At 36.6% G+C, this 144179-nt stretch overlaps 4 protein-coding genes and 8 pseudogenes across 6 annotated transcripts; 7 read left to right on the top strand and 5 right to left on the bottom strand.

Annotated features, from left to right (window-relative positions):
* Positions 1 to 1563: 1563 nt before the first annotated feature.
* Positions 1564 to 5520, top strand: LOC143530545 (uncharacterized; annotated as a pseudogene).
* A 23871-nt stretch (positions 5521 to 29391) lies between these two features.
* LOC143530500 (uncharacterized) lies at positions 29392 to 32283 on the top strand (annotated as a pseudogene).
* Positions 32284 to 40451: 8168 nt separating this feature from the next.
* LOC143530544 (uncharacterized) lies at positions 40452 to 53457 on the top strand (annotated as a pseudogene).
* Positions 53458 to 73247: 19790 nt separating this feature from the next.
* LOC143530543 (protein ALTERED PHOSPHATE STARVATION RESPONSE 1-like) lies at positions 73248 to 75778 on the top strand. The gene is made up of 3 exons (XM_077026046.1): positions 73248 to 73438; positions 73527 to 74184; positions 75713 to 75778. The coding sequence occupies exons 1-3, from the start codon at positions 73248 to 73250 to the stop codon at positions 75776 to 75778; spliced, it is 915 nt and encodes a 304-aa protein (XP_076882161.1).
* A 4595-nt stretch (positions 75779 to 80373) lies between these two features.
* LOC143530542 (uncharacterized) lies at positions 80374 to 84839 on the top strand (annotated as a pseudogene).
* A 6623-nt stretch (positions 84840 to 91462) lies between these two features.
* On the bottom strand, positions 91463 to 94458 carry LOC143530523 (receptor homology region, transmembrane domain- and RING domain-containing protein 2-like). The gene is made up of 4 exons (XM_077026040.1): positions 94110 to 94458; positions 93378 to 93602; positions 92909 to 93313; positions 91463 to 92174 (listed from the first exon to the last, which is right to left on the bottom strand). The coding sequence occupies exons 1-4, from the start codon at positions 94234 to 94236 to the stop codon at positions 91615 to 91617; spliced, it is 1317 nt and encodes a 438-aa protein (XP_076882155.1). The 5' UTR covers positions 94237 to 94458; the 3' UTR covers positions 91463 to 91614.
* Positions 94459 to 96610: 2152 nt separating this feature from the next.
* Positions 96611 to 100675, bottom strand: LOC143530522 (uncharacterized; annotated as a pseudogene). Its single transcript, XR_013134866.1, has 5 exons — positions 99969 to 100675; positions 97655 to 98112; positions 97190 to 97567; positions 97045 to 97112; positions 96611 to 96949 (listed from the first exon to the last, which is right to left on the bottom strand). The product of XR_013134866.1 is annotated as an uncharacterized LOC143530522 (transcript).
* A 2892-nt stretch (positions 100676 to 103567) lies between these two features.
* LOC143530521 (AP-3 complex subunit delta-like) lies at positions 103568 to 106649 on the top strand. Its single transcript, XM_077026039.1, has one exon. The coding sequence runs from the start codon at positions 103593 to 103595 to the stop codon at positions 106329 to 106331; it is 2739 nt and encodes a 912-aa protein (XP_076882154.1). The 5' UTR covers positions 103568 to 103592; the 3' UTR covers positions 106332 to 106649.
* A 6270-nt stretch (positions 106650 to 112919) lies between these two features.
* Positions 112920 to 115678, bottom strand: LOC143530519 (protein TAB2 homolog, chloroplastic-like). Its single transcript, XM_077026038.1, has 5 exons — positions 115097 to 115678; positions 114954 to 115023; positions 113990 to 114161; positions 113697 to 113840; positions 112920 to 113341 (listed from the first exon to the last, which is right to left on the bottom strand). Exons 1-5 carry the CDS (start codon positions 115585 to 115587, stop codon positions 113082 to 113084), a joined length of 1137 nt encoding a protein of 378 aa, XP_076882153.1. The 5' UTR covers positions 115588 to 115678; the 3' UTR covers positions 112920 to 113081.
* Positions 115679 to 125752: 10074 nt separating this feature from the next.
* Positions 125753 to 127399, bottom strand: LOC143530541 (uncharacterized; annotated as a pseudogene). The gene is made up of 3 exons (XR_013134871.1): positions 126247 to 127399; positions 126014 to 126166; positions 125753 to 125926 (listed from the first exon to the last, which is right to left on the bottom strand). The product of XR_013134871.1 is annotated as an uncharacterized LOC143530541 (transcript).
* Positions 127400 to 129909: 2510 nt separating this feature from the next.
* LOC143530540 (F-box/kelch-repeat protein SKIP11 pseudogene) lies at positions 129910 to 132206 on the bottom strand (annotated as a pseudogene).
* Positions 132207 to 135546: 3340 nt separating this feature from the next.
* Positions 135547 to 138014, top strand: LOC143530539 (uncharacterized; annotated as a pseudogene).
* The last annotated feature ends 6165 nt before the right edge of the window (positions 138015 to 144179 follow it).

The raw sequence follows: 144179 nt of genomic DNA, 5'->3' as shown, positions 1-144179 counted from the left end.
ACGAGCAGTGATAACATAACTGGTTGTCAGCAACAACTTATGCATTAGTGGCAAGACGGGTGATCAACACTAAGTTGCTAGTGACGTCATACAATTTCACAAAGAGTTGTATCGTTTCAACTTAAGCGTTGTGATGGTCCCCAACTATAAAAGTAGAGTATTCAATCTGATAATGATACACGTTCTTTAACATAACATGAATATCCGTTCTTGTTTTCTGTTTAAGTTATCTAATTAAAGTACTGAAAGTATCATCGATATATTTCAATTTGAAAGTGATCTTTTCACGATTCATAATGATATCCAGACTCCCACATATTACAAAACCTACATTTTTGTCTCGCATTTATTCCCCTATAAAAAGTGTTATATTTTAAGGTAAGTGTATATATATAATATATACTTCCGTTTAAAACTAGAATGAGAAACAAAATTATTCAAGTTACATACACCGTAATGTATAATGAAGTGCTAGATAGTAAACTAATAAAAATTGGCACTTATTTTTAGATAAAACAAAAAGAGCAACGTCGAAACATTAAAAAAACAAAAAGAATAACAAACCGATGTCGATATACGGAAGTGTCAAGCCAATAAGAATCAGAAACAAGTAACTTGGATAATCCTTGGAATCGTAATTAGACTAAGAAAATAGTAGAACAAATTTTGATGATGTCTATGGCACCGTCTTCCGTTCGATGTTGACCTTATTAACCGTATATTTGTTTTATGAGATTGGCAGTTTTAAATGTTAAAACTTCCAAGACCCAGTAGGTTTATAAATCCAAATAAAGTATAATTAAAATAAAACTGATCCAAGCCCATTGCATAACTCCCAAGCCCATATCTTTACTTAAATTAAAAACAAAACCCCACTAATTATTAAAAGATTAAGAAGCATTAACTATTCACATTTATACTGGTATCCCCTTTCAAACGGTACGAGCACAACTCACCAATCACACACAATCAAAACCATCATTCTAGTCACAACCAAAACATGAAAAAATATCAGCGACAAGTAGTATAATTTTATACACTATAATCAACATTCAGGAAGCGAGTGAGTCGAGGCAAACGGAGAAAAGCTAACAGCAGAATCACTGTGCGCCTGTTGACTTGACGACCAAATATAACTCGACGATGCGTTTCCCGGACTGGGATAATATGATGACACGTGTCGTGAATTCAGAGGCGATAGAGACGGGTATCCCAACGAGTTTGATGAGAGGCCCGGGATCTGTGTGAAGAAGATGCCATGTTTCTAATGTCTAGTGAGCTTTTACATTACACCCCACCCCTGCTGCATCAATATATATACATATATATTATTAATTATTATATTTCTATATCTATGACATCCTTCTTTTACTCTGCCGGATTCCACCTTCTTCTCAATATTATTATTATTATTATTATTATTATTATCAATTTCGAAACACATTAGATCTGAATTCTGATGAGTTGTTTGAGATGAGTTTAATTTCAATTTCAATAATAACATTAGGGTTTGTTGGTGGTTAACTGGTTAATGCTGATGGTAATACTAACTGGGTTACTTCAATGGGCTGTAGACCTTCAAAAGCTGATGATCTGCCATTAGTCATTCGTTGCAGAGAATGAAAGAGGTTGATCAGGTCTGCTGCGGATTACCGGTACGACTTATCGGCTTCGCATTTGGCTTACTTTCATTCTCTTAAAGATATAGGTTATGCACTCTCTAGATTTGTTGATGAACAGCTTGTTATCCCTTCACCACCTCCATCATCTTCCCCTGTACTCACATTGCCTTCAGATCAGGGTAAAACTAAGAATCTTGGCTCGGTTTTTTCGGGCTCGGTTTCGCATATTCATACTATTGATGATGGTGATCATGAATCTGAACCTGGGTCTGACTCAGAATCTGATTTAACCTCATCTTTGCATCATATTCATGTACATGATGATGGTAATGATAATATTAATTATGGTAATGGTAATCCGCAATTGTTTTCGAATGAACCTAGAGGACTGCATGATTTTGAAGGTGTAAACCAGACTAATTGGGGTGATCCATTGCCTTATGTTGTGACTCCATCTGGATTCCAGTTTCAGCCTCCTTGAGTCAGGGTGACCCGTATGTCGTAAACCCGTCTGCGTCGCAGTTTCAACCTCCTTGGGGATGTATCAAGAAGGTTTTAATTCTTACAGTGGTTATGGTGGGAACGAGTATTTGAATACGAATCAGTATGCTTATTATATGAAAAAGTCTGCACTGGTTAGCCATACCGTGATTCAACCAGAGGAAGCAAGGGCCTTTCAAGAAACGAGTGAATGGGTTAACCCAATGCATTATGATCCATACGGGTACGGGTTTTCTTACGATGGTGTGAGTGCAACACCACCTCTTCAGGAACCAAAGAAGCCTAAAAGTCCTCCTCCCAGCCACGGCATCTTATTACTTTAGCTTTTTTGATACTTATGATGATGAATACCGCGGGTATGGATATGGGTATTGATATGGATATGGATATGGGTATGAATCAATGGGTAGTAGTCCGGATTCTAATAAAGTGAGGGAGAGGGAGGGGATTCCTGATTTGGAAGAAGAAACCGAAACTGAGTCTCACGTTGAAGAGGTTGTAAAGACGAAGAAATTTAGTACAAAGAGAAAGAAGAATCTGATGTCAGTTCTTGGACGGAACCTTCTAGTAGTACCGAGGACAGTTTTAGGCGAAAACCGCCACCAAAATGCGAAGGAACTGCAAAGCCAGCACATGTCGAATCCACTTCAAATTCAGTACCATCTGATAATAAAGGAGCACATTCGGCTCACAACACGGAAGTAGATAAAAACAGCTCTGAGACAATCGTGTCAATAAGCACGGAGGAAGGTTATCATGGTAAAAAGGGGGGTCATTTGGATTTGGATGAGTCGACACAAGAGTTAGAATTCTCGATTTTTAGTAGTTTGACAACGTTATCTCCTCACGGTTCACGGGATCTGCATGAAGCAGTTAATGAGATTAAAGACGAATTTGAAGTTTCGTTTAGCTATGGTAAAGAAGTGGCATTGATGCTTGAAGCAGGGAAGTTGCCTTATCAATCAAAGTTTGCACTTCTTAAGGGTAAAGAAATTTAATATAAGTTGTAATCTTTTATCACAGACTACTTATATATGTCACTTTTGCAGTGATCTTATCCAAGATTCTCTATCCAATAGCACCTTCATTGGCATCTTCAGACCATCCAGTGCAATCTGTAAAACTGTCTTCTCGAGTATTAAAATTAGCAGGATCGTATAATCTGGATGCAGTTGAGGATATTCGGCCTATTAATCTTTCTTTTACTTTGGAGAAGCTGTATGTATGGGAGAAGAAGTTATATAAAGAAGTTAAGGTAATACTAGTTCTACATAAAAGCTTATGATGTGTACTTTATAATGACTGTAATATGAAGTTGATACATTAGGTGATTGGTCTGATTTTAGGGTGAAGAGAGGCTAAGGGTGATATATGAGAAGATGTGCAAGAGATTGAATGAATTGGATGCAAAGGGAGCAGAAGCTAGTAAGATTGATGCATTGCAGGCTTTTATAAGAAGATTAAAGACTAAACTTAACGTATCTATCTAAGTGATTGACGCCATATCATGCGAGATACATAAAGTGAGAGACAAAGAACTGCAGCCACAAATCAGCGAGCTGATTTACAGGTATGAATTTATTTTTGTATTAATGCAAATAGTTTATGCTGTTAATATCACATAACAATTATTATTGTGTTCTCTACATGTAAGGCCTCGTTACCGGTACCTCACATTTGGACGTTGGATTTACTCATCAATATAGTTCTAATCATCAGAGTTAATAAAAACATTCGCAGAATATAAAAACTTTCATAAAACATTTCATAACAAACCATAACTTGTCTTAACACAACTTCTCGTCTTTCAAAATAAACAAAACATTAAGCTTAAACGTCTTGAGTCTTCCGATGTCAGCCTCTTATTCAATGCCATGTGTCCCCTGAAGCGAGCTGCCTCATCCTACTAACCTGCGTGCATACTAAAATTCAGTTACGCTGAGTGAGTTCTAGTTAATCACACATAATACAATACACACACTTACCTTCCATTATGCATCCGAAGATACATAATAATTACTTTACTAATTTACTTTCATTTCGTAAATTCATACATACGTTCGTACTTTATTACTTTCATACTATATAAATTACCGTCCTTTTCTATCTCGGATATTATTAGGGTCCGATCCCTTCCATTTCTATCTCAGATATTATTAGGGTCTGGTCCCTCTTTCCTTTGTCTATCTCAGATATTATTAGGGTCTGATCCCTTTCTTTTCTATCTTAGATATTATTAGGGTCTGGTCCCTTTTTACTTCTATCTCAGATATTATTAGTGTTAAGCCACGATTTTTATTCTGAGGATCCTTTATCCCTAACTGTCTTATGGATAGTTTATCCTTGAAATGTATGTCAAGATATAAAGGATCGATGATCCTCGGTATTGTTTGTTTACTAATGATTGCGTTTCGTATGGTGATATGTTAGACAGGTATATCAAGTTTAAGACAAATGTGCATCAATTATCCTCACGGGACATTCTATAGCTGGAACATGGATCTAGGATCCTAATTCAACATAGCTGATTATGGACGAACTCTCTAGAAGATTGAAGCTTAAATATCATCAACGGCTGTATGACTCATTCTTCCACTTATTTCGCTACTGGGTGGCAATTGGCACGTGGTCAAAGGTCGTGGAGCGGCTAGGTGGAAGACTTCCGGATAGATAGGAAATGTTGTTATTGATATTTTCTTATTTAATCGAGTAATGATCGAATAGAAAAGACACTTGTACTCTCACACACACTAGAGCAGATTCAATAATTCTCTCTATACACTAGTTTACATTGTAATATCGATCATATACTTCACAGACACTTGTAACCCCCTTTTATTTATCAATATAATCGACGGTGATAGTTTTCACCGTCCGAGGGTTTTTTGTGCCAGAGACCACGATAATCATATACTCATCGACCAAAGGTTACCTTGTTGATCCTTGAGTGAAGTGACTTGACCAAAGATTAGTTTATTAATCCTTGACCGGCGTCATTTCTTCAAAGATTACCTTGATAAGTTTTGACCGAAGTAAGACTATCTTGGTTAAGGGCTTTTTCCCTTGTGATCAAATCACGGTGTTCATCTCTATTTCGTTCATATAATCGCAGTTATCACTTTAGCACTAAACCTCACATAACATATTTGGATACATTATCCTTAACAGATTTTTGTCCAAAACAATATGGCGCCCACCGTGGGGAAATTGGTGCTATAATCCGAATTATTCCTATCAATTTACAATTTTTCATACCCAACTTGCTATGGCCTCTCAGTCCACCTTTGCATCATCAACTATGCCGTCTTTGGTTTCTCTCTCCTCAAGGAATTTGCCACCGATGCCTCCGCCAATCACGGGAGCACCGAAGGCTGCTACTTCTGGGAGCAAGACGTAAATACCAGTCTTCCAGAGCTCGAGAACAACCGCTGCTACTTCGGCGGTAAACTTTAACAATGATGTTTCATCTATGTTTTCGCAGGTTAAAGCATACATGAAGCAGCAGAACAAGACTAACCAGAGGATCCTTCGTGAGATAGAAGATCTTAGGAAGAATAAGAGGCCAGCAGAAGATCTTACTCCCTTGATCCCTAGGATGCTGTATTTCACTAGTCCAGGATCCATGGCTCAGCTTTCTCAAGGATCTTCACTTTTTCAGTCAGGATCACATATCCTTCAACAAGGGTCCATGGGTCAGCCGGCTCAAGGATCCTCAACGTTTCAGCCAGGATCCTCTATCCTGCAACCAGGATCCATGGGTCAACCGGCTAAAGGATCCTCAATGTTTCAGCCAGGATCATCCATCCTTCAACAAGGGTCCATGGGTCAGCAGGCTCAAGGATCCTCAATCTTTCAGTCAGGATCACATATCCTTCAACAAGGATCTGTGGGTTCTCAGGTTCAAGGGTACTCGGACTCCCAGCAAGGACCGTCTAGCTTCAACCATGGGTCAATGGGTCAACCAATGCAGAGTTCCTCGATGTTCCAAAGGGGATGCTTCCGCCAGAATCTTCTGGGATTCCTTATCAAGGATCCTTCTTTCAAGATCCAGGATCCTTTAGATCCCAACATCAACGTTCTTCCGAAGTCCATGATGGGGATATAATCCCTATGCAGACCATAGCTTCTGGAGGACCCACTTCGATTGCAGACTCCTCTTATCCCAGATACCCGTCCGGAATACTAAACTCCACCCAGCAGAGAGGTAACTGGTACGATCCTATATCTTTAGATACTAACCGTGGTTCGATGCAAGATGCAGGTATCAACCAGGCAATGGCCAAGGAGTTACAAAAACTCAAGGATATGATATCCAGTGTCCCGGGAGTGATACATCCAATTCCTGAGATACGGGAGGGAAGTCACAAATTATCCAGATTCGCTCCGCCCATTTGTGATGCTGAAATCCCGAAGCGGTTCCAAACTCCCAACATGAAGACGTATGATGGGAGCACCGATCCAGAGGAACATGTTGCCCAGTATAGGGAAAGGATGGAAATCAATCCTGTTCCTGAAAGACTCAAGGAGGCTTGCCTTTGTAAAGGATTTGGAGCCACACTAACAGGAGCTGCACAAAAATGGCTGCTAAGTCTCCCCCTTTCTCGGTTACATCTTTCTCTCATTCAGTTAATTTGTTTAACACAAAATTTTCATGTAGTCGGAAATTTGAGAGGTTAACTAGTGATTTATATAATGTTGTTCAACCTAGTGATGAGTCTCTTAGGGATTTCGTGACCAGGTTCGGCAAGGAAGCTCTAGAAATCCCAAACCTTGATATGACTACTGCTGTTGAAGCATTCAAGATGGGAATTCAAAAGAGCTCCCCTTTTTATGATGATTTAGTGATGACTCCGTGCAGGACATTAGACGAAGTCAGAAACAGGGCATTAAGATACATCCAATTAGAGGAAGATAAGAAGATCCAGGATCATCTCGGGGGACAAATGAAACATGAGACTCCCAAAAAGAATAAAGCATCCTGGAATAGGAACAACAATTTGAAGCCGTACGCCATGTCCAACAATCAGAACGTACGGGCAGTTGAAGAGGGAGATGACGATGAAGATTACCCTTGTATCTCCGACTATTGCTTCTCTGTAGATACTCATGGCTTGATCTGTGCCATGAAGAATCTGGGAGAAAAAGCAAGATGGCCCCGAAAAAATGAGAAGGTAGTGGGCTTCAAGGATAAGTCTAAGTGGTGCGCCTTCCACGAAGATTTTGGCCATGCGACAGACGAGTGCATCGGCTTAAGGAAAGAGGTTGGATACCTCCTGAGCAAGGGTCACTTTAAAGAACTCTTGGGAAGGAAGAAATCCAAGATCCAGGATCCTGAAGACCTTCCACAAAAAGCAACACCACCGCCACCGGATGCTCATGTGATCAACTTTGTCTCCAGGGACTACGAATTATTTCGAGATTCCTGTACCATAGAAGAAAGTCCCGTAGAAGAATTCGAGTTGGATGATGAGAGAAGACCGCTCATCCTCACTACTCGGGTGACTGATCAGAGAGTATTTTTCAATTAAAGGATCCAGGATCCTCAACAAAACAAGCCGGATGTGTCAGCAGTTAATTTAATTTTGGGAGGTTCAGACATATGTGGAACTTCTTTCTCTGCAGCAAAAAGATTCGCCAAAGAGATCAAGATGGATAACGGAGATCATCCAATAGTCTCAACCACATTAACAACAGACAAGAGAATCTTCTTCGATGAGGAAGACAAGCTGAACATCCAATATCCTCACCATGACGGTTTGATTATTACATTATTTATCTCTAACCATTATGTACGCAGGATCCTAGTGGACGGGGGCAGCTCGGTCAACATTATCCAACATGATGTACTCAAGAAGATGAGCATCCCGGATTCAGAAATTATTCCTAGAACATCGGTGCTAGTCGGTTTCAGTGGTGAAACCAAGAAAACATTGGGGGACATCAACCTCCCAATTTATATCGAAGGATTAAATTCATATAAAAAATTTTGTGTTTATAGATAACCTTTCCTGTTGCAATGTTATTTTAGGTAGGCCTTGGCTCCATGGAATGAAGGCTGTAGCTTCAACTTATCACCAATGCATCAGGCTACCTACTCTTTGGGGAGTTGTAAAGATAGTGGGTGACCAAGCGGAGGCTAAGAACTATTACTCTTCATCAATGAAGCCAACAGCCAAACCAACTATAGCATAGCAACTACAGCAACATCCTAGGGACGTGATGGAAGCTCGGGAGAAAGACCTTAAAGAAGTATCATTGGACCCCGAAGATCCAGAAATAAAGGTGTTCCTAGGATCCAGTATCCCCAGTAAGATCGAGGAGGATATAATATCCTTCTTAGGACGAAGAAAATCTACCTTTGCCTTCAAGCACTCGGACATGACAGGTATTTCAAAAGAGGTAATCACCCATAAACTCGGCCTAGATTTAACTGTTAAACCCATCCATCAGAAGCAAAGAAAATTCGCTCCTGAGAGGAACAAGATCATACAAGAAGAAGTTGAAAAACTTCTTAACGTCGGTATGATCAGAGAGGTTCAATATCCTAGATGGTTAGCTAATGTGGTCACTGTTTCAAAAAAGAATGGAAAGTGGAGGGTGTGTGTCAATTTTACGGATTTAAACAAGGCATGCCCCAAGAATCCTTTCCCATTACCACATATAGATGCCATGGTGGATGCAACGGCTGGACATGAAATGCTCACCTTTATGGATGCTTCCTCTGGATTCCAACAAATTCAGATGGAACCATCTAATCAAGAGGATACAGCATTCATGACTCCAACCGGCATATATTGTTATACTGCTATGCCGTTCGGACTAAAAAATGCAGGAGCAACGTACCAAAGACTAGTCAACATGATGTTCAAGGACCAATTGGGCAAGACCATGGAGGTATACATAGATGATATGGTGGTGAAGTCGAAGAAAGCAGAGGATCACCTCGGGGACCTTGAGGAAGCATTCAATACCCTTGACCGTTATAACATGAAACTGAATCCATCCAAATGCCACTTTGGTGTTAAGACTGGAAAGTTTCTGGGATATATGGTTACAAAGAGAGGAATTGAAGCAAGCCCGGAGCAGATCGAAGCCATTATAAATCTCAAGTCTCCTGCAAATGCCAAAAATGTCCAGAGACTCACCGGAAGAATAGCAGCCTTGAATAGATTCATCTCAAGATCCTCCGAGAAGTGCAAAGGCTTCTACGATATCCTTAGAAAGAATAAGAAGTTTGAGTGGACGGAGAAGCATGAAGCTGGGCTTGCAGCCTTAAAGGATTACTTATCCTCAGCTCCAGCTCTAATAAAGCCCGTGGATGGAGAATCCTTGTATCTATATCTTGCTGTCTCAGGAAACACAATGAGTGCCGTCTTGGTAAAGGATCACGAAGGTGAACAACATCCTGTTTACTATGTAAGTAAAAGTCTTCTAGATACGGAAGCCAGGTATTCACATCTATAAAAATTAATTCTTGCACTTATTATGGCTTCTACTAAATTGAGACATTATTTTGAAACTCATCCTATTATCTTGAGAACTAATTATCCTGTAAAGAATGTTCTTAGAAAACCAGAGTTGTCAGGTAGAATGGCTAAGTGGGCTGTAAAATTAAGTGCATATGATATCCAATACGAGCCAAGAACAGCAATCAAGTCTCAAGCACTAGCGGATTTTGTGGCTGATTTCACTAGTGATCTACAAAAAGAAGCTGACTTGGAAGTCCACCAACTGGAAAAGACCAAGGATCCTTGGATACTCTTCACAGATGGAGCATCCAACGTAAGAGGAACAGGATTAGGGATCCTACTGAAATCGCCACATGGGGACATATTACCCCAATCCATAGCTTGTGAGTTCCAGGAAACAAACAATGAAGCAGAGTACGAGGCTTTAATCATAGGTTTGCAATTAGCCAAAAGCATGAGGATCAGGTATCTTCAAGTTTATGTAGATTCCTTATTAATAACTAACCACTTTAATGGCTCGTATGCTGTTAAAGGTGAGAAACTAATGAAATATTTAGATGTTGTGAAGGAATTATCAAAATCCTTCGAGATATTTAGTATTACACAGGTACCGAGGGAAGAGAACGCTGGGGCAGACGCCTTAGCAAACTTAGTCTCATCTCTAAAGATTCCTGAGGATTTGAAAATCCCAATAATCCACATTCTCGCGCCAGCAATAGGAGAACAGGAAGTTGGGGAAATAACAAAAGATAAAGAAATCTTGCTCTAGGATCCTTTATCCTCAAACAATAAAGAATCATGGATCCATCCTATCAAGAACTGTATTCAGACCGGAGAAATTCCAGCCATAGAAAATCCCAAGTCTTTCAAGCTCAAGGTATCCTAATATATTTTATTAGATAATATGGTATATAGAAAATCTCTTGCAGGTCCATATCTGAGATGCATCGAGGATCCTGAGATCCAAGAAGTACTGAAGGATTTTCACGAAGGAGATTGCGGCAATCACACAGGTGGAAGAGCGTTATTTTCAGGATACTCAGAACTGGATACTTCTGGCCCACAATGAAGAAGGATGCAGTGGAGTATTCAAAGAAGTGTGATGCTTGCCAAAGACACGCGAACATCCTTCATCAACCAGTGGAACCTCTATATCCTATATCCTCCTCATGGCCTTTTATGAAATGGGGTATGGATATTGTAGGCAAGCTACCAAAAGCACCAGGTGGAAAGGTCTTTATGATTGCTATGACTGACTACTTCTCTAAATGGATTGAGGCAGAATCATTTGTACAAGTCTGAGAAAGGGAAGTAATATCTTTTATTAAACGAAATATTATAACTAGATTTGGTATTCCCGCTGAAATTGTTTGTGACATTGGTTCCCAGTTTATCAGGAAAAGAACCACTAACTTTTGTGACAGTTGGGGCATCAAAATGATTACTTCCACTCCAGTTCACCCTCAAGCTAATGGTCAAGCAGAGTCTAGCAACAAGATCATCATCAACAATCTAAAGAAGAAGCTAGGATCGAAGAAGGGAAAATGGGCTGAAGAACTTCCTTTTATTCTTTGGGCAGACAGGACTACACCCAAAAATGCAACAGGACAAACACCCTTCTCTTTGGTGTTTGGATCAGAAGCTGTTATTCCTACAGAAATGGTGGTTCCTACAGCAAGAACAAGCATCCGTGATCCTGAAGCCAATGAAGAAATCCTTCTTGAAGACTTGGATACTATAGAAGAACTCAGAGACCTAGCAAGAATCAGAATGGCAGCTTATCAACAAAGGGTAGCTGGGGCATATAACAAAAATATCAGAATTAGAAGGTTTCAAGAATGAGATCTAGTATTGTGGAAAGTCTTCCAAAACACAACAAATCCGGCTGATGGGAAACTAGTGCCCAAATGGAAAGGACCTTATCAAATTGAGTCGCAAGCAGGAAATGGGGCATATCATTTGCTCACAATGGAAGGCAACAGGTTACCAAGAGCTTGGAATGCCATTCACCTCAAGAAATATTTTTTCTAATTAGGATCCGCTATCCTGAGAGGATATATTATCTAGAAAAAGGATCAAGGATCCTTAAAGCGGTAACATCTTTCTGATCTATTATTCTATCTGAATTATTATTATTAATTTAAGGATAATGTATTCTTAACATTTTATCTTTTCCAAGTTTTGAGTAACCATGCAGGATTGTAACAAGTCATTTGATGTTCAAGAGGTTGGCCACCTCTCTGTTGCATTTAAGGTACTTTACTATTTCCCTTGGCCTTGCCCACGTTTGGATATGATCCCAGATGGTCATATCCCCTAAGGTTTAAAGGTTTTTACCTTTCTCACGATCGCCAGTTGCGCACGCTATCCAACGTATAGTTCGGGGCAGCGGGACCAGTACACGCTTAGTGGCTGACAATTTCGTTGTCTCCGGCTATATGAAGGATCCTACAAATTATGATAGACGTACCATACCTCCGGTTTATAACGTTTTCACGTTATCTCACGTTTGGGCTAAATCCCGGTTCGGGCAAGACCCCATTTAACATCCGTATCTTTGGGCCCGTCCCCAGTTTGGGCTTGTCTCTAGTTTGTTGGGCTTGTCCCCAGATACACGGGCTTGTCCCCAGATTACACGGGCTTGTCCCCAGTTGCACGGGCTTGTCCCCAGAATATTTGTTGGGCTTGTCCCCAGTTTAACGGGTTTGACCCCAATTAATAACATGAATTATTTGCAACAAATTTTCTAAGTTCTTACTGAAAATCAAGAAACTAAGGATCCCGGATCCTAAAGCTACACTTGTGAGGAACATTAAGAGTTCAATACCTCTAGTAACTTAGGTCTATATAGACCTTCTGGTATGATCTTTATTGATTAACTTAAGTTTGATATTTATTATAACTTTGGATATTCCGGTTAGAAAGGCTAATCTTTTAAAAATAGTTATTTGATTACTGAAGTCTTTAGCTAATTTCCGGATACTTTATCCTAAAATCTTCCTTATATAAATTTTATTGATTAATTAAGGATATTCTATTTTAAAGATCTTATATCCTAAAAATCTATTATTCAAGATTATTTACCAAACTGTCAACAATGCTAAACTTATATGCAACGAGATTTTGAAAATAAATAACAGGTAGATAGTCAAAAGATTTATATATTGATTAAAATAAGCCACAAGGACTTATCCAAAATTCTTAAAAACAGGGGAAACAAAGGCTTCATCCCCACAAACAGAGGATCCCTCCACCTTTGTCACCCCCGCAAACTGTCTTAAGGATCATAGATCATTTATCCAAAATACTATTGTTTATTACAGACCATAGAAATTGTTCATAAAAACATCAACACCAAATAAAAAAGTGGGATCGGGCCTTGTCTTTAATATCCTTCATCGCCCACTCAAGATGCATCTTCAACCGCAACATCACCTTCCCCCTTGCCAGCTTCAACCGCCTCCTTAACGCCACTGGTCCCATCCTCGATGTTCTCGACCATTTCTTCTTCATCCTCACCACCAAGATCATCAAGAGCGGCCTTCCACTTCTCCACATCCCAGGCCGACTTGTCGAAAGCAGGATCACCGGCCTCCTTCACCATCTTGATCCGCGCCTGGAATACCGACCTGGCAGCCCACACTTTAGCTTCATCAGTCGCTTGCTCCACTGCCTCTTGACGCTGGGTTTCGGCTAAGGATAGCTGATCCTCCAGTTGCTTCTTCTCCTTGGAAAGTTGGGACATCGACTTGTCCTTAGCAACCGCAGCTTTCTCTAACCCAGACATTTTCTCGCTCATCTGGAGGATGGTCTTTTCATAATGGTCCCTCATAGCAATCACATCCTACCAACAAAGTTCATGTCAAAATCGGGATGATATTGGATCCTGAATCGCTAAAGGAGAAAATATGGTACACTTACAGAGCAGACAATGTCACAGTGAGTCTCGGGTTCAGAGGATCTTTTTCTCTTAAAAGCTGCTGATTTGGCCCTGGTCGTGGCGGTCTTGGGCTCGAAGCTAGTGCCAGCCTTTGAAGTCTCCTTCTTGACAACAGGAGAAGTGACCATACAGTCAATGTCATCAAGGGAGAATTTGAGAGCGGACTTTCCAGACTTCTTGGTGCCTGTAGAAGGGAAATCAATAGATAAGTATTCTATTTTATTTTACTTACTTTAAAATGATTAACTTACTTGACATGTTTGAACTTGAGGAGATATCGCAAAAACCTTCAACAAACAGAGCTTGAAAGGTCCTGACCTCAGTATCCAGTGCAAGGTACCATTTTGCCTTTTCTTCTGTTCCAGGTAGCTTACTCAATGAAGCGAAGTTCTCAACTGCAGACAACAGAAAAGAATAAGTCTTAAAACTGAAGAATAAAGGATCCTAATATTCCTTAAGGATCCAGGATCCTACCCTTCGTGACCCACGTGGAAGGAAGATCAGTCCCCCCGGTATCGAGTCGCGTTTAAGGATCCTACCCTTCGTGACCCACGTGGAAGGAATATCAGTCCCCCCGGTATCGAGTCGCGTTTAACGAAGAAAAATTGGTTCCTCCACACGAAATCGTTTAGCGTGGCTTTTAAGATCGGATGAGGCTGTCGGGGCTTAGATTTGAAGATAAAACGGTCAGAACCGAAGGTAGTGAGGGTATACAAATATGACAACTCCGGAAGGCCAAAAACGATTTTTTCCTCCTTGATGATTCTCTCGATAGTGCTGAGAACCCTCCAGATCATCGGCATAGCTTGTATGTAAGATATGCCGGTAGAATCAAAAAAACTTTGGGTAAAAGGTGGAAAAGGGTATTTATAGCCTATAAGAAAGGGAGTTTCCGGAAAGCAGACCCATACCTTAGAGTAAGTATTGCATCTAATGCTGGATTCATAGGGTTGGAACATAGTTTCTGGAGGAAATAATGTATGAAAACTGTCAACCTCGGGATCCGTGAGCTTACAAATTTCAGAAGATGGATTGGAAAGCAAACCTTGGGGTTCCATTTCGACCAATTCGGAACCACCGGATGAATGTTCGGAAGGTTTAGAAGGGGCCGGAGAAGAAGAAGAAGCGGCGGACATGATTAAAGAAAATAGTAAGCAAGGGCTAGAAGAATACCAGATGCGTCGGATGAAGGTGTATATAATCAAAGATATAGGGCGGCATATATAGACGGTTATAATTAACCTTGGGGGTTAAATGGTAAATTTTCTGGCAAAACCGTCCCATCATGCAGTTTTCACAGTGATTTTGAATTTCAAAATGACAGTTGTGCTCCACTGTCACCCGCCATTTTGGGGGCAATTGTTATGCCACAATTTTTATACTGAGGATCCTTTATCCCTAACTGTCTTATGGATAGTTTATCCTTGAAATGTATGTCAAGATATAAAGGATCGATGATCCTCGGTATTGTTTGTTTACTAATGATTGCGTTTAGGATGGTGATATGTTAGACAGGTATATCAAGTTTAAGACAAATGTGCATCAATTATCCTCAAGGGAAATTCTATAGCTGGAACATGGATCTAGGATCCTAATTCAACATAGCTGATTATGGACGAACTCTCTAGAAGATTGAAGCTTAAATATCATCAATGGCTGTGTGACTCGTTATTCCGCTTATTTCGCTACTGGGTGGCAATTGGCACGTGGTCAAAGGTCGTGGAGCGGCTAGGTGGAAGACTTCCGGATAGATAGGAAATGTTGTTATTGATATTTTCTTATTTAATCGAGTAATGATCGAATAGAAAAGACACTTGTACTCTCACACACACTAGAGCAGATTCAATAATTCTCTCTATACACTAGTTTACATTGTAATATCGATCATATACTTCACAGACACTTGTAACCCCCTTTTATTTATCAATATAATCGACGGTGATAGTTTTCACCGTCCGAGGGTTTTTTGTGCCAGAGACCACGATAATCATATACTCATCGACCAAAGGTTACCTTGTTGATCCTTGAGTGAAGTGACTTGACCAAAGATTAGTTTATTAATCCTTGACCGGCGTCATTTCTTCAAAGATTACCTCGATAAGTTTTGACCGAAGTAAGACTATCTTGGTTAAGGGCTTTTTCCCTTGTGATCAAATCACGGTGTTCATCTCTATTTCGTTCATATAATCGCTGTTATCACTTTAGCACTAAACCTCACATAACAGATTTAGATACATTATCCTTAACAGATTTTTGTCCAAAACAATTAGGGTCTGGTCCCTTCTTCTCTATCTCAGATATTATTAGGGTCTGGTCCCTCTTTCTGTATCTTCGTACATACTGTCTTTACATACCCAAATCATACATACTTTCTTTAATCATTCATACATATTCATATAATGTACATATATCTATCATACACATTCATCTATCATAAACATACCTCCCTTGTTGGCACGTGCAATATCCGAAGATCATTCACGTACCGACAAGCTTTCATTCACATTTAAGATATACGTACATAACATATAAACCACATAAGGCATACACTTACCAATTAAGGTAAGTGTATTAACTATCACATCGAGTATGCACACAGCCCCGAAACACATAACAAGCAAATGGGGCTAGAAACTCACCTGGATCCTGTTGCGTTCACCGTTAATTGTTATCCCCTTCTTTAATTGTGCACGGCTAACTGTTAAATATATATATTTGTTAATTAACCATATAATTATTTAAGTTGGTATTTTAGCCAACCAACAATTTTCTAAACTGGGCTTGTTTACTTTAGATGGGTTATGGGCTTAACATTCACATGGGCTTAGTTAGGTCAGGCCCAAACGGAAACTGGGTCAGCCGAGAACTCTTGGCAGAGAACCCTGTTTGGCCGAGAACCTTGTTCTTGACCGAGAACTCACTGGCCGAGAACCTTGGTGACCGAAAACCCAAGTCACCGAGAACCATTGTTGACCGAGAGCTCCCGTTAACCAAGAACCCATTTTGACCGGGTTCTCGTGTTTGACCGAGAACCATAAGGTTTGACCAAGGGTTCTCAAATTTAGCCGAAAACCCCCAGCTCAGCTCAGTTTTCTTTCTTATGTTCCCACCTTGCCCAATTAACTTGTTCAATGGTTCAAATCCTGAACTTTTAACCCTTTATTATTATCATTCATAACCGTTTTACACTCATTACTATCACGGCTTCAAAATCTATCCCGTTTTAGGCATAAATCTAGACCTCTATATCTTTAAAACGTTATAAGCTAGATCTAGGGTTTATCTATGAGCCATATATTGCCATAGGTCTATTAAGTTCATTATAATCATCAAGTTTGCATTTTTAAGAAGCATTTAGACCCGACCTACTCTAGGGTTAAGTTTCATAGCAAACCGTTCATAAAAACGTAACCTTTAAGGTTAAAGAACATACCTTTAGGTGTTTCTAAGGTCACGGCTAGCTTGGTACGTGATCGAGGACTTGTTAGCTCACTTGTATGATCAAGGATCCTATGTTTTGATGCTTGGTCTTGGGTTCGGATGGTGGCCGGCGGCTAGGGAGGGAATGTTTGGCTTAAGTGTGTGCTTTAAGGTGTAAAATGGATAAGATGGATGGAAATGGAAAGATTTAGGGTTTAAGGGGTATTTATACTCCCTTAAGCCCATGCACCTAAGGCCCATCTTTCCTTTTTGGTCCATGATTAATTCTATTTAATTAGCCTACTTATCTTTCCCTTTTTACCATTTTACTATTTATTTATTAACTCAACTAAAGTTTTCCGTCATAATGAGTCAATATTCATTATTATTATTATTCGAAATTTTGGGATGTTACAAGTCTTCCCTCCTTAAAGAGGTTTCGTCCCCGAAACCTAACTATTACTTAAACAGACTAGGGTAAAACTTGCGCATCTCTTCCTCGACTTCCCAAGTGGCATCCGATCCCATGTGGTGCTTCCATATCACCTTCACTAAGGGTATAACCTTGTGGCGAAGCTGCTTCTCCTTGCGATCAACAATTTCTATTGGTTGCTCGATGAGTTCAGCTGCTCATCAACCTCGATGTCCATCAATGGCACGTGAGACGTGTCATCAGCTAGACACTTCCTTAGATGAGAAACATGGAAGGTTGAATGAATTCCTTCTAACTCATCGGGTAAATCTAGTTTGTAAGCTACTTCACCCACACGATCTAAAATCGCAAACGGTCCGATGTACCTTGGACTCAACTTTCCTCTTTTCCTAAAATGGATAATCCCCTTCCAAGGCGAGACCTTGAGCATCACATTGTCACCAACGTTAAACTCAATCGGTCGCCGCCGCTTATCGGCATACGACTTCTGTATGTCTTGAGTGGCTTTCATTCTTGCTTTGATTTGATCAAACTTAGATGAGGTTTCTTGAACAACCTCTAGGCTTCCCATCTCCTTCTGACCAATCTCCCCCCAACACACCGGGGTTCTACACCGTCTACCGTAGAGCATCTCGAATGGTGGCATACCAATACTTGAATGGTAACTGTTGTTATAGGAGAACTCTGCTAGATGTAGGTGATCATCCCAACTTCCACCAAAGTCTAAAACACAAGCACGTAGCATATCCTCAAGGGGTCTGGATCGTCCTTTCAGACTGTTCATCTGTTTGTGGATGATATGCCGTACTGATGTTCAACCTCGTCCCCATGGCTTCATGAAATTTCTTCCAGAACCTCGAAGTGAATCGAGTATCTCTATCAGACACAATCGACAGTGGCACTCCATGCTTAGATACAACCTCTCTGATGAACAAACTTGCTAACGTTTCTGACGAGATGGCCTCTCGTATAGGTAGAAAGTGAGCACTTTTGGTCAAACGGTCCACTATCACCCAAATGGTATCATAATGCTTAGCTGTACGAGGTAGCTTAGTTATGAAATCCATGGTGATGTGTTCCCATTTCCATTCAGGTATCTCAAGCGGTTGCATCTTCCCATAAGGCTTCTGATGTTCAGCTTTGACTTGTAAACAAGTTAGGCACTTACCAACATAATCCACCATGTCGTTTTTCATTCCTGGCCACCAGTAATCTCTTTTCAAATCTTGGTACATCTTAGTGGTTCCTGGGTGGATTGAATACCTTGACTTGTGAGCTTCATCTAAGATTCGACCTCTGAGATCTCCATGGCATGGAATCCACATACGGTCAAACCTAGTCTTAACACCATGAGTGTTTTCCATCAATTCGTCTTGCTGACAAAATCCTTTCTTTCTTCACTAACCCTTCATCTACCAGCACCTCTGATTGCACTTTGATTTCTTCAAATAGACTTGAGTTCATAATCAGCTGGTATGACTTCACTGTTGCAAGGACTTCCTCATTCTTACGGCTTAGCGCCGGCGGCCACATTAGCTTTACCAGGATAGTATTTAATGTCGCAGTCTTAATCCTTTATCAACTCCAGCCATCTTCTCTGCCTCATATTCAATTCTTTCTGCTCGAAGAAGTACTTTAAGCTCTTATGATCTGTGTAAATAGTACACTTAGTACCGTACAGATAATGTCTCCATATCTTAAGGGCATGCACTACTGCTGCTAGCTTTAGGTCATGCGTCAGATAGGTACTCTCATGGACTTTAAACTGTCTAGACATGTAAGCTATCACCTTTCCTCGTTGCATCAACACGCAACCTAACCCACGATGCGATGCGAAGCATCAGTACAAACAACCAAATCCTCATCACCATCGGGTAAAGCAAGGATTGGAGCTTGTGTGAGTCTCTTCTTTAACTCCTGAAAAGCCTCTTCCTGAAACTTACCTCAACTGAATACTATCGACTTTCGGGTCATACCAGTCAACGGTGCGGCTATCTTGGAGAAACCTTCGATGAATCTCCTATAGTAGCCAGCTAACCCTAGGAAGCTTCGTATATCAGTCGGATTCTGTGGAGTCTTCCAATTCATTATAGCCTCAATCTTAGCTGGGTCCACGTTAATCCCTTCAAGACTGATCACGTGACCTAAAAATTGCACTTCTCGCAACCAGAACGCGCATTTCGAAAACTTAGCATACAACTTTTCTTTCTTCAGAGTCTCCAATACCTCTCTCAGATGCCCAGCATGATCAGTCTCGCTCTTTGAATAAATTAATATGTCATCAATAAAGACGATTACCGATTTATCCAACATAGGCCGACACACCATATTCATCATGTCCATAAATGCTGCGGGAGCATTCGTTAGACCGAATAACATTACGAGGAACTCGTAGTGTCCATACCACGTTCGAAACGCTGTTTTAGGGATGTCTGCCTCTTTCACTTTTAGCTGATGGTAGCCTGATCTGAGATCTATTCGTGAGAACCAACTTGAACCTTGCAATTGGTCAAACAGATCACCAATCCTTGGTAAAGGATATCTATTATTCACCGTAAGCTTGTTCAACTCTCGATAATCTATGCACATTCTCATGCTTCCATCTTTCTTCTTCACGAACAGTACTGGTGCGCCCCACGGGGAAACACTTGGTCTAATAAAACCCTTATTGAGGAGTTCTTGAAGTTGGGACATCAATTCTTTCATCTCGGACGGTGCTAGACGGTAAGGCGTTTTTGCGATGGGTTGGGCTCCTGGTACTAAATCTATCTGGAATTCTATCTCTCGCTCCGGCGGCAACCCCGGAAGATCCTCCGGGAACACTTCTGGGTAGTCGCGCACAATAGGAACATCTTTCATTTCTTTTGTCTCGGCCGTAGCGTTGACAACATACGCCAGGTAGGCACCACACCCTCGCCTTAACAAACCCTCGGCTTTTATCATCGAAATGATATTAAGCCCAGAACTTTCCTTATCACCATAAACCGTCACCTCACTACCATCCAAAGACTTTAACCTTATTATCCTACTCTTACATACTATCTGAGCTTCAAACTCAGATAACCAATCCATTCCCAAAACTACATCGAACTCTCCTAAGGTCATAACATACAAGGTAACAGGGAACTCATGTCCCTCTAACTCTATCTTACAGTCCTTAACCATTTTCATTATTTTAACCGAGGTGTCACTAGCGGTTTCTACTATAAAAGTTTCAGACACTCGGCAACATTTCATTTTAGCCAATTTACTAAATGGCGTAGCTACGAAACTCCTATTCACACCCGAATCAAATAATACTGAAGCGGAAATACCGTTTACTAAAAACGTACCAGTGACGACATTCGGAATCTGCTTGGCTTGTTCCTTAGTCAGCATGTAGGCTCTAGTTCTTGGCCTAGATTGATCGGCATCCTTCTTCCCACTACCTCTAGCTTCACCCTCGGTGCATTCTCTAGCAAAATGGACCGTCTTACCGCACTTATAACATGCGGATTTGGCGGTACAATCTGGGGCATAATGTCCCACTTTTCCACACTTATAACAGGCATTCGAACCTAGCATGCACTCTCCTCCATGAGTCTTACCACACTTATGACACACATCAGATCCTTTACCCCATTTGCACTCACCACCGTGCATGTTACCACACGTCTTGCACGGTCTCTTCTCCCACACTTTTTGCTTATTTTCCTTGGAGTTCCACAACTGAGTACCGGGTCGTTTGACACTGACCCACTTCTTATCTTTCTTCTCTTCTTCCACCACAATATCATCCGCAGCCAGGTCTGCATAAACCATCTCTGCGAGATCGACAGCAGAGTCAAAGGTAGCAGGTTTACTTGTCCTGACTAGCGTGCGGACTTTCTGTGGCAATCCCCTCACATAACACTTGATCCTCTTAGCCTCAGTGTTAACCATACCGGGTACCAACCTAGACATTCGGTTGAACTCGGTGATATACTCATGACGTGTCATCGTTCCGGCTTTCAGGTTCAGAAACTTCATCTCCGCCCTTTCAACCTCGGCGTCAGCACAGAACCTCCTCATCACTAACTCCTTCAGATCCTCCCACTTCATGGCCTTAATCTCATCCCAAGTCTTCCTCTGCTCCACACTTTCCCACCAATACATGGCCTCATCACCGAATGACTAAATGGCATAACCCACAGCTTGGTCGGGACGGCACTCGCTAATGCGGATAATTTTATCCATGGCGGTTATCCACTGAAGGGTAGCGATTGCGTCTCCCAAACCAGTCAGCTTCAGCGGGTCACAACCCTTAAAGGACTTATAGTTGCAACCACCTTTGCCTCTCTTCCTCTTATCAACTTTCACAGACCTTACCACACTCGAAGCCCCCCCTCTCTCCTTCATCATCTTTCCTACCACCTCCTCCCGCTCCTTCAGCTGTTCTTTCACGGACCCCCGCAGACCCCTCTGGGTTCAAGTTCTTCACTGCAGTGGCTACAGCTTGTACAATAGCTGCTTGGATTAAGGGATCAAGTTGGACTCCTTCGTTGTTCTCAGGGTTTCTTCCAGCTGCGCTTCCTTCAGCTCCGGTGTTGGAAGCTGTTTCTACCGAAGGTCGTTGGACACGACGAGGCCTGCCACGACGTCCCGTGCGGCCTCCTGCTCCAACAACTGCCCTAGATCCAGCCATCGTATTCTGGAAAGGGAAAACACAAACGTCATCACTCAAGGAACTATTTAGTACAAGGATAGTAAGGCTAACATGTAATAACAATGGCCAGCTGTGATTAGCTGATCACGTTACTTTCCGTGTCCTATACACTTCCCCTTATGAGTGTATTTGTGCTGGTTCTACTTAAACAGTTAGTCAATCAAAGCAATTAATAAATCCTATCACTAACGTTCACATATCATTCCTTTAGCAATTAAACTAACATTAACACCTATTAACCATACCCTTTACCTTTACTGAGCTTGCTTGAGTGACACATGGTATTCTTGAACTGACATCTTCTTTCTTTTCTTACTTAAATCCCATTATCTGTTCGAGTCTAAGCATTTAGGATGCTTAAATCTCTCGAACTTTACTCTGATACCAACTTGTAAGCCCCGTTACCGGTACCTCACATTTGGACGTTGGATTTACTCAACAACATAGTTCTAATCATCAGAGTTAATAAAAACATTCGCGGAATATAAAAACTTTCATAAAACATTTCATAACAAACCATAACTTGTCTTAAAACAACTTCTCGTCTTTCAAAATAAACAAAACATTAAGCTTAAACGTCTTGAGTCTTCCGATGCCAGCTTCTTATTCAATGCCACGTGTCCCCTCAAGCGAGCTACCTCATCCTACTCACCTACGTGCATACTAAAAGTCAGCTACGCTGAGTGAGTTCTAGTTAATCACACATAATACAATACATACACTTACATTCCATTATGCATCCGAAGATACATAATAATTACTTTACTAATTTACTTTCATTTCGTAAATTCATACATACGTTCGTACTTTATTAATTTCATACTATATAAATTACCGTCCTTTTCTATCTCGGATATTATTAGGGTCTGATCCCTTCCATATCCATTTCAGATATTATTAGGGTCTGGTCCCTCTTTCCTTTGTCTATCTCAGATATTATTAGGGTCTGATACCTTTCTTGTCTATCTCAGATATTATTAGGGTCTGGTCCCTTTTTTCTCTATCTCAGATATTATATGGTCTGTTCCCTCTTTCTTCATCTTCGTACATACTGTCTTTACATACCCATATCATACATACTTTCTTTAATCATTCATACATATTCATATAATGTACATATATCTATCATACACATTCATCTATCATAAACATACCTCCCTTGTTGGCACGTGCAATATCCGAAGATCGTTCACATACCGACAAGCTTTCATTCACATTTAAGATATACGTACATAACATATAAACCACATAAGGCATACACTTACCAATTAAGGTAAGTGTATTAACTATCACATCGAGTATGCACACTGCCAAGAAAACATAACAAGGAAATGGGGCTAGAAACTCACCTGGATCCTATTGCGTTCACCGTTAATTGTTATCCCCTTCTTTACACACATTAGAAAAAGAAACGACACTATGTTACATGTCATGCTTCTTATGTGCATGTTTTGATCTCTTGTGACTCAACCCCTTCTTCGCAAAGCTCGACGTCCTAATAACCCGCACATCATCATGTTAATATGTTTTCTCTTCGTGGAATGAACCGAATCATCAACGCCTACATGCACGCGGTGTGTCCTAGCCCGTAAGGACCTTCTCTTGTGGTCTCCTGACCACGATCTCCGTCTCTTCCTGTAACGTTCCCTATGATAAGAAACACTCGCATTCGTATCTGAATCTTCCTCATATATTTGACTATTCATGTTTGCCAGTTCAATGTCTCTCTTGCGTTGTTTGCGCCTCTCGTGGATGGCAGTCACCTTTGCGTTGAAGCCATTCACTGGACCGAACAGACAACGACATCCACCTTGCCAACATGAGAAAACCATCCTTATAAAAGCCCAGAGCATCTTGAAACTTGATATAAAAACAAGGTGAAGTATCTTCACTTTGTATAACAAAAAAACCACTAGCAGAACTGCAATATATCATGTTGGACATTAGTTAGCTAACAAAAGATATGTTAGTATGCATCCATAAATAATATTGTAATTTTGGGGCAAACTTACCAATGGTAAGCAATAATGTGACAGCAACAAATTTCAGTACATGTGCGACGCAGAAATATTCTATGTAACATAAAATATCCCATGTTGCACCACACAATTTGCTGATCAAAGAGCAGAAATAATGAATCATTTCAAGTATTCAACTAAATTTAAAATGAAAGATGGTATGTAACAAGCTATTTAATGTTTTATCAAGAGAAAATGACCAAAATGCCCGTTTGAACGCTCAAAGCCAAGAAAATATCATTTGACCATCTTATTCCCAAATTGTCCATCCCTATATCTCATCGAATCGACTCAGACAAGATTTTCAACCAACCAGATTCTGCCACTTGTCCGTCAAACGCCAAAAAAATCCAGTTGGTTTTTTTTGACACGTGGCAGAATCTTGTTAGTTAAAAATCTTGTTGGCTAATGATTTAAAAGTGTGCATGTCGAGATGATATATGGGAAAAAGCTGGTCAAATGGGCATTTTGGTGATTATTATTATTATTATTATTATTATTATTATTATTATTATTATTATCAAACACATGGTATTTGTATGGTAGGCTAAGGCATACTCACTCGCAATCCTTGCCGGTAATAAAATTAAATGGAACACCAGTGAAATGTAATATCGATTGTAATGGATTGCCCATCGTCTTTTTAACTTGCAAAATTCAGTAGAAAAAATGACCAACCTGTACAAAACAAAACACAACAACTAGATTCATGATCTAATTAGAACCAACAAATCATATGTATCATAACTGTCTGCAACAATAGTTTCAAATCTAATGTAAGTGAAAGTGAAAGTGATAGTGAAAGTGAATGAACCGTTATTTCGTATTTAGCTTTTGGCGGTTATTAGAACACAAATAATAATAATCAAAACCATAATTGGTTATTTATTTACAACAGATTTTACTTCTTATATATATATATATTATATATACTAGGATTGTTATCCGCGCATTGCGACGGGATATTATATATGGTTAGAAATATCAAATCTATCATTTTTATTTAGCTATTACATTTAAATATTGATTACATGACATTGTACAATTACACATTTGACATAGAAAAGTTACATTTGAAATTCGGACAACAATTGTTCCATTATTTATATACATGTTACATGTATATTTATGTATATTTCTAAAGTAGTCAGTTTGTTGGTTGGATAAGAAGAGACATATGTACAATAGAAGAAGACGTGTCATCCCTATCCCTATTTTCTTTTTTTTTACGCGCATGATAAGCAATCATTATTTGTTCTCTTTCAACATCCAAAGGGTTGTTGATCTTTTATACTTCACTAAAATATTCATCCAAAAATTAATAAATCTAAAACATATAATTAACAATAAGTCTACACAATATTAAATATATATACCGATAATAACTTCTACAAATTGTTTTTAAGGCATTAGGTATGTATAGATGGCATCAGAATGTTCAAATTTTGAGTTTTTGGAATTAAAAACACAGTGGCCAAAGTTTATGTCTATGATATTAAAGCTCAATTTGCACTGTGATGGTTATATTTGGGGTTTTATGAATCGAAAAAATTTGCAAAACTAACCATACAAATTATGAAATTCCCATGACCATGATATGATTTTCAATAAATTTTAGGATAATTTGAACATTGTTGTAAAATAATCTCAAATTCCATACCTATATAAAACCCTACCCTACCATAGATCAATTGCAAAAACGTTGAATATTTTCATAAAGCATATGACGATACTAAATCCTTTATGAATGTATCTATTTCTATTTTACATAACATCATAGAATATTGATAATTTGAAAATAGAATTGTCGCACCTGTTTGAACGTGAGAGGCATAGAGTATGAAGATATAACCCCCAAAGATTGTAAAGAAATAAATTATAAAAACTGTCGGTTTTATATCTTAATTATATTATGCGGGTCATTAATAAATTGGGTCGATAAAAATTAAAGGATAAATAATGGGACATATGATATATGAGTATATGACGCGGATAGTAGATACAAATTACAATTATTTTTTTAGTCAAAATGATATAAAATATGACGGTGGCAGGGGTAAAAGAAATAATACGTTTTTTTAATATCAAGGGGGTAGACAAAATTAAATCATAAATAATGGGGCATATGATATACAAACAATTTTGCTTTTCATAATCAAAAGGTTATGATATACGACGGTGGAAGTGGTAAAATTTAATAAAGGGTGGGAATATAGGAAGACAACCAATTCTAAATGTAGTATAGATAATATACCTATTACCAATGGCGGAACCAGGATTTTTTGCCACTTGGGTCCCAATTTTTTCGGTTTACAAAATTTTTCGGGTCGTTCGGTATTCGGGTCGGCTCGAGGTGAGGAACATAATAAAACACGGAAATATGGTGTCATCATAAACGAGTAAGTAGAGAGAATCTAAATTAAACTTTTAACTCATTTTTATTCATATCCGAAAAACATAAAAAAAAACTATATATATGGTCTTACATTCATGACCAAAACATGAAAAAATAACTTTAACACAAATAAATAATTAATTATAACATACATACACAAGATAAATAATAAAATAATATGCAAAACTCATGTTGTCATTATATATGTTGTAAGGTGATAATGACTATATGAGAGAAACTAAAGAAAAACACAAATATGCTAACTAAATAACTAATATTGACTAGGATATAAAAAACACAAAAAACAAAAACATAGTATGGTGAGTCTTGAACCTGCAACCTCTCAAAGAAAAAGTAAGAGACTTTCCACTAGACCAGTTCAGTTTTAATAGTATGGGTTCCAAGTATTAATTTTTATGGGTCCTTAAAAAATTTAATATACCCCCTCTAAGTAATTTAAAAAAATCACTGGCGTCCCGGGACCCCGATCAGATGTACGTGGGTCCTCCCCTGCCTATTACATTTAGAATTGGATGCAACTTCACAGCTTTCATTTTATTATTCCTATTTTTGTAAAGTTTATATTATATGTTCGGAAAAAAAATTAGAAACGATGTTTGTATAACTGTTCCGTCTCTCACCCAAACCATATTACCGGCCGATATATATAACCGTTACTCGCGGTTATAAAACTGCCCAAGTAAATAACCGCTACATCCCATCTAAATATCGTTACCGGAGGGTATAAAATGCTGATTCACCGGAGGTTATAAACGCCCTCTCCGGTCGTTTACTTTTTTAATCCTTCGCAAATGGTTTCCTAAAAAATAAAATTGCAAACCCCAATTTCGCCTAATCGATAGCATCCGACGAAGGCTCTCACAATTACTAGAGCGGAACAATGATTCCGGTAGTAATATCAGCAGAACTAAGATGAGTTTCTTCAAATCTGATGGATACCAGTTTAATGTCGATCGGTTTCAACAAATTTTTACTTAAAATGGGGGATTATGTTACTGCAAGGGTCGGCGGTAGAAACAAAGAGAGGGTGGTGGTGAGATTAAGAAGAAGATATATGGTTGGTTTGTTGTAACTTCTTCATAGAGTTGTTTTTATTCTGCCCTTACTCACTTTGTGGTTTGTTAATGTTCAATTGTTCCCCTCAAGTTCACCTATTAGGAATTTTTTATATTAAGCATTACATTTATTTATTACAATTTGTATAAGAATAAATAGAATATCACTAAACGAATAACATTTTAACTCTAGGAATTTTCTTATAACCTTCATATATTAAGCATTACAATTATTTATTACAATTTGTATAAGTAGAAATAGAAAATAACTCTCATCATTTAATTTAAATTAACTATTAATTATTTATGTAACTAATTTTAGGTAATTTTCTCTTAAAAACCTTTTAATATGACGTTTTTCTAAATATACTAACTAAAACGAGTCTCATTTTTTCAAACCAAGGAAAAAGGAAGTATGTTAGATTTGATTTAAACCTAAGTAGCACGATATAAAAGCGATAAATATATCTCCGCCGCAACGCGCGGATAAAAATGCTAGTTAAAAACATATATAATTCATCGTTATTTTCTGAATAGAAAAATATAATTAAGTTAGGAATGAACCATATTGGATTTGACGATAATGACTACATATAACTTTTGTATTGATTATTTTAGTATTATGAATATCATTTAGCATAGTTAAAAGTTAATTGAGATCAAAGTAAAATTATATAATGTACATCAATAATAGTTACAAGATATGAAGGAAAATGCTAATGGTTATTTTTAAGTAAGAAGTTACATACACCGTAATATATGATGAAATTCTAGATAGAAAACTAATTAAAATTGGCACGTATTTTGAGATAAAACAAAAAGAGCAACGCAGAAACGTTAAAAAACAAACAAAAGTAACTAACCGATGTCGATGTGCGGAAGTGTCAAACCAACAATAATCATAAACAAGTGACTTGGATAATCCTTAGAATCGGATTAGACTAAGAAAATTGTAGAATGAATTTTTGAATTTTTGATGATGTCCATGGTACCCCTCTGTTCGATGTTGACCTTATTAACCATATATTTGTTTTATTACATCGACAGTTTCAAAAGTTAAAACTGATCCAAGCCCATTGCATAACTCCCAAGCCCATATCTTTACTTAAATTAAAAACAAAACCCCACTAATTATTAAAAGATTAAGAAGCATTAACTATTCACTTTCATACTAATATCCCCTTTCAAACGGTACGAGCACAACTCACCAATCACACACAATCAAAACCATCATTCTAGTCACAACCAAAACATGAAAAAATATCAGCGACAAGTAGTATAATTTTATACACTATAATCAACATTCAGGAAGCGAGTGAGTCGAGGCAAACGGAGAAAAGCTAACAGCAGAATCACTGTGCGCCTGCTGACTTGACGACCAAATATAACTCGACGATGCATTTCCCGGACTGGGATAATATGATGATAGGTGTCGTGAATTCAGAGGCGATAGAGACGGGTATCCCAACGAGTTTGATGAGAGGCCCGGGATCTGTGTGAAGAAGATGCCATGTTTCTAATGTCTAGTGAACTTTTACATTACACCCCACCCCTGCTGCAGCAATATATATACATATATATTATTAATTATTATATTTCTATATCTATGACATCCTCCGTTTACTCTGCTAGATTCCACCTTCTTCTCAATATTATTATTATTATTATTATTATTATTATTATTATTTTTATTATTATCAATTTCGAAACACATTAGATCTGAATTCTGATTAGTTGTTTGAGATGAGTTTAATTTGAATTTCAATAATAACATTAGGGTTTGTTGGTGGTTAACTGGTTAATGCTGATGGTAATACTAACCGGGTTACTTCAATGGGCTGCAGACCTTCAAAAGCTGATGATCTGCCATTAGTCATTCGTTGCAGAGAACGAAAGAGGTTGATCAGGTCTGCTGCGGATTACCGGTACGACTTATCGGCTTCGCATTTGGCTTACTTTCATTCTCTTAAGGATATAGGTTATGCACTCTGTAGATTTGTTGATGAACAGCTTGTTATCCCTTCACCACCTCCATCATCTTCCCCTGTACTCACATTGCCTTCAGATCAGGGTAAAACTAAGAATCTTGGCTCGGTTTCGCATATTCATACTATTGATGATAGTGATCATGAATCTGAACCTGGGTCTGACTCGGAATCTGATTTAACCTCATCTTTGCATCATATTCATGTACATGATGATGGTAATGATAATATTAATTATGGTAATGGTAATCCGCAATCGTTTTCGAATGAACCTAGAGGATTACATGATTTTGAAGGTGTAAACCAGACTAATTGGGGTGATCCATTGCCTTATGTTGTGAATCCATCTGGATTCCAGTTTCAGCCTCCTTGGGGATCGAATCAGGGTGAACCGTATGTCGTAAACCCGTCTGCGTCGCAGTTTCAACCTCCTTGGGGGATGTATCAAGAGGGTTTTAATTCTTACAATTGTTATGGTGGGAACGAGTATTCGAATACGAATCAGTATGCTTATTATATGAAAAATTCTGCACCGGTTAGCCATACCGTGATTCAACCAGAGGAAGCAAGGGCCTTTCAAGAAACGAGTGAATGGGTTGACCCGACGCATTATGATCCATACGGGTACGGGTTTTCTTACGGTGGTGTGAGTGCAACACCACCTCTTCAGGAACCAAAGAAGCCTAAAAGTCCTCCTCCCAGCCACGACATCTGACTACTTTAGCTTTTTTTATACTTATGATGATGAATACCGCGGGTATGGATATGGGTATTGATATGGATATGGATAAGGGTATGAATCAATGGGTAGCAGTCTGGATTCTAATAAAGTGAGGGAGAGGGAGGGGATTCCTGATTTGGAAGAAGAAACCGAAACCGAGTCTCACGTTGAAGAGGTTGTAAAGACGAAGAAATTTAGTACAAAGAGAGATCTTGATGAAGGGAAAGAAGAATCTGATGTCAGTTCTTGGACGGAAACTTCTAGTAGTACCGAGGACAGTTTTAGGCGAAAACCGCCACCAAAATGCGAAGGCACTGCAAAGCCAGCACATGTCGAATCCACTTCAAATTCAGTACCATCTGATAATAAAGAAGCACATTCGGCCCACAACACGGAAGTAGATAAAAACAGTTCTGAGACAATCGTGTCAATAAGCACGTAGGAAGGTTATCAGGGTAAAAAGGGGAGTCATTTGGATTTGGATGAGTCGACACAAGAGTTAGAATCCTCGATTTTTAGTAGTTTGACAACGTTATCTCCTCACGGTTCACGGGATCTGCATGAAGTAGTTAATGAGATTAAAGACGAATTTGAAGTTGCGTTTAGCTATGGTAAAGAAGTGGCATTGATGCTTGAAGCAGGGAAGTTGCCCTATCAATCAAAGTTTGCACTTCTTAAGGGTAAAGAAATTTAATATAAGTTGTAATCTTTTATCACAGACTACTTATATATGTCACTTTTGCAGTGATCTTATCCAAGATTCTCTATCCAATAGCACCTTCATTGGCATCTTCAGACCATCCAGTGCAATCTGTAAAACTGTCTTCTCGAGTAACAAAATTAGCAGGATCGTATAATCTGGATGCAGTTGAGGATATTCGGCCTATTAATCTTTCTTCTACTTTGGAGAAGCTGTATGTATGGGAGAAGAAGTTATATAAAGAAGTTAAGGTAATACTAGTTCTACATAAAAACTTATGATGTGTACTTAATAATGACTGTAATGTGAAGTTGATACATTAGGTGATTGGTCTGATTTTAGGGTGAGAGAGGCTAAGGGTGATATATGAGAAGATGTGCAAGAGATTGAATGAATTAGATGCAAAGGGAGCAGAAGCTAGTAAGATTGATGCATTGTAGGCTTCTATAAGAAGATTAAAGACTAAACTTAACGTATCTATCAAAGCGATTGACGCCATATCATGCGAGATACATAAAGTGAGAGACAAAGAACTGCAGCCACAAGTCAACGAGTTGATTTAAGGGTATGAATTTCTTTTTGTATTAATGCAAATAGTTTATGCTGTTAATATTACATAACAATTATTATTGTGTTCTCTACAGGTTAATAAGAATGTGGCAAGCGATTGTAAAATGTCACCGAAAGCAGTTTGAAGCAATCATGGAGAGCAGGAGTCGGACTTTAAGGGCAAGCACGAGTCTTGAAAGAGATTCAAACCTGAAAACCACTCTCGAGCTTGAAGCGGGACTTGTAACGTGGGCCCAACATTTTAATAACTGGATTAATGCTCAGAAATCATATGTTGATTCTTTAAACGGGTGGCTAAAACAATGCATTGATCCTAAAGCAGAAGTAACCATTGATGGTGAGATTCCTTATTCCCCGGGTCGTTTAGGAGCTCCACCGATTTTCATAATATGCAACGATTGGGATCGGGAGATTAAAGACGTGTCTCAAGAACGAGTCTCGAGAGCAATGTTTAATTTCGCTTTGAATTTGAGACAGCTGCTGGAGAGACAAGATGATATGCAAAGACTAATGTTAAAAAAAGAGTATATTGCAAAGGATTTCGCGAGAAGAAGACAAGATCACGGCAAACGGGTCGATGGTTCCTTCGGACGACCAGGTGAGTCTTGATTATAAAGAAGCTATGAAGTTAGTTGGGAAAGGTGGGTCAAGTAGTTTACAAGGTGGTGTAATTCCTATTTTTAAGGCTTTAGAGAGTTTTACTTGTGATGCTTTAAAAGCTCATGAGCAGGTAAGATTGGTTTAATCGGGTTGATTCTTGTGCCCGATGGTGTGTATTTTCCAGGGGTAAGTTAGGAAATTCATTAAGCCATCGTAACATTTAGTAGGAAGAGTATTACTAGTTGATTAGACGGTTTTGGCCGATGGTAGCGGTGAATTCGGCTATCGGTTTTAAGAGACTAGTGATGATATTGTAGAGTTGATCAACATGTGTAGGTGTTGTTAGCCATTGGTATTTTGTATAGACAACTTGGCCATTTTTTTTTAAATATTGTTGGGTCTTTGTTTTAGTTTTATATTTAGTTATTAGAAAGAGTTAAGTGCCATTTTAGTACCTGTGGTCTGTCTAACTACGCAATTTTAGTACCATTTTTGATTTTTTTGCAAATGGCTACCTCAGTTTTCTAAAACTTGCAATTCTAGTACTTTTTTCTAACCTTGTTTATTTTTCTCAGTTAAATCAAGGGTAATTTGGTAATTTCCTTTACTTTATTTATTTTCTCTGTTCCTTTAATCATGTTCCCCTTTGTATCTTCTTAACCCTAAATCTAAACATCACCACCACCCCCACCTCCCACAACATATCTAAACCGCCCATCGATAAAGGGATTTAGATCCACCCAAACCTGTAATCCTAAAATCCTATTTGTGTTCACAGACCGAACATAACCTGATCATAATCAGACTAACCCGGTGAGTAAAACTTTCAAAAACTTTACAAGTTTGTTAATCTCCAAGAACCCTAGAAAACCCCTAATTTAACCCAAGTCAATGGATTCTCCATGGAACTGTACCTTCATCAACACTAGAAAACCCTTAATTTATTTGAATTTGAGTCTCCATGATGAAGAACTGGAGTTGGGTTCTTCCGAATATGTACAGAGGAGCAATAGGGGAAGACGACGGGAAGGGGATGTGGGTGGTGGTGGCCGAGTTTGGCTGTGCTGGATTTGAGGTGGTAGAGGTGTGGTGATAGTGGCGGTTGTGGTGGTGCCGGCGGCGGCTGTGGTTGTGGCATGGATTTCTGGTGGCGGCAGTTGTGGTGGTTAACTGGTGGTGGTTATTTCGCGGCGTGGTTGTTAGCCGGCGGCGTGGTTGTTAGCTGGCGGTGGTAGATGTATAGCAATGATGGTTGACCTTCGGGTCAAACCCTAGATACAAGTAAATCGGTTTATCTCACACATGAAATCAAAATTATTGCAGTGATTGTTTACAATGATTGTGGTGGTGGTTAGAGATAGATGAAGAAGATGGGTCTATTGTGTGTGAGATTGTGATTATGGTGTCTAGAATACAGAGGGATAGAAAGAAGACAGGGAAAGGGAGAATTTGATTAAAAGAAAATAGAAAAATAAATAATATAATAAAATTACGAAATTATCCCTGACTTAAAGGACAAAAATAAACTATGTTAGAAAAAAGTACTATAATTGCAAGTTTTAGAAAACTGAGGTAGCCATTTGCAAAAAAATCAAAAATGGTACTAAAGTTGCGTAGTTAGACAAACCACAGGTACTAAAATGACACTTAACTCTGTTAGAAATGACATTAAATTGTGTCAAGTTACACACATTAGAAAAAGAAACAAAACCATGTTACATGTCATGCTTCTTATGTGCATGTTTTGATCTCTTGTGACTCAACTAGGGATGAGCGTGGGACAGTACCCGTATCCGTACCCGTACGTACCCGTTTGTACTCGTACCAAAAATCAATAGAAACACGTACCAATACTCGTACCAAATATTTCGGTATGGTACGAGTACGAGTATGGGTATTGGTACGAGTATTTTGGTACAATACCCATTTTTGTACCACTTTCTTTTTTATTTCCAAATTTTTGATGATCTTGAAACCGGTACTGGTACAAGTAACAAACAACCTGGGTTAAGTTAGTCCTAGTATCGGTACTTGCACAAATATGTGACGGGTACCAAATTAGTATAGGTACCGAATTAGCCATCGATTTAATGATAAGATAGTATTGAAGAACCCTAACTCGGTCGCCGATTTTAAGTGATTTGTTTGTTGGTGCGTGTCTTGGATGTTATATTATTTAATTTTGAAGAAACGTTTGGTACTTGTTCAATAATAACATGATTGGAGAATTTATTTTATATATTAAATATATGAAAAATCTCAATTAAACCCTTATATAATCCAAACAAGTACAAAATACCAAATGTACCCGTACCTGTACCCGATTGTACCCGTACCAAAATTCAACTAAAATGAGTACCAATACACGTACCGAATAGGCTAAATCGGTACAGGCACGGGTACGTGTATGGGTACGGTACGAGTACAAGTACGGGTATTTGGGACAAAATGCTCATCCCTAGACTCAACCCCTTCTTCGCAAAGCTCGACGTCTTAATAACGCGCACATCATCATGTTTAATATGTTTTCTCTTCGTGGAACGAACCGAATCATCAACGCCTACATGCACGCGGTGTGTCCTAGCCCGTAAGGACCTTCTCTTGTGGTCTCAAAACCACGATCTCCGTCTCTTCCTGTAACGTTCCCTATGATAAGAAACACTCGCCTCCATATCTGAATCTTCCTCATCTTCCTCACATATTTGACTATTCATGTTTGCCAGTTCATTGTCTCTCTTGCGTTGTTTGCGCCTCTCGTGGATGGCAGTCACCTTTGCGTTAAAGACTTTCACTAGACCGAACAGACAACGACATCCACCTTGCCAACATGAGAAAACCATCCTTATAAAAGCCAGAGCATCTTGAAACTTGATATTAAAACAAGGTGAAGTATCTTCACTTTGTATAACAAAAAACCACTAGCAGAACTGCAATATATCATGTTGGACATTAGTTAGCTAAAAAAAGATATGTTAGTATGCATCCATAAATAATATTGTAATTTTGGGGAAAACTTACCAATGGTAAGCAATAATGTGACAGCAACAAATTTCAGTACATGTGCGACGCAGAAATATTCTATGTAACATAAAATATCCCATGTTGCACCACAAAATTTGCTGATCAAAGAGCAGAAATAATGAATCATTTCAAGTATTCAACTAAATTTAAAATGAAAGATGGTATGTAGCAAGCTATTTAATGTTTTATCAAGAGAAAATGACCAAAATGCCCGTTTGAACACTCAAAGCCAAGAAAATATCATTTAACCATCTTATTCCCAAATTGTCCATCCCTATATCTTGTCAAATCGACGGCTTTTAATCATTACTGTTACAAGATTTTCAACCAACCAGATTTTGCCACTTGTCCGTCAAACGCCAAGAAAATCCAGTTGGTTTTTTTTGACGCGTGGCAGAATCTTGTTAGTTAAAAATCTTGTTGGCTAATGATTTAGAAGTGTGTATGTCGAGATGATACATGGGAAAAAGCTGGTCAAATGGACATTTTAGTGATTATTATTATTATTATTATTATTATTATTATTATTATTATCAAACACATGGTATTTGTATGGTAGGCAAAGGCATACTCACTCGCAATCCTTGCCGGTAATAAAATTAAATGGAACACCAATGAAATGTAATATCGATTGTAATGGATTGCCCATCGTCTTTTTAACTTGCAAAATTCAGTTTAAAAAATGACCAACCTGTACAAAACAAAACACAACAACTAGATTCATGATCTAATTAGAACCAACAAATCATATTTATCATAACTGTCTGCAACAATAGTTTCAAATCTAGTGAAAGTAATAGTGAAAGTGAATGAACCGTTATTTCGTATTTAGCTTTTAGGAGGTTATTAGAACACAAATAATAATAATCAAAACCATAATTGGTTATTTATTTACAACAGATTATACTTCTTATTATATATATATATATATATATATATATATATATATATATATATATATATACTAGCATTGTTATCCGCGCGTTGCGACGGGATATTATATATGGTTAGAAATATCAAATCTATCATTTTTATTTAGCTATTACATTTAAATATTGATTACATGACATTGTATAATTACACATTTGACATAGAAAAGTTACATTTGAAATTCGGACAACAATTGTTCCATTATTTATATACATGTTACATGTATATTTATGTATATTTCTAAAGTAGTCAGTTTGTTGGTTGGATAAGAAGAGACATATGTACAATAGAAGAAGACGTGTCATCCCTATCCCTATTTTCTTTTTTTTTACGCGCATGATAAGCAATCATTATTTGTTCTCTTTCAACATCCAAAGGGTTGTTGATCTTTTATACTTCACTAAAATATTCATCCAAAAATTAATAAATCTAAAACATATAATTAACAATAAGTCTACACAATATTAAATATATATACCGATAATAACTTCTACAAATTGTTTTTAAGGCATTAGGTATGTATAGATGGCATCTGAATGTTCAAATTTTGTGTTTTTGGAATTAAAAACACAGTGGCCAAAGTTTATGTCTATGATATTAAAACACAATTTGCACGGTGATGGTTTAATTTGGGGTTTTATGAATCGAAAAAATTTGCAAAACTAACCATACAAATTATGAAATTCCCATGACCATGATATGATTTTCAATAAATTTTAGGATAATTTGAACATTGTTGTAAAATAATCTCAAATTCCATACCTATATAAAACCCTACCCTACCAGAGATCAATTGCAAAAACGTTGAATATTTTCATAAAGCATACGACGATACTAAATCCTTTATGAATGTATCTATTTCTATTTTACATAACATCATAGAATATTGGTAATTTGAAAATAGAATTGTCGTACCTGTTTGAACGTGAGAGGCATAGAGTATGAAGAATATAACCGCCAAAGATTGTAAAGAAATAAATTATAAAAACTGTCGGTTTTATATCTAAATTATATTATGCGGGTTATTAATAAATTGGGTCGATAAAATTAAAGGATAAATAATGGGATATATGATATATGAGTATATGACGCTGATGGTAGTAAATACAAATTACAATTATTTTTAGTCAAAATGATATAAAATATGACGGTGGCAGGGGTAAAAGAAATAATACGTTTTTTTTAATATCAAGGGGGTAGACAAAATTAAATCATAAATAATGGGGCATATGATATACAAACAATTTTGCTTTTCATAATCAAAAGGTTATGATATACGACGGTGGAAGTGGTAAAATTTAATAAAGGGTGGGAATATAGGAAGACAACCAATTCTAAATGTAGTATAGATAATATACCTATTACCAGTGGCGGACCCAGGATTTTTTGCCACTGGGTCCCAATTTTTTCGGTTTACAAAATTTTCGGGTCGTTCGTTATTCAGGTCGGGTCGAGGCGAGGAACATAATAAAACACGGAAATATGGTGTCATCGGAAACTAGTAAGTAGAGAGAATCTAAATTAGACTTTTAACTCATTTTTATCCATATCCGAAAAACATAAAAAAAACTATACATATGGTCTTACATTCATGACCAAAACATGAAAAAATAACTTTAACACAAATATATAATTAATTATAACATACATACACAAGATAAATAATAAAATAATATGAAAAACTCATTTTGTCATTATATATGTTGTAGGGTGATAATGACTATATGAGTGAAACTAAAGAAAAACACAAATATCCTAACTAAATAACTAATATTGACTAGATATAAAAAACACAAAAAAAAACAACAAAAACATAGTATGGTGAGTCTTGAACCTGCAAACTCTCAAAGAAAAAGTAAGAGACTTTCCACTAGACCAGTTCAGTTTTAATAGTATGGGTTCCAAGTATTAATTTTTATGGGGTTCATACAAAATTTAATATACCCGCTCTAAGTAATTTTCAAAAAACATTGGTGTCCTGGGACACGATCGGATGTACGTGGGTCCGCCCCTGCCTATTACATTTACAATTGGATGCAACTTCACAGCTTTCATTTTATTATTCCTGTTTTTGTAAAGTTTATATTATATGTTCGGGAAAAAAATTAGAAACGATGTTTGTATAACTGTTCCGTCTCTCACCCAAACCAGATTACCGGTCGATATATATAACCGTTACTGGCGGTTATAAAACTGCCCAAGTAAATAACCGCTACATCGCATCTAAATATCGTTACCGGAGGGTATAAAACGCCGATTCACCGGAGGTTATAAAACGCCCTCTCCGGTCGTTTATTTTTTTAATCCTTCGCAAATGGTTCCCTAAAAAATAAAATTGCAAACCCCAATTTTGCCTAATCAATAGCATCTAACAAAGGCTCTCACAATTACTAGAGCGGAACAATGATTCCGGTAGTAATATCAGCGGAACTAAGATGAGTTTCTTCAAATCTAATGGATACCCGTTTAATGTCGATCGGTTTCAACAAATTTTTACTTGAAATGGGGGATTATGTTACTGCAAGGGTCGACGGTAGAAACAAAGAGAGGGTGGTGGTGAGATTAAGAAGAAGATATATGGTTGGTTTGTTGTAACTTCTTCATAGAGTTGTTGTTTTTATTCTGCCCTTACTCACTTTGTGGTTTGTTGATGTTCAATTGTTCCCCTCAAGTTCACTTATTAGGAATTTTTTATATTAAGCATTACATTTATTTATTACAATTTTGTATAAGAATAAATAGAATATCACTAAACGAATAACATTTTAACTCTAGGAATTTTCTTATAACCTTCATATATTAAGCATTACATTTATTTATTACAATATGTATCATTAGAAATAGAAAATAACTCTCATCATTTAATTTAAATTAACTATTAATTATTTATGTAACTAATTTTAGGTAATTTTCTCTTAAAAAACTTTTATTATGACGTTTTTCTAAATATACTAACTAAAACGAGTCTCATTTTTTCAAACCAAGGAAAAAGGAAGTACGTTAGATTTGATTTAAACCTAAGTAGCACGAAATAAAAGTGATAAATATATCTCCGCCGCAACGCGCGGATAAAAATGCTAGTTAAAAACATATATAATTCATCGTTATTTTCTGAATAGAAAAATATAATTAAGTTAGGAACGAACCATATTGGATTTGACGATAATGACTAAATATAACTTTTGAATTGATTACTTTAGTATTATGAATATCATTTAGCATAGTTAAAAGTTAATTGAGATCAAAGTAAAATTATATAATGTACATCAATAATAGTTACAAGACATGGAGGAAAATGCTAATGGTTATTTGTTAGTTACAAGTTACATACACCGTAATATATGATGAAATGCTAGATAGAAAACTAATTAAAATTGGCACGTATTTTGAGATAAAACAAAAAGAGCAACGCAGAAACGTTAAAAAACAAACAGAAGTAACAAACCGATGTCGATGTGCGGAAGTGTCAAACCAACAATAATCATAAACAAGTGACTTGGATAATCCTTAGAATCGGATTAGACTAAGAAAATAGTAGAATGAATTTTTTATTTTGAATTTTTGATGATGTCCATGGTACCCCTCTGTTCGATGTTGACCTTATTAACCGTATATTTGTTAAAACTTCCAAGCCCATTGCATAACTCCCAACCCCATATCTTTACTTAAATTAAAAACAAAAGCCCACTAATTATTAAAAGATTAAGAAGCATTAACTATTCACTTTCATACTAATATCCCCTTTCAAACGGTACGAGCACAACTCACCAATCACACACAATCAAAACCATCATTCTAGTCACAACCAAAACATGAAAAAATATCAGCGACAAGTAGTATAATTTTATACACTATAATCAACATTCAGGAAGCGAGTGAGTCGGGGCAAACGGAGAAAAGCTAACAGCAGAATCACTGTGTGCCTGCTGACTTGACGACCAAATATAACTCGACGATGCGTTTCCCGGACTTGGATAATATAATGACAGGTGCCGTGAATTCAGAGGCGATAGAGACGGGTATCCCAACGAGTTTGATGAGAGGCCCGGGATCTGTGTGAAGAAGATGCCATGTTTCTAATGTCTAGTGAGCTTTTACATTACACCCCACCCCTGCTGCAGCAATATATATACATATATATTATTAATTATTATACTTCTATATCTATGACATCCTCCATTTACTCTGCCGGATTCCACCTTCTTCTCAATATTATTATTATTATTATTGTCAATTTCGAAACACATTAGATCTGAATTCTGATTAATTGTTTGGGATGAGTTTAATTTCAATTTCAATAATAACATTAGGGTTTTTTGGTGGTTAACTGGTTAATGCTCATGGTAATACTAACTGGGTTACTTCAATGGGCTGCAGACCTTCAAAAGCTGATGATCTACCATTAGTCATTCGTTGCAGAGAACGAAAGAGGTTGATCAGGTCTGCTGCGGATTACCGGTACGACTTATCAGCTTCGCATTTCGCTTACTTTCATTCTCTTAAGGATATTGGTTATGCACTCTCTAGATTTGTTGATGAACAGCTTGTTATCCCTTCACCACCTCCATCATCTTCCCCTGTACTCACATTGCCTTCAGATCAGGGTAAAACTAAGAATCTTTGCTCGGTTTCGCATATTCATACTATTGATGATAGTGATCATGAATCTGAACCTGGGTCTGACTCAGAATCTGATTTAACCTCATCTTTGCATCATATTCATGTACATGATGATGGTAATGATAATATTAATTATGTTAATGGTAATCCGCAATCGTTTTCGAATGAACCTAGAGGACTGCATGATTTGAAGGTGTAAACCAGACTAATTGGGGTGATCCATTGCCTTATGTTGTGAATGTTGGGTTCTTAGCAAGATTATCAAAGTCCAAAACAACCATTTGTTAAGGAAAACGCAGCGGAAGATATTAGTTTAAAATCTTGTTAATTATTATACATAAACCGATTTATGTTAAACCCATCCAGGATCCATATACAATTATCATGCTATCAAGAACAACCATAGGGTGTTTAATATACATACCTTCAAATCCGAGAATGAAAGGGATGAAAGAGGTTGAACGGCTAGAATCCAAGGAAAGGACTCCTCAAGCTTGTATACCCGACAAGCATAATCAACAAACACCCAAGATGCTGGGGTCTTACACTTGATGCAAACTCTTCTTGTTTTTCCTTTTGTTTCTCGGCCAAGAGGAGAAAGAGAGAAAGATAGAGTCATTTTTTGTGTGTGAGAGAGAGTGTTAGAATAATGTGTTGTCTACACTCAACCTTTGCATGTCTTGGAAAGATAAACAAGAGAGAGAGTGGGTGGAGGAGGGAGCCGGCCCACCAAGGGGTTTTCCCCCAAAAACCGAAACTCATTTTTTCTGTTTATTTTCTTTTAACCACGTTTTGTTACTTATCGAATAAATAACGTCTCTCGTAAATTATCCATATAATTTATTTACACACATATGCAAATATTTAGAAAACCCATTTCCAAATATATAAGTGTTGATAATTATTACTTAGATCATATCTAATAATAAATATCGTGGCGTTTGTCTAGCTTGTTATTGGATATGACCCGACTTGGATCATTACGTACTAGCCACATCAACTCTAATATGTGTCTTGGGCAGATCGATTCCAACAATCTCCCACTTGCCCAAGATTCATAGAAGATTGATGCAAATAGCAAATACCGCCTAACAACGGTTTACTATCCCTAATACGCATGACGAAGTGCCATTCAATAACATCATCCCTTTCAAGTCCCATACTTGAAAATGATTTAGGTGAAACTATCATTTATCCTTTTGTCACAAATGTCATGTTAAATCCTGAGACACAGAGTGATCATTCTCTGTTGATTTAACTTATCAGGCCTTAGACATTTAACTCTCAACGAATAAGAGGGACAAATCCCCTATTAACTACATACGTCTCTCACTATCATTTTGTACTATACTTGAGCTTAGCCTTATGTACTGACATATTTCAGAGCAGCGAAGAACTAAGTCAAAGTATAATAGTCGATGAATATCAAGACCCAATATGTATCTCAGGTCAGAGGATACGATGATGTTCGCCTTTACTCAAATTTAATTATGATCACAAATCCCAAGGATTCCATGCAGTAAAATTGAGGGTGGGTCAGTCCAATATTTATCCCATAAATATTTATGAACCTTGGCAGCAACCCTTTGCTATATTCATACCTCATGAATATCTACCAATCCAAGTTCATAATAGTCTTACTTTCATATTTGTTCCCACAACTATGACCGACTACGGACGTTTAGAATAATTCAAATTATTCACGGATTTAAACATATTAAAATGGAACATAACTCAAGAACATGACCATAACCAAAACCATATGATTGAGTTAATATAAAATTGTTCCAATATCCAAATACAAAATTTTGATCAAATCCAATCACTAGAATATCGAAGTCCTAAGGCGCAAGTATGACCCTCATGCTTCAGCCTTTCAAGGAGTTTCGTGAGTGGGTCCGCAATGTTTTGATCAGTGTGAACTTTGCGAATACATATCTTTCCTTTTTCAACTTCATCCCTTATGTAGTTGAACCTCCTCTCAATGTGCCTAGTCTTTTGATGTGCACGAGGTTCCTTGATTTGAGCAATCGCACCCTCGTTGTCACAAAAGATTTCTAGAGGGTCATGAATGGTACGGACCACTCCTAGATCGGCAATGAACTTTCTAATCCATGCAGCTTTTTGAGCTGCCAAGGAGGCGGCGATGTATTCAGATTCAGTGGTGGACAAGGCGACCACGTCTTGTTTTGCGCTCTTCCAGGAGACAGCACCATCATTGAGAACGAAAACATATCCCGATTGTGATCGAGAATCATCTCGATCAATTTCGAAGCTCGCATAAGTGTAACCCTTTACAACGAGTTCCTCCTCACCAGAGCCATATATGAGAAACATATCCTTAGTCCTCCTAAGGTATTTCAATATGCTCTTAACAGCATCCAATGGCTAGTTCCCGGATTTTGTTGGTATCTACTTGTCATGCTCAAGGCGCATGACACATCCGGTCTAGTTCAAATCATGGCATACATGACGGATCCTATAGCAGACGCATATGGGATTCCATTCATTTGGTCTTGCTCATCCTTTGAGCTTGGACATTGAGAAACACTCAACATTGTTCCTCTTGGAATAGGTACCAAACCTTTCTTAGAGTTTTCCATTTTGAACCTTTTCAAGATTTTGTCAATGTATGCACTTTGATTCAAACCTATCAACCGCCTCGATCTATCCCTATAGATTCTTATTCCTCGAATATAGGCGGCTTCACCAAGATCCTTTATAGAAAAGCAACTTCCAAGCCAGGCTTTCACACCTTTCAAGGTTGGAATGTCATTTCCAAATAACAGTATGTCATCGACATATAATACCAGAAAGGTAATGACGCTCCCACTAGCTTTCTTATACACACAAGCTTCATCAGCGTTTTTGATGAATCCAAATTTCTTGACTTCATCATCAAAACGGCGATTCTAACTCCTAGATGCTTGTTTCAATCCATAGATTGATTTCTTTAACTTGCATACTTTATTAGGATGTTGTGGATCGATAAAACCTTCGGGCTGAACCATATAGACATCTTCCTCAAGATGGCCATTTAGAAAAGCAGTTTTGACATCCATTTGCCATATCTCATAGTCATAATATGCGGCTATGGCAAACAATATCCTTATAGACTTTAGCATCGCCACAGGCGAGAAAGTTTCATCATAATCAACCCCTTGAGTTTGAGTGAAACCCTTTGCTACAAGTCTAGCTTTGTAAGTATCCAAGTTTCCATGCATATCGGTTTTCTTCTTGAAAACCCACTTACTTCCAACCAGTTTGGAATTTAGAGGTGGTGCAACCAAGTCCCATACTTAATTGTCATGCATGGATTGCATCTCAACATTCATGGCTTCCAACCATTTGTCACAATCAGATTGTGACATTGCATCTTGGTATGTGGTTGGTTCATCCGAATCTACCACATAGCATCCATCCATGAAAAATCCATATCTCTCAGGTGGGGTGCTAATTCTACCAGATTTGCGAATGTTTTGTGTGTTTTGATCAACCATTTGATCATCATCAACAACCTCTTGTTGATTGCTAGTGTCAACCATATGTGTATCGGCTTGTGGTTCTCTATCCTCCTCGAGTTCCATGGTTCTGTCAGTTCCTTCCATAAGGAATCTTCTTTCCAAGAACTTTGCTTTTTGAGCAATAAACACTTTATGCTCGTTTGGATTGTAGAAATAATATCCCATCGAATATGTGGGATATCCTACAAAATTACACTTAATGGATCGGCATTCGAGTTTGTCAGGGGTGTAGATCTTAACATAAGCCTCACAACCCCATACCTTTAAATATGATAATGATGGAGCCTTTCCATGCCATATTTCAAAAGGTGTCCTATCTACTTTCTTGGTTGGTGCCATATTTAAAATACGGGCTGCGGAGATCACAGCGAAACCCCAAAATGATAGAGGTAACGAGCTTCTAGCCATCATGGATCGAACCATATCCAATAAGGTTCAATTCCTCCTCTCGGATACACCATTATGTTGTGGTGTTCCAGGTAGAGTAAGTTGTGAGACAATCCCACAACTCCTAAGATGTTCTAGAAACGCATCATTGAGGTATTCACCTCCTCTATCGGAACGTAGTACTTTGATTGTCTTGTTGAGTTGATTTTGTACTTCACTTTGGAAGACTTTGAACATTTCAAAGGCCTCATTTTTGTGTCTTAACAAGAACACATACTCATAACGACTATAATCGTCGGTTAAGGTAATGAAGTATCTTTCACCATTCCTTGTCATTGTCCTAAAAGTCCACATACATCCGAATGTATGATGCCTAATAAGTCTTTCGCCCTTTCATTTGTTCCATTAAAGGGCTCTTTGGTCATCTTTCCCAGTAAACAAGATTCACATTCATCAAATGAATCAACATTTGATTTCAAAAGACCATTCTTTCGAAGTGTATGAATGCGATTCTTGTTTATGTGACCAAGTCGACAATGCCAAAGAAAGGTATTACTCAAATCCACTTTGAGTCTTTTGGTGTTAGCTTGGTACAACGAGTTATCAATGTATGAGTCATCATGAATTAATTCATAAATGCCATTAAACGGCATCGCTTTAAAATAAAAGACATTATCCATGAAAATACAAATACAATTGTCAACGAACTTAAAATCATAACCAGATTGTCTTAATACAGAAACAGAGATAATATTGCTAGTCAAACTTGGGGAATATAGAATGTTTTTCAAAACAATTTCAAAACCATTTGGAAGCTTTAAAACATAATCTCCTCGGGCTTGGACGTCAACCTTTGCTCCATTGCCCATGAAGAGACTTATATATCCTTTCTTCACATCATTTCTTCTTTTGAACCCCTGCAATGAATTGCAGATGTGAGTTCCACATCCGGTATCCAATACCCATGTGTTAGAAGAAATAATATTAAGATCAATGTGGATCATGAAAGTTGTGCCTGAGGTTTGCCCCGCATCCCTCTTAGCTTTCAACTCTTTGAGATAGGTCGGGCAGTTCCTCATCCAGTGACCTATCTCCCCACGACCAAAGCATAGATCCTCAGCGCTAACCTTTAGCTTCTTTGGTTTTGGCTCCGCCTTTGCCTTTCCTTGAACCCCTTCTTGACTTGCCCTTTACCCATCGCAACCTTTGCTTTGGGTTCAGGGTGATACCTCTTTTTGGAGCCACCCTCATTGATCGCAAGAACGGGTAAAACATTTTTACCCATGCCGGCTTCGGCTGTCTTAAGCATTGCGTGAAGCTCACCAATGATTTTGTCCCATCCGTTCATGTTGTAGTTCATGACGAATGTCTCAAATCTCTTAGTTAGGCCATTTAGGATCAAATCCGTGGCCAACTCCTTTGAGACGGGTCAGTTAAGCCGTTCAAGCCGATCAATGTGGCTTTTCATCTTAAGCACGTAAGATGACACAGATTGGTTTTCTTCCATATGACATGCATGAAGCGCTCAAACCGTTTCGAAATGCTCAACCCTAGCTTGAGTAAGGAACATTTCCTTAAGCTGGGTAATCATGTCATACGCGCGCCCCATGATTCTCTAAATCCTTTTGGATCTATGGAATCATTGTTCCCAACATGAGGCAAGAAACTTGCACCGAATCTTCGGTGTACTTCAACCAGTTTGCATAGGCATCCAAGTCGCCAACTTCGGGTTCATCGGGAATAGGGTCGTCTAAAATGTAAGACTTCTTTTCTTGCTTGAGAACAATTCTCAAGTTTCGATACCGGTCCATGAAGTTATTATAATTTAGATGATCCTTATCCAGAATGGATCTCAGTGATAAGTTATGCACAGGTGGGATAATTGTGTTCGGTGCGTTGTTTGCGGCCATCTATTAAAAGAATTTTAACAAAGTTCAAATTAGTATTTTCGATATTAATAAATTTTAATCTTTAATACCCTTTAATGTCTCTAAGACAATTATTGATTAAAATCTAGAATCCAATGTTTCATTCAAATAGTAGTTAGGTGACCTTTATCCTACTATTCGAATTAACAAGGTGGTCAACCTTTGACAATTGCAACCCTTTGCAACTTCTAGTTTTATGGGATCGGTTAAACATCATATGTTTGGTTGGTATGTTTAATCCCATCAACACCTTTGATGCTATGTTAAGGTAACCCTATAGTCATGGTTTTCAAATCAAGTCGTCCTACTTACACACACATGTGAGTTTACTCATACAAGTGGTTAGGTGACCCTAAAGCCAAAAGTAATTGTAAAACCACCTTAAGATCACAAGTTTTCTTAAAAGTGGTTAGGTGACCCTATCCCACTATCAAGTCTACAAGTGACTTAAGTGTCGTGTAAAAGGATGGTATTCAACTTGTTTATAAAAGGGATTTTAGTTTTCAAAATTCTAGATTAGAAAACTATTTATTGTACCTTCCATTTGCATGCATTCAAATGTATGGTACCTTTGAAAAACCAATTTCAAATTCCTTTTAATAAAACTCATTTTATTATGAAATAATTAATAGTTAATAAAACCAATTTTATCACTTAACAATTTCAAAGGAATCACTTTTATGCTACTTGTCGATTTTAATTGTTAACATCCATACAAGATAAAACAATAAAACTAAAACAACCAATCAAGCATAAAATACAAGACATGTTCATATCCATAGCCACCTAAATAGACAACACTTGTTGACCGAAACAAGTGGGTCAAAAGGTCTCTCCTAAGGGACGAGCATGACACAAGGTATGAGATGGTGAACTCCCACTTGACTCCACATCCTTATGCTTCAAGCGTTCACTTCTTGTTGTGATCCATCTTCTTTATTTGGGCTTCCATTTGGGCTCCAACCAAAATGGTGTTGTAGTTGCATCTTCTTTTACAAAATATATCCTAATACACTTTGTCTAATAAAAGAAATACAACTATTCTACTTATTATTACAAACCATTTGAAAGAATAAATAGATTATAACCCGAATAAAGAATATTACATCCAAATGTACAAATCACAAACGATAATTCTTCAATATACACAAGGTCATGGCTTGGAGATTAACATCCACACAAACAGGTCAACCTTTGACCAGGCAGGTCAACCCTTGACTAGAATGGTTCCCCTTTCCCTTAGTTCTTGGCCTAAAACAGAGAACACATAGTTCTCGGCCAGAAGACCAAAGCTTCAGAGTTTTCGGCCCAGAAGCTTTGGTTCACTGAGAACCTATTGTTCTCGGTCAACACCGAGAGCTATTTTCGGTCAACACCGAGAACTGTGGTCTTTGACCATACGTTCTCGGTCCAACCAAGAACATGTTTTCAGTCAACCGAGAACTATGGTTTACAACCATAAGTTCTTGGCCAACCGAGAACCCGGGTATTTGGTGATTTCGGCTAGACCGAAAACCTTGGTTCCCAACCAAGAGTCTTCGGCCAAAGCTGAAAACAACCCAGAATCTATCCGAACAAGATTTGGTAACCAAATGACCATTTTTCCAGATTTTTACCACATGCATGTATGGTATAAACTTGGAAAAACAAGGGGCAACCAAAATGCCTAAGGTCCTCGGCCAAAATGGTAAAGAATACCATCAAACCCGAGCACTTTAGAACCCATTTTTGAAGCATGTAATCATATAAGCGGCTCTTGATGCCATTGTTGGGTTCTTAGCAAGATTATCAAAGTCCAAAACAACCATTTGTTAAGGAAAACGCAGCGGAAGATATTAGTTTAAAATCTTGTTAATCATTATACATAAACCGATTTATGTTAAACCCATCCAGGATCCATATACAATTATCATGCTATCAAGAACAACCATAGGGTGTTTAATATACATACCTTCAAATCCGAGAATGAAAGGGATGAAAGAGGTTGAACGGCTAGAATCCAAGGAAAGGACTCCTCAAGCTTGTATACCCGACAAGCTTAATCAACAAACACCCAAGATGCTAGGGTCTTACACTTGATGCAAAATCTTCTTGTTCTTCCTTTTGTTTCTCGACAGAGAGGAGAAAGAGAGAAAGAGAGAGTCACTTTTTGTGTGTGAGAGAGAGTGTTAGAGTAATGTGTTGTCTACACTCAACCTTTGCATGTCTTGTAAAGATAAACAAGAGAGAGAGTGGGTGGAGGAGGGAGCCGGCCCACCAAGGGGTTTCCCCCCAAAAACCGAAACTCAAATTTTTTTTGTTTATTTTCTTTTAACCACGTTTTGTTACTTATCGAATAAATAATGTCTCTTGTAAATTATCCATATAATTTATTTCACACACATATGCAAATATTTAGAAAACTCATTTCCAAATATATAAGTGTTGATAATTATTACTTAGATCATATCTAATAATAAATATCGTGGCGTTTGTCTAGCTTGTTATTGGGTATGACCCGACTTGGATCATTACGTACTAGCCACATCAACTCTAATATGTGTCTTGGGCAGATCGATTCCAATAGTGAATCCATCTGATTCCAGTTTCAGCCTCCTTGGGGATCGAATCAGGGTGACCCGTATGTCGTAAACCCGTCTGCGTCGCAGTTTCAACCTCCTTGGGGGATGCATCAAGAGGGTTTTAATTCTTACAATGGTTATGGTGGGAACGAGTATTCGAATACGAATCAGTATGCTTATTATATGAAAAAGTCTGCACCGGTTAGCCATACCGTGATTCAACCAGAGGAAGCAAGGGCCTTTCAAGAAACGAGTGAATGGGTTGACCCGACGCATTATGATCCATACGGGTACGGGTTTTCTTACGGTGGTGTGAGTGCAACACCACCTCTTCAGGAACCAAAGAAGCCTAAAAGTCCTCCTCCCAGCCACGGCATCTTATTACTTTAGCTTTTTTTATACTTAAGATGATGAATACCGTGGGTATGGATATGGGTATTGATATGGATATGGATACGGGTATGAATCAATGGGTAGTAGTCCGGATTCTAATAAAGTGAGGGAGAGGGAGGGGATTCCTGATTTGGAAGAAGAAACCGAAACCGAGTCTCACGTTGAAAAGGTTGTAAAGACGAAGAAATTTAGTACAAAGAGAGATCTTGATGAAGGGAAAGAAGAATCTGATGTCAGTTCTTGGAGGGAACCTTCTAGTAGTACCAAGGACAGTTTTAGGCGAAAACCGCCACCATGCGAAGGCACTGCAAAGCCAGCACATGTCGAATCCACTTCAAATTCAGTACCATCTGATAATAAAGGAGCACATTCGGCCCACAACACGGAAGTAGATAAAAACAGTTCTAAGACAATCGTGTCAATAAGCACGTAGGAAGGTTACCAGGGTAAAAAGGGGAGTCATTTGGATTTGGATGAGTCGACACAAGAGTTAGAATCCTCGATTTTTAGTAGTTTGACAACGTTATCTCCTCACGGTTCACGGGATCTGCATGAAGTAGTTAATGAGATTAAAGACGAATTTGAAGTTGCGTTTAGCTATTGTAAAGAAGTGGCATTGATGCTTGAAGCAGGGAAGTTGCCCTATCAATCAAAGTTTGCACTTCTTAAGAGTAAAGAAATTTAATATAAGTTGTAATCTTTTATCACAGACTACTAATATATGTCACTTTTGCAGTGATCTTATCCAAGATTCTCTATCCAATAGCACCTTCATTGGCATCTTCAGACCATCCAGTGCAATCTATAAAACTATCTTCTCGAGTAACAAAATTAGCAGGATCGTATAATCTGGATGCAGTTGAGGATATTCGGCCTATTAATCTTTCTTCTACTTTGGAGAAGCTGTATGTATGGGAGAAGAAATTATATAAAGAAGTTAAGGTAATACTAGTGTCACACCCCCATTCTAGGCCTAGGGGTATGATCCATAGTTGGTACCATGTTTGTTAATAAATCAGAGTAACGGGTTTTAGCGGAAGACTTTATGAAAAACAAAGGATCGATATTATAAATATTTACAATACAAAAGACAAGACGAAAGTCTCGTTTTAAGTTTTACTTGTTTATAAGTTTACAAAACCACCACTTTTTAATATTTACGCAAAATTATCCGAGCCATCGGATTCTTGAGCTTCTTCGTCTTGCAAGCTCTAATCTTGATTACCTGCAAAATTTTATTAAAATACGTCAGCAACGAATGCTTGTGAATATGCTGACGCTAAAAATATATTCTTTACTTCATCACCCCTCGAGACCACGTAAGTCTCGGCCCATCTTGGCTTAGGAATAATCAAGTTAAAACAATCATCATAAACTCGAGTCTCTGCATTAGGTCACCTCAGCGAAACACCGCAGCGTTTATGACATAACTTAGGTACCATAAATATACACATGGCCATTCCCCACTAGGACGTAACTTAGGTCCAACCCATCGTGGCTGGAGGTCATGACCAAGCGTGGTGCGATGTGCCCACCGCGTTCCACATATGTAAGGATCCAGACAAACGTATACCATAGCCTAAGGGCTGGCTTATACTCTTATTTATAATGTTTTTAGAGACACGTAGCCTTATGTAAAGTTTTACACATAACACGTTTGTTTGTTTGAAAACAAGTTTGTAAAAGTGGGACGTATTCACCTTTTCAATAGGATCGGCTTCCAACACCGTCCGTTAGTTTTTCCTTCGCTATCTCGCACCTATAGTACGAGTATAACATTCATTAGTCGGATACGTGATCCATCTTAAGACCTTTAGTCTTATCATCTCGATAAACCTTTAGTTCATTATTTCTTTTACTTTAAAACCTTTAGTTATAAAGTAATCTTTATTAATCTTTAGTTTATATTTAAAACCCGATGTTTCTTCTTCTTTAAGAAACATATTTTCTTTATTATTTCAGTATACTCATTACACTTAAATAATATATTTTATAACAAAGAATAATCATATACATATATATTCACATATATATTTTCATCTTTCTTTTCTTTATTTTCTTTGTTATACGTTTTCTCTCTTTTATAATCATCGAGTATAATTCCGACTTAGGGCATTAAGCCGTTATAATATTATTTTGGTCGGGCATTATGCCTACCTTGTTTGGCTTAGAAATACTCTCAACACTTGGGCAGCACTTTGACGCCGCTTAATCAACACTCTTTTCTTCGCAAACTCCTTCCCTTCACTTGGCACGCTTTTCGAGACACCAACACTTTTGGCATGCACTTCGAGGAAATCACCGGATCGTCGGGTAGCACTTCCTTGTTGTTCGGGATGCCATGGACTGGCACGGAAATTGAGGTAATGGGCACAGAAAACGAGGTTTCGGGGCACGTTTATTGAGACGGATCATGGGCACGCTTTACGAGGTAGTGAGAGAGTCTAGAGAGAGAGTAAAGTGTGTGTTTTTGGGATGAAATGGACTGGGTTCGCAGCTGCCCTAGTTATAGCCAAAATTTGATCCCGTCGCGGTACGCGACGGGACTTGGCTTTTCCCTGTCGCGTACCGCGACTAGGCTTGGCCAGTCATCACTAGACCTACCACGTGTCAACACGTGGCAGGTGCCGAGCCACGTGGCGACACGTGACGGACGTGTTGCCACATCGCGGCAGGCGTTGCCACCGTGTGCCACGTGGCACACGTGTCACTGCGTGTCAGATACCCCATCGCGGTACGCGATGGGCTGTTCCTCTGATCCATCGCGTAGCGCGATGGGTCAGAAATTTCAGAATTTGCAATTTAGTCCCTGGGGTTTGAAAGTTGGCAGAATTGGTCCCTTGACTTTGGAAATTGACGTTTTTGGCCGAAATTTACGTGATGTTACAACTAGTTCTACATAAAAACTTATGATGTGTACTTAATAATGACTGTAATGTGAAATTGATACATCAGGTTATTGGTATGATTTTAGGGTGAAGAGAGGCTAAGGGTGATATATGAGAAGATGTGCAAGAGATTGAATGAATTGGATGCAAAGGGAGCCGAAACTAGTAAGATTGATTCATTGTAGGCTTCTATAAGAATATCAAAGACTAAACTTAACGTATCTATCAAAGCGATTGACGCCATATCATGCGAGATACATAAAGTGAGAGACAAAGAACTGCAGCCACAAGTCACAGAGTTGATTTACGGGAATGAATTTATTTTGGTATTAATGCAAATAGTTTATGCTGTTAATATTACATAACAATTATTATTGTGTTCTCTATAGGTTAATAAGAATGTGGCAAGCGATTGTAAAATGTCACCGAAAGCATTTTGAAGCGATCATGGAGAGCAGGAGTCGGACTTTAAGGGCAAGCACGAGTCTTGAAAGAGATTTAAACCTGAAAACCACTCTCGAGCTTGAAGCGGGAATTGTAATGTGGGCCCAACATTTTAATAACTGGATTAATGCTCAGAAATCATATGTTGATTCCTTAAACGGGTGGCTAAAACAATGCATTGATCATAAAGCAGAAGTAACCATTGATGGTGAGATTCCTTATTCCCCGGGTCGTTTAGGAGCTCCACCAATTTTCATAATATGCAACGATTGGGATCGGGAGATTAAAGACGTGTCTCAAGAACGAGTCTCGAGAGCCATGTTTAATTTTGCTTTGAATTTGAGACAGCTGCTGGAGAGACAAGATGATATGCAAAGATTAATGTTAAAAAAAGAGTATATTGCAAAGGATTTCGTGAGAAGAAGACAAGATCACGGGCCGGGTAAAACAAACGGGTCGATGGTTCCGTCGGACGACCGGGTGAGTCTTGATTATAAAGAAGCTATGAAGTTAGTTGGGAAAGGTGGGTCAAGTAGTTTACAAGGTGGTGTAATTCCTATTTTTAAGGATTTAGAGAGTTTTACTTGTGATGCTTTAAAAGCACATGAGCAGGTAAGATTGGTTTAATCGGGTTGATTCTTGTGCCCGATGGTGTGTATTTTCCAGGGGTAAGTTAGGAAATTCATTAAGCTGTCGTAACATTTAGTAGGAAGAGTATTACTAGTTGATCAGACGGTTTTGGCCCGATGGTAGCGGTGAATTCGGCTATCGGTTTTAAGAGACTAGTGATGATATTGTAGAGTTGATCCAACATGTTCAGGTGTTGTTAGCCATTGGTATTTTGTATAGACAATTTGGCCATTTTTTTTAAATATTGTTGGGTCTTTGTTTTAGTTTTATATTTAGTTATTAGAAATGACATTAAATTGTGTCAAGTTACACACATTAGAAAAAGAAACAACACTATGTTACATGTCATGCTTCTTATGTGCATGTTTTGATCTCTTGTGACTCAACTAAGGATGAGCGTGGGACAGTACCCGTATCCGTACCCGTACGTACCCGTTTGTACTCGTACCAAAAATCAATAAAAACACGTAACAATACTCGTACCAAATATTTCGGTATGGTACGAGTACGAGTATGGGTATTGGTACGAGTATTTTGGTACAATACCCATTTTTGTACCACTTTCTTTTTTATTTCCAAATTTTTGATAATCTTGAAACCGGAACTGGTACAAGTAACAAACAACCTGAGTTAGTCCTAGTATCGGTACTTGCACAAATATGTGACGGGTACCAAATTAGTATAGGTACCGAATTAGCCATCGATTTAATGATAAGATAGTATTGAAGAACCCTAACTCGGTCGCCGATTTTAAGTGATTTGTTTGTTGGTGCGTGTCTTGGATGTTATATTATTTAATTTTGAAGAAACGTTTGGTACTTGTTCAATAATAACATAATTGGAGAATTTATTTTATATATTAAATATATGAAAAATCTCAATTAAACCCTTATATAATCCAAACAAGTACAAAATACCAAATGTACCCGTACCGTACCCGTACCTGTACCCGATTGTACCCGTACCAAAATTCAACTAAAATGAGTACCAATACCCGTACCGAATAGGCTAAATCGGTACGGGCACGGGTACGTGTACGGGTATGGTACGAGTACAAGTACGGGTATTTGGGATAAAATGCTCATCCCTAGACTCAACCCCTTCTTCGCAAAGCTCGACGTCCTAATAACCCGCACATCATCATTTTTAATATGTTTTCTCTTCGTGGAATGAACCGAATCATCAACGCCTACATGCACGCGGTGTGTCCTAGCCCTTAAGGACCTTCCCTTGTGGTCTCAAAACCACATTCTCCGTCTCTTCCTGTAACGTTCCCGATGATAAGAAACACTCGCCTCCATATCTGAATCTTCCTCATCTTCCTCACATATTTGACTATTCATGTTTGCTAGTTCAATGTCTCTCTTGCGTTGTTTGCGCCTCTCGTGGATGGCAGTCACCTTTGCGTTGAAGAAATTCACTAGACGACAACGACATCCACCTTGCCAACATGAGAAAACCATCCTTATAAAAGCCAGAGCATCTTGAAACTTGATATTAAAACAAGGTGAAGTATCGTCACTTTGTATAACAAAAAAACCACTAGCAGAACTGCAATATATCATGTTGGACATTAGTTAGCTAACAAAAGATATGTTAGTATGCATCCATAAATAATATTGTAATTTTGGGGAAAACTTACCAATGGTAAGCAACAATGAGACAGCAACAAATTTCAGTACATGTGCGACGCAGAAATGTTCTATGTAACATAAAATATCCCATGTTGCACCACAAAATTTGCTGATCGAAGAGCAGAAATAATGAATCATTTCAAGTATTCAACTAAATTTAAAATGAAAGATGGTATGTAACAAGCTATTTAATGTTTTATCAAGAGAAAATGACCAAAATGCCCGTTTGAACGCTCAAAGCCAAGAAAATATCATTTAACCATCTTATTCCCAAATTGTCCATCCTTATATCTTGTCGAATCGACGGCTTTTAATCATTACTGTTACAAGATTTTCAACCAACCAGATTCTGCCACTTGTCTGTCAAACGCCAAAAAAATCCAGTTGGTTTTTTTTTGACGCGTGACAGAATCTTGTTAGTTAAAAATCTTGTTGGCTAATGATTTAAAAGTGTGTATGTCGAGATGATATATGGGAAAAAGCTGGTCAAATGGGCATTTTGGTGATTATTATTATTATTATTATTATTATTATTATTATTATTATTATTATTATCAAACACATGGTATTTGTATGGTAGGCAAAGGCATACTCACTCGCAATCCTTGCCGGTTATAAAATTAAATGGAACACCAATGAAATGTAATACCGATTGTAATGGATTGCCCATCGTCTTTTTAACTTGCAAAATTCAGTAGAAAAAACGACCAACCTGTACAAAACAAAACACAACAACTAGATTCATGATCTAATTAGAACCAACAAATCATATGTATCATAACTGTCTGCAACAATAGTTTCAAATCTAATGTAAGTGAAAGTGATAGTGTAAGTGAATGAACCGTTATTTCGTATTTAGCTTTTGGTGGTTATTAGAACACAAATAATAATAATCAAAACCATAATTGGTTATTTATTTACAACAGATTTTACTTCTTATTATATATATATAAATTATATATACTAGCATTGTTATCCGCGCGTTGCGACGGGATATTATATATGGTTAGAAATATCAAATCTATCATTTTTATATAGCTATTACATTTAAATATTGATTACATGACATTGTACAATTACACATTTGACATAGAAAAGTTACATTTGAAAATCGGACAACAATTGTTCCATTATTTATATACATGTTACATGTATATTTATGTATATTTCTAAAGTAGTCAGTTTGTTGGTTGGATAAGAGGAGACATATGTACAATAGAAGAAGACGTGTCATCCCTATCCCTATTTTCTTTTTTTTACGCGCATGATAAGCAATCAGTATTTGTTCTCTTTCAACATCCAAATGGTTGTTGATCTTTCATACTTCACTAAAATATTCATCCAAAATTTAATAAATCTAAAACATATAATTAACAATAAGTCTACACAATATTAAATATATATATATATATATATATATCTCGATAATAACTTCTACAAATTGTTTTTAAGGCATTAGGTATATATAGATGGCATCAGAATGTTCAAATTTTGTGTTTTTGGAATTAAAAACACAGTGGCCAAAGTTTATGTCTATAATATTAAAACACAATTTGCACTGTGATGGTTATATTTGGGGTTTTATGAATCGAAAAAATTTGCAAAACTAACCATACAAATTATGAAATTCCCATGACCATGATATGATTTTCAATAAATTTTAGGATAATTTGAACATTGTTGTAAAATAATCTACCAGAAATTCCATACCTATATAAAACCCTACCCCACCAGAGATCAATTACAAAGACGTTGAATATTTTCATAAAGCATACGATGATACTAAATCCTTTATGAATGTATCTATTTTTATTTTACATAACATCATAGAATATTGGTAATTTGAAAATAGAATTGCCGTACCTGTTTGAACGTGAGAGGCATAGAGTATGAAGAATATAACCGCCAAAGATTGTAAAGAAATAAATTATAAAAACTGTCGTTTTTATATCTCAATTATATTATGCGGGTTATTAATATATTGGGTAGATAAAATTAAAGGATAAATAATGAGACATATGATATATGAGTATATGACGCTAATGGTAGTAAATACAAATTACAATTATTTTTTTAGTCAAAATGATATAAAATATGACTGTGGCAGGGGTAAAAGAAATAATACGTTTTTTTTAATATCAAGGGGTAGACAAAATTATCATAAATAATGGGGCATATGTTATACAAACAATTTTGCTTTTCATAATCAAAAGGTTATGATATACGACGGTGGAAGTGGTAAAATTTAATAAAGGGTGGGTGATGTACATAGAAATATACATCTTTTCAGCATCAAATAATCTCTAAAAACTGCAATTTCAATCTAATAACATAGCATAAAAGGCTACTTATCATAATAAAACATAATTTCATGTAAAACCAAGCCCCAAACGAAGAAACAAGCAAAAAGACGAAGAAAACACAAGAAAACAAAGAAACACGCCCCCATGCTTCTAACACAAGAAAAGACAAAATCTGGAAGCAAAAGCACGGGGCCGTGCTCATCATGCACGGGGCCGTGGACGAGAATACAGAAAAGACAAAGAAGAATTGAGCACATGTCACTAAAAAATACGGGCCGTGCCACCTCACAGAAAAGACAAAACAAATCTGGCACATGTCATAAAAATGCACGGGGGCGCGCTCATCAAGCACGGGGCCGTGCCTAACTATCCAGATTGCCTATAAATAGTGGCTCATGTTGCACTCATTTGGTGTGCCTTGAAAAGAGTTCTCTCGTTTTCACTTATAAAAACACACACTAACACTCACTTTGAAGATCTAGTGAAGAGTTTGAAGGCTTGGAGGTCATCACCATCAATCATCATCATCAACCATCATTACCATCATTAAGAAGAAAGATTCATCTACATTTGGTTAGATGGTTCCAAGTTTAATCATGTATTTGTTATTATCAATCATCTTAATGTTTATCATCATGCTCATTATGAGCTAAACTCCTTTTACCATCTAAAATCTATGAAGAAGCTTTGTTTTACTTGATAATTAATCAAGACATGTTATGTAGTCTAGTAAAGTACATGGTTATATTACAATTATCTTTTGATGAGAAATGTTTCACCATCATAAATCACTAATTCAAAGTTGGTGGTTGTCAATTTCATTGGCAATCGTTCATGATCGATTCATGTTCTTGAAAGATAGAAATACTTTGATACATTATCGAAACATGGATCCTTATATTGTACTTAGAAATGATGAGATATAAGTTATGATGTATTTTTCTAAACCTTGGTAATCCGAAAATGGCTTTGCTTAGGATATCAAATTAGTTAAAGAAACCATATGTTAACGGAATGTGTAATTATAACCTACATAAATCAACCAAGGGGAGGTTGTGTGATGAACTACAACCACCCGAAGTTGTTAGAATTGGTATTTGAGAAATCGAAGTCAATCCTAATCTTTCTACTTTACGAAACTACTTGCCAACTTAAATTGACATCATTGAGATGGTATGACATTAGGAAAGGGTGGACTTTAAAATGCGCATGCTATCTCCTTAGTGCCAAAGATACTCGCTTAAGGTTTAAGGAGCTATCTATCATATATTGCTATGGCAAGTTTATCACATGTCCAATTGTTAATTATCAATGTTAAAATGGAGTGGATTCTTGATCTTAGATGGTAACATTCGCATAATTGAACAACTCGTTTAGAATTTCTTGTCTTGGTCACCTATATATTATATATAAGTATTTACATTTTATAAAAAGTTAAAAACCCCAAGAATGATTAAAACCTCTTATTAAAGCAAAACAACGATTTATTATTAGAAACCTTTGTGTCCACGGATCGATACTTGGTTCTTACCAATACTATTCTACATATACGATAGGTATACTTGCCTATTTTGTGTTTCCCGGACTGGGATAATATGATGACAGGTGTCGTGAATTCAGAGGCGATAGAGACGGGTATCCCAATGAGTTTGATGAGAGGCCCGGGATCTTCACATGCCATGTTTCTAATGTCTAGTGAGCTTTTACATTACACCCCACCCCTGCTGCAGCAATATATATACATATATATTATTAATTATTATATTTCTATATCTATGACATCCTCCGTTTACTCTGCCGGATTCCACCTTCTTCTCAATATTATTATTATTATTATTATTATTATTATTATTATTATTATTATTATTATTATTATTATTATTATTATTATCAATTTCGAAACACATTAGATCTTAATTCTGATTAGTTGTTTGAGATGAGTTTAATTTCAATTTCAATAATAACATTAGGGTTTGTAGGTGGTTAACTGGTTAATGCTGATGGTAATACTAACTGGGTTACTTCAATGGGCTGCAGACCTTCAAAAGCTGATGATCTGCCATTAGTCATTCGTTGCAGAGAACGAAAGAGGTTGATCAGGTCTGCCGCGGATTACCGGTACGACTTATCGACTTCGCATTTGGCTTACTTTCATTCTCTTAAGGATATAGGTTATGCACTCTCTAGATTTGTTGATGAACAGCTTGTTATCTCTTCACCACCTCCATCATCTTCCCCTGTACTCACATTGCCTTCAGATCAGGGTAAAACTAAGAATCTTGGCTCGGTTTCTTCGGGCTCGGTTTCGTATATTCATACTATTGATGATGGTGATCATGAATCTGAACCTGGGTCTGACTCAGAATCTGATTTAACCTCATCTTTGCATCATATTCATGTACATGATGATGGTAATGATAATATTAATTATGGTAATGGTAATCCGCAATCGTTTTCGAATGAACCTAGAGGACTGCATGATTTTGAAGGTGTAAACCAGACTAATTGGGGTGATCCATTGCCTGATGTTGTGAATCCATCTGGATTCTAGTTTCAGCCTCCTTGGGATCGAATCAGGGTGACCCGTATGTCGTAAACCCGTCTGCGTCGCAGTTTCAATCTCCTTGGGGATGTATCAAGAGGGTTTTAATTCTTACAATGGTTATGGTGGGAACGAGTATTCGAATACGAATCAGTATGCTTATTATATGAAAAAGTCTGCACCGGTTAGCCATACCGTGATTCAACCAAAGGAAGCAAGGGCCTTTCAAGAAACGAGTGAATGGGTTGACCCGACGCATTATGATCCATACGGGTACGGGTTTTCTTATGGTGGTGTGAGTGCAACACCACCTCTTCAGGAACCAAAGAAGCCTAAAAGTCCTCCTCCGCCTCCACCTCCGCCGCCTGCAGCCGGGGCGTCTGATTACATTAGCTTTTTTGATACTTATGATGATGAATACCGCGGGTATGGATATGGGTATTGATATGGATATGGATACAGGTATGAATCAATGGGTAGTAGTCCGGATTCTAATGAAGTGAGGGAGAGGGAGGGGATTCCTGATTTGGAAGAAGAAACCGAAACCAAGTCGCACGTTGAAGACGTTGTAAAGACGAAGAAATTTAGTACAAAGAGAGATCTTGATGAAGGGAAAGAAGAATCTGATGTCAGTTCTTGGACGGAACCGTCTAGTAGTACCGAAGACAGTTTTCGACGAAAACTGCCACCAAAAACTGAAGGCACTGCAAAGCCAGCACATGTCGAATCCACTTCAAATTCGGTACCGTTTGATGATAAAGGGGCGCATTCTTTTGGTTCAAAGGTTTTGAAATCCTCAAAACTACAACCTTGAGTTACTATAGGTTTCCTGAGCTTATTGTTGAATCGACTATCAGTCTTGAGGGTTCTGAATGTTTTTATCATGAGGTGAAGGTTTTTGATAAGGATGGTTTCTAACGGCCTTATTTGAGTGTTTAATTTTATGTATTTCTTCTTTCATTGCATCAGTGAGAGGAGTCATTGTATCATGAATTATCTTTTGTATTTCAACTAAATATTGTTCATGAATCTCGTGATTAGGTTCTGTCACGTTCTTGTCGTTTCCTTGATTGGATATTTCTTCATTATTTGCTTGGTTGTTTAAGTTCGACATTCTGTAAATAGGATTGCATCAGTATGAAAGAAACTTATATACCGATGATATACTACATGGTACGTGAATCTTATTGCTATAAGTAATAGAAATCTTTTGATTATGAAACGTCTAATAAATTTGTTGTATTCTTAGAGAAAATAACTTTTCTCGGAACTAACTCGTCCATAGGTTTATTCCTTTTGTGCTAAACACAATCCATATGTTTTGTCTATTTGTATAAGATGATATATCCATATCTCACATAATTACCATAGTCTTTTCCGGATATCTTAATGATGTTTGATAAGGTTCTATTGAGATATAAATACTTTGTCCTTCATAGTATGCTCTTAAAATGACTAGTACATACCTTGTGTTCAGACAACCCATGAGAATTTCTCTAATTCTCTTTCTAGGTTTATTTCGTCTCTTTTGCTAAATATTTCTTTAGTGTAGACTTGGAGTTACTTATCCTTTGGATTTTGTCCACCTGGACTTTTCCTTTAGCTGATATTCTATTTTCTCCATACTTGCTGGGAGAATTACTCTAAGAGTTCATGCTCTTTATTTCTTGACATAATTTAAAGATAAGTTTAATATTTCTAGGAAAGTAAAACATATCTTTTATTTATGTTATAGTAGCAAGAATGTACAAAACTACTTTTGCTATACCGATTACAACTATTAAGATCTTTATTGCGTATTTCTTCCAGCGAATGATCAACTTCTTGATCTTATTCTCTTTCTTTGTGTTTTTGCTTGTCTCTTCTTCTTTTTGTCTTTCCTCGTTTTCCATTTCTTTCTTTAGCATTGCTTCTGCTAATTGGGTGACATTGATTTCGTATTGAAATGAATTATCTTCAATGTCATACCTTTCTTCCAAGGAATTCTGATCCACATTCAAGCACTCTCCTTGAGTGTGAGCAAAATAAGGATTTTGAAATACTGGATAATTGAAATATTGTTGTTCCTGATGATTGAATCTACTTGATTCTTCTCCATGTTCCTTTGGAATTATCTGAGCTAATGGAATGTTAGAGTCAAATGAATTTGAATCTTCTGTTGTTGTTGTCTGATATGAATCTTCATCGCTAGATATAGGAATTGGGAGTAGAGACGTTCCAATGCATCCCTTTCCTTTACCGGATCGAGGTCGACCGGTATAACTATTGCGATCGGACATCTACGTGAGGTTTGATTAAAGGTAGGATTGCATTCCTATCTTATCCGTAATATTTGAATATTCTGTGATTACAGTTTAGATATTTTTTAGTCAAATATCTAATTTGCTATTTACTGATAGTTCTGTAAGATTGATTGCCAGGAAGGTACTTCGATTGACCTCCATATAATTTACCTTATCCGTAATATTTGAATATTATGTGAGTACACTCAAATATCTAATTTGTTGTTGTAATAAGATTGATAAGATTGATATTATTATTGCCAAGAAGATACTCATGTGAGCTAAATTAGGTATACTTTTTATATTAATATATCCTACACTTTATATTAATTTTGGGTTTGTTTTTATATAATATTACTCCTATTGGTTCATATTTGTATTTTGATGATATTAAGAGACGACGAGCTAGATTGAGTTATATTTATAAACTTGTGAAGATAAGTGATATTTCAAGTTATCCTTATAAATTATACTCATTTAAATTGAAATATTAATTATAATATAAATAAAGAAAAGTAAAGGAACTGAGATTTCCTTGCATACATCACGTAACATTAAGTCAATTAGTTGGTGTCATTTAAAATTAAATAGGATATGCTATTCTAATTATTATGGCATGCGTAAATTCTATAGGAATATAACTTCCAGCCCACCACAGAAGCCCATGAGTTCTACGTATTGTCGGTGGCAAAAGGTATATTTTTATGACCATTATAAATTGAAAAGAAAGCTACAAAAGTCAGGAGAGGTTTTCACGAGGGGAAGAGGGGAACAAGAAGAGGACGAATTCTATTGGCCCCTGTTCGAATAACTTTTAAGAGGTTTAGAGGGTCTTGGAACAGCTCATCACAATAATAAAAAGAGAGCGCTTTGGTTGGAGCAAATAGCGTTTGGGTTCAACACCTACTCAACCAAACATCATTACTATTGGTTTGAATTTATTATTATCTTTATGAATTCATTATTTGAACCAATTTATTTTCTTTTGTTCTTGAGTATGGTTGTTGGCTAAACCCTTAGACCGCCTAGGCTTATGATGAACTTTTGTTGATTTTGGATTTTGGTTTGGATTTTGTTTTCGTCTATGGATTTATGATTAAGTAAGAGGTTTAGTGTTATTTAATTGATGCATATGTGTGCTTGGTTTTTGTTTGATGAATTTTATTATTCCACATTATCCTTGGTGATTGTGTCATATAATAAGATATTGTTAGGTCATTTACTGTGTGTTCTTGACTAGTTTATGATTGATTTACAATAAGATCATAGGAATAATATTATTAGTCAATCAAATAAAAGTGTGCCGCTAACCTAAAAAGCTGTAAGGTGATAGGTTATTGTTAGATCTTTGTTGATTAAGATTGCTAGATTTAGTTCTTCGTAAGGAGTCCGTCTAAGTTTGATTAATTAACGTTGTCTAGCGAGTCAAGTGAATTCTTTAAACTACCTTTGATTTCCGCGCTGTAAGGTAGGATTTCTTATAGAGGTACTTGTCATAAAATAAATTAGCGATCGTAAGTGAGTCTAATTAAAACCAGTATTTTTAATAGCTTATTAGGATTCTAGCCTAGGTGGTTGTTCGTCATCATCTGAATAAAGTCCAGGTTTAAGTTGTCTTAGGTTTTATTAATTAGTTTTAATATTAGTTTTTTTAGTTAAACCCCCCAATAATAATAAATAAATAGTCGTGTCTGTAGTTGAGTCTAGTCTAGTTAATTTACGTAATAAAAAGAGTCTCGTGGGTTCGATATCTGGACTTACTTAACCGTACTAGAGTCGACTGGTTCACTTGCCGGTTAGTATTTTTAGTTAAGTTAAGAGTCTAAATTTATTACTTAGTGTCTAGATTAGCGTAATTTAGTTAATAATTATTAGACTACTTTTAGCACATCAGATACTTCAGTTGACCTTCATATGGCAAATTAGGAACTTGTCGATTGTTCTTGACTGATAAAGATTGTATAATGACTGTTATTTCTAGCCATGTCTGATGGCTCATATTCAAGTGCAGCGATTGAATGTCTAACTACTCGGTGTATGCCCAAAGTAGTTTGTATACGACATTTGTACAGATTATGCTTAGGGATATATATACTTCCAATATTTGCTTTATCCCTATTTATTTAACAAGTAGTTAAAGCTTAGGTACTAATATTAATACCTAATTTGTTGTAATCGATGGCTCTTATTTATAAGATTGATATCTATCTCTGATCAAAGCCTAGATATGATTAATTACCTAATTCGCTAAGATCGATGGCTCTGATACCAACCTGTCACACCCCGGCTTAGGGCCTAGGCGTATGACCAATAGTTGGTACATGTTTTATAAATACATCAGAGTTGCGGTTTATTTTAGCGGAAGACTTTGGTTATAATAAAATATTAATTTATTTGAAACTTTGCTTGGATAATAAATACCCGAGTGTTTGATTAAAAATCATGTTTAAATCTTGTTTGTAATATTTTGATAATTTAAAATTGAGCCATCTCTACCTTGCGAGTGTCTATCATCATGAATGACCATGTTTCTTGCTACCTGTGCTAATATGATTTCCTGAAATGTTGGAAAAATACGTCAGCGATATGCTGGTGAACACGTATGACTCTATAAAATATTTGAATGACAATTACAATACAATTATAGTTTTCTTTAACACTCAGCAGATGCACGGCCACAACTGGGCTTTGTACCACTCCCCTACACACACACAATTGTTCCCCCGAGCTATATGAGTATAGCCCCTACAAGGAGAACTAGTTATGACCGTTAGCCCGCGGCCTCCTGTCCATTGATTGATGGACTGAACAGTTATGTTTGGATCCAGACACATGTGTACTCGGTCTGAGTTGCCTTTATTTTCTATTTTGTATTATAATGTTTTAGAGAACATATAATCTCATGAAAACATTGACTGACTCGTTAGACAAACACCCGTTCATCTTATCAAGTATAAATATGTTTTGATTGATTGAAAAGGTTAACGTATTCACCTGTGATTGTCCGATCTGAATGATATGGTGATCTCGTTTGAAACCTTGACTGTGAATGATTGATTGATTGATTGATGATTGACCAATTATAAAATAGGTTTATATAAATATCTGGATCGTCTTTTGATCCGTCTACAGACCCTTAGTCTGGTTTTGATAGCTTTAACCCTTGATTGATCATTTGTTTGAATAAAATATTTAGACCTATAGTCTTTCTGTTTATTTACAAATCATGTGTTGAGTTTCTTCTTCATGAAGAAACATCTATAATCTGTTTCTTCTTCAAGAAGAAACATTCATTGACTACTAGCTTTGAATGTAAAATCTTATGTTTCTTAATCATAAAGAAACAATATTTTAACTATATTCCATGTATGTAAAATGTTATGTTTCTTAATTGTAAAGAAACATTACTATAATCCTTTGTATGTTTAAAGCTTATGTAGATATAATTATGATCAAGGTTTGGGCTATACCCCTGACTATGGTCTAAGCCATATAATATAATAATAATAAAATAATGATTTAGGCAGAACCCCTACCTTACACGGGCATTAAAAGTTTGATTACTAAGATTGATTGAGCAGCACTTCTACTCTATGTCGCGTACTAGAGCTTAAATTGACGAAACTTCGGAGCTTGGCATGCATTATGAGGTTCGGCATGCATAACGGGGAAACATATGGTGATCGATGCGTCATGCATGTACTTCAAGGCAGAATGTCGGGTGGCACGAACTTTGAGGTTGACATGCAAAACGAGGTAGAGAGAAAGTATTTTAGAGAAAGAAGTGATTTTGGTGTTCGGGATGCCAAAAAAAATGAAGAACCATGCTCACTATTTATAGCCATCCCTGTCGAACCGTCACGCACCGCATTGTGACATGTGTCATTTTTTTATGATGAGTCATGTCATAAGGTGTTGACATGTGGCATTCATATTAATTAGTCACTAGCCACATGTCACTTTGTGAGGGTATGAATTGTTATGTGATGACATGTGTCATTTTGTGTTGCCATCATGTGACATGTGTCTTCTTATAATGATGAGTCATAGGATATGTGTCACTTTCATATATCTTTCAATGTGGGATGGAATTTCCTTATTCCATATCTTTAACATAAGGTAACTTTATTTATGGGATAATTTTATTTCCTAATAGAATGGTTTTATTTTCTTTATTTAAATTTTCTCATTACTTTTTTTAGAGAAAAATTTTGATCCTTTAACTTTTACTAAGTTGTCAAATTTGGACCAAAATTTTTGGGGATGTTATAGTTTAAAAGTTAGACCGTTTACTGATCACCACTGGATCCCAATAGTGGTATCAAAGCCTTGGTTACAACATACGAGTCGAATCCGGTATTTTCACCGGGTCTACATCATAAACTTCAAGCTAGTTGAAGTTTTTGATCTAGATATGTTTTTTGAGCAATCTTGGTTTGGTCAATTTTTATTTATTTTATTTCACCAAAATATTGCTCAATTTTATTTTTGTTGAATATGTAAATCTGGCCCGACCTTGTTTGTTTGGTTGAATGGTTTTTGGTTTTTGGCCATATGGATGGTTCAAAAGTTGTATTTATTTTTCGGTTTTATTTTATGGTTTTTGGCCACTTTGATGGTTCAAAATTGTAATAGATAGGGTTTAGTTTTTCATTACTTGTATTAGTGAATATTGTAATGAAGAAGACCCGAAGGAAAACCGAGGACGAGCTCACGGAATTCTTGAAGTCGGTGGGAGTTAGCAAAGATGACGGGATGCACCAAGAGTCCATCCTTGTGGTTGTTTTGTGTTATGACCCCTTGACCAGATTGGTCTTGCTAATAGGCTCTAGCAAGACCAATCACCTTTTTGTCCATTTAAGATTTACGTATTCTTGTTTGCTATTTTGGTTGCTTGCTTGATTATAATTGGTTATAATACCACCAACCTAATACCAAATATATTAAAATAAATTTTAATCAACCAATTGAGTTTTTGCAAAATTAAACTAAATTTGATTTTCCAAAACCTTATAACTTAATAGTTTAACTATTAACTTAAAATTTATTAGTCATATCGCGACAAACTTAGTTTTAATAGGTTATTTAAAACTAAGTGTCCTGAGAGATGAAAGGGTTCATCAAGTTGTCCCGATTAATACAGTAAAACTGGACTTTTACTCTATTCGGTAAATTCTAAAATTAATCCCAATTTTAAATTCAATAGTTTATGCCATCCTACTATAAGCCACACTTGAGGCATACTGCGAAATTTCAAGTGTTTGGAGCTACAGCACCACACTTGTTTTCTAGCCTATCCCTTCAAGGTGAAAGGGTTTCGTTGACACACCCGGCCCTTTCACATGTGACTGTACTAGGGCGACTATTACTTTACTCTTCTATTACGTGCTACAGCTGTCTGAAGACTAAAGTGGGCATAGATGAGGCTAAACGTATCTACCTAGACAATTGTTGTCTTAATAGGCCTCATAACCGAGAGTTGTGCTTTATTCACAATTGGCAATCGTTGTCAGTCTGCCTAACCACTTACTAATGTTGTGTGCTATAGCTGCCATTACTAACTGGGAGCCAGATTCTCAAATCCCTATTTTATTAATGTTAATTGGGTCATTAAAAATAGGATTATAACATCGAAAATACTAGTTAAATTTATTTTGCTTATTTAAAATAGATGTCAACTGATAATAACTCTTCATTCACCCTCAAGACTATTCTTGAGAAAGAAAAGCTGAATGACACTAATTTCCTTGAATGGCACCGCAACTTGAGACTTGTTCTCAAGATGGCAAAGAAGCTCTATGTTCTCGATGGACCGGTTCCATTAGAGCCTGAAAACAATACAGCTGCTGCCAGAAAGGTTCTTGAGAAGCATAATGACGACTCCTCTAAAGTCGCTTGCATTATGCTAGCCACCATGACATCTGAGCTTGCTAAAGGCTTGGAAGATATTGGTGCCTATGAGATGCTTGAGCAACTCAAGGGCATGTTCCAGAAACAAGCCCGTCAAGAACACTATGACACCATGAAACAGCTTATTAGCTGCAAAATGGAACAGGGATCCCCTGTTAGTGCACATGTCGTCAAGATGAAAGGGTACATCGACCGACTGAATAAACTTGATTATCCTCTGTCAGATGAAATGGCAGCGGACTTCATCTTGAACTTTCTTCCCAGATCTTACGACCAGTTCGTAATGAATTTTAACATGAATGGCTGGGTATTTGATACCGGATGTGGTTTCCACGTACGCTATTGAACTTTTCACTGTCTCTAGCAACACATGGGTATTTGATACCGGATGTGGTTTCCACATTGTTAATGTCTTGCAGGAGCCTGAGAAGTGGAAGAAACTGAATAAAGGCAGTATGGAACTCATCGTTGGAGATGGGAAGAGAGTACCAGTTCTGGAAACTGGAGTTTTTCATTTTACTTGTCCATCTGGCCTAGTTTTTCCTTTGAATAATTGTTTGTATGCTCCTGGTTTGACCAGAAACATCATTTCAGTTTCGTTGTTGCTTGAACAAGGTTTTAAGTACGTTTTTAATGGCATGGCTATTTCTACTTACTTAAATGATATTTTTTATTTGAGGCTAAACCTCGAAATGGTATTTATGAGATTGATGTTCAAACTGATAATAACGTAAATCATCTTTCAAAGCGTATCAAGACTAGCATCAATGATACTTTTCTATGGCATTGCCGACTTGGCCACATAAGCAAGGCAAAATTTAAAAGACTCCAATCCGAAGGGATTCTTGAATCCACAGGACCGGACTCTTTTGACGATTGTAAGTCTTGCTTAGCTGGCAAACTCGCCAAAGACTCCTTCACTCATAAAAGTGAACGAGCAAGTGATCTGTTAGGACTCATACATACTGATGTATTTGGACCTTTCAGAACCATGACTAGAAACCATGAAAGATACTCAGTTTCTTTTATCGACGATTATAGTCGATACGCTTATGTGTATCTTATGAAACACAAGCACGAAACTTTTGAAAAGTTCAAAGAGTTTCAAAAAGAAGTGGAAAAACAACTTGGTAAAACCATCAAAATGCTTCGATCAGATCGAGGTGGAGAGTATCTCATCTCAGAGTTCATCACTCATCTAAAAGAGCATGGAATTGTTTCACAGCTCACTCCACCTGGCACAACATAATGGCGTGAGCAAGAGGAGAAATCGAACTTTGCTAAACATGGTTCGATCGATGATGTGTATAACTAACTTTCCACACTCCTTTTGGGGTTACGCCCTTATGACCGCGCCCGCATTGTCAATATAGCTCCAACTAAGAAGATAGACAAAACCCCATATGAGATATGGCATAAGGGAAAGAAGCCCAAATTATCTTACCTTTGTATGGGGACGTGATGCTTATATCACAAGTAAGTCTGACGACAAACTTGATCCCCGCGGCGTAAAAGTTGTTTTCGTCGGATACTATAACCAAAGCGGTTATTACTTCTTTCATCCTGATACAAATATGATTTCTATCAAGAGGAAAGGCCACTTTCTTGAGAAGAAATTTCTCAATCAAGGAACTGGAGATAACATTGTCGATCTTGAAGAAATTCGAGAACCACAAACAACCACTGAGGAAGTTGGAGTGTCTGATCAACAAGTTGTTGTTGCTGATACATCAGACGTGAACACGAGCGTTCGCAGAAGTAGTAGGACTCCTGTACCAAATTCTAGATACTTATAGAATCTAGATGGTCCCAAAGTCTTATTAGTAGCCGAGTCTGGCGACGAGCCTGCTAACTACAAATCTGCTATCTTGGATCCGGAATCCGAGAAATGGCAAGATGCCATGAACGCCGAGATTCAATCCATGCAAGATAACCAAGTTAGGAACTTGGTTGAGCTACCCCCGATAGTCGGGCAGTAGGAAGCAAATGGATTTTCAAGAGAAAAACCGACATGCATGGAAATGTGCAAACCTATAAGGCACGGCTAGTCGCGAAAGGTTTTTTACTCAAAATCAAGGGGTTGACTATGATGAAACCTTTTCGCCCGTTGCTATGACTAACTCAATAAGGATATTACTTGCCATAGCCGCGTACTATGACGACGAGATATGGAAAATGGATGTCAAAACCGCTTTTCTTAATGGACATCTTTCTGAAGATGTTTATATGGTGCAGCCTGAAGGTTTTGTCGATCCTAAATATCCTAATAGGGTTTGCAAATTGAACAAGTCCATTTATGGACTTAAGCAAGCATCTCGAAGCTGGAATCTTCACTTTGATGAGAAAATCAAAGAGTTTGGTTTTGTCATAAATGAAGATGAGCCTTGTGTTTACAGAAAGGCTAGTGGGAGTACTATATCATTCCTCATCCTGTATGTGGATGATATATTGTTAATTGGAAACAACATTCCTATGCTTAAGGAAGTTAAGCACTGGTTGGGATCTTGTTTCGCAATAAAAGATCTTGGTGAAGCTGCTTATATTCTGGGAATCAAGATCTACCGAGATAGATCTAACCGGCTTCTAGGGCTAAGTCAACGTACATACATAAGCAAAGTCATGGCACGCTTCTCAATGGGCAACTCCAAGATAGGAGCTATTCCATTACTAAAGGAACTGTTTTAGCAAATTGCATCTCCGGCAACGGACATTGAAACAAAGAACATGCAAGCAATTCCATATGCTTCAGCGATTGGCTATGTCATGTACGCTATATTATGCACTAGACCTATCGTCTCGTATGCGTGTTTGGAGGAGTGGAACAGGAGCTCACTGTAAGGTGTTACACTGACTCTAATTTCTAGAATGACCGAGATGTTTCTCGCTCATAATCTGCTTGGATGAAGAAATTCATAGCCAACCTCGATCTACTTCCAAGTTTAGAAAAAAGATCGACGTAATATGTGATAACACATGTGCTATTGCTCAAACCAAAGAGCCCAATTATCATCACATGGCCAAGCACATTTTTAGTTCCACTATGTACGAGAAATACTGAAACAGGGTGACATCATAATAAGCAAAGTAGACACAGATCAAAACCTAGCAGACCTGTTCACTAAGCCGATGACTCAGGACAAGCATGGCCAACACAGGGATGCTATCGGTCTTAGATTAGCTAGTAATTTGTTTTGATTTAGTATTTGGATGTATGAACATTTAAACAGTTATACTTTTGAGTTCACTTTTGATTTAATGGTTAAATGCAAACGTTGAATATTATAACTGTGTTCATTTTAATACGTTTAATCCATGAATATTGTATTCTAAATTATACGTAGTCGGTCAGACTCGTGGGAGCGATTCTGAATTAAGACTATTCTGACTTTGGACTCAAAGGGTTGACTTCCAAACTCACAGACCTCATTATGAATGACGTTGGATGTAACTCGCATCAAATCATCTTTATGGATCGTAGTCATAAGATGAATTTGATATTGGTATGCTCATTTAGTATCCTTAGACCTGAGATACATATTAGAACTTTCGTTTACTAAAGGTATTCTTTGATCAGTGTCAACCGCTGTCGTGTAACTGCCAGTCATAAAGGAATTGGTTGGGAGTATTCTGAAGTTCAGTGGGAGTTGTATGTAATCAAGATGGGATTCTGTACTCTTACATGAAATGTAACAGTTAGACATCTTGGCGCATTCGTTGATTCAAACTGGTAAAGTGTTTGATTGGACCACTTTGACTCGAGAACGAAAACGATAATGATTGAATGCCATATGAGATTGATTTGATCCATGTCTCATTGTTCAATTGGTGTCTTATACGGAAAGGATAGATGACATCAATTACTATAAGTTCATTATCTTGCAATAATGTATTCCAATATCTTTTGGTTAATGAATTTAAAATGTCATAACCTGTTGGGGGCAGCCATGTGTAGCTAGAGCACCGCTGGCTGTCAGTGTTGAGCAACTTAACCGAAGAACTGTCCAAGTGGGAGACTGTTGGAATTATGGACCGGTTCGGGTAAGTCAACGTGGCCGACCGGGTTGTGACCCGTAAGAGTTACACCTTGGGTAACGAGCATAAAATCCGCTTAAACTAGTTAACCGGTATTGACGAATAATTAACGAGTATTATTGTTTATACTAAATATAAACAATAGTAATATTATAGAGTTTGTTTACTAGTTAAATAAACATGTAACGGGCTTTTAACGAGTGTCGGGCTTAATCAAAATATAGGGCACACAATTTGGTTATAAAAGATATATTATGATTAATATAAAATAAAATAATAATCATAATTTCCTTTTGAGATCGTGAGCTCAGCCGCCACATTCTTGGAGAAAACTCAAAGACCACCAACTATATTATATTACGATTTTGACTCACGGTTGCCGCTGCCAACATCCATTGCCACCGGCCACCTTCGTTACAAGTCAACGGGCATCATTGCACGACATCGCGTATCACGTGTTGTCCTCCGCTGCTGCCGCTAATCTGTCGTCGCCGCTCACGTGCCACAGTCACTCATTTCGTCACCTTGCGCCGCTTGTTAACTCTAGGTGTCTCAACCGGTTATTCATTAACCAAGGTAAAATTAAATATTGTCGGTTTAGATTTATATTTAATTTAGTAGTTTCAAATTGTACTCGTATCGTATGTAACCGGATCTTGTACGGTTCCGTTAAATGGTGATTACTCGTTTTGTATTCCACTGCGTATTCATTATTAATATGATTAATAACTATGAAACCTATTTTATTAAACCGGGTTTAAAAGTTAAACCGTTGACTGATCACCACTGGATCCCAACACTTCAGACCATCCAGTGCAATCTGTAAAACTGTCTTCTCGAGTAACAAAATTAGCAGGATCGTATAATCTGGATGCAGTTGAGGATATTCGGCCTATTAATCTTTCTTCTACTTTGGAGAAGCTGTATGTATGGGAGAAGAAGTTATATAAAGAAGTTAAGGTAATACTAGTTCTACATAAAAACTTATGATGTGTACTTAATAATGACTGTAATGTGAAGTTGATACATCAGGTGATTGGTCTGATTTTAGGGTGAAGAGAGGCTAAGGGTGATATATGAGAAGATGTGCAAGAGATTGAATGAATTGGATGCAAAGGGAGCAGAAGCTAGTGAGATTGATGCATTGCAGTCTTCTATAAGGAGATTAAAGACTAAACTTAACGTATCTATCAAAGCGATTGACGCCATATCATGCGAGATACATAAAGTGAGAGACAAAGAACTGCAGCCACAAGTCAGCGAGTTGATTTACGGGTATGAATTTATTTTTGTATTAATGCAAATAGTTTATGCTGTTAATATCACATAACAATTATTATTGTGTTCTCTACATGTTAATAAGAATGTGGCAAGCGATTGTAAAATGTCACCGAAAGCGGTTTGAAGCGATCATGGAGAGCAGGAGTCAGACTTTAAGGGCAAGCACGAGTCTTGAAAGAGATTCAAACCTGAAAACCACTCTCGAGCTTGAAGCGGGACTTGTAACGTGGGCCCAACATTTTAATAACTGGAATAATGCTCAGAAATCATATGTTGATTCCTTAAACGGGTGGCTAAACAAATGCATTGATCATAAACCAGAAGTAACCATTGATGGTGAGATTCCTTATTCCACGGGTCATTTAGGAGCTCCACCGATTTTCATAATATGCAACGATTGGGATCGGGAGATTAAAGACGTGTCTCAAGAACGAGTCTCGAGAGCAATGTTTAATTTCGCTTTGAATTTGAGACAGCTGCTGGAGAGACAAGATGATATGCAAAGACTAATGTTAAAAAAAGAGTATATTGCAAAGGATTTCGTGAGAAGAAGACAAGATCACGGGCCGGGTAAAACAAACGGGTCGATGGTTCCTTCGGACGACCGGGTGAGTCTTGATTATAAAGAAGCTATGAAGTTAGTTGGGAAAGGTGGGTCAAGTAGTTTACAAGGTGGTGTAATTCCTATTTTTAAGGCTTTAGAGAGTTTTACTTGTGATGCTTTAAAAGCTCATGAGCAGGTAAGATTGGTTTAATCGGGTTGATTCTTGTGCCCGATGGTGTGTATTTTCCAGGGGTAAGTTAGGAAATTCATTAAGCCGGTCGTAACATTTAGTAGGAAGAGTATTACTAGTTGATCAGACGGTTTTGGCCCAATGGTAGAGGTGAATTCGGCTATCGGTTTTAAGAGACTAGTGATGATATTGTAGAGTTGATCCAACATGTGTAGGTGTTGTTAGCCATTGGTATTTTGTATAGACAACTTGGCCTTTTTTTTATATATTGTTGGGTCTTTGTTTTAGTTTTATATTTAGTTATTAGAAATGACATTAAATTGTGTCAAATTACACACATTAGAAAAAGAAACAACACTATGTTACATGTCATGCTTCTTATGTGCATGTTTTGATCTCTTGTGACTAAACCCCTTCTTCGCAAAGCTCAACGCCCTAATAACCCGCACATCATCATGTTTAATATGTTTTCTCTTCGTGGAATGAACCGAATCATCAACGCCTACATGCACGTGGTGTGTCCTAGCCCGTAAGGACCTTCTCTTGTGGTCTCCTGACCACGATCTCCGTCTCTTCCTGTAACGTTCCCTATGATAAGAAACAATCGCCTCCATATCTGAATCTTCCTCATCTTCCTCACATATTAGACTATTCATGTTGCCAGTTCAATGTCTCTCTTGCGTTGTTTGCGCCTCTCGTGGATGGCAGTCACCTTTGCGTTAAGCCTTCACTAGACCGAACAGACAACGACATCCACCTTGCCAACATGAGAAAACCATCTTTACAAAAGCCCAGAGCATCTTGAAACATGATATAAAAACAAGGTGAAGTATCTTCGCTTTGTATAACAAAAAAAACCACCAGCAGAACTGCAATATATCATGTTGGACATTAGTTAACTAACAAAAGATATGTTAGTATGCATCCATAAATAATATTTTAATTTTGGGGCAAACTTACCAATGGTAAGCAATAATGTGACAGCAACAAATTTCAGTACATGTGCGACGCAAAAATGTTCTATGTAACATAAAATATCCCATGTTGCACCACACAATTTGCTGATCAAAGAGCAGAAATAATGAATCATTTCAAGTATTCAACTAAATTTAAAATGAAAGATGGTATGTAACAAGCTATTTAATGTTTTATCAAGAGAAAATGACCAAAATGCCCGTTTGAACGCTCAAAGCCAAGAAAATATCATTTGACCATCTTATTCCCAAATTGTCCATCCTTATATCTCGTCGAATCGACGGCTTTTAATCATTACTCAAACAAGATTTTCAACCAACCAGATTCTGCCACTTGTCCGTCAAACGCCAAAAAAATCCAGTTGGGTTTTTTTGACGCGTGGCAGAATCTTGTTAGTTAAAAATCCTGTAGACTAATGATTTAAAAGTGTGTATGTCGAGATGATATATGGGAAAAAGCTGGTCAAATGGGCATTTTGGTGATTATTATTATTATTATTATTATTATTATCATTATCATTATCATTATCATTATCAAACACATGGTATTTGTATGATAGGCAAAGGCATACTCACTCGCAATCCTTGCCGGTAATAAAATTAAATGGAACACCAATGAAATGTAATATCGATTGTAATGGATTGCCCATCGTCTTTTTAACTTGCAAAATATAGTAGAAAAAACGACCAACCTGTACAAAACAAAACACAACAACTAGATTCATGATCTAATTAGAACCAACAAATCATATGTATCATAACTGTCTGCAACAATAGTTTCAAATCTAATGTAAGTGAAAGTGAAAGTGAATGAACCGTTATTTCGTATTTAGCTTTTAGGCGGTTATTAGAACACAAATAATAATAATCAAAACCATAATTGGTAATTTATTTACAACAGATTATACTTCTTATTATATATATATATATATTATATATACTAGCATTGTTATCCGCGCGTTGCGACGGGATATTATATATGGTTAGAAATATCAAATCTATCATTTATATTTAGCTATTACATTTAAATATTGATTACATGACATTGTACAATTACACATTTGACATAGAAAAGTTACATTTGAAATTCGAACAACAATTGTTCCGTTATTTATATACATGTTACATGTATATTTATGTATATTTCTAAAGTAGTCAGTTTGTTGGTTGGATAAGAGGAGACATATGTACAATAGAAGAAGACGTGTCATCCCTATCCCTATTTTCTTTTTTTACGCGCATGATAAGCAATCAGTATTTGTTCTCTTTCAACATCCAAAGGGTTGTTGATCTTTCATACTTCACTAAAATATTCATCCAAAAATTAATAAATCTAAAACATATAATTAACAATAAGTCTACACAATATTAAATATATATATATCCATAATAACTTCTACAAATTGTTTTTAAGGCATTAGGTATATATAGATGGCATCAGAATGTTCAAATTTTGTGTTTTTGGAATTAAAAACACAGTGGCCAAAGTTTATGTCTATGATATTAAAACACAATTTGCACGGTGATGGTTTAATTTGGGGTTTTATGAATCGAAAAAATTTGCAAAACTAACCAAACAAATTATGAAATTCCCATGACCATGATATGATTTTCAATAAATTTTTGGATAATTTGAACATTGTTGTAAAATAATCTCAAATTCCATACCTATATAAAACCCTACCCTACCAGAGATCAATTGCAAAAACGTTGAATATTTTCATAAAGCATACGATGATACTAAATCCTTTATGAATGTATCTATTTCTATTTTACATAACATCATAGAATATTGGCAATTTGAAAATAGAATTGTCGTACCTGTTTGAACGTGAGAGGCATAGAGTATGAAGAATATAACCGCCAAAGATTGTAAGGAAATAAATTATAAAAATTGTCTGTTTTATATCTCAATTATATTATACGGGTTATTAATAAATTGGGTAGATAAAATTAAAGGATAAATAATGGGACATATGATATATGAGTATATGACGCTAATGGTAGTAAATACAAATTACAATTATTTTTTTAGTCAAAATAATATAAAATATGACGGTGGCAGGTGTAAAAGAACTAATACGTTTTTTAATATCAAGGGGGTAGACAAAATTAAATCATAAATAATGGGGCATATGATATACAAACAATTTTGCTTTTTATAATCAAAAGATTATGATATACGACGGTGGAAGTGGTAAAATTTAATAAAGGGTGGGAATATAGGAAGACAACCAATTCTAAATGTAGTATAGATAATATACCTATTACCAGTGGTGGACCCAGGATTTTTTGCCACTGGGTCCCAATTTTTTCGGTTTACAAAATTTTCGGGTCGTTCGTTATTCGGGTCGGGTCGAGGAGAGGAATATAATAAAACACGGAAATATGGTGTCATCGGAAACGAGTAAGTAGAGAGAGTCTAAATTAGACTTTTAACTCATTTTTATTCATATCCGAAAAACATAAAAAAAAAACTATATATATGGTCTTACATTCATGACCAAAACATGAAAAAATAACTTTAACACAAATAAATAATTAATTATAACATACATACACAAGATAAATAATAAAATAATATGCAAAACTTATGTTGTCATTATATATGTTGTAGGGTGATAATGACTATATGAGAGAAACTAATGAAAAACACAAATATCCTAACTAAATAACTAGTATTGACTAGGATATAAAAAACACAAAAAAAAAACAACAAAAACATAGTATGGTAAGTCTTGAACCTGCAACCTCTCAAAGAAAAAGTAAGAGACTTTCCACTAGACCAGTTCAGTTTTAATAATATGGGTTCCAAGTATTAATTTTTATGTGGTCCTTACAAAATTTAATATACCCCCTCTAAGTAATTTTCAAAAAACACTGGTGTCCCGGGACCCCGATCGGATGTACGTGGGTCCGCCCCTGCCTATTACATTTAGAATTGGATGCAACTTCATAGCTTTCATTTTATTATTCCTGTTTTTGTAAAGTTTATATTATATAATTGGGGAAAAATTAGAAACGATGTTTGTATAACTGTTCCGTCTCTCACCCAAACCGGATTACCTGCCGATATATATAACCGTTACTGTAAATAACCGCTACATCGCGTCTAAATATCGTTACCGGAGGTTATAAAACGCCCTCTCCGGTCGTTTATTTTTTTAATCCTTCGCAAATGGTTTCCTAAAAAATAAAATTGCAAACCCCAATTTCGCCTAATCGATAGCATCTGACGAAGGCTCTCACAATTACTAGAGCGGAACAATGATTCCGGTAGTAATATCAGCGGAACTAAGATGAGTTTCTTCAAATCTGATGGATACCCGTTTAATGTCGATCGGTTTCAACAAATTTTTACTTGAAATGGGGATTATGTTACTGCAAGGGTCGGCAGTAGAAACAAAGAGAGGGTGGTGGTGAGATTAAGAAGAAGATATGTGCTTGGTTTGTTGTAACTTCTTCATAGAGTTGTTTTTATTCTGCCCTTACTCACTTTGTGGTTTGTTGATGTTCAATTGTTCCCCTCAAGTTCACCTATTAGGAATTTTTTATATTAAGCATTACATTTATTTATTACAATTTGTATAAGAATAAATAGAATATCACTAAACGAATAACATTTTAACTCTAGGAATTTTCTTATAACCTTCATATATTAAGCATTACATTTATTTATTACAATTTGTATCAGTAGAAATAGAAAATAACTCTCATCATTTAATTTAAATTAACTATTAATTATTTATGTAACTAATTTTAGGTAATTTTCTCTTAAAAAACTTTTAATATGACGTATTTCTAAATATACTAACTAAAACGAGTCTCATTTTTTCAAACCAAGGAAAAAGGAAGTATGTTAGATTTGATTTAAACCTAAGTAGCACGAAATAAAAGCGATAAATATATCTCCGCCGCAACGCGCGGATAAAAATGCTAGTTAAAAACATATATAATTCATCGTTATTTTCTGAATAGAAAAATATAATTAAGTTAGGAACGAACCATATTGGATTTGACGATAATGACTAAATATAACTTTTGTATCGATTACTTTAGTATTATGAATATCATTTAGCATAGTTAAAGTTATTTGAGATCAAAGTAAAATTATATAATGTACATCAATAATAGTTACAAGACATGGAGGAAAATGCTAATGGTTATTTGTAAGTTACAAGTTACATATACCGTAATATATGATGAAATGCTAGATAGAAAAACTAATTAAAATTGGCACGTATTTTGAGATAAAACAAAAGGAGCAACGCAGAAACGTTAAAAAACAAACAGAAGTAACAAACCGATGTCGATGTGCGTAAGTGTCAAACCAACAATAATCAGAAACAAGTGACTTGGATAATCCTTAGAATCGGATTAGACTAAGAAAATAGTAGAATGAATTTTTGATTTTGAATTTTTGATGATGTCCATGGTACCCCTCTGTTCGATGTTGACCTTATTAACCGTATATTTGTTAAAACTTCCAAGCCCATTGCATAACTTCCAAGCCCATATCTTTACTTAAATTAAAAACAAAACCCCACTAATTATTAAAAGATTAAGAAGCATTAACTACTCACTTTCATACTAATATCCCCTTTCAAACGGTACGAGCACAACTCACCAATCACACACAATCAAAACCATCATTCTAGTCACAACCAAAACATGAAAAAATATCAGCGACAAGTAGTATAATTTTATAGACTATAATCAACATTCAGGAAGCGAGTGAGTCGAGGCAAATGGAGAAAAGCTAACAGCAGAATCACTGTGCGCCTGCTGACTTGACGACCAAATATAACTCGACGATGCGTTTCCCGGACTAGGATAATATGATGACAGGTGTCATGAATTCAGAGGCGATAGAGACGGGTATCCCAACGAGTTTGATGAGAGGCCCGGGATCTTCACATGCCATGTTTCTAATGTCTAGTGAGCTTTTACATTACACCCCACCCCTGTTGCAGCAATATATATACATATATATTATTAATTATTATATTTCTATATCTATGACATCCTCCGTTTACTCTTCCGGATTCCACCTTCTTCTCAATATTATTATTATTATTATTATTATCAATTTCGAAACACATTAGATCTGAATTCTGATTAGTTGTTTGAGATGAGTTTAATTTCAATTTCAATAATAACATTAGGGTTTTTTGGTGGTTAACTGGTTAATGCTGTTGGTAATACTAACTGGGTTACTTCAATGGGCTGCAGACCTTCAAAACCTGATGATCTACCATTAGTCATTCGTTGCAGAGAACGAAAGAGGTTGATCAGGTCTACTGCGGATTACCGGTACGACTTATCGGCTTCGCATTTGGCTTACTTTCATTCTCTTAAGGATATAGGTTATGCACTCTCTAGATTTGTTGATGAACAGCTTGTTATCCCTTCACCACCTCCATCATCTTCCCCTGTACTCACATTGCCTTCAGATCAGGGTAAAACTAAGAATCTTGGCTCGGTTTCGCATATTCATACTATTGATGATGGTGATCATGAATCTGAACCTGGGTCTGACTCAGAATCTGATTTAACCTCATCTTTGCATCATATTCATGTACATGATGATGGTAATGATAATATTAATTATGGTAATGGTAATCCGCAATCGTTTTCGAATGAACCTAGAGGACTGCATGATTTTGAAGGTGTAAACCAGACTAATTGGGGTGATCCATTGCCTTATGTTGTGAATCCATCTGGATTCCAGTTTCAGCCTCCTTGAGTATTGAATCAGGGTGACCCGTATGTCGTAAACCCGTCTGCGTCGCAGTTTCAACCTCCTTGAGGGATGTATCAAGAGGGTTTTAATTCTTACAATGGTTATGGTGGGAACGAGTATTCGAATACGAATCAGTATGCTTATTATATGAAAAAGTCTGCACCGGTTGGCCATACCATGATTCAACCAGAGGAAGCAAGGGCCTTTCAAGAAACGAGTGAATGGGTTGACCCGACGCATTATGATCCATACGGGTACGGGTTTTCTTACGGTGGTGTGAGTGCAACACCACCTCTTCAGGAACCAAAGAAGCCTAAAAGTCCTCCTCCGCCTCCACCTCCGCCGCCTGCAGCCACGGCGTCTGATTACTTTAGCTTTTTTGATACTTATGATGATGAATACCTCGGGTATGGATATGGATACGGATACGGTTACGGGTATGAATCAATGGGTAGTAGTCCGGATTCTAATGAAGTGAGGAAGAGGGAGGGGATTCCTGATTTGGAAGAAGAAACCAAAACCGAGTCTCATGTTGAAGGGAAAGAAGAATCTGATGTCAGTTCTTGGACGGAACCGTCTAGTAGTACCGAAGACAGTTTTAGACGAAAACCGCCACCAAAAACTGAAGGCACTGCAAAGCCAGCACATGTCGAATCCACTTCAAATTCAGTACCGTTTGACGATAAAGGGGCACATTCGGTTCACAACACTGAAGTAGCTCTGAGACAATTGAGACAATCGTGTCAATAAGCACGAAGGAAGGTTACCAGGGTAAAAAGGGGGTCCATTTGGATTTGGATGAGTCGACAGAAGAGTTAGAATCCTCGATTTTTAGTAGTTTGACAACGTTATCTCCTCACGGTTCACGGGATCTGCATGAAGTAGTTAATGAGATTAAAGACGAATTTGAAGTTGCGCTTAGCTATGGTAAAGAAGTGGCATTGATGCTTGAATCCGGAAAAGTGCCTTATCAATCAAAGTTTGTGCTTCTTAAGGGTAAAGAAATTTAATGTAAGTTCTAATCTTTTATCGCAGACTACTTATATATGTCACTTTTGCAGTGATCTTATCCAAGATTCTCTATCCAATAGCACCTTCATTGGCATCTTCTGTAAAACTGCCTTCTCGAGTAACAAAATTAGCAGGATCCTATAATCTGGATGCAGTTGAGGATATTCGGTCTATTAATCTTTCTTCTACTTTGGAGAAGCTGTATGTATGGGAGAAGAAGTTATATAAAGAAGTAAAGGTAATAATGAATGTGATTGTGTGTTTAGGTGTTTAGTTTTGGTATGATTCTAGCAATGTGAAGTTGATACATCAGGTGATTGGTCTGGTTTTAGGGTGAAGAGAGGCTAAGGGTGATATACGAGAAAATGTGCAAACGATTGAATGAATTAGATGCAAAAGGAGCAGAAGCTAGTAAGATTGATGCATTGCAGGCTTCCATAAGAAGATTAAAGACTAAACTTAATGTATCTATCAAAGCAATCAATCAATCATACCCAGTGAAGTCCCACCAACAGCAAAGCTATAGGTAGGGTAGTGGGGAGGGTGGGATGTAGGCACACCGTACCTCTATCCAAAGGGATAAAGAGGTGGCTTCCAGAGAGACCCTCAGCTCTAAAGTACATATGTATGAAGCAATACAAAGGAAAGCAAAGTTCTAACAGTAGTAGTAGTAGTAGTAATAATAATAATAATAATAATAATAATAATAATAATATATGGAAAGAATATACTAATACTATATATATGGGAAGAATAATACTAATACTATATATGTGAACAAAAAAAGGTAAATAAAAGCCCTAAGGAATTCCTTTCTCTCTAAAAATCCTTAACTTTAATTCTACTTCTCCATGAATTCCTATCCTCAACCATGTCCTCAGAAAGGTTTAAGTCTATCAAATCATGCTTAATCCTCTCATCCCACGTCAATTTAGGTCGTCCTCTACCCCTCCTCCCTTCTATAGTAATGTTTTTTATGGATCTAACAGGATTCGTCGGTTGTCTTCTCTTCACATGTCCAAACCATCTCAATCTCCACTCTCTTATCTTGTCTGCTATGTTCGCCACCCCTAATCTCTCTGGAAACACAACGTTTCTTATTCGGTCTAACCTTGTGTGCCCACACATCCAACGTAGCATTCTCATTTCTGCTCCTCCATCTTCCACACTTGTGCCTTCTTGATAGCCCAACAATCCGTTCCATATAGCATTGCAGGTCTAACCGCAACCCTATAAAATTTTCCCTTTAGTTTAGTTGGGAAGCTCTTGTCGCACAATATACCTGTGGCTGCTTTCCATCTACACCATCCTACCTGAACTCGATGGGTCACATCACTGTCTAATTCCCCATCGCTCTGAACAAAAGATCCTATATACTTGAACTTCGTTACCTGCGGAACCACCTGCCCTTCATTGGTGATCTGTACATCCTCATTGTCATTCCCCCCGCCAAAATCACAATGGAGGTACTCTGTCTTAGAGCGACTAATCCTTAAACCTTTTGTCTCTAAGGTTGTTCGCCACTCCTCAAGCCTCATGTTTAGATCTTGTTTTCTCTCACCAAGTAACACAATATCGTCTACGAACATCATGCACCATGGAAGCGTCCCCTGAATCGACTTTGACAACTCATCCAAGACTACTGCAAAAAAGAAACGGACTCAGCGCTGACCCCTGGTGAAGACCTACCTCTAGTGGGAAGAAATCAGTATCCCTCACTGGCGCGCGGACACTTGTTGCACTCCTTATATACATATCCATGATTATCTCTATGTATTTCCTTGGTACTCCTCTACCCTCCAAGCACTCCCAAAGCACCTGTCGTGGCACACTATCATAGGCCTTTTCTAGGTCAATAAACACCATATGCAGGTCACGCTTCTTCTCCAAAAACTTTTCCATCGATCTTCTTAAAAGGTGTATTGCCTCTGTGGTTGAACGCCCCGGCATGAAGCCAAATTGGTTCACCGTAACCTTAGTTTCCCGTCTAAGTCTAACCTCAATCACTCTTTCCCATAGCTTCATAGTATGGCTTAGAAATTTGATTCCTCGGTAGTTACCACAACATTGGGCGTCTCCTTTGTTCTTAAAGCAATTGATGCCATATCATGCGAGATACATAAAGTGTGAGACAAAGAACTGCAGCCACAAGTCAGCGAGTTGATTTACGGGTATGAATTTATTTTTATATTAATGCAAATAGTTTATGCTATTAATATCACATAACAATTATTATTTGTGTTCTCTACATGTTAATAAGAATGTGGCAAGCGATTGTAAAATGTCACCGAAAGCAATTTGAAGCGATCATGGAGAGAAGGAGTCGGACTTTAAGGGCAAGTACGAGTCTTGAAAGAGATTCAAACCTGAGAACCACTCTCGAGCTAGAAGCGGGACTTGTAACGTAGGCCCAGCATTTTAATAACTGGATTAATGCTCAGAAATCGTATGTTGATTCCTTAAACGGGTGGCTAAAACAATGCATTGATCATAAACCAGAAGTAACCATTGACGGTGAGATTCCTTATTCCTCGGGTTGTTTAGGAGCTCCACCGATTTTCATTATATGCAACGATTGGGATCGGGATATTAAAGACGTGTCTCAAGAACGAGTCTCGAGAGTAATGTTTAGTTTTGCTTTGAATTTGAGGCAACTGCTGGAGAGACAAGATGATATGCAAAGACTAATGTTAAAAAAAGAGTATATTGCTAAGGATTTCGCGAGAAGAAGACAAACTCACGGGCCGGGTAAAACAAACGGGTCGATGGTTCCTTTGGAAGACCGGGTGAGTCTTGATTATAAAGAAGCTATGAAGTTAGTTGGGAAAGGTGGTTCAAGTAGTTTACAAGGGGGTGTAATTCCTATTTTTAAGGCTTTAGAGAGTTTTACTTGTGATGCTTTAAAAGCTCATGAGTAGGTTAGGTTGGTTTAATCGGGTCGATTCTGGTGCCCGATGGTGTGTATTTTCCAGGGGTAAGTTAGGAAATTCATTAAGCCGATCGTAACATTTAGTAGGAAGAGTATTACTAGTTGATCTGACGGTTTTGGCCCGATGGTACCGGTGAATTCGGCTATCGGTTTTAAGTGACTAGTGATGATATTGTAGAGTTGATCCAACATGTAGAGACAGCTTGGCCATTTTTTTTTAAATATTGTTGGGTCTTTGTTTTAGTTTTGGTTAAAACCAGTAATATGCTAGTATGTTACATTTAGTTATTAAAAATGACATTAAATTGTGTCAAATTACATACAACAGAAAAAGAAACAACATTATGTTACATGTCATGCTTCTTGTGTACATGTTTTGATCTCTTGTGACTCGGCCCCTTCTTCGCAAAGCTTGACGTCCTAATGACCCGCACATCATCATGCTTAATATGTTTTCTCTTCATGGAATGAACCGAATCATCAACACCTACATGCACCCGGTGTGTCCTAGCCCGTAACGACCTTCTTTTGTGGTCTCCTGACCATGATCTCCGCCTCTTCCTGTAACGTTCCCTATGATAAGAAACGCTCGCCTCCATATCCGAATCTTCCTCATCTTCCTCACATATGTTACTATTCATGTTTGCCAGTTCAATGTCTCTCTTGCGTTGTTTGCGCCTCTCGTGGATGGCAGTCACCTTTGCGTTGAAGCCATTCACTATACCGAACAGACAACGACATCCACCTTGCCAACATGAGAAAACCGTCCTTATAAAAGCAAAGAGCATCTTGAAACTTGATATGAAAACAAGGTGAAGTATCTTCACTTTGTATAACAAAAAGACCACTAGCAGAACTGCAATATATCATGTTGGACATTAGTTAACTAACAAAAGATATGTATGTATGCATGCATCCATAAATAATATTGTAATTTTGGGGCAAACTTACCAATGGTAAGCAATAATGTGACAGCAACAAATTTCAGTACATGTGCGACGCAGAAATGTTCTATGTAACATAAAATATCCCATGTTGCACCACACAGTTTGCTGATCAATGAGCAGAAATAATGAATCATTTCAAGTATTCAACTAAATTTAAAATGCAGGGCATTTAACAAGCGTTTTATCAAGAGAAAATGACCAAAATGTCCATTTGAACGCTCAAAGCCAAGAAAAAACCATTTGACCATCTTATTCCCAAATTGTCCATCCCTATATCTTATCGAATCAACGGCATTTAATCATTACTCAGATGATATTTTTAACCAACCAGATTATGCCACTTGTCCAAAATATCTCGTCAAACGCCTAAAAAATCCAGTCGGGTGTTTAGAATAAACTATCGACCAGACAGTTGACGATATTGAAGATGAACATTATGGGAAAAAGCTGTTAAATGGGCATTTTGGTGATTATTATTACTATTATCAAACACATTTGGTAGGCATACTCACTCGCAATCCTTGCCGGTAATGAAATTGAATGGAACGCCAATGAAATGTAATACCGATTGTAATGGATTGCCCATAGTCTTTTTAACTTGCAAAATTCAATAGAAAAAGCAATCAACCTGTACAATACAAAACACAACAACTAGATTCATGATCTAATTAGAACCAACAAATCATATGTATCATAACTATAATTGTCTGCAACAATAGTTTCAAATCTAATGTAAGTGAAAGTGAATGAACCGTTACTTCGTATTTAGCTTTTGGCAGTTATTAGAACACAAATAATAATAACTAGCATTGTTTCCCGCGCGTTGCAGCGTGCTATTTTTTGTAGTTACAAATATCATTTTATTTTTTGCTACTTAGGTTTACATCAAATTTATTAGCATGACATTCACAATTATTGTTCTCAACATTTGAGTAGAAAATCTAACATTAAAAGTATCTAAGTACCGTGTGGTTAATTCGCTCCTTACTTGGTTTGCAAAAATGCATTGCCCGATTAACATATTTAGAACCATATTTCTAAAACATTGCATATTAAAAGTTTTAAGACTTAATATTTAAAATTAGTTATAGAAGTAAATTAATAATTGATTTTTTTAGCATGATCAAAACTTAGTCACTATATATTATCTTCTGCCATTTGATACAGATTGAAATAGATGTAATGCTCAATATGTAAAGGCTATGAGAAAAAGTTAAATGTTACTTGACATGTTAAGTTAAGAGGAATAGGAAACAATTGAACAACCTACAAAGTGGGTATAGTAAGGCACTATAACGTCCTATTCTTGAGTTTTTTTAAATATGGGAAAGGAAAGGAAAACTAAGGATAGTTAAAAACGGGTGGTTCTTGAGTTTTTTTAGAATGAAAAGGAAAGGAATAGGAGGAGTTAGGAGGGATTAAATTAATAATAGTCGATCACGTCTTAACAGGTTTTAAAATATTGATGGCAACGACGGTTACGTCGGTAAAGGAACATAGATGACGGGGTTTCGTATGGGTGGCGGAACTTCTACAAATCTATATCCAGTTGTCGGGTGATGCCCCGTCTCTACCGGCGGCGGTTACATTAATCGACGGATTATTTTTCTTTGCTCCGTTGAATTATTATATATAGGTACATTCGCAGAGGATGCGACAGTTAAAAAATATGGAAACCGTCATGCTCCGTTACGGCGTAATCGAAGGTGTCAAAAGGAATTGACATAAACGGCCGTCTACAGAGCCGGGAATCAAGGGCTATTACATGTTGATCATTCAGATTGCAATTAACGAATAACATAACCAAAGTTATCATTATCATTGAACAACTATTATTAATAGTTTGACCACTTGCATTTAACGAATAGTAAAACCAAACTTACCTATGGAAACAATGGGGAAGGGAGCGGTTGAAGACACAATTAATTGAAAGGGGGTATATATATTGAATCAATCAGTACTGCTCTGTTTACGAAACGACGTGATGGTTGGCCGGAAACCGTCGTAACCCTTTCCTTTACGTTATATGTGAAGTGGAAGTTGAAGATGACATTTGAAACCATCGCGTCGGTTTAAAATAAAAATACATATATTGCTTTAAAAATAAAAATTGAATATTATTATTAATGAAGTCTAAATATAATGTGTTAGAACGAAATTGACGCATGCAAACACACACAAATGTTATAAAAACGAAAAAGAAAAAAAATCTTATGTTAATCGGATATGGTAGAGTAAATGCTATAAAAAGGAAAAAAAAAATTCTTATGTTAATTGGATATGGTAGAGTGAATTAATTGAAATTAAAATTTTATAATATAGGTATGTTTTGGAAAGAGGTTGGGAAATATGTTTGCAATCGATTCTAATAATAATAATAATAATAATTGATTATTTACAATAGATTTTACTTCTTATTAAAAAGATATATAATTTATCGTTGGCAAGGCATTATCTTTGAATAAAAAATAACGGATGGTTATTTTTTGAATAGAAAAACATAATTAAGTTAGGAACGAACTAGATTGGATTTGACGATAATCCCTAAATATAACTTTTGTATTGATTTGTTTAGTATTATGAATATCATTTAGCATACTTAAAAGTTAATTAAGATCAAAGTAAAATTATATAATGTACATCAATAATAGTTACAAGACATGGAGGAAAATGCTAATGCTAATGGTTATTTGTAAGTTACAAGTTACTACTAACCAGTCAGTTGCCCGCGCGATGCAGCGGTGTACGCGCAAACGCAACCGGTGTTAGTACGTTTGTAACCTCGCAATGGTACATGCGTAACCCGACGGTGGTATGCATTTAACGTGCCATTGGGCGTGTAACCGGTGCCAACAAGCGCGACACATAATGCCTATACGCGGGCAACCTGATATGCATAAACAAATATCATCCACGTAACTGATGCTTGAATGCGCATAACAGGTGGCGACAAGCAAGAAGCAAATATGAAATGTACAATAATTTCAAATAAACTACTTTTAACACAATCCTTTTTTACGGACCTATTCTGACATGAAAACGTTTTACCCGAAGCCCGTTTTGACATGAACCCATTCGATCTAATCCCATCCCGACATGAATTAAATTAACCCTTTTTGTAACCCTAACTCGTTCCAACACCATTAGCCGAACATGCCCGACCCACTGCCAGTAATAACTGGAAATCATGTTCCAAAACTTGATTGAAGTTAAATGACCATTATTGTATATTATTTTGGAATAAGCAAAGACTATTTTACCTCTACATTATATGCATTGTTACTTTTACTATATGCAACAAAAATAGTATCTCTTAAAATTTAAGAGGTCCCTCACTTCTATATTATATATAATATAGATTAGTAGCAACTTAGTTCATAAGTGATAAATGGTTGTTAGTAGTTATTTATTATACGAGTAGTGATAACTGGTCGTCAACAACAACTTATGCATCAGTGGCAAGACGGGTGATCAACACTAAGTTGCTAGTGATGTCATACATTTTCACAGAGTAGTATCGTTTCAACTTAAGCACTATAATGATTCCCTCAACTATAAAAGCCGAGTATTCAGTCTGATTATGATACACATTCGTGTTTTCTCTTTAACTTATCTAATTAAAGGTTTGAAAGTACCATCAATATATTTTTTTCAATTTGAAAGTGAGATTTTCACGATTCACATAGAAAGATATCATGACTCATACATATTACAAAACCTACATCTTTGTCACATTTATTCCCCTTATATTTAAGGTAAGCGTATATAATATATCCTTCCGTTTAAAACTAGAACGAGACACAAAATTATTCAAGTTACATGCACCACAACATATATTGAAATGCAAGATAGAAAAACTAAACGGAAGTAACAAACCGATGTCGAAATGCGGAAGTGTCAAACCAACAATAATCAGAAACAAGTAACTTGGATAATCCTTAGAATCGGATTAGACTAAGAAAAGAAAATAGTAGAACGAATTTTTGATTTTGATGATGTCCATGGTACCCCTCTGTTCGATGTTGACCTTATTAACCAACCGTGTATATGTGTATATATTATTTTACTTTTACATCAGCAGTTTCAAAAACTAAACTTCCAAAGTTCCAAGACTTGATGATCATATTCAAAGTTTCAAACCCAATAGGTTTATAAATCCAATTAGAGTTTAACTAAAATAAAACTAATCCAAGCCCATTGCAAAGCCCATATCTTTAATTCAATTAAAAACAAAATTCCGCTAGTTCGTTAATACTATTATTAAACGGTTTACACTCCCGCGTCTCCTAATTCGTTAATACCTAATAATATTCATTAGATCATCAAGCTAATCCAATAAAACTAAGACAGAATTACAAATTTTGTCCTTTAAAATAAGACGAATTACGGTTCGTGTCATTTTCTAAGTTTCCTTGCAGGCGGTGTACTTTAAACTTTTTTTTTCTACACGTTATGTCCTTTACGCTAACTGGGTTAGAAAAACTCAGTTAAATGCCCTCACGTGAGGCGCATGTGAGGGCATTTTTGTCTTTTCACCTGTACCTGCAACTTCTTCCTCTTTCTTCTTCATTTTTGCAGATCTCAATTAATAAGATATAATCATGGAGTCCTACAGTAACAAACAGTGGCAGCTTTCAATCTAGCGGCATAGGAGCAGTAACAGTTCGACCGTTCATCACCGGCACATCGCCGTCCACCGTCACCATCTCCGTCGCACAATCAGACAACCACACCACACCACTGAACAACCACAATCACACCATCGCACTTAGGATATGAAATTAGGGTTTCCGGCAGACAATAACCACCACGCCATTAAGATCTGGAAAACAAAACCCTAATCGAGCCATGGCGGCGCCTGAACCCTACCCTTTGTGCCGCCGGAGCCATTTCGGCACCTAAATCTTGACCTTCGTTTCTGCCTAAGCCATGACGGTGGTTCCTTCACTCATTCTTTCGCTGGTCCGATTGGACTTGGAACCGCTTTCAGATACTACAATAACCAGAATCGCTGGCAAAAACGGCTTCTCAGGGTTGCCGGAAAACGAGAGGGTTTGTACCCTTTCATGTCGCCATGAACCAGTAGATGATGCTACGGTTGTCGGGTTGTCGGGGAGAGAAAGAGAGAGAGAAATGGTGGTGATTGAGAAGAAAGAATGGTTTGAGATCGGATGGTTGTGGTTTTTTGGTGGTGGTGGTGGTCGTGTTCATGGCTGTTGGTGGTGGATGGAAAGGGAGATTAAAGAAACATAGGGAAAGAGGAAGAAGAAGTTGCAGGTACAGGTGAAAAGACAAAAATGTCCTCACATGCGCCTCACGTGAGGGCATTTAACTGAGTTTTTCTAACCCAGTTAGCGTAAAGGACATAACGTGTAGAAAAAAAAAGTTTAAAGTACACCGCCTGCAAGGAAACTTAGAAAAGGACACGAACCGTAATTCGTCTTATTTTAAAGGACAAAATTTGTAATTCTGTCTAAAACTAAAGTTACACACAACAAATAAATAGGACAAAACAACATAATTATAGATACCTTTTGTGTTACGCTTACATGTTTACATCATAACCAACATATTATACATGTAAACCTGGACGACGACAACTTCATGTATGAACTTCTACTTGTATTTAAAAGGCAAAGACTTAACGCTCTTTATTGTTTTAAAATAAGATTAAGAAGCATTAACTATTCACTTTCATACTAATATCCCCTTTCAAACGGTACAAGCACAACTCACCACACACACAATGCAAACCATCACTCTAGTCACAACCAAAACATGAAAAAATATCAGGCAGAAGTAGTATCAAATGTATAAATTTATACACTATAATCAACATTCAGGAAGCGAGTGAGTCGAGGCAAACGGAGAAAAGCTAACAGCAGAATCACTGTGACGCAAAGGGTGCGCCTGCTGACTTGACGACCAAATATAACTCGACGATGCGTTTCCCGGACTGGGATAATATGATGACAGGTGTCGTGAATTCAGAGGCGATACAGACGGGTATCCCAACGAGTTTGATGAGATCAGATGAGAGGCCCGGGATCTGTGTGAAGAAGATGCCATGTTTCTAATGTCTAATGAGCTTCTTGATGGAGTAATATAAGGCGATTGGTGGTGGCTGTAAGGAGTACTTGAAACAGAATGAATGTTAGTAGGTGTACGCGATGTTTGACCTATTTGCATTGCTCGTGATGATGATGCGTATGATGATGAATATGCAGAAGATAGTGCAGCTGATGAAGCTATGGAAACCGGGTTGGATGAAAGCAATGGCGTCCGTTCTGAGGCTGGTGGCTCACCCGTGGCGGTCCTAGCATCCCGCTTGCAAACCGGGCAAAATGTTCTCCAGGAAGTCAACCACGCGTCCACGCATATCGAGTGAAATTCTGTTAAAATACAACATAAGCGAAAATGAGTAGCAAAAACACACTAATAACATGTGTATACACTAATTCTTTGGGGGTTTAGGTGTGTTTTAAGTCTTGGTTGCTAGGTAGTCCGCAACCTAACTTTTCCATAAATCCGCTTTTGCAGGAAATATGGCCTAATTTTCGAAATATTAATTACCTTTTCCTTTTTCTTTTCCTATAACTTGTTTAACATTTAATTTGATTGTCCTTTAATAAATTACGATATTTGAAACCTTTTATAGATCTAAATACACTTTTTGTACGCGTTTTGATTTCCGATATAATTATTATTAAATACCGAGTTCTTTCATAACAAGGTACTTTATAATACTTCCGAGACAAAATAAATACTTTGCCTTGAAAGAACTCGGTTTCCAATAAAAATTATATAAGAATGTCTAAAAAAATTAACAAAGTTGTGTATTTAGATTTTTTAAATAAGTTAAATATTCAGTTATTGAAGAAAAATCAAATTAAATGTCAAATAAATTATTGGAAAATAAACAGAATAGTAACTTAAATTTCAAACTAAACCCCGCTTCCTCCAAAAACAGAGTTAAAAATCATCTAGGATCCGCCACCCCTGCTCTTGGGTAGCGGTCTACCTAGAAACCATACCGGCTACATTTTCTTTACCACCTAAAGCAACTCGCATAAACACCTACAAATCAAAGTTTTACTGACAAAAAAAATATGAAAACGTTACTTACTGTGTCTACATGGCAGAATCCTAAGTTTATCGCCAACACTATAATCTTCAAGGCAAATAGCACAAGTAGCCGAAGTGCAATTATCTTCTAAAACCGCTGTAAATATTAAACTAGGCATTGCTTTAACTAACCGACTACTCATCCCGTGAAACTCCCGAACACGAGAAGCTTGAGGGCGGCCCCATCTTATACGATGCCTACGTACAAAGAAACAAGTTGCCAGCACAGCAGACATTGCCAGCAATGATATAAACGATATAGCCATAATCGACCATGCTGAGTTCACATAGCTTGGAATAATCCATAGCTCCATTGCGGGTATGCCCACATACTTGCTGAGTTTTAAGCCTGCTGATCTTTTAATAAATACCGCGTGTATTTTTATACCCGTTGATACTCCTGCCACTGCAAATATAAATATATTGTAAACTATGTATTAATGAAAAAGCAAATGAACAAAGTATCATACTTGCAACGAGATCAGTAACATCGTAGTTGTAGATGATTGCTGCCTTGAATCCTGCAGATTGTGCTCTTCTAATTTTTTCCTCGAAGCTGCATACGCCTCTAATTATTAACACAAAGGGTTGGTTTACGCTTTCTTCGATAGACGTATTGGTCAATGGGCCGCATGCATCCAACGGCTCGGCTAGAAACAGTGTTCCACTTACCCCGGATCCTTTCACAGGTGGAGCTGCAAAATAAATCAACAAATTAGACCCGGAGCAGTTCATGACCTGAACCAAACCGAACACAGGCTTGCTCAAATGCGGTTCGTTTGTAAACCGAGCAGCTCGGGTTCGTACAAAGTTTTAAAATTTAAATGTCTAAAACTCCAAAATGTCATTAATTTAAGACTTCCATCTCAAAATCGAGCAACCCGAACCGAGGCTTGGCTCATTTAGTTGACAAACCGAACCAAGCCGATTGGCTCGAATACAAACCAAACCGAGCTCAAATAGTTTGGACAGCCCTGATTAAAGTAAGCATGAATCCATCCAACGTTTATTATTATTATTATTATTGTTGTTGTTGTTGATGATGAAGGTGAATAATAAAATTAGGGATAGAAGAGTAATTTAACATTCTATCAATTGAATTGGATCCTAAATAATCAATGATAAAATGTTGTTGAATAACCCTAAATAAAAAATATAGGAACTAATTAATAATAATGATATAAAAAAGAAAGGAAACTGACAAAAGTTAGCTTCGATGTCTTGGAATGACAAAGTGAGATTATTGCCCATCAAAACGACAGTAGCGGAGGCCCTGGAAGCAATCAAACAGAAGAAGAAGAAAAAGAAGAAGATAGAATGATTGAACATGGTATGAAGAGAGTGTTGGAAAGCAATTAAGCTAGGGTTTAAAGTGGTGGTTGGATGGAAACATCAGATTCCATGATGAGTAATGAAGAAACATGATATGAATATGATAGGGTTTTTGAGATGCGATTGAGTCGGAGTTTGAGTGTGGATACTATTGTTTCTGAGTCAAGATATGTATGGAGTCTAGAATCAACAAGACACAAGAGTGATGATGATGGATGATTATCCGGTTACACGAATAATAATAATAATAATATTCTTGGGTTGGGTTGGGTTGGGTTGGGTTGGGTTGGGTTGGGATTAATTTAATGAGCTGTCTGGTAGACTCTTAATGGCTCATAATCTTTTAATGGCTAAGAGGTAGTCTTAAGTTTGAATGGTTAACAGACTACCTTTTAATGGTTACCTATTACCCATTCAGACTTAAGATTGTCTCTTAACCATTAAAAAGTTACGAACCATTAAGAGGTAGCCGCTTAATGGTCATTAAGAGGCTACTAAACAATCCCTTAGTGTAACTGGTTGGTTGTTGAGGGATTTTGAAAGACTTAGAGCATTTCCATTCTATCCCCAAAACTTATATGAGGGGAGTTTGCAAATTATAGGGTGCGGTTTTTAATGGTTGTGAGTGTAAATTATAGTGTGAAGAGAAAATGTAGTGATTTTTTATAAATTTTGGAAAACAAAGTTTGCATATATTTATTTTTTAATATTTGTTGAATTGGTTGTGAGTATAATAGAGTGAAAACTGTAATGATAAAAAGTATAAAAAAATATTATTTAATTGAATAGGAAAAAAATGTAGTGTTTTTAGTGTAATTATAGAGATGAGATGAGAGATCGGTTGACAATGCTCTTAAAGCATTCACAACCTATCCCTTATCTTTTAATTCAAAATTATGCTACAAGCACGTTTCTCTCTTTCCATTTCAATTAAATAATACATTTTTTAGGGGAAAGTTAACGTACAAATTAAATTAACGTGCTAAACATGAATATCAAGTAGAGTAATTATGTAATTACTCTATGATGTAATTACATAATTACTCTACTTGTATATATAATAACTATACTTGATTATTACGTTTAGCACGTTAATTTCATTTGTATTTGATCCAAACCCTACATTTTTATACCTTCACTATTACATTTTTTCTATTTCCTCCACTCACAACCACTTTCAAAAAATATTAAAAAGTTATATGGTTGAACAGTATTTTTTCAAATATACATAAAAATCACGGTATTTTATCTCTTCTTTACTCACAACACCTTAAACTACTCCCAATATTATAAAAATTTCACTTACAGAATTAGATGGATTAAATATGAATGCTTTTACCCGAATTCATATCTTAGAACCAGGGTGTACTCCACCTATAAGTGGCATATACTTGTTAGAGTCAAACCAAAACAACTTACAAGGTTCACGTAAATTTCTTGTCACGTGGTTAGAATATGTTTATTTTCAGTAATATATATTTGTTTCTATTTAATTAAAAAAGTTCTACTTTATTTCATTTATAGTTGTCACGGAATACACGTTTATCTTTTTTAATAATATATATTTATTTTTATTTAGTTAAATATTTTTTTTCTATTTACTTTTCCCACGGAATACAGAGACAGTTTGAAGGTATAAATGGAATAATAAATCTTTTAATAATATTCTTAAAGAAAAAAAAATCTTATTAGAATGGAAAGTGAATCATGAATTCATCTAAATTTTAAAAATTGAATAGGGTGAAAAAAAATAAGTGAAGATCTACTTTGTTTTTCCTTTTGAAAACTATATGGATGAGGAGTATGAAAATTAATTCAGATACTAATAAGAGTATTTACTTTAGCGTTGTAAAGGTGTGCGACGAAGATTATAACAAATGAAAAAAACATTTACACAACTAGCGTGCATCATTGTAAAGATGTGCGATAAAGATTATAACAAATAAAAAAAAACATTTACACAACTAGCGTGTATCACTGTAAAGGTGAGGGATAAAGGAGTTGGACTACTAACTATTTATGTCAAGCTACATTAAAACCGCCTTCAATGTAGCCGATGTTTATACCAAGAAACACAAAATACTCTAGTAGCCTAACTTAATTAGGCCAAAACAGAAAAGATTAATGTAATGTTTGCGTCTCTGTTAAATGAGCAGAAACAACTTGCAACCCTACTTTTAAAATCATGCAGGTTGAGCCCCTGTCCTTTACGTTAGCTTTCACCATGCGTCTCTCTGTCTAAAAGACTGAAAAATTGTACACAGCGTACCGATTCAAGTTTAAAGTTTCCAAAAGAGACGTTGGCCCATAACACAATGTACCGACTCAATCCTACAAACATAATAACAGACTTACAGACCCTTCACTAAAATTTGCACAAAAACTACAATCATCCTACATTAACTTCAGTCAAGCAGTGTGTGACAGGGAGATTTAAATTTCTTTATACACGCAAACCACAGATTAAGTAAAGCAATAAACAAACCATTACCCAGGGCCCGACCCAGGCATGAACGACATGGCCCGTCTGAAATCCAGCGACTTGACAGACTCTGAAATATTCCCGCCCTGTGGTGGGACCCACAATCCTCCATGTGGCAGCAACACCTGTGATTGCCTACCTTTGTTGCTGCTCACTTCTTCGCCTTCAGCAGGAACCTCTTTCACCTTCTTCACGTACTCGAAAAACTCAGCCACTTGTCGAGCATACCTTCACATACATACAAATAAAATAAAATATCATATACTAAAATTAGATCACTTTAAAACAAATACGAAAAACATGTAAGGTAAAAGAAACCATACTGCTGTTTCGCATCAATATCCTTGCTAAAATCAATGTTTGGCTCACAGTAAAGAACCAAAGCAGGCACCTATTTGTAGAAAATGGTCAATAATGTAAAAAAAAAAACAAATTTAAAAAGTTAACCATATACAACTTTAAAATTACCTTCTGAATGCTTGAGTGCATATGATTTCCCTCTAGATAAAATACACGGGATTTGATGTCGGGATGTAATGCACTATCCATGTGAGCAGGAAGATTACTAACAGACAGAGTCCCATGATTCCCACTTTCAAATGGAAAAAGCCAACTCTCGTGTTTTTCATGCAAATCCCGAAGGTATTCTAAACTGACCCCACCTTCCTCCGCCCTCTTTCTAAGCATCATCCGCTTATGGCAAGTGTCCGGGCTGGCCCGCAGATAGATAAAAGCATCTGGAATAAGGCCCGGAAGAGAAGAAACAACTGGATCAAACCATGAGTCGTAGATGCTTATTTCCATTTCATTCATCCAGTTAGCTTCGTGCACAGCTCTCACGAACACCTTTAACCAAAGAAAAAGTATATTTTTGTAAACACTAAAGATATAATATACATAGTTCAGTTACTTAAAAAAAGTCATAATGCATACCATTCGATCACTGAAAACACTTCTTTCCATTAATCTAAGGGGCTTAATTCCACTTGACGACTCTTTCTCCTGCATAACTCTTGTGACAAATACATAGTTCTGTAACGTGTAAGCGTATCTTTCGGGCTCGGCATAAAAAGCATCTAAAATGTTGAAGTGATCAGGGCCAATGTCTTGCCACTTGTCAATTGGTTCAGGACAATCTCAACAAGATCCTGAAGCTCGAGTGTTTCATTAGCAATTCTCTGCAAGAAAGTTGTCTTTCCAACACTTATGTTTCCTTCTACACAGAAAGTAAGACGTTTCTTTTGTTGTACAGGGTTCACGACATTCTCTTTCAGCTCTTCATCCACGCTCTGTTTGATGAACGTGGTTATACTTTCAGCATGGTTTTTATGAACGATGCCAACAGAGCTTCGTAAGAACTCCACCATCTTTTGATTCGATTTCCCAAAAAACTGACAAATAACACAATATATGTGATGATTAAATTTAAAATATCTTTAGAAAACATTAAACCACAATTTAATATCTACAAGAAGAACACTACCACCAAAAGACAGGAGTTTTATGCACACATACATACATTCAAGGGCTGCCATGTCATACACAAACTGTTTCTTACACACGTATAGCCAATATATCACGCATACATGCAAACCCATAGATAACTAGCTTGATGGCGTTTCTCGGGTGGGTCAGCCCGAGACTTGATCATGGTGGTGGTGGAGACAAACAATAGTCATTATGGTGCCAACCCCTTTGAACCTTTTTAAGTTACCAGCTTTTAAAAATCTTTTCCATTTTACCCCATTGACTAATTTAAGCAAACCGAAATTGACACCTTGACTAATTTCAATTTGAGGTGACCCAAATCCATATGCATATTATGCCCAAACTAACCCATTCTATAAAGAATGAGTCAAGATTGCAAACCTTGCCTCTCACTCAAAAAATAAAGAATCCGATCTTAATGAGGCACTCGGCTCAACAAACACAAGACAGCTGTAGAATTACTTATATACCCTTGTTTCCCAGTAATTATTATATATATTAAAAGGGGGATTTTCTCCCCCTCACAAAAACACTATTCATTTTCCTATTCAATTTAATAATATTTTATTATATTTTGTTTTCTTATTAATTTACTTTTACTATATATTTATTACCTTTACTTACTTTTTTTTAAACTAATTAAAAAAATTTAACAAACAAAATTTTAAACTTTAAACTTGGGTAAGTGTCGGTTTTACATGTTTTATTTGTCGGTTAAACAGTTTTTTTTACTTTGCTTTTGTATTTCTTATAGTTGGTCTTAAAATGGTCGAAAGTTTTATCATGATTTAAAAGTATCCCGTCATCACATGTTATATATCCATGCTTCGACGATTGCGCCTTTAAAATATGTTTTTTTATTACAAATTCATGTTTACGAATTTATGTTTGTGCCGCCGATACTAACAAAATTTGCATCGGTTCACAACTGTAACGTTTCGGTTTTTTGGTTTTACATATGATAATTTGTTGTATTTTGGCAATGAATGGTTCATTTCTTTTGTTTAGTTTCAATGCTGTAACTTGATACATGATGAATTCGCGTTAACTCGCAACGCGTTCGTGGTTTAACGTTTTTACGTATGTTTTATTTTCCGGTTCAATGGTCCCGTCGCGAAGCGCGGGCCTAAATCCTAGTTTATTATATAAAACTCAATATTTGTCAAACATTCAACACTTAACTAGAACTTAAAACACCTATAAAATCACACAAAAAATACCCGTAAACCAATCATCAAATCGCAAGCATCTTTATGGCCAGTGTTGCAAAAATCCCGACTAGGCACCGACTAATCCCCGATTAATCGCTAGTCGCCTAGTCCCCGCTTCACAGATTAATTTTGGGCTAGTCGGCCAATTAATCGGTCGACGGTCAAACCCGGCCTAAACCAGTGGTTTCCGGCGAGATTCCGACCAAAATAGGCGCTTTCCAGTGAGATTCCGGCCAAAATCAGCAATTTCCGGCATTATTCCAGCAAAAACCAGTGGTTTCCAGCGAGATTCCAGTCAATTAGAGTCAAAATGTGTTTGTGTATGTATAAAACAGAAAATTACATATAAAAATGTGTATGCATATATAAAACTGAAAAATATACATTAAAGTCCGATCCGATTAATTCGCTAGTCCCCACCCACTGCCCGACTAGTGACTAGAGATTTTTACAACACTAATTATGCCAAATTAACTACAAGACTCGGTGCACCGACATTTTACATTATTCAACATAATTCAAGTTAATTTAACCGAGCGAAACAATACCTTGTCCTTGTAGATTTTCTTGAGCTCAGCCACACCCCCAATCCCATTCTCCACCAACTTCCTCAAATTCCTCGGACCCACACCCGGAATCGTCAACAAATCCGGGTTCCCGGGTAGCAACATCGGCGAATTACCACCACCACCACTCAAAGAACCACCCCTTTGTCTTCTACTAAACTTAACAGGCTTCTCATCAATTTCAACACCTCCATTCTCACTATTATTCTCACTATCACCTTCCGAACTCACCGCGGACACCGAAACACCCTTATCCGTATGAAACCAAGCGGCACGAGACCCACTTCGATTCTCCTTAAACACACTCCAAGCCCTAGAATTAACAATACCATTATTATTATTATTATTAACCCCAATAGAGCACCGGCAATTGTAGGTAAAATTAGAACCGAAACGAGGGGGGTATGAGCAAGTGTTGGTACTGGTACCGAAAGGGTTTCTGCTGCAGCCTATTGCAGCGGACATGCCGGCGGCAGTAGCGGCGGACGGCATTGAAGTTGGGTTAAACTTAAACCCTAGAGGGGTAAATGAGTGGGATGAGGAAGAGAAGATGGGACAAGGGTTAAGGTTTAGGCGTAAAAGTAGTTTCTGCATGATATGATGTTGTTTTTGTAACCATTTCCTTATCCATCTGAATCCATCTTCTTTGTCTTCTTCTTCAATTTCACCTCAGTGATAATAATAATAATAATAATAATAATAATAATAATAATAATAATTTCTGCAATTTTTGTGTGGATAAACCAGAGAGAGAAAGGGTTTTAGCTGCTGCTTTACGGTCTAGGGTTTTTAAAAGTGAGTTGTAATAATCGACCCTTCGGCATTTATGGAGTTACACGTTAAGCCCTTGTGTTTTTTTTAACGTGTCGGGAACCATCAGTCATAACTTATAACCATCAAAAAACAACCCGAAACAACATAAACAACTCTTAACTTAAACCTTTTTGATATATTCATGGTCCTAAGAAGCGTGCTTTTCTCTCATCCAACAAACTATTTAAATTGACTAGACTCCCTTTAAGAACCAAGGCATTCTGCTTCTTCCAAATGCACCACAATGTAATCAAGCACACCGTGTGAAACACTCTACCTTTATCTTTATGAAACGAAACAATTTATGCAACTCAACCAAATCCCAAACATAAAATATATATTATATATTAATATGAGGTACCTTAACAACATTAAGATTTCGATTCCACACCATTTGAGCTAAACCCACAAGAGATAAACACATGATCAACCGATTCCTCCTTGCTTTCACTAATCAGATAAACACTCGAACTACCCAGAATGTTTACGCATTAAGAGTTGGCAGTCTACTTAATACTTCCGTCCATGCTACAAAACTTACTTTCCTGTTGATCCATTTGTTCCAACTAAAAACAGCTTCTGGAATTTCCTAGGAGTTATCCACCATAAACTTTTTAGACAGCCAATCGAAAGTTCCATTAAGGAATCTCCACACCAGATTATTTTATCTTCATTGGCTCAAATAGCACATGTTGACATACTGTTAATAACCTCTTGAACTCCTCAAATGTACTGGTCCACCCAAATCCCTGAACCAATCCCATCTCTCACATAGCACACCATCTAACATAAAGATATTATTTACGGAAAATTTGATACATGATTATATTTCCTAAAGAATTTAGAAAATTACAAAATAATAATAATAATAATCTGATTCATCTTAAAATTACCCTATAATTTGATTCATCTTAAAATACTCATCTAGGCATGGGTACCAAAATTAAAGTTGACTAAAATGAAATAAAGCAACGACTTTTGGCTCTCAAAATTCTAGAACTTTAAATTCCAAAAGTAAACCTTATAAGCCTCATGAATTAAGGTCTTGAGCCGACTTTAGATCCAACTGGCAACGAGTAATTAGATTTGAACAAACTAACTTTCATATCTACTTATCTAGTATCTTATATTGAAAGTACACTATTATATGTTGGTTTTAATTTATGTTGCATATTAACTCACCCTACTTAGCCGTCCCTAAGTAAAATAATAAAATTTGCGGTCTATAGAATAAGCTCATGATTTAAGCCTTAATCCGTTAGCATCTTGCGATCAATCGAACATTTCAAACTTATTAATCAACTACTCTCATAGTCTCATTATCACACTTGATAGTAAAAATCTTGTTTTTTTTTCCTATTGCTTGTCAAAATCTCGCTTATATTATCCTTATTTTCTTTATTGTTAGCAGTTATCTTACAAAAGATAAAACCTTTTTTTTACTTTGTTACAAAACACAAAGAAAACATAGGATAATAAACAACCGATAACTTCATACAAAAGAACCGAAAAGCAAGATTTCCAACCCCCGTGTCTAGAGGTGCACAAATCGGGTTTTCTAAATACCCGGGTTCGGGTATAGAACCAGATTCGGGTATGACCGGGTACGGGTATGACCGGGTATTGGTAATAATCGGGTAGGGTTCGGGTCGGGTATTGTCTCTAAAAATCATACCCTATGCATCGGGTTCGGTTCGGGTATAGAACCGGGTATTCTAAAACCGGGTATTTGAATACCCTATTATTGGGTATTGAAAAAACTCTATTTACGGGTTTTTTTGGGTTTTTTTCCGGTATTTTTTTTATATAGATTGGATTTTTTGAAAGTTTACACTTTTTAGGGGTATTATTCGGGTATTTTTAAGGTATTTTTCGGGCATACATCGGGTATTTGAAATACCCGGTTTCGGGTATTGGAAAACCTCGGTTCCGGGTTCGGGTATTAACGGGTACAAATCGGGTTTTCGGGTATTACCGGGTACAAATCGGGTCCGGTTCGGGTTCGGGTTTTAGTGCCAAAATACATACCCTATCCGTACCCTACGGGTAGAGTCGGGTTCAGGTTCGGGTATTAAAAACTCGGGTATTAGAAAAACCGGTTCCAGGTATATATTTCGGGTCCGGTTCCGAGTTCGGGTTTTTTGTGCACCTCTACCCGTGTCACAATTAGAGTTGCAATAATAAATAACATAGTTTTATTAATCAATTTTGGTTAGTTGAAGAAATCAGATCAATAACCAGATTGCCTAGTAAACTAAATCATACTCAGCTATATGCTATAACACAAACTCTCATAGGTTGAACCGGTGCTTGTCATGGTATATGTCACGAAACGTAATAATACTAGCAGCATTTTAATCTCTCTTAGAGCATTCCCATCCCATCCCTCATAATTATGTGAGAGGGATTGGTAAATTATAGGCGGGAGTTTTGAATGATTGTGAGTGTAAATTATAGGGTGGAGAGAGAAATATAGTGATTTTTTGTAAATTTGGGGAAATATTTGGGGTATATTGTTTGCTCCTCTATATTTTTTAATGTTTGTTGGATTGGTTGTGAGTAGAGGAGAAAGAAAAATGTAATGATAAAAGTATTATTTAATTAAACAGAGAATATAGTATTTTGTAATGTAATTACAGTAACATTATATTTATATTGGATGGTGGCAGATCCAATATCAACCAAAACCCACCACACAATTGGTCAACACAAGAAAGAAGAAGAAGGCATCCTATCTGCGAATAAAACCCACCACCCCAATTCCTGCCGGATGTCACCACCACAACAATAAGAATGTCCTCGGGTCCAAGCCTAATGGAGTCCCTGTTCCAACGCACACTCGACGACCTAATCAAAGGCATCCGTCTCCACCTCCCAGGCACCCCTCAATCCACCTTCATCTCCAAATCCATAGACGAGATCCGCCGAGAGATCAAATCCACTGACCTCCACACCAAATCCACCGCCTTACACAAACTCACCTACCTCCACTCCTTACACCACATCGACATCTCCTGGGCCGCCTTCCACGCCGTCGAACTCACCTCCTCCCCTTCCTTCCTCCACAAAAAGATCGCTTACCTCGCCGTATCACTCTCCTTCCGCCCCACCACTGACGTCATCCTCCTCCTCACCAATCAACTCCGTAAGGACCTGAAATCCGCCAATCCACACGACGCCAGCCTCGCTTTGGAATGCTGCTCCGTTATATCCACGCCCGACCTCGCCCGTGACCTCACTCCAGATATTTTCACCCTAATTACATCCTCCGGTAATACGAAGACGACTTTTATTAAGAACAAGGCCGTGGCCTGTTTGTTAAAGGTGTTTACTCTGTATCCCGATGCCGTTAGGGTTTGTTTTAAACGCCTTGTTGATAATTTAGATATTAGTAATAATAATAGTTTTAGTAATGAGGTAGCTGCCTTGGTTGGTGTGTTTTGTGAGCTAGCTTGTAAAGAACCCCGGGCGTATCTCCCGCTAGCGCCGGAGTTTTATAAGATTCTAGTCGAGTCGAGGAACAACTGGGTGTTGATTAAGGTGTTGAAGATTTTCGCGTGTCTTGGGAAGTTGGAACCGAGGCTGGCGAAGAAGGTGGTTGAGCCGATTTGCGATCATATGAAGCGGAGTGAGGCGAAGAGTTTGGTGTTCGAGTGTGTGAGGACGGTGGTGACGAGTTTTTGGGAGTATGAGTTTGCGGTGAAGCTTGCGGTGGCGAAGATTAGGGAGTTTTTGTTGGATATTGATTTGAATTTGAGGTATCTTGGGTTGCAGGGGCTGTTGCTTGTTGCGCCGAAGCATTTGTGGGCGGTGTTGGAGAATAAGGAGGTTGTGATTAAGTCTTTGAGTGATGTTGATAGGAATATAAAGCTTGAAGCGTTGAAGCTTGTGATGTCGATGGTTTCTGATGATAATGTGGTGGAGATTTCTAGGGTTTTGATTGGTTATGCGCTGAAGTCGGATCCCGAGTTCTGTAACGAGATTTTGAGGTCGATGTTATCGACTTGTTCTAGGAATGTTTATGAAATTGTTATTGATTTCGATTGGTATGTTTCGCTTCTTGGTGAAATGGCGAGGATTCCGCACTGTCAAAATGGGGAGGAGATTGAGTATCAGTTGATAGATATTGGGATGCGGGTCAAAGATGTTAGACCCGAACTTGTCCGTGTGGGACGTGATCTGTTGATTGATCCAGCTTTGCTTGGAAATCCTTTTATTCATAGGATATTATCTGCTGCTGCTTGGGTTTCAGGGGAGTATGTTAAGTTTTCAAGGAACCCGTTTGAGATTATGGAAGCTTTATTACAGCCGCGCACTAATCTTTTGCCACCATCAATAAGATCTGTATATATTCATTCCATGTTTAAAGTTTTGAGCTTTTGCCTTCATTCTTTTCTTATAAAAGGTGTGAATTCTTCGGTTTCAAACTTTGATGATACTGAACCTGGTTTCACATATTCAGAATCTGAACAAGAATTTACAGAAACTGATAATGCTACAAGCTCTTCAGTTTTGACCAAAAGGGAGACTTTTACACAGGAGTCTGTTACCAACATGTTGACTCTTGTAATCACATCTTTGACCCCGTTGACCGAAAGCCATGATGTTGAAATACAAGAAAGAGTGAGGAACGTTCTTGGTTTAGCTCGGTTAGCACAAGACGAGATATGTTTTTATCATGACACAAAAGAAAAGATGGTTGATAAAGTGGATTTAAAAACTTCCATTATTATTACATTAATCAAAGATGCACTATCAGAGGATTTTGGTCCAATTCCTTTTAATGCTCAAGAACGGGTTCCCGTACCAAACGGATTGTTGCTTGAAGAGAATCTTAACAAATTGGATACTATATGTGCAGATGTTAAGTTATCAATTAGTGACTCGTTTTGTCTCATAAAACCTAATATCTTGCACACTGATGGCGAGTCTGTTATTAATAATCAGAATGATGAAGAATCGGAGTCGTCTGCTGGTGAATCAATGTCTCTACTTGCTGAACACCGAAAGAGACATGGGTTGTTTTATCTTCCTTCTGGTGATAATAAAAACGCATCTTCAAGTTTCCCGCCTGCAAACGACCCTAATCAAAGGGATGCTGATGTGGACGAACTGGTTAAGCTTACAGACGAGTCGCTAGTGCTAAAAAAGAAGCCAAATGCTAACAGACCAAGACCCGTTGTGGTAAAACTGGACGAGGGAGATAGGGTCCCGATTATAATGAAGAAAACTGATGAAAATGATGACTTGATCTCGGGAGCCGTGAGAGACGTTCTTTTAGGAAATGAAACTTTATTGGATATTAATAATCCAGATGGCAGAAGAAAAGGCAAGTCACATTCAAAGGTGGGGAGTTCTGAAACTGGTAGTTCAAGTAAAAGAAGAAGCAAGCATCGTGATCGTGGTAAAAATGTTGAGGGAAAAGAAGAAAATAAGCCGAAAAGTGGTGGCAAGCATAGAAGTAGGAGAAGAGCTGATGGTGGTGCTGATGTGGCGGTTCAAAAACCAGTAATTCCTGATTTCCTTTTGTAGTGTTTGCATAACTTTGATTTGAGTTTTCCTTTATCAAGGTCAGTTTACTTTTAAAGTTTTCTGTTTATTGTTTCATGTTCTCTTTTTGTATGCTTGTATACCTTTTCTTCTTTGAAGATGCAATGTTTCGAGTTGTGTTTATATATGGGACTGTTTTGTGTTTGAATATGAATTAAATCATTTAATACTAGTTTCTCTTTGTATTGAAATATGCCAAGTTATTAATATCATCTTATCTTGTTCTCCTGAGTATTTTAGAATTTAGATAACAATTATTTTTACTATAATTTATCATTGTTTCATGCTCGGTTGGGATTTTTCGTTCTCATTTTGTATATGCCTTAGATGGATAATATGACATGTAACTAAGAGAATTGATTAAACAACCGTATAAAAATGATATGATGGAAGTTGTAAAATTCTTCTAACATACACTGATGAGTAAATGACAGGAATATAAGCACCAATCCCCATGTAGGACATCATCATATATAAATAGTTAACACCGTGTTGATCTGCTTGTAAACTTTGTTACTAGCGTAAGTTTTAAAGAGTTCAGGTTTTTACTCAGATCACATGCACTTCAAAGGCGCATTGCTTCATCTTTTGTAATACTCAATTAAAGAAACAATTTGCAGGGAAATCCTGATTTCTAAAAATTGAAATGAATATCAGGGCAAGGGTTGGTTGTTTAATTTGTCTTTTTGGCATGTGTGTGATGATTTTTGTTTTTCATTTTTGTTAATGGCTTACTAGTGTTATGTTAGGATTAAACGCACACACGAAACCGAACACGACACGAAAGCAATAAACGAACACGAGGATTTAACGTGGTTCGGTCTAAACTGACCTACGTCCACGGGTGGCAACTAGGTATATCTTTATTGAGTGACCAAATATTACAAGTACATAATGTTGTTTATATAGAGACTGAACTAGGGTTAGTAAATTATTATGCAAGAAATCTAAACCGGGCCGGGCTTGGGCCCGACCGCCCACACTCGTCTCCTCTTTTGACTTCATATAATAAACCGGGCCAACAAGGCCTACGAACCCAACAATCTCCCCCTCGGAGGCCTTGAGTACTCTCGTCTGCACTCCTGATTGTACTTCTGTAATCTGAACATTAAACTTCTTCTAGTTGCCACCGCCTTCTCATCAATTAACCTGAAGGCCCGTTGAAGCTCCCCGGAGCTCCAACACGTCAGTCATGGCTGAAACTGCCCCTGACCCGTTCTCTGTCCCTACCGGCTCCCACTGTAACGAACTACCGGATCCTGAGATAACCTGAGAACAAACACTCTTCATATTCAGCAAGTAATTCATTGGAGAGACTTTTACAGCTGGAATACTGGTTTTCTTAATCCACTGTCGACCTGGAACTGTAACTGAAACACGACCTGTGCTCCCACTGTCACGATGTCCCCCAACTGATTTAACCTTCCTAGCTCGTTCATCCTGAATCTTCACTTTGGCTCTGGGTTTGTTACTTGCAAAACGAACCTTCTTCTGCCCACGAGATTCTGTGAACCGGACTTTGTCTTTCACCAAAACTGGATCCACTCCTTTCGGTGACATATCGACCATATACAACGAACCCATTTTCTTGCCACGAGCAACAACGAGATTCCCTTTGACTACTTTCCACTGCCCATTCCCGAACTTAACATCGTGCCCCTGGTCATCCAACTGCCCAACTGAAATCAAACGTTTCTTCAAACTTGGAATAACCCTCACGTCTTTCAAAGTCCAAGAAGTACTGGCTGAAGTTATCAAATCAACGTCTCCCATACCCGTAACCTCTAAAATATCATCATTCGCTAGTCGAACCTTTCCAAAATCCCCAAATTTAAGATTCTTCATCGTTTCACTACAGTGAGTGGCATGAAACGATGCACCAGAATCCATCACCCAAGCATCAACGCTACTCTCAACACTACAAACCAAAGCCTCATCACTACTGACCCCGTCATCTGTGTCGTCTTCTGTAACGTTCACCTCTTTCTTACCATTCGGACACTGATTCCTGAAGTGTCCTTTCTCTTTACAACCCCAACATTCAATATCCTTACGAGTCTTAGACTGACTCCTCTTCCTGCTCCCACTGCCTCGCTGTTTTCCCCTACCTCTACCTTCTGTGACTAGCATATTACCCGATGATTCACCTGAACTTCTGCGTCTTGAATCTTCTCCCAGAATCAGATCTCGAATCCCATCGAAAGTAATATTTGTAGACGAACTACAAACTGCAGTCACTGTTTGCGACCAACTGTCGGGCAAAGAGGATAATAACAAGAGGCCTTGAACTTCATCATCAAACTTAATGTCAACTGACACTAAGCGGGACAAGATCGAATTAAGATTATTGATATGAGTTGTAACTGACCCACCCTCTTTCATTCTTGTTGTCACTAGCTCTCGGATAAGATAGACTTTATTCGCTGCCGAAGGCTTTTCATACATGTTGGATAGCGCCTCCATCATACCACGTGCTGTGGTTTCTTTCATGATGTTAAACGCCACATCTTCCGACAACGACAGAGTAATACAAGCCCTAGCTTTCTTGTCTAACTTCTTCCAATCTGCTTCTGACAGCTTTTCTGGTTTTTCATCCTCAAGCACTACATCCAAGTCTTTCTGACAAAGTAGTGCCTCAATCTGCATCTTCCACCAACCGAACTTCTGTCCGTCAAACTTCTGTATCGAAACCTTTCCGTCTTCTGCCATAACAATGACTAAAACGAAAAACTGGATAAAAAAAACAGAGACAGACACAGCAACACGAGCCTGAACTTAACGATTGTTCTACTGAACTCTGTTAAACAATCAACCTATTTATACGCAGCGGAATATCGAACTGAAAATCAGAAACCGAAACTTTAAACTGAAACGATAAACCTGACAAACGCGGCTGGCACTGGTTCTCCGTTTCTGTAACGCTTCTTCTGACTTGACAACGATTCTTCAATGAAAAATAGAATCCTGATTCAACTTGTTCTTGGTTCGGTTAGGCTGATCAGCGATAACAGGTAATCAGGCCGGCTTCACTGCTCGGCTACCACACTTATACTTCGACCACAAACCCGTAACGGCAGCTGGTTACTCAGTTCTGTCGGCTAGACTGCCCGACACGACTTTTAGCGGTTGATGCTTCTTGAATGACGATCGAACAAATCGGTAATAGGGTGGCACTACTGCCGGCAAACCCTAATCGAACTGATGACCAACAAGACGAATCCGGTGACCGCTGGGTTAATTTGGCGGCTGCCAAAAAAACGAAACCCTAGATCAACCCTATCTTCTGCAACTCAAAAAACAACAAGCGTTGGCTTACGGTGGTGTATGGCGGTGGACTGAACCCTAGTCGCGATCGTCGGGCTGGGTTTAGTGGCGGCGAAACAGCGGCGGCGTAAACCCTAACGACAATCGGAGAACCGTAGCGGCGGCGGAACCCTAGCGCAGTAGGGTGGCGGCGGCTGGATGGTTTGGCGGCGACTCGGCTGGTTCAACGTGTTCTTCGTGTGATCTGAACCTAAGCTCTGATACCACTTGTTAGGATTAAACGCACACACGAAACCGAACACGACACGAAAGCAATAAACGAACACGAGGATTTAACGTGGTTCGGTCTAAACTGACCTACGTCCCCGGGTGCCAACTAGGTATATCTTTATTGAGTGACCAAATATTACAAGTACATAATGTTGTTTATATAGAGACTGAACTAGGGTTAGTAAATTATTATGCAAGAAATCTAAACCGGGCCGGGCTTGGGCCCGACCGCCCACACCCGTCTCCTCTTTTGACTTCATATAATAAACCAGGCCAACGAGGCCTACGAACCCAACATGTTATTCATTGCAAGAATTCAAAGTTTTAAGATAATTTTTGGGACCAATCTCAGGATTCATCTAGCTGGTATGTATGCATATGTATTTAGTTGTGTATATATAATTGGTTTACTTTCTTTGAGCTGTGATTTATATTTGGATTTAAACATGTTGTTAGTTAGAATTTCGGCCCTTAGTTAGCTTTGGGAGGAGAGAAGCTTCACTGTTTTAGGTGTCCTCTTCATGATGCAACTTATAGATTTATATCACTCTTTAATTGTTTTGGTCTTTGTTATGCGCTCTTTGACCCATGACACTAGCCACGGATGGACCTGTAACTAAGGAAGGGGGGGGTCACCCCCGAGTTTCAAAACAATACTGTTAACATTATATATATAGAAAAACTGGAGTGACCCCCCCCCCCTCTCCTCCTTTAAAAAAAAGAAAAGATAAAAAAAAAACACTAAGCAAGTGGTGTGGTGGATAAGACACGGGTTTAATAAACTTGAGGTCTTTGGTTTGATTCCCTTGTGTCACCATTTTTTAAAACTTTTTTTTTCCTTTTACATGTTTAAGGTTTTAATGTTTTATAAAATTTTCAACCCACAAAGTACACGCAGCCGCTGCCTCTCTAGACTCCACCCAGACCGAGCCCTGTCTCTGTTCTCCTTGCTCCGGCTACCGTGCCTGTCTCCTGCCTCGCTGCTGCAGTGCAGCCCCTGATTCTCTCCACGGTACGGGACCAGCCACCATGTGCCCAGGTTTAATTTTTTGATTTAAGTTTTTAATTTGCTAGTATGTAATTGTTTGCATGGTTAATTTGTTTACATGTATTTTTTCATTATTAGAAGCCCAAATTTGATTGTTGAAACTTATTACTTATTAGAAGCCCTAATTTTATTGTTGTAGCATCAACCCACTTTGGCATGCTGTCATTTAGCACCTGATTTGTTGCATTAGAAATCTGTTAATGTTTTCTTAGAATCTAGTTTCGGGTATGCAGGTCGCTTAGTAGTTGTAAATACTAAATATCGTTGTAATATGCAGCGTTTAGACTCGTGTTTTGTCAGTAAGCTCTTGTGTAGATCGAGATTTAGGCCTTTGTGTTTATCGGTTTTTCCTGTGTTTAAGGGCTGCAGTCGAAAAGGTTTTCTGCATGTTTGTATGCTGTTGTTTTCTAGGTGTAAATTGTGACATTGTGCAGTGTCAAACATGACAGACATTTTTGTACCAAATCTTTTGATGTTGTTTTATATTATAGCTATCTACTGTATGTGTTCATAGTTTTTGTAATGCATGATAAGCTATATTAAGATCGTTTGAATTTTCTGAATTTTTGTACAAATGTGATCCAATATCTAGTTATTCGATATTCATTTAGTAAAAGGTGTGGGATGTTTTATGCATTGTAGATGACCTTTAGGTCACTTTTGGCTCATTTCCTTTTAAGCTTTATGTTTTCTTTTTACTCGTTTGAATCACTATAGATAAAGCATAACAGGATCCATCAGCTCTTGAGTAAATGTGTTGAGATTGCCACCTCTAATCTCAAGCGTTTCATAGTTCATGTTTGTATCTCAGAGGACTTCAATTTGACCTCAAAAGTCAAAATCATTATCCCTTTTTTTCCATCATAAAGTGCTATCGAGTATGAGGCTGCTTTATCTGCATGGAAACCTATGAGGTTCGTTTTCTCTCCAGTCGTTTTCAATGTGCAATTTTAATGTGTGTTTCTGTTTTCATCATTTCTCTTCATTACCAAATTATTGTATCAACTAACTTTTATTTGCTCTCCTTGTAATATCAGAGGGAGGCAGTTGTTTATTTGCGGAAATATTACAAAGCACAACTTCATACTGAGTAGTTTGCTTGCCGCCCCACCCTAGCACCATCTCGCCTTTCTGTAATACAAGCTCTCCTCTTGTTAGTATGTGTTCACTGATTTTTTTCCCATGAAGCTGTTGCGAGATTCACAACATTTAACAGATATGTTGCTTGATTTGAAAATTGGGACATGATCTAATCTGTAATAAATAGCCTGTTTTGGTTCAACGAGGTCGTACTTTTTGACGCCCAATTATACTATTTAATGACAATTTGTATTTTTAAATAATAGTTCTGGCCACTTAGGGTGCATATTAACTCACCCTGCTTGAGACGTCCCTAAGTAAAATAAATATATTTGCGGTCTATAGACTAAGCTCATGATTTAAGCCTTAATCTGTGAGCATCTTGCAATGCATTGAACATTTCACACTTATCGATCAACTACTCTCATAGTCTCATTATCACACTTGATAGTAAAAATCTTGTTTTTTTTCCTATTGCCTGCCAAAATCTCACTTATATTGTCCTCATTTTCTTTATTGTTAGCAGTTATCATACAAAAGACAATACCTTTTTATTTTACTTTGTTATAAAGCACAAAGAAAACACGGGATAATAAACAACCTATAACATCATAGGAAAGAGCCGAAAAGCAAGAGATCCACCCCACGTGTCACGATGAGAATGGCTGACCGGTCAGTCGTATCTATACTCAGTTGGCAGCTATATTCTCACGATTTAGGCCCCAACGATGAGATTTTCATATTTATGGCTACATGACACCGTCTGGTTGGATTAAAGTTTATAGAAAGCTTTGCAGCTTTCACAATTGGTCAAATGTTTAGATTTGCAATATATAACATAGTTTTGTTAATCAAAGTTGGTTAGTTGAAGGGATTAGATCAATAACCAGATTGTCTAGTAAAGTAAATCATACTCAGCTATATGATATAACACAACTACTCATAGGCTCATCATGGTATGTGACAATACAAGTCATTCAAGTATATGTCACGAAACATAATAATGAGCTCTCATCGTAAAATCAATAAACAACACATTATGTACTACAATACTAGCATTTTAATCTCTCTTACACAGGTGACGGTGGCAGATCCAATAACAACCAAAACCCCACACAATCATCAGAATCCAAACTATCTTGGATTGCTAGAAAATGCAACCCTCCACTGTTCTTCTTTGCAGCTTCCCAAGCTTCAGCCTCGCTTGTAGTCACGGGTGATTTTTTATACGAGGCGTAAACATAACGTGTTGAAATCCCGACAGATAGAACCAGATTAGCACGGGCTAGGTCGGCTTCAACTGAACACACTTCTAAACCGTTCATCCAGGCTGTAACAACATTGTTTTAGACAAATGCACAATAAATAAAGTCAAATCATGTTTTTCCAAAGTAAAATAAAAATATTTGTGATGTATTAAATGGTGACAATTTCAATTGTCCTACTTATAAATGGGTAAAATTGGGTAATGTTTTAGCGCGAGCGGCTCAAATAAAAAAAATAGCTGAATAGGTAAATCGGGTTGAAAGTCGTGCAAAAAACAAAATTTAACACCATAATTATTCCATATAATTACTGAATTAATATAGTGTTTGTAATGATATTTAACACGTTAACTATTTTATCAAAAATTTTAAAACTGAACACCTTGCTTTTGCCACCTAGAATGTATGCAGTGTACCAACCTGCCAACGGCCTTGCACGTGAAGATGCAACAGCTAATCCAGGAATCAACGTATTGTCATCAATTTCTATCCCCAACAAATCCAAATCCAGAGTTGCGCCAAACGCAAATGATTTTTCTAACGTCTCTAGCTCCTTCTTAACATCTGAATAAACAAACTATCTAATTGATACAATAATACAAAAGTTCCTTAAAATCTTTACCGAAGTTTGCTACTCCCGAACATACATTCCAATTCACAACAGTCTTTTACTTAAAAAACAGTAATTTTGCCTCAACCAAAATAGAATTTACCTGAAAACGGTAACTGAACAAAAGCCCATTTTTCTCCATACAACGTATCGGGCAGGTCCATCGGAAACGGGTTATCAAGTGCAAGAAGCGGCTTAGACCCTTTCTGGAAACCAGGATGTCGTTTATACACCGTTTCATATCGTTCTTCCAGCCAAAGAAGAAGAGACAGACACTGAAATTGCATAACTTCAAACATAAATACACTTTCTAGACACTTAAAGGTTATAGGGTTTGGATCAAATACAAATTAAATTAACATGCTAACTGTGAGAATCAAGTTGTGTAATTATATATACAACATAGTGTAATTATAGTGTAGTGTAATTACATTAAGATGTAATTACATAATTACACTACTTGATTCTCACAGTTAGCACGTTAATTTAATTTGTACGTTTACTTTCCCCTAAAGTTACGGGTGTGCATGGGTCGGTTTGGGGCCAAACCCATAACCATAACAGATATGTCGGTTAATGGATAACCATAACCGATCCGTTATGGCAGTTTCGGTTAATCGGTTTTGAAGGTTAAAGCGAGTCGGTTATGGGTTGGTTAACCGTAACCAAAATAATATACTCGGGCCTTAAAGTTTGATACCATATATTAGAAAAAACGACTTGACATAATTCAACAAAATATATAATCCATAATATTAATATCAAATATTTAAAAAAAGGCATTATATAATCTAACAATGAAATTTAAGTTAATTTGATAACAAAAGTTGAACCTAACACATCAAAATGGTATAATCCGACAATACGTTTGTTGAAAATAAATCCCAAACATATTGTTGGTTAAATAAATGTGTCAGTTTGGTTATGGCTGGTTTGAAAGTATCTTTAACCAAAACCGACCCACCGATTATGACAGTTATCGGTTCAAATCGGTTCGGTTAATGGTTATGACATTAAGTTGCTCACCCCTACCTAAAGTTATATTATATAAACAACATGACACGCACCCGTTTGCTAGGAATCGGTTTAATCCCAAGCTCTTTGCAAGCTCGAGTAATAATCGTCTGCATTTGCGACCTATAACAAATCAAACAATCATCAACAACCCGAACCGAATCATCTACTAACAAGAACACAAATAAAAACCCACCTAAAGAATCTGATTTTATCGGGTATAGGCACATCCAACTCATCACAAATGTTGACAATAGCATCTTTCAAAGTGACACTATTAATAACATTATTAGGAAAGTACTTTGTATACTGAAGAGACAAAGAACTGTCACACGCTACAAGCTCCCATATCTTCTTTCCTCTGATATCAAGAATGGGTCTGGAGCAAAAATCCAGTTCCCATTCGGTAACAGTTTCCGGGTCGGTTTCCGGGTCAAGATAACTCAGTTCTGCAGTTGGGTCATCGTCGTCTTCATCATCTTGTTGTTGTTGATTATCAATGGGTAGTGAAACTGGGCTTTCGGAGAGTGAATTGGGTCGGAGTGTGAGGGGTTTATGATGGTGGTGGTGTGGTGGTGGTTTGGTGAAGAAGGGTGGTGGGAGTTTGATGGGGATTTGAATGTGTGTTTTAATAATATTATTAATTCTGGTGGTGTTGAAGCTGAGAGTAGCCATGAGACTGGTCATGGAAGTGAAGGAGAATAGAATAAGTGGAGTTAATAATAATAAGTTATGGTGATGGTGAGACTGATCATGTTTGTGTGGAACAGGTGATGGATAAGATGCCAATGTTTTCAGTATATACCGGAAATGTTTATTACAATACTTTTTTTTATAAACCTTTGGTGACATAGGTGGTACAACTAGAGAACACTGCCATATTTGTGATTTCTATTTCAATTTTGAGAGCATTTGGGTTTTATCGTCAGTAGGGCTTCGGGCGGGTGGGTTTTCTCCGAAATTGAAGATAACTTGGAGATGCTTAAGGGCTCCGTATAGCTGGGTTGGGCCAGCTAGTGATGGCTTTTAGCCATTGGATCACCCCATACGAAATATCTAGGCATTGTGTTTTTTTTTTTTTTTTTTTTTGTTCAAGCTTTCCTCCTAATATTTACATTATACCGCCAATGCCAGGGATCGAACCCTGGACCTCTCACCCAAAGGCAGGCATTGTGTTTGTTGATCATTCAAAAAAATATATATACACGTACCACTCATGAGTCATGACAATAAAGTAATTTACATCATTCAAAACATGATTTGACCCAATAAAGCATCTAACATAGGGTCAAAGTTGTGAACTAAAAATTATGCTTTAACATAAATTTAATTTGTTACAAAATACTTACAATATTGACCCTTAAATTTTACTAAGAAATAGATATAATTTGACCCTTTAGTTATTAACCATATTTTTCTTAATGTCATTTTTAACTCAACTTTCATCCATGATTTCTAAACGGTCATAATTATTCATATATTTATATATTTTTTAAAAAAAAATTGCGTCATAAAAACGAATAGTTTTTAGTTAAAAAAAAACTTAACATTTTACTACTATTAAAATTATTATTATTAACCCAGACGAGTAGGATTTGAGCATGTGTCCACCCAAAGCCAAAACTGATATTTTTTTTAAATGACCCGAATTCATTTTGCATATATTGTTTTGACGCAAAACAAAACCAAATTTTTTTAAATGACCGGAACTCGATATGCTTATTACTATAACCAAATTTGACATTTTTTTAAATGAACGAACTCATTTTACTTATTACCCGTTTTGACCTGAACAAAACTTTAAACTTTTTATTTATAATGACCAAAACTCATTTGGCTTACATCCCATTGTAACTTGAATGCGTTTTGACCCGTCAAAATCCTTGATCGTTGACCCTAAACAATAAAAATATTTTAAAAACTGATCACACTCATTTTGTTAGGCATTTTGACCTGAAACAAAATTGATACATTTTTAGATGACACGAGATCATTTTGCTTATATCATGCACATTGTCACATCCTAACCTATGGCGTAATATCGGGGCAGCGAGTTTATGGTTCACGACTCACAAAACACTAACATACAATATTAGTGATATATCCAATTTATTTATTTAAGTTCAAATGAAGTACACGGCATTCAAAGAAATTACAAATAACCGAATAAGTCAAATGCTCTTGTTTATTATAATAACCTAAAGGACAAATAAACTAAGTTCTTCAATAACTTCAATCGTCCAAGATAAACATCAATATGCGTATGATATACTTTAATGTGATTATGGTGGACCTCTCTGAATGCGATAAATAAACAAATGAGCAAGTAAGCAACTAACATATAAACATTCAATTGATTAACAACAAAATATTTGAGATTTGCAAGTGATGTATTAAGATACTTAAACGTATTTTAAGGCGAGTTAAACCGTAAGATAAAGATATTAAATAAGTTTCGTGCCTTAAGCGAGAAGACTGATCTGACACGAACTGACCTGAAACTTTGAGAAATTAAGCTATAAATAAATATGATAACATTTCAATTGGAATCAGATCAAACGGATATACGTGACTCAAATTATGAAATTTTAAATATTTAAACGAGCTGGTATTGTTCATAATCCGAACTTCGAGCTGGGAGTCAGGTTCCGACCACTACACTCAAAATTTTACGGTGAACAAAAAAGTCTTCAATGCTAGTTCCAACCAGAAAGTAGAGAAATCGATAAGTCAACTATGTTTGACTATTATGCCCTTAACGGGTCGATATCAAGTTGACCACCGAGACTCCCTCAATCAAAGAAATTGATTGAGGGCTTTTGTTTATGAGATAATAACCTACGAAAATGCAGAAGACAACTTACCCAAATAAGGATTAGAATTAGGAGAAATCCGAAGTCAACGATTTTGAAACTTGAAAGTCAAATCGGAAGGCAAAAGCTTGAAGAAACACGAAACACCAAAGGAGGAGACTAGGGGAACGATGGGGCTGATGTTGCGGTGATGATTTAGGGTTTTAGGATGTATTTTGATTAAATATGCAAAGGTAGGAAATGTAAATAAGAAATCAACTCAATTAGGAAAATGAATAACATGTTGATGACTAAATCGGGTCTGTTAACTCCAATATTTCGACGTGATCAACAAGAAATGAACATAAACACTTTACAATAGCAGGTTGGTTATCTTGGAACTCAATTTTTGTGATCTAGGGTCGTTTAAGGAAGGATCTAGCGTTAGACGAACCAAAAATAGTCCAAAACTAATCTAATCGTCAGTCGCGCTACGCGACCAACTTAACGAAATCCCTCGTGATGCGCGGGGAGTTGGGTTCTACCAGACTTTTCCAAAATGTCATATGTAGTCCATGTACTTTCAAAAATGCATGTTTAGCCATTTTAAGCGATTTTAAAGGTTTCTAAGCATTGTTTGACGAGTTTTAAAGTTATGAAAATATAATAAGTTAAACACTGAGGGTCAAGTTATTCTACAAAGGATAACACAAAATAAGAAATGTGAGAAGCCATAAATAATTGGCATGTGTCAAGTGGGGACCAAAAGAAAAATGGTATATAGGTAATTGCACACATTTTCTCTCTTCACATGCAATGCACATGTTAGTACCCCCCATCATTTTAGAACGTTTATAACTTTTGTGTATGATATATATATATTTTTTTAAATTCATCATAATAACAAGCGTTTTTTTATCTTTAATATGAGTATGATTTTTGTTATATAAAAATTAAAACAAAAATCACATCATTGTGTCTTTTCGCACACCATTGTGTCTTTTTTCGTCATTGTGTCTTTTCGTACATCATTGTGTCATTTCGTCATTGTGTCTTTTCGCACACCATTGTGTCTTTTCGCTTATCATTTTGTCTTTTCGCACACCATTGTGTGTTTTCGCTTATCATTGTGTCTTTTTTTGTCATTGTGTCTTTCAACTCATAATTATGTTTTTTTAAGGACTATTGGTTTTTATTGGTCCCAAGTATTTCATTTTTGCCGGCGCTGGTCCCAACTATCACTTTAACTGCCAACGGTCCCAACTTTCACACATGTGTCTGCCACCAGTCCACGACTAACCTAGTACTAACTCCGTTATGTTTTAGCTGACGTGTCCATCCTACGTGTTAAAAAACGTTGACGTGGCTGCCTGCGTGTATATTAATAACAAAAAGTCCTTCTCCTCCTTCACAAATCCACAAATCTGCAAATTAAAATCAAAATCAAACTCATACCCACAAACCCTAGACTCCCCCGTACCATCACCTCAACACCGGACCTCCACAACCCCGAATCCGCAGCCGAACCGGATCTCCCGAAGTGGACACCGATTGCCGGAGCCAGGGTTGTCTCGAATTGGGGAAACTGCAGCCGGAGCCTCCGTGGTGCCTTTCCGACTCGAATTAACCGATCCTAAAGCTACCGAACTTGTTCCTAATCCACCGCCATGGTTTCCGGTAACCGAACCTGAGTTATTAACATTCTGAGCTTCAGTGGCGGTGGCGGTGTGTATCGATGTCTGTGAGGAGTTGTACGGTGGTGGATGATTGTTGGATCCGTCAGGAGATGAGGTATCGGAAGATGATTGCATGGTGGTGCCGATGTCTGTGAAGAGTTGTACGGTGGTGGCAATTCGAGATTTGGTTGGATTTGATTTGGTTGAAACTATGGATTCTCGTTCTCTGTGCGACTTGCCGGGATTCGTAACCGCGGTGGTGAGGCCGACGTTCTGGAGCGGCGGCGACGGCGTGGTTATTAAGGTAGGCCGGAAACTGAAGCGACAGAGGGGGGGGGGCTGCTGTGGTTGCAGGTGGCCGGGGAGTGGGTGGCGGCGGCGGAGTTGTGGTGACGGTGAGTAAGAAACAGGAAGAAAGAAGGAAGGAGAAAGTTAGGTTGAATGGATTTGCTTTGGGGGGGTACTTGTATATAATAATAATAATATTATTGTTTTATTAGAAAAAGCCACGTCAGCAACAAAAATGACACGTCAACGTTTTTTAACACGTAGGATGGACACGTCAGCTAAAACATAACGGAGTTAGTACTCGGTTAGTCGTGGACTGGTGGCAGACACATGTGTGAAAGTTGGGACTGTTGGCAGTTAAAGTGATAGTTGGAACCAGCGCCGGCAAAAATGAAATACTTGGGACCAATAAAAACCAATAGTCCTTTTTTTAAATACTAATAACACTGTTGTGTAATAATAATATGTAAAAATAATGATAAAATAACAACAAATTATCTAATACATAAAACACAATGATTAATACATGTTACACAATAACTTGAAACGTAAAACACAATGGTGAATACGTATAACACAATGACCTAAAATGTAAGACACAATGGTGGATACGTATAACACAATGACCTAAAACGTAAGACACAATGGTGAATATATATAACACAATGACTTGAAACGTAAAACACAATGGAAACAACATATTACACAATGACTTGAACGCAATACTATTTTTCTCAAATTAAATGAACTTTCATATGTCAATCCGAATAAAAGACAACGAACGTATTACACAATGACTAAAGTTAATGACAAACAAAACGACACAATTACGTAATTTTTGTTTTAATTTTTGTCCTTAATATGAGTACTAATTGAGAAATATAATGATCAAAATCTATGATACAATTCATATAAAAACTCAACTAAAAGACACAATGAACAACAAAAAAAGACAATTAAAAAAACCCATTATTTCTTTTTATTTTTATATAACAATATGATACTCATATTAAAGATAAAAAACGCTTATTATTATGGTGAATTTTTTTTTAAATAATTATGTCGTATGAAAAAGTTATGGATATTTTAAAATGATGGGGGAATTGACTGTGCCTTGCATGTGGAAAGAGAAAGTAAATAAATGTGAGTTATTACCTTCATGCTCTTTACATCAATTTTTATTTATTAAATTAATCTCAGTCATTCAAATCTAAGATCAACGTATTGGATTTCTTCTCATCCTTCTTATTTTTGTTGTCCTTTGTATTTTAACTTCACCCTAAACACTAATAAAATACAAATTGAAAATAATTTGAAAGACTTTAATTACATTCTGAGTCGAGCTACACATAAACGAATTCAAATATGAAAAATCATTGATGTTACCCACATCGATATTCAGTAAATCTTGCATTGAAATGTCGACAAAAATAAACACGTCGTGATTATATGTTAGAAATTTATTAAAACTTATTGTATTCAAAGATATACAGAAAAAAGAAGATAAATGAATATATGAGTAAACTTAAGCAGATGGAAGGGTAATTATTAATTAAATTTACAAAAGTTGTTGAAATGTTAAATATTTAATTATATTATAGGTTTATAATTGCATATTATAGTTGTACTCTTATGTTTATTATAATAACATATAAAAATAAAAAAAAATATACATTGAAACGTCAATAAAAATAAGCACGTTGCAATGATAAGTTCGCTTTTTTAAAACATAATGTATTAAAAGATATAGAGAAAATAAAATTTTTAATAAATTTGTCAAATAAATGGGTAAAGATAAGGAGTTTACATGTAACTACTTTATAAATTAACAAAGTTTTATTAAAATTGAAGGATCATATTTGTAATTATTTCCTAAACTAAATATTTTGTTCAACATGTCCAAAATGCTATATTGCCCATAAATTTTTAAAATTATATGTATTAGTGATTGTACTTTATGTAATAACAAATGTACATTCAAAATTTTAACAAATATAGTATAAATATAGATACAGATTCTTTTTTACCTTAAATCAATGTTGTGTTTTCTTTTTCCCTTTTGTTGATTTATGTGTAATAATGAGAAATAAATAATGAGATTTACTAAGATAATACTTTCAACATATAACTTTTGCAATGATGTATTTTGTAAAAAGACAATTTTTTTTGTTTTGTTTTTATACTAATTTGTTATAATGACATTATAAGTTGAAACATGATAAATATTTTGTTTTTATATCTTAGTTTGATGATTTTTAATTTTGATTTAATGAGTTTAACCGGCGTAGTTTATATCGCAATGAGCATAATTGATACTGTCATAATTCGTGTCGACTCGTCGTCGTAATTCTCAGGTTTACCAACATCCAGAGGCTTTAGTGACTGAAAAAACGTAATTTTAAACATTCTATTTATTTATATGTTAATTCGACGATATTTTTTTAGTCTAATTCTGGCACCATTACGTGCGTAACTGATATCGATCGAATACGCGCTGACTCGTCGCCCCAGCGCTCAGGTTTTACCAACGCACGGATTTTACCGACAAAATAAACATTATTTTAAATATGTTATTATTATATATAAATAATAAGCTATATGAATACCACTATATATTTTTTTTTGTTTTTATTTTAGACATGTTAATTTGACAAATTTATTTTTTAGGTTTAGTTTCGGTAGCATATCGTCACTAGTCAAATTCGTGTTAATTCATCATTATAGTATAATGCTCGAGTTTTACCGACCGAAATTAGATAGTGTTGGAACCCTCATACACCAATGTAGGGATAAACATTTTGTTCCAAACACTCGTACACGTACCTATATTCGTACCGATTTAGTCTATTCGGTATAGGTATTGGTACTCATTTTTGTTGAATTTTGGTACAAGTACGGGTACGGTACGGGTACATTTGGTATTGTGTACCTGTTTGGAGTATATAAAGATTTAATTGGGATTCTTTATATTTAATATGTAAAATAAATTCTCCAACCATGTTATTATTGAACAAGTACCAAACGTTTTTTCAAAATTAAATAATATAACATGTGACACGATGTCCAATTTGCTCGAAGTGGAAAACACATACAAATAAAATAGTTTTACATCTACTATTAAAATAAATAAAAACGGTGGTTGAACCACATTAACCTTAATTGACCTAATATTTTGCCATGTGTCACCCTATATTTGAAGCTTTAAATCATAAATATTTGTAATTAAAATTAAGAAATTAAAACCTTTCATATACACAACTATATGTATTATTTGATTTTTAATCTTTAATTATAAAATTGGACATCAACTAATCATAATAGTTGTTTGAATGTTTTCTTCAACGGAAACAAAATTTCATGATCAGTTAATAATTAGTGATTTCCTTTAAGTTACGTATCACTAATTACGTAGACAATTAATATACAACAGCTATTAGTTACCACTAAAATTTGTTTATTCCATTAGTGGTTTCTGTCAGCAACAACAACGAAAACTAAATTTCTTTAGTAGTAAACACATTTATTTGATAGTGTCTATACTTACAAACACACTCGAGATAGCTCTGCTCCTCTTCAATCAATTTACCTTAATTACAACAAGTCCTACATCCAATTACGTATTTTAAATTGCGCATCATATAATAATATTGTATTATTCGCACTTTTAAGCATATGTGAATTACATGTATATATATCAATTAGGTGTCTTCTTTGTTTCCTTTAAAACCATTAAACCAGCAAAACTTACCATCTTGAAATGAATTTCGTCTTTAATTCAGTTGTTTATGTTTATACAGTGTTACACATATATTATATACTTGGGTTACAAACGTCATATTACACGTGGTTTTCATATAAAATTTTCATGTACCTATTGGATGAAAACTTTTTTATAGCTCCCAAAAAAACATGCAGGAACCATTTCATTATTCCATAACTAGATAAATGTATTAAATAAAAACTAATTAGGGATTAAACTAGAAAACTAAAATGAAGTCGTTTTATAAAAAAAATGGCCGCACATCATTGATACAATAAATATAAAGGTGGTACCCCACTCAAAATTGTGTAAAATCATGACTAACGTTTTGGTTTACGATTTTTATAATTATGGGCCGTGTAAACCAAACCAGAATGTAGGAGGTGGTTGGCCAATTTTAATTTTCTTCATGTTGTTTATGCCTTAAATTCATCGTTAATGCTATTTTATACTTCTTCTACCATTCATACGATTCCTTTTTATAAATGTATTTATTATGTCAAATGATAAGATGATGTCTAAAAGATCAAAAGCTCACGCATAAATTCGGAGAACGATGTTTCTAACATGAGTTATACAATAAAGTATCATTCGTTTACCTGCTTATAATTAAATTTTATGGGATATGTGTTTATTTTATATTACAACTAACATATAAGATTGTACCTATTTGTTTTAATGTTTCAGTTGACGCATCTACATGTCCGTTGTCATACGTTTCAAATGGTATTCCATTATTATTTAATTTAACTTGAATATAATTTGAAAAATAACAATAAAAGTTTAAATTTTCCAACACATTTGTTTTAATTCCATCTAAATAGGTATCTTTCTTAGAGTCTTTAATATGAACAATGCCTATTCCGATACCACTGAAAAAAGAAATAATGAAAACTCTAATAAACAAAAACATGGTTATATCACTTGACACATAATTGGACCATCTTTGTGTCACTTTGCACTTCAAGGGTCCAAATAAAACTATATCTCATCCCATATTGCTTAAATGAAAAATCTAGAAGAAAACCAACATCCATAAAAGAAAAGGTAGTGCATCCAACTTATTATTATTATTATTAGGCGATGCATGAACTATTATGTCCAACTACTCAGTTTAAAAATATTTAATGTTATCCCGGTTGTTTTTTTTTTCCAGTTCTTTTTGTGGTTTGAAAGCTGATTTGCGAACAACCAACCATTTTTTTTATTTTTTTTTCGGTTGGACGTCCAATATGGTCCGGTTTCTAAACACTGCTTTTATCTCAAATCAAGTAAAATATTAAATAAGTTGAATTTTATTTGTAACAAAAATCAAAAAGAAATGTTTGGATATTTATGAATTTCTAACATGTATATTATATATACTTTTTTTCATATTGTTTTATATGTGATTTTATATATCATAATACATATTTATATAAATAGTTTAACACATTTTTTTCTCTTATAATTTCGTCGTTTGAATAAATTTATTAACTCTAACCCGTGTTGTACACGGGTACGTAACCTAGTATATATATACATGGAAGAACATGCACACATGAGAAAACAACTAACGGTACTAACCAGATTTTTTTAATATGAACTTAGCACAAGACGCAACAATTTCATTTAAGTTGATAAACGGGTCGGATTCCTATATAAAAAAACTGAATAACCCGAATAGAAAACCTGAACTACACCCCTACACACATTTGAAAAATAATCAAAACAAGCCACTTGTGAAACTTTAATTATTAAGATTTTGGTTCTTGTATAATCTTATGTGTTGTTCTATGCATTAAATACATCATTCTAGATAAGAATTAGTTGTCAAAGTTCATCTTTGTTGGTGACAATACTTGGTTTTGAGGCTAGCACCTTAGTTGGAGCCAAATGCTTTGCTGACGAGCCAGACCGGCTCAGGTTGGTCTGACCCGCAAACACTTTTTATCCCCTTTATTATATTTCGATAACTGATAAATGCGTTAACATGATTAGAAAATCAATCTAACTCGTTTTATGTTTTTTGCTAGTTGATTTATGAAAAAACAATTTTTCTTGTTAGGCATTTCAGCAAAGCATTTCATTGATGAAGACTCCGCCATCGGTTCACAGAATGATACGCTGGATCGCAACCTGTTTAGTATATAAAATGCCAAACAAGTAAAAAAAAGATTAGCTCAAAAGGAAACGGGTCGAAAGTCCTCAAAATGTAAATGAAACCATAGTATTTCACAATCATATTTGACAACCTAATTATTTACATAGCGTTTGGGGTCAACCCAACCTAACTCGTACTAAAAAATTGCAATTTTTGGCACGAACCATATAGCTTCACAATCTGGTTGATCTAATCAACGGCGTTGAAGAACCATCATTGCATCTTGCAGCAATTCTCTAGCTTTCCTATCTGGCGAACATCCACTAGCCTCCATATCTTTATACACTACAGGCACCTTATCAAATTCCTTTGCTCTTATCAAAGCTTTCATAATAGTAGTGTAGGTAACCACATCTGGACTTACACCCTTCACAAGCAACCAAGAGTACAATTAGCATAAACATCTAAAATATTAACATGTTTTATGCGGTTTATAACAGATAAAAGGACATACACTTTCTTTTATGTGTTGATATATTGAGAGCGCCTCCAAGTGTCGTCCAGCAATGCCAAACGCATTGATCAATACATTAAGCATAATAAGATTCAGTTCGATTCCTTCACGTTCCATCAACTGGAGAACTTTAACAGTTTGCTCACACAAACCCTGTGTAACAAAGTCATCAAATTGCCAAATGTATGTTATTTTCAAGAATTAAAAGACAACATAAATATAAAAACACTTGCCAGTTGGGCATAGGCGTTTGCGAGCACACAAAAGATTCTAGCTGACAATGGAACACCTTCAAGTTTTAATGTGTTTATGCACTCTTCTGCATCTTCAAACCTCCCCATACTGCCCATAAATATCAACCAAAACTGCATATATGAGCTCACTTTGTCGATGACCGCCATGTTTCAAACGGTCAAACGTTTTCTCGATTACATCCCACTTCCCCTGTTCTCCTAACCGACTAATGATGGTAACGAAGATACTCGGATCAGGATACAACCCTTGTGCTTGCATTTCACCAAACAGTTTAAGCGCATTCGTGAGATCACCGTGCTTGCAATGCCACAGGATCAAAGAATTCCACGTACTGATATCTGGAGTAACCCCTTCTTGCAGCATTTTATCAAACACCTGGCGTGCGTCTCCTAATTCACCCAATTTCCCAAAAGTGTCAATAACACTATTTTAAATCTTCTTATCAAGAACAACCCCAGTATTCCTAATTTCCGCAGCAACGTTCGTAGCCTTCTTCCACATACCATTATCCCTATAAAGTTCAATAATCCTACTATACACAAACGAATCCGGTTCAAACCCGTCTTTCCTCATACAAGCCACAACTTCCCACGAATCATTTAACCGTCCCGAACTCGCGTAATACCCGAGAAGAATCTCGTACGTTTCTCGATTCTTCAACACACCCAGACCAATCATGGACTCCATAACACTCTCGGCAGCTCTTAAAAGCCCTCTTTTTAAAAACCCTTTAAGTAATATATTATAAAGTTTTAGCCTTGGATGAAACCCTAGGGCTACCATTTCTTGAAGAATTGCTTCGGCTTCTGAAGTCCTGCCGGCAGTTGCAAGTGCTGTTAACACACAAGTGTAAGAACCATAACTCAATTGAAACCCTAGGGCTTCTAATTGGGAAAGAAAGTCCATTGCTTTATCGATGTTTCCTGCTTCACATAGCGAACGTATGTGTCTGTTGGATAGTTCCGGCGAGAGCTCTTGGCCGGTTGTGTGAGTAATTGAGGGTGTGTTGTTAATTGCATTTGCTAAGGACTTTACTTTGTGGGTTTTGCAGAGGTTTGGTGGAATTGAGAATTGGAATGATACTCGGTGTTTAATGGAATAGAAGCTGGTGGTGGTTCTGTTTAGCTGCATAGAGAAGAGAATTTAACTAAAATTAAAAGACCCAACTGAAAGGAGGCTTGAGCGGCGGATGATATACTCGTACTTTTCGGTATGGTACGGGTCCGGGTATTTTGGTACAGTACTCGTTTTTATACCATTTTGATTTTTTATCTTCAAATCTTCGACGATCTTAAAACCGGTACTGATACGAGTAACAAACAACCCGAATTAGTCTGGGTATCGATACTTGCACATGTACGTGACGGTTACCAATTTAATACATGTACCAAATTGGCCGTCGATTTAGATAATGTAAATAAATCCATGTTTATTAAAGTAACCCTTCATTAAAATGTAATCTAAACTATTTGTCAAATTTGCTTTATTTGAGGATGTTTGGGCCAAATATCACTTTGTGTAAATTGTCTTATTTGAATATATATATATATAGGTTTAAGTTCAAGAAAGAAATCAAATTATTGCAAGAAATGAGATAAATGAATATGAGCCACTAGTTTTATTTTAGGTTTTAAATATTTAAAAATAAATAAAAAAGAAACAATAAATGCACATTTTCTCTCCAATTAATACAACTAATGTAACCATAATAAATCTCTCTTTAATTAATATATTTAACTAATTTAACTATAATAATTAAAAAAATAAATCCACTACTTTAGTTTTATTTTTTATTTGCACATTTTTCATTTTATTCAATATAAATACAATTTATTCATATAACACTATTCTTTATATTAAAAAAAATAATTTCCACTCAATTTATTAGCATGTTTTTTAACACAACATATTAAAACATAATATATATATTTTTTAATTGGTATGCCTATAAAAATTATTGTCATAAATAATAATAAAAAAATATTATTCAAATGTGTCCATTTAAACAATAAATATACAACCTACACAAAGTTATATAACCCACACTTGTTTTGAGCGATAAAAATGTACAACATACAAAAAGCATACAACTTACATATGTAATTCGACATAAACAATTATATAAACTACACAAAGATATACATATCCTACACATGCGTAGGTTATATGTTTTTCGTATGCAGGTTATATGTTTTTTTATTCTTAGAACAAGTGTAAGTTATATGTTTTTGTGTAGGTTGTATATTGTTTATTGACATTTAATGCAAACATGTGTAAGATATTTTTTTGTATTATTCATCACAATGTAACTACGTGTTGATGGATATTGATATGTTGAGTTTGAAGAAATTGGTTTTGAATAACAAGAAATTAATGTATGAATAAATTGTATTTGTGTAAGATAAAATTTTCGTGTGTAGGTTATATGTTTTTCGCGTGTAGGTTATATGCTTTCGTGTGCGTGTGTATTTCATTGATAATAAATTTTGTGTGTAGGTTATATGTTTTTCGTGTGTAGGTTATATGTTGTCATATTCTTAGAATAAGTGTAGATTATACGTTTTTGTGTAGGTTGTATGTTTTTTGTTGATTTTTAATGCAAACACATGTAAAATAGTTTTTAGTATTATTCATTATAATATAAGTATGTTTTGATGGATATTAATATATTGAGTTGGAAGAAATTAGATTTGGATAGAAAGAAATTTTAATGTATGAATAAATTATACTTGTGTAGGATAAAAATTCAAGACACAAAAAATAAGTTATAAAAATAAATGAGTTCTTAATATTTTCCAATTATAATAATTTAATTAGTTATATTAATTAAATAGATAAGTATTATGGTTTATTAATTATGTTAATTGAAGAAAAAAATGATTAATACTTTCTTTATTTAGCTTTAAGCATTTAAAATTTAAAACAAAACTAGTGGTACATATTCATTTCTTACAATTTTTGCAATTATATCATTTCTCTCTTGAACCATCCCCTATATATATATATATGGTTTGGATCAAATACAAATGAAATTAACATGCTAAACGTGAGAATCAAGTAGAGTAATTATAGATACAAGTAGAGTAATAATGTAATTACTCTACTTGTATCTATAATTACTCTACTTGATTCTCACGTTTAGCACGTTAATTTCATTTGTACATTAATCTTCCCCTATATATATAACTTATCTTGAGTTTGTAATTAAATATTTTAAAATTTTATGTAAATCTGAAGGTATGTATATGTATATATAATTAAATCACACGTGACGAAGCTCATTGGTGGTCTCGAAATTTAAACATCCATCTTTTTGATAAAGATATAATAAAGACTTAGACATTATAAATAAATTTATTTGTATACAAATTTGTTGTCTTATGATCTATTATATTTTTGTATTATTTTTATCACATCTGAAATTTTGTCTCCACAACTGAAACATTAAACACATGTGATTTCAAGTCACATTATTGTTTGATTTTATAATTTTAAAAACACTTGAGTTTTGTTTCTTAAGAACTTCTATATAACTTATTTAGTTTTTCCAAATGATTTATATCTAAAGATTTGTATTCAAGAACCATAAACACAAAAAAAAACATATATTAATTATAAAAGCAAATTCATGACCAAAGTCCACGCATTTCCACACTACCACCCACAATTTATTCTCTTACACCCCAAAATAGTAAAATAACCAACAACATGAGTTCCTTAAATCTCGACTTCAACACCCATGATAGCACAATTGTAAACATAGTTGTCGGACTTCTTGTGACCAACCATTGTCCACTTTGGTGGTCCTTCACTCGGAACCCATGCATAGATTTCAATATGAGCCTCCTTCTCAAGTGTCCAGTGCCCACTAACAATTATCACCCGGTCTCCACACCCTCTAAAAGCAATACCCCAACCATCAATACTATCAGCTCTCACAGGCAACTTGCCTATGCCATCCCATACTTTCGCCTTCTTGTCATACTTTCTCACCTCTTTTGACTCACAATCAGCAGCATACAACTCGTTATCAACCACCGCAAGCAACGGTGGAGACATCGAGTAATCACCACCACCACCAAAGGGCCACATGCCTGGAACCTCCTTCCACTCCTTGGCCTCCAAATCATACTCCTCCCCACTTGTAAGCGGTTTCATATCCGCCCCACCTCACCCACCAACCACATAAAACTTCCCATCCATAAACACACCGGAACTCATCTTTCTTGGCTTGAGTAGGCTAGGAAGCATCTCCCACGCTCCAGTTTCACTGTTGTAACTTTCCACGGTGTCCATGGCCATTCCCTTACTGTTAACACCGCCTGCGAAGATTGTGATCTTTCCAAGGCTCGCGGACCCGAATAAAGACCTTGGGTGGTTCATTTGCGGCCCTTCTGTCCATGAATTCGTCAGCGGACTGTACTTGAAGACAGCATGGCCAGAAACATGTTTGCCAAGAACCAAAAGCTCGGTCCCGACCCCCATGGACTCTTTGTCCGAATGAGCGAAGCCTGTATAGCCATCGATCATCGGTAGATGCATCCATGTCTTGTTAACCGGATTGAACGCTTCCCATTGCAACAAGTTGCAAGAAAAATAAGCCCAGTATTCAACAGCTGGATTCTTGTTTCCCAATGAACCCCTGACATGTTTTTTTGATGCTTATGTCACAAGATCTTGTAACTGTCTTTGATCACCTGCAAGATTTCAACAACATATATATTAATTATCATAATGACACAAGAAATAAATAGGTAACTAGAAATGTATAATTAATTTGTTACCATATGATCTAGCTATCAACAATTAAATATATGCCTTTTTTTTACATGAAGATACATAAAACAAAAGAATTTAGAACATGTAAATAAATTAACAAAACCAGAGAAGCTAGAATGCTTATGCAACTCAGACGTAACTATAAAAAAGAATTACAAAAGTCCTAATTGCAAGATTGATCATGAACCATATAATTTAATCATAGGAATTTGAAAGATGAAACTTATCAAAGTGGTGAAAACAACATAAATTTTGTTTTTACTTCTTTCTCTCTTACAAATGTATGTATATGTGACTCAATTTATTCATCAACCGGTTGCTACCTATATAGAAGAAAGAAACGCTGGAGAGAGAAATAATGATGTGGATGTTGAGAGTCACTGACATGCTAGGCGTGATACTCAGGTGGGGCCCACTTTCACGCGGTACAACAATTGTCTTGAAATGGTGATTGTCACTTGTTCATGTGTTCCAATGACTGTTGTTAAATCTATGAACATTATACAGCTGTATACAGTATACACAATAAATCTGTGTGTTGTTTCCACAATATCTATGTATGTCTAACTTACAAAGCCAGTTCTTATGATCCTTCGGTTACTTTCTTTTGTAAAAAAAAACTGGCTTTTAACTTTCAAAAATATTTAATTGTTAAATTTTACAACCCTTACGTTACCTTCTTTTGTACTAAAAGGTGGCTTTTAACTCTCAAAATATTTAATTATTAAAATTTTCTGTTACATTTTTTTATACAAAAATCTGGCTTTCGCTTCTCAAATACTTATTTATTAAGTTTAATAAACTAATCGTTACAATCCTATAAAATTTATGTAATTAAAGGGGTGGCACATTGGATATAAAGCATAAGACTGATAAGAACATTCACAACATGTCTTTTATATTTATATGAGTGGGTTCTCTATTTTATATGGAGTGGTAGTAAGTGAAAGAAAATAAAATGTTATTATTCATGAATAAATTTAGAGAAACACTATTTATACACCATAATTTTTTTTATAATTGTCGAAAGTGATTGTGAGTAGAGTGGAAAAATGTAACAATAAAGCTATGAAAAAGTATTATTTTGAAAATGAGAAAGAAAATGTAATTTTTAGTGGGATTATAGAGATGTAGATAAAATACCTGCTGGGAATGCCATTTTAGTGTGATTATAGCACACAGACAGGGCCGTCTGCGAGGATTTAAATATCTCGGACGAGCCAAAATAAAAAGCTTGTTGGTCTTAACGAATGTAAGGTCCCGTTACCGGTACCCGACACTTGGACGTTGGATTTACTCATCAACATAGTTCAATTCATCAGAGTTATTAAAAACATACGCGGAATATAAAAACTTTCATAAAATATTACATTAATCCATAACTTGTCTTAAAATAAACATAGTGTCTTTCAAAATATCATAATATTAAGCATAAACGTCTCGAGTCTTCCGATGTCAGCCTCTTATTCAATGCCACGTGTTCCCCTCAAGCGAGCTGCCTCATCCTACTCACATGCGTGCATACTAAAAGTCAGCTACGCTGAGTGAGTTCTAGTTAATAACATAACATACTTTTCATACATACGTACATACTTTCATAATTTAAATTTCTACTTTACTTTATTCTATTATGCCTTAGATATTATTAGGGTCCGGTCCCATTTTCGCCTTGGATATTATTAGGGTCCAGTCCCTTTTCTGCCTCGAGATTATTAAAGAGCTCGGTCCCTTTTCTGCCTTGGATATTATTAGGTCCAGTCTCTTTTCTGCCTCGAGGTTATTAAAGGGCTCGGTCCCTTTTCTGCCTTGGATATTATTAGGGTCCAGTCCCTTTTCTACCTTTCTATCTCTTACATTCATTCATAACATACATACGTATCATTCATAGTTCATACATAACATTCGTATTCATAATTATAACTTGGCAGTATGTGCAATATCCGAAGATCGTTCACGTACCGACAAGCAATCATTCATACATTATACACAACATTCATATTCATAACTATAACTTGACAGTACGTGCAATATCCGAAGATCGTTCACGTACCGTCAAGCGATCATTCATACCGTTCACATATATCACATAGGGCATACACTTATCACTTAGGATAAGTGTATTAACAAATCACATCGAGTATGCATACAAACCCGAAAACATAACAAGGAATGGGGCTAGAAACTCACCTGGATCCTGTTGTGTTCGCCGTTAATTGTTATCCCCTTCTTTAATTGTTCACGGCTAATTATTAAATATGCATTCGTTAATTAACCGTATTATTATCTAAGTTGGTATTTTAATTAACCAACACATTTTCTAAGTTGGGCTTGTTCGTCTAGTTAATACATATGGGCTATCTAGTTGGATCAGGCTACTGATCGCTTTAGCTTTTGGGCCTAGTTGGGCCAGGCCCACAGACCACAACATTTCCCAAGTGGCCGAGAACTCTCAGCAGAGAACCTATGTGTTGACCGAGAACCTATGTTCTTGGCCGAGAACACAAGGCCACCGAAATCGATAATTGGCCGAGAACTCTGGGTCACCTAGAACTCATGTTGACCGAGTTCTCACGTTGACCGAGAACCCGTATGGAGACTCAGGTCCGAGAACCCTTGTTTGATTCTTTCAGCACATATTTTTCCTATCTTTAATTCCATTTAGGCTCAATAACGGTTAATCGGTTCATGATTACCCTTCTAACCACCTAAACCCCAAACCTCCTTAACCGTTTTACGCTCTTTAGTATCCCTTCACCAAGATCTAATACGTTTTAAGTATAAAGCAGGAACCTTTAAGCATAAAACGTCCATTAAGCTAAACCTAGGGTTTCCTTGATGAACCGTTCATAACCGTAAGTTTGTTAAGTCCATTCTAATCATCAAGTTTGCAACTTTATGATTTATCTAGAAACGATCTATTCTAGGTTTGAGTTTCATGATTATTCGTTCATAAAAACGTAACCTTTAAGATCAATGACATACCTTTATACGGTTATTAGGTCACGACTAGCTTTGGTTATAGACTTGAATCTTGTATCTTGCTTGGATATCAAGGATAAATCAAATACCTTTGCTCGTTTGATCTCGGATCTCACCTTCTCTCTTGCAATCGTAAATGGAGTGTTTGTAGGTGTGTTTTGAGTGTGGAGGGAATATTATGGATAAGATGGATGGAAATTGAAAGATTTAGGGTTTAAGGGGGTATTTATACTCCCTCAAGTCCATGGACCTAAGGCCCATCTTTCCTTTTTGGTCCATGATTAATCCCCCTTAATTAGCCTACTTATCTTCCTTTCAATATTTTATTATTTCTTTGCCAAATCAAGTAAACTCGTTTATCATAAGAAATAATATTAAATATTATTACTTGAAATTTTGGGATGTTACAACGAATAACGAATGTAAGCTAATTTTTATAAACGACGATTAATGTTATAACAATAAATATAACAAAAATATAATATGAATGTAATATCCAATTTTCGAAACCCTAAAAATTAATGCGTATACAAGTTATTAACACCGGTTACAAATATAGATAAAATAGAAAAGGGCATAATTGTCTTTTAGAAAATAATAATCAAAAGCATTGTAATGAATTTCGTCAAAACTCTAAACCTTTGTACTCCTCCGCCGATTTGCTCTCATTTCTAGGGTTCCGATTACCCTCCATTAATCAAATCTTTCAATTTTACTGCTAGTAGGTACGTCAATTCGTCCATTTTAACTTCCAGATTTAGTAAAATGAGTCAGTATTTGTATTAGTTATGCGTCAATATGTGCAAAGCTACATTTTCGCGTATTTATATATGTTCTCATTCATGTTATATGTTTAATTCACATATTAATGTTTCAGTTACCATCATTTATAGTCCAATTCTTTGATTATGAATTTAGGTGTGCAAACGAGCCAAGCCGAGCCCGAGCTCGGCTCGTGAGTAGTTTTTCAAGCTCAAGCTTGGCTCGTTTACTATTAATGAATTTTTTTATATTTTTTATACAATTATAATTTTATATATAACAATAACATAATGTATATATTTAGTTATTTTTTCATAACACTTATATATTTTAATTAATAATTATATGAGATTTGCTGAGTACGATGATGATGATGATATGTTATAATGGTTCGTGATCTGGCTCAGCTCGATAAGTGAAGCTCGGGCTCATTTGTTAAATGAGCTTACTTTTAGGCTCAAGCTCTGGCTCATTTAAGCTCGGCTTGATTGAGCTTTTTCACGAGCCGATCTCGAGTAGTTTGTGAGCGTCGTGGCTTGTCTGCACCCCTAATTATGATGCTATTTAGCTACTGGTTATAGGCGTTTTTTTATTAGGCATGCTTATCAATTATATATATGGTTTATTTTTGCTGATTGCAGGTTCTCAAATCTTCTTACACCAAGTCATCATCATCGTCGGTTCCAATCATCTTCAACTTCAACTCTCAAATGATATCATCCGCCGCTCAACGACGGCAGTTAACACTGCAATTCTACATGCAGTTCCTGCATTCAAACAGAGGAGATGCAACCACCATCTTCTATTCCAATTCCATTAAACATGGACTCATTACTGACCCTAAATCAATTCAGTTCTCAATTCCACCAAAACCCTACAGAACCCACATACCAAAGTCCTTACCAAATGCAATTAACAACACACCCTCAATTGATCACACTCATATTGACCACACAACCGGCCAAGAGCTCTCGCCAGAGCAATCCAACATATACATACACCACCTATGTGAAGAAGGAAGCATAGATAAAGCAATGGACTTTCTTTCTCAAATGGAAGCCCTAGGGTTTCAATTGAGCTATGGTTCTTACACGTCTCTGTTAACAGCACTTGCAACTGCTGGCAGGACTTCAGAAGCCGAAGCAATTCCTCTAACAGAGGGACAAATAGTCAATTTTGAAAGAACCTATTTTCAACCTCTTTCAGATATGAATCTATCTGATTCAGAAGGGAAGAACTTGTATCAGTATCTCAATTTCAATTCAAATATGGGTTTGATTCACACTCCATGTTTTGAGAAATCTTTACCATCCGAAACTTCAAGAAATGGTAGCCCTAGGGTTTCATCCAAGGCTAAAACTTTATAACATATTACTTAAAGGGGTTTTAAAAGGAGGGCTTTTAAGAGCTGCTGAGAGTGTTATGGAGTCCATGAATGGTCTGGGTGTGTTGAAGAATCGAGAGACGTACGAGATTCTTCTCGGGTATTACGTCAGTGCTGGACAGTTAAATGATTCGTGGGAGGTTGTGGCTTGTATGAGGAAAGACGGGTTTGAACCGGATTCGTTTGTGTATAGTAGGATTATTGAGCTTTATAGGGATAATGGTATGTGGAAGAAGGCTACGAACGTTGTAGCGGAAATTAGGAATAATGGGGTTTTACTTGACAAGAAGATTTTCAATAGTATTATAGACACGTTTGGGAAATCGGGTGAATTAGGAGACGCACGCCAGGTGTTTGATAAAATGCTGCAAGAAGGGGTTACTCCAGATATCAGTACGTGGAATTCTTTGATCCGGTGGCATTGCAAGCACGGTGATCTCACGAATGCGCTTAAACTGTTTGGTGAAATGCAAGCACAAGGGTTGTATCCTGATTCGAGTATCTTCGTTACCATCATTAGTTGGTTAGGAGAACACGGGATGTGGGATGTAATCGAGAAAATGTTTGACCGTTTGAAACATGGCGGTCATCGACAAAGTGAGCTCATTTATGCAGTTTTGGTTGTTATTTATGGGCCGTATGGGAGGTTTGAAGATGCAGAAGAGTGCATAAACACATTAAAACTTGAAGGTGTTCCATTGTCTGGACGGTTAAATGATTCTTCTCGAGTATTATGCGAGTGCTGGACGGTTAAATGATTCTTGGAAGGTTGTGGCTAGTATGAGGAAAGACGGGTTTGAACCGGATTCGTTTGTGTATAGTAGGATTATGGAGCTTTATAGGGATAATGGTATTTGGAAGAAGGCTACGAACGTTGTAGCCGAAATTAGGAATAATGGGGTTTTACTTGATAAGAAGATTTTCAATAGTATTATAGACACGTTTGGGAAATTGGGTGAATTAGGAGACGCACGCCATGTGTTTGATAAAATGTTGCAAGAAGGGATTACGCCAAATATCTGTACGTGGAATTCTTTGATCCAGTGGCATTACAAGCACGGTGATCTCACGAATGCGCTTAAACTGTTTGGTGAAATGCAAGCACAAGGATTTTATCCTGATCCGAGTATCTTCGTTTCCATCATTAGTCGGTTAGGTGAACAGAGGAAGTGGGATATAATCGAGAAAACATTTGATCGTTTGAAACATGGAGGTCATCGACAAAGTGAGCTCATTTATGCAGTTTTGGTTGATATTTATGGCAGTATGGGAGGTTTGAAGATGCAGAAGAGTGCATAAATACATTAAAACTTGAAGGTGTTCCGTTATCAGCTAGAATCTTTTGTGTTCTCGCAAACGCCTATGCCCAGCTGGCAAGTATTTTCGTATTTACATTGTCTTGTAATGCTTGAAAATAACGTACATTTGTCAGTTTGATGTGACTTTGTTACATAGGGTCTGTGTGAGCAAACTGTTAAAGTTCTCCAGTTGATGGAGCGTGAAGGAATCGAACAGAATCTTATTATGCTTAATGTATTGATCAATGCATTTGGCATTGCTGGACGACAATTGGAGGCGCTCTAGGTGTATCAACACATAAAAGAAAGTGTATGTTTCGTCTGTTATAAACCGCATAAAACATGTTAAAGTTGGAGTTGTTTATGCTAATTGTACTCTTGGTTTGTGAAGGGTGTAAGTCCAGATGTGGTTACCTACACTACTATTATGAAAGCTTTGATCAGAGAAAAGGAGTTTGATAAGGTGCTTGAAGTGTATAAAGATATGGAGGCTAGTGGATGTTCGCCAGATAGGAAAGCTAGAGAATTGCTGCAAAATGTGTAAGTCCCGAATCTGGATCACTACAATATGATATCAACCCAAACACGATGTTAGTGCGGAATCCTAACACAGTGGTGATTCAAGAACGAGATAGAAGAACAATATGAATATAACGAACACGAAGTACTATGGTTTCAGTGCATACGATTCTATTATCGATAAATCGTCAGATACATAAACCACTTTGCCAAACAATATAATGCTCTCTAGAATTATGGTGGCTCTCAACAAGTGCTAACTTCTAACCCTAAATGCTTACTAACATTAACTACATATAGGGTTACTATACAAAGCCCAAAGGCCAAGCCCAAACTAGCCTAACCGAAATCCATAGGGATTTCGGTGTTACTAGACAACCGAAATCCTTAATCCAATTCTTCAAATCGTGTTACTAGACAACCGAAATCCATAGGGATTTTTGGAACATTAAGGATTTCGGTATTACACCATCACAACCATAATCCAATTCTTCAAATCGTCCTCGTTTATCTCACTTTAGTCTTGATCACGTCGTGGCCTTTTGATATGCGTCAGTCTAACCAATTTATGTTCCAACAATCTCCCCCTTAGACTGATGCTTTCAAAACCTTCATAATCTTTACTTGAACATGATCAACAATTTCAGCATCTGCATCCGATACTCTACCATCTCCCCCTTATTAACAGCATCACCCAATTTGAATATCAGATACTTCATATGTTTTCCGTTGCAAGAAATCAGTCTTGAAAGAACAGTCAACTTTGATAGAAAGACCATCCATAATATTTTGAAAACAATTAAAATAAAACAAAATAAGACAGACATAATTTTGTAATTTTTATTTTTCTTTTTTTTTTATGATTTTCTTGAAAAGACTTGAGATGAGATCATACCAGCTAAACCAACTATAACACAATAACCAACATCAGATTTCATGAGCTGAAGACAAAAACTAAAACAAGCTTTAAAACGATTTCTTAACACATTTGTTTCGACAAGAGTAATCAAGAAATAAATAAAAAATAAAACCAAAAACAACAAATAAAACAAATTTAATCACATGGTCTTCTTGTAATTTGGCAAAAATTGGGATCAAATTTCAGTTTATGATAATACCGCCGCCTTTATGAAAAGATCCGAACATGGAATCTTATTGATTAAGGTGCTTTCACAAAGATTCATGTTTAGCGTTATTATGACATAAAGAAACAGGTTGATAGCAGGTATAACAAACTTAGCATGATTTTCATTGTTTCAGTGATATGGATTAGGTTCAGTTAGGCATAAATCTCAGATGGACATCACTTATGGACCTGTGATGCCTCTTATCTCTTCTCAAAGCGTATTTGGCTTTCCCCAGATCACCGCAATTTGAATCCAACCCCCTAGTGCTTGATCAAAATATTTTCTTTACATAAATAAACTGTTAAGCTTCAAGGTTGAACGTTGGACTTAAATGCCTTTCATTTAGAGTGTTTAGGACTTATTCGAATGCCCCACCCTTGTAGTTCTAGTTTGACCCTTGAAGCTTTTGAAATAATAATTTTTTAACATCAAAAATTATATGCATACTCACAACAATTTTTTTATTTTATATTTTTTTATTATTTTTTTATAATAGTAAACATAATAGCACAATATTTTTGGTGATCAAGACACTAACGGGCTAGTGTATGACTGGGTAATTGCTTTTCTGCCTATCATTCGGAGAGATGTATATGAAGACATGCACATTCTTCAAAATGACTCTCCACAGTAAGTTTAACGAATTTAGTGTATATCACTTCAACTTTTACGCATCATGGAAAGCTATCATACAAATCAATGACTGTTCTAGAGCCTTTAAAGCTTAATAACTTCACCCGTTAGGCACACAGAAACAATTTATCTATCACTTTCCAAAGGTTGGATCAATTTTCATTTGAAAATATTTTGAAGCTTCTAAAAAGTTGTTAACTGAATAATCATATCACCTCCCAGGGAGTTACAGAAAACATATGTATTAAGGATTCAGTCACCCCGGTCACGTTAAGCTTTTAGGTAAATGCTATCCTATATGACTACAAGTGGTTAACCGGACCAAACATGTATGAAGATACATATCCTTCCAGCTCAGAGTTACCGACATAATTTTAAATGAAAGAATGCAAAACACAAAACACATCACAATCGCCCCGGATGCTTTCAGCCTTTAGGTAAATGGCTATCCTGTGAGTCTACGAGTAGACCACCGGACCAACGATATACAAGTATACGTCCTTCAAACTTGAGCAACCGACATAATTTTAAGCGAAAGTGAGTCTTGAAAAGCAAACTTTTTTTTATTTAAAAAATGAAAACAACACACACACACACTATTTTTGACTTTTTGATTTTTTACGCACACATTATTTTTTGACTTTTTGATTTTTCTCCCCCCTAAATTTGTGCAAATTAAACAAATATGTACAAGTTTATTCCCAAAAAGACTCAATCCTCGAAACGTAGAATTTAATAATAAAAATAAGATGAAGTGTGATAGTCAGCCAGCTGATGTACTATCATTTCTCATATACGATCAAGTCATTTTCACATTTTGAAATAAAACAAAATAAAAAACTATACGTGAATATATTTTTATTTATTTATTTATTATTTTTTTTAAATTAAAATTTTAAAATCTTTTTGACCGATCAATCTTTCATACCAAAGTGATACGGTTACCTTTAATCTTCAAGACATCATTTTCCCATTTGTGAGAATCTCCCCCCCTTAAGAATAAGCTTGTTTTGAGATTCTGTATCATTGCGAGTTGAATGTATGGAACAAGCCTTTTAATATGCAATGTATTCCCTGATTTGTTCCTACACACTTAGAAAGCAGATTAAAAATGTTCTATTACCCTAAAATCCCGTCCAGGCAACAAATAATCCATTTTAAGGTTTAAAGATTTAAAAAAAATGGATATTTGCCCTGTCATGTGCTTGGAACAACCCATTTAATAAACAATGAATTTGTGATTGTTCCTACACGCATAGCGGGATCAGTTGGACATAGGAACCCAAGTCATAAATTTCTTGGGGTTCCCTTGAGCATCAACATATGTGACCTCTTGCCAACTCATACATTTTCCATCTTTAACAGAATCATTTATTAATACAACATCTGTTTGCTAAGTTTTAAGTTTCCAAGTCTGTCTTGGTTTAGTGAAATTTGGTAGAACAGCCTTTCGAGTGGAGCAATTCGAATTCGAATTCTTAGAACTCTCAACACTTTTTGACTTCTGAAAATTTATTTTTCTTTTAACAGTTTCTAAATCATTTGAGTGCAAACCTGTCATATTAACTTTGAATCCTTGAGTATCTGTGACCCGTTGTACTGATACTCGTGGTTTTGTAAAATAAGCATTTTGTTTAACCACTGGATTCGGTTAAAACCTGTTACCTTTCACTTGAGAAGCTTGTCTATTAACAGCACGGTAGTGACACTCCTTCGCCAAATGCCCGCCGTTCCCGCAGACGAAACACACTTTCATCCTTCTTCTAATGTCAACGGAAGCACTTGCCTCGTGTTGGAATTCCTTCTTAGGAATGGTTTTTCCATTCTTCTTGCCCCTTGGTGCAGCCTTCTGATTTTGCTTGTAATAGGGAACATATAGACGATGAACACAATTTCTGGCTATATGTCCCGGCGTGCCACAGTAATAACATGTTTGCCTCTTAATATAAATAACACCCAATGATTTATCAACACATGGAGATCCGGAGGATCTATGATAATGAGACTGTCCTTGTTGTGTTGATTTCTTATGCGCCTTCCCTTTGTTGCCACAACTCTGTGTATTATTATTGGTACAATTTTGTGTTGCGGTGTCATCTGAGTTTGATGACATGTTAGAATAAGATTCATTTTCATTAGCCTGAACCCCTTTACTATCAGAAGCAACATTATTTACTATATCTACACATGAAGTTGAAACATCAAAATTGTTCACACATTTAAAAACAAGCTTGATTTCCTCTAGGGATCCTGATCCAACAATTTCAGATTGAACCTGTTTACCATACTTCATGTCTTTTACATTTTCTTCCTGCTCTTTGGTAAGAGGAAGACTAGTATAGTTGTCATTGTATGGTGGGGGTACCTGACTATATCCTATACCCTCACCCTCATTCTCTTTCCACCATAATTGATTTTCAATGTTGAATTGACTACTTTACTGGAACCCTCGAATTTTTTGAAATCAAGTTCAACACTTTCAAATTTACTAGTTAGATTCAGAATTTCTAACTTGGAGGCTTCCAGTTTAGCAGTTAGTTCGGCGATTTCTTGTATGGCATCTAGGTGGTGACAACTTCTTATACTGAAATTAGACTTAAGCTTAGAGATGTCCTTTTTCTATGCTTCTATTTTGTCTAGGAAAGCTTTTTCATTTTTCTTAAGTTTAAAGTTTTCAGATTTTACTCTTTCCATGTCTCTAATTAAGTTATCATTGTGGAGCTTATATAAATTTATTTTATCAATGCAATCTTGAGAACATGATTGAAAACATACCTCTGTAGACGAACTCTGAAATACTACTTGTGAGGGAGCAGACTGATTAAGAGTACTTCTAAACATTGAGATGAGTTGTGGAGAGTCCATTGATTAATTAAAGGAATTAATCTGATTTTCCCGCCAAATTTTTTCGAAAAAAATATGATCGCCAAATTTTCAAGAAAAATGTCCCACTCAAGAGAAGTGTCTAGGAAAAATTTCGTTAAATACAATTTTTTTCCAAATTTCCAGCCAAAAATTCACCAAAAATCACCCGAAAAAAATAGTTTTCGCCAAAATTTTCAAGAATGAAGTCTCGCTTATAAGGATTATTCAGGAAAATTTTCGTTCAAGAAAATTTTTCCCGCCAAAATACTTTTTTTTTTACCGAGAACTCAAAAGCTTGCCTGAAACTCTGATCGAGAACTAACTTAGACCGAGAACGAATAAATCTGACCGAGAATAGTAAGGTCAACAGAAAACAGATCAAGTCAACCGAGAACCCTTGCTGACTGAAAACACTTGATTATCGAGAACCCTTGCCAACCGAAATCACTTGTTAGCCGAAAACTCTTGAGAATGGCCAAAAACTCTTTACAGTTGACCGAAAACCCTTTACATTTGACCGAGAACCTCTTAAAACTTGGCAGAGAACACTTGTTCTTGGAAGAGAACACTTGTTCTTGGCAGAGAACACTTGTTTGACCATCTGATTTTGGTAACAGAATAAAATCCTAAATCCGAAATCTTTCCCAAAATCAATCCAAATTCTTTCCCAAGTTATCTCAACAACCCCTGAGAACACGAAGAACAGTTGTTCTTCAATTTCCAGAATTCTTCAATGCTCCACAAACACGAAGATCCAAATCTTGAATCGTTGATATCACAACCGAGCCTAGAATAGGTCAATAGGCTTTGATACCACTTGTAAGTTCCGAATCTGGATCACTACAATATGATATCAACCCAAACACGATGTTAGTGTGGAATCCTAACACAGTGGTGATTCAAGAACGAGATAGAAGAACAATATGAATATAAATAAGGGTGAGCATTTGGTTTAGACCGACCCGAACCGAGATTTACCCGACCCGGACCGAAACCGAAAAATCATGTAAGTTAGAACCGAAAACCGTCCCGTCTATCTCACTTCGGGTATCGGGTATTATGGATCTTGGTGGTTCGGGTAACGAAGAAAGACCGAAACCGTTTGTCCATTTTAAACTTCAAACAACTGTTAGTTGGGTCTGCAGCTTTGAAGAATGCTCTGTAGAGAAGTGGGCTTCATCTTTAAGCAAACTGTTAGTATTGAGGCGAGGTAGAAGAATCGAATATTAGGGAGGCGGTGGGACGGTTGGCCATAGTTACAGGACGACTCGTCTTCCTTGTTTTTAGGGAACTGGTAAGAGAGTCATAGAGAGAGAGAGAGAGAGACATAAAAGAGTCACAATAAACATAATAATGATATATGAGGGAACCAAGGATCAGATTTGTATTATAATCAATTAAATATTAAAATTTAAGTTGTAAAACTTTGAATACATTAAAAGAAAAATAAATTAATCTATCAAAAGCAATATCTAGCACTTCGTGACATTTTACTGACACACGTAATACACGTCTTTCAAAATTATATCCATGTCATGTTTTGTTTAAACAATGTATTTTCTTAA

Source organism: Bidens hawaiensis, unplaced genomic scaffold (assembly GCF_021521415.1).
Source record: "Bidens hawaiensis isolate Kalapana, Puna unplaced genomic scaffold, B.hawaiensis_p1.1 tig00008947_1, whole genome shotgun sequence".
Lineage (NCBI taxonomy): Eukaryota > Viridiplantae > Streptophyta > Magnoliopsida > Asterales > Asteraceae > Bidens > Bidens hawaiensis.
This window is presented reverse-complemented; position numbering and strand designations above follow the sequence as displayed.

What these genes read in the sequence shown, in the direction of transcription:
- LOC143530543 (XM_077026046.1), top strand. Translation starts at nt 73,248, where the DNA reads ATGTGCAAGAGATTGAATGAATTGGATGCAAAGGGAGCAGAAGCTAGT. An exon ending in GTCAGCGAGTTGATTTACGG is followed by an intron (nt 73,439 to 73,526) that starts GTATGAATTTAT and finishes CATGTTAATAAG; the next exon opens with AATGTGGCAAGCGATTGTAA. An exon ending in CTTTAAAAGCTCATGAGCAG is followed by an intron (nt 74,185 to 75,712) that starts GTAAGATTGGTT and finishes TTTGTATGATAG; the next exon opens with GCAAAGGCATACTCACTCGC.
- LOC143530523 (XM_077026040.1), bottom strand. Translation starts at nt 94,236, where the DNA reads ATGTTCAATCATTCTATCTTCTTCTTTTTCTTCTTCTTCTGTTTGATT. An exon ending in AGACATCGAAGCTAACTTTT is followed by an intron (nt 93,603 to 94,109) that starts GTCAGTTTCCTT and finishes TTTATTTTGCAG; the next exon opens with CTCCACCTGTGAAAGGATCC. An exon ending in TGTTACTGATCTCGTTGCAA is followed by an intron (nt 93,314 to 93,377) that starts GTATGATACTTT and finishes TTATATTTGCAG; the next exon opens with TGGCAGGAGTATCAACGGGT.
- LOC143530521 (XM_077026039.1), top strand. Translation starts at nt 103,593, where the DNA reads ATGTCCTCGGGTCCAAGCCTAATGGAGTCCCTGTTCCAACGCACACTC.
- LOC143530519 (XM_077026038.1), bottom strand. Translation starts at nt 115,587, where the DNA reads ATGACCAGTCTCATGGCTACTCTCAGCTTCAACACCACCAGAATTAAT. An exon ending in AACCGATTCCTAGCAAACGG is followed by an intron (nt 114,162 to 114,953) that starts GTGCGTGTCATG and finishes ATGCAATTTCAG; the next exon opens with TGTCTGTCTCTTCTTCTTTG. An exon ending in TGTTCAGTTACCGTTTTCAG is followed by an intron (nt 113,841 to 113,989) that starts GTAAATTCTATT and finishes TTGTTTATTCAG; the next exon opens with ATGTTAAGAAGGAGCTAGAG.